This window comes from Dermacentor silvarum, chromosome 1, assembly GCF_013339745.2.
Source record: "Dermacentor silvarum isolate Dsil-2018 chromosome 1, BIME_Dsil_1.4, whole genome shotgun sequence".
Lineage (NCBI taxonomy): Eukaryota > Metazoa > Arthropoda > Arachnida > Ixodida > Ixodidae > Dermacentor > Dermacentor silvarum.
The window spans coordinates 312,707,209-312,829,104 of record NC_051154.1 but is presented as its reverse complement, the minus strand read 5'-3'; the positions used below and the strand labels follow the sequence as shown (position 1 = coordinate 312,829,104).

Genomic DNA, 121,896 nt, shown 5'->3' with positions numbered 1-121,896 from the left:
TTTCAGCATCGCCATTGTGACAGTCTGCATCACCATTTGGCCTGTTGTGGGATCCCGCAAGGTACGGTTTGTTCCTCGGTCAATTACTGAACTTCTGCAAGCCCCATGCAATCCAACGGTCATCCGCATCGAATGGAACAAATTCATTGTTCCGGTCTTCATATTTCATCTTAAGCTGAAGCTAGAACGGGAGCTGAAACAGCATATATTCTATAAGGATTTGCCACTGCATACCGTCTGGTACCTACACCCGACAGTCTACTGTCTAGAACACGGATGGTGTTTTATTTTAGAGTAGCTTTGTCAGTAGTACTACTGCTTGTGTTTGTAAGATCAGAGTCCACTCTTTCTTTTGCAAACTTATCAGAACAAAAAAGGACGAGGATAATTTTATTTATTGTTTCAGATATTGGCACTTGGATTGACCAGAAGTAATTCAGGGGTACATACTGTTTTATTAAATATGGCTTATGAAAAGAAACCTGGATTAAAAATACCGACTTAAGCTGCAAGGTGCCTATGAAGGTAGATGTATGCAAAATGCCTTTAGTGGTGATGGTTGGATTGGTAGGATGTCAGAAAGGAGATAAATAAGAGGTTTTAGCCAGAATAGTGCGACAACGACTACAGTGCAGAAGGACACATTAACTGGAGCTCTTGTTCGCTTGCACACCAATGCAAGCGCAGCACACTTGGAAAGGCAGTTTCTCTGCGTGGTTGTGTTGGAAGCCTGGTTCCTGCGTAAGAGAAGGGGTTGGTCATAAACGTACAATGATGTTAACGCACATAAAAACTACCTCAGGTACTGTATCCGTTTTCTTCAGTTTACTTTTCGTAGTAAATACATTCGTTAAAAATTTTCATTGTGTTCTGGAAGCCAATTTTTTTTTACATTGATGAGCTCTGACTGCTTTCATTCATATTTGCATAGATACAGTTTTCAGCTGGTCTGGCGTTTGCACAGCCAGACCGACATACAACAATCTACCACTTACATAATGCACTCACTAATAGCTCGAATGTGCGCAACAAAGATATGTGACATACGAGTATATCTGCTACCACTTGCTAGCGTTTTCTGTATTAGGATCTGGGTCAACTGCTACAGCATTTTTTATCACAATAAAAATAATGTGATGTACAAAAACTATCCTATGTTGTATTGTTATTCAATGTTTTGCATTGAAATAAAACATTGCATTCCTTTTGTATACATACAGATATAATTATGAAAACCATTTCATGGTAGCTCACTTCCTCGCTGGGCGTGAATGTTCTTAAGAATGGTAAGCTATTAAACTGAACATTTTGAAGCAAGGCTGACGTAATTATTGCTAACGACTTTAAAAAGCAGTTACTGCACACGTCCCACGCAAAATTGCAGTAAATTTTTTTGTTTTCCCTAGAGCAACTAACTGCATGAAATTATACAGACAAAAAAAAAGTGAACGCACCAGGTCGTTTACAGAGAAGCTCGCCTTGCTGCGGTGTGCTTCGCCGTCCTTGGAATAGCGTAGTAAGTTATGCACCCGACTACAAACCGCTACGGTGGGGCGAATGCCGGCGCTCGCGCAGCCAGATCCGCATCCGGCAATCGATCACACTGGCAATACACACACTAATGACAGGAATCTTCGCAGTTGTTTTCTTTTCATAGGTTCGAAGTCCGCCGCAGTTATGTATCGTGCCGCGCTTCAACTGATGCTGCTTTGTATGATAACCCACGAGAAACACGTCAATGCACTGGCGCCGATAGAAGTTTCGGAGCACTCGCACGAAGAATGCACGTATACAGGTCAGCAACTGGCTCATGCACGGAATAAGACGACAGGTCACTGCAATAGCTGACAGTCTTCTTGACAGGACGGCCAATATGTTTTGATGCCGCAGTAGAATCAAATCCGTTGCCAAGGCGCTCCAGTGGATTGCACCGGTTCGTAAAACGATGCCCTTGAAAATGTGCAACATCGTTGACGAAAGAAAAACTTCGGAGGCAACTGCCGTCCATCGGAAAAAGCCGACGAGGCGAGTGACAGATCACAACGCAGCCATGTTTGTGCACTAACTACACTCAAGGAGCGATTCAAGGTAGCTGCGAGGCTACCTTGTGATTCTCGAGTAAAACGCTCGAGCTTTCCTTCACTCAAGGCGCGTTTCAAGTGGAGGGCGATTTGTGAAACGAAAAGCCGCCCTCAAGGAGAATTTCTAGTGGAGGTCGAGTCGAGGTGCGTTTGTGAATACGGGGGCAAATCTTTAAAAAAATAGCACTTAGGGCTGAAATGGCTGATCGCGCCGATGTGTCTGGCAGTTTCTGGACTTCTGGCAAGTTTTATAAGGCATAAAAAACAACTTTGAACGAGTCTCCCGCAAACAAAAAAATGTCAGCCGTAACTCTATACCATGCACAACCTGGCACGGGTCGCATTTGAAGCGGTTCCTGCGGCTGTTTGTAAGCGTACTTGCGGCATGTAAGACACATTTGCACCATAGAAGTGATCGCAGCGTTGAGCCCTGGCCAAAATACGAAACGTCTGGCTCATTCCTTGCATTTTTGCATGCCGAGATGACCCGCATGAATTCTTTGCAGCATTGTTTGACACATGCTTTTTGGAATAACCACTTTCGATGCCTCTAAAAGTATTCCGTTGACAAAGGAGAGTTCTTGCTCAAAAGGGTTGAGGTCACCTTGTACCGGTAGCCCCAGTGACAAACTAGTGATTACAGACGGCAGGTAGCAGTCACGAGCAGTTGCCGCCTGCAGTTCTTTCTGCGTTGCTGCCGTGACTCTGTTGCCTAGTAGCTGGACTGCATGAACTTCGACGTCGTCCGTGGCACCAGCCTTATCTTGGTTGTCAGCAGTCGACCGGGACAGCATGTCAGCAAGCACAAGGTGCTTCCCAGGAATATACTGCAAGGCAAAATCCTACTTGAACAATCTAAAAAATTGTTGAAGACGAGGCGGCATGTCACCGACTTCCTTTTTAGCAATTGACAAAAGTGGTTTGTGGTCCATTTCGATCGTCACTTTCCACCCATAAACGAATTGATGAAATTTTTCGCATGCGAAGAAAATTGCTAGGGCCTCCTTTTCTATCTGAGCATAATGATTTTCTGCTTAAGTCAGGACTCGGGATGCGTAAGCTGCACGCCGCCACTGCTTATTGTGGCACTGCAAAAGAGCAGCGCCGACGCCGTTCTGCGATGTGTCGCAAGATAACTTTGTTTCCCGTCGCGGGTCAAAGATTGCTAACACGGGTGCGGTGGTCAAAATTTGCGCCACGCTTTTCCACTCTTTGGCGTGGTTTTCCGTTCACTCAAGCTCCGTGCAAGCTTTGATAAGAGTTCTTAATAGCGCCGTTCTTTCAGATAGCTGCCTCACGAACTTGCCAAAGTAGTTCAACACACCAGCCATACGGTGAACATCGGACTTGCAAGTTGGCAAGTTGGCACCGGTATTGAACCAAACTTTTAACGAGCCCTGGGTTTGGCGATATGCCTTTTTCGCCTATGATATCACCCAGAAAGCGTAGCTCTCTTACGACGAACTTGCACTTCTGAGGAATAAACGTTACTACAGCTGTTTCAGCGGCATTCAAGACAGCTACCAGGCTACCATGTCTGGGGCTTCGAAGGAAGAGCTATCGCGCTCTTCTTTCGTTGAGCCCCAGACCTAGATATCGTCTATATAAATAAGCACGCCAGGTAGACCGTCAAATATCTGGCGAAGCACCTGCTGAAACACCTCAGGTGCGGACGAGATACCAAAGGGTAGCCTTAAGAAGCGGTATCTGCCAAAAGGTGGCGCGAACGAACAGACCTTGAACGTTTTCTCGTCCAGGGGCACCTAATGGAATCCGGCGCTTGCATCCAGACAGCTAAAATAGGTAGCTCCGGCTAGTCGTGCTTCCAAGTCTTCGCGCCTTGGTAAGGGGAAGTGTTGCCTCGTGACATATATGTTATTTGCTGGAGTTCTTTTTCCAGAGGTTCCTGTAGTGCCAGTGGAACCCTATGGGCCGGCTGAACGACTGGCACCGCACCTGGTTCCAGGACCATGCTGTATGGAGTCTTCAAACAGCGCAACCCTTGGAAGACGTGCGTAAAATTTTTCAAAAGTTCATACTCAGGGGAGGCATTCACTGTATCCACCTAGCGTTGAACCAACCCAAGCGCCTCACTGGCATCGAGTCCTAGGATGGCTTGACGCCCATTCATTTACGACGAAAAATTTGATGCTTATGTCGGTGGCTCCAACGGACATTTTCTGGGACGTTGTTCCGCAGCTTGAAATTACACCCCCGTTGTATGCTCGTAGCACTGAGCAGGTAGGTTGCAATGCTTCTTTGGCTCGAAGCTTACGGTATGTTGAAAACGGTAGCAAGCTTGCCTGCGAACCTGTGTCCACCTTGAAAAAAATCCACGCCACTTACTCTCCAATTCATCCCGAGACCATTTTCGGAGCTTATTTCAAGAATCTCAGTCATTCTCGTCGACTTTACCGACTTCACTGACGGCGGTCGACTTCCGGCAACTACTTGCAAAGTGGTTGAACTTGCGGCGAGAATGATATATTTTACCGAACGCTGGACCAGGTCGCAACATTTCCCGGAGCTTTCCCGTGGGTCACGTCAAAGATGACTCATCTCCATTGCGCAGCTTTTCAAGTTCATCGCTATAAAAAGATGGAGACAGTATGTGACTTATTCTTTATCGGAGCTGTACAGATCCATAAGCGTCAATTGCGGAGGAATAGGGCTAGCTGCTCAGCCCCCCCCCCTCCTCCCCCCCCCCCCCGCAAAGAAAAAACTTTTCCATGGGGGAGTGAGGGTGAAGCTTCCCCCCTGGCCGCAAACGGTCACAGTTACCGGTTGCATCTTGTTGTGGACATGTACAGTATTACTGCTGTAATCTTTTCACATAAAATCCATGGCGGTTACTAGGTTGCATGGCCGTTAGCCATTGCAACGAGCCACTTAAGGCTCTCAGCTTAAAAATGGTATCGCGCCACTTTGCGTTGACATCTTGGTACCAGAGATGGATACTGACCACATAACAGCAGATTTCTCTACATCGGTCAACTGCTACTAAGTGCACCATATGTATTGTTTAAAATCGCAAGTTTTTATATGTATAGCCATTTACGCTTTATTGTATGCGTATTAAGATCTAAAAAACAAGTGGAACGGTGGAACCGTGTTGCACCAGGGCGTGCATTATGCATGGCGCGCTGATGAATGGTTTTGTAATAGTGCAAGTTTCCGAGTGAGTACGCCGAGTTTGCTCTCGCTGCCTGGCGCGGCACTGGTCTTCGGCCGCGCCTTGCCTCTCTTCTTGCTCTCGCTCCACGGCCGTGCTTACCTATAGTCGGCCCGTTGCTTCACCCTTTGTCTCGCCACCCTCGTTGCTTCGGTACGCATTGCTTGCGCCTGTCATCCCTGCAGAGCTTTTGCGATATTACGCTGCACTTCTGTTCGGTACTTTCGGGGGCCGATTTTTGTATGTCCAAGTAGAGGCCTACGCGGAACATATCGCACCTAGCACAACTGAGCCACCTCTGTCTGTGGCTGCATTGGCGCTGCCATATTTGTTGACATGACAAGCGCCTGCTATTGAGCCCCTTCTGATAGGCGTTTTGTCGCTTGTTTAAACTAACCACGGTGGCCATGGGCACGGCTCAGACAACCGCTATTTCGGCCACGTGGTTATCTGAGAGGGGGTATACGGCGCAAGAATTCGGCCAAGACTGCAGAGGGAGTGTAAGTATACATTTTATTCATCCGTTCTGTCTGCATCGCAATCTTATTGTGTGATTAAAGCACTGCATGAGCGGAGGTTGTCTGCGGTGGCTGCTGTGAATCACGTCCACGCGTGACCCACGCGCTGCCTCTCGCCATCTCCCGATTAGCGAGGCAGTCGCGCCACACTTGGCTCTGTTTGCTACCTGCCGCACGAGACATTGTCCGCGCCAGCCAACACAGGGTGTTCATTTTTATGTGTAACGGAATTTTTAGAAATCGCCTGTGGCAGTTAGCATAATTCTTATAATTGAGCTGGGTTATTCGATAAGGCGGGCATTAATATCGCGAGAAATCGAAAGACATATTCAACTGATTACCAAAAATTACCTAATTGACTTCTCAGTTGATTACTTTACGACACATACTGCAATTTACGATTTGTAGCCGGTGAGCTTGTCAGGCGTATCCACTTGGAATGAATTTTCAGAATGACACCAGTTGCAGATATGCGCCATCAAACTCGCCGTAAAAATGTACTGTTGTTCCACTTACATTTTTACCGAAATGATGTTTCATACATTGATTCACAAAAGTAACTGGAACGCCCATGTATTTCGTCCCACACTATAGGAAATATTATCTGGAAACTGGTGTCATTGTGATGGCAGGTTCTTTGGTCTAATATTTTCTGACGGTTCTCCGAGGCGAAGCCTCCCAGAACCCAATCGAGGACAAAGCCGTTTGTGGAAAAACACACAAACTTATAATAAAACTGAAAAAAATTAACCCATAAAAACAAACACTTAAAACGACTATCATGGCACAAAACGTTCGGGCAGCAAGTTCGGGCAAGAAGCAGGCGTGTGTGCGTCCTATAGTCTCGATGCGGAGCAGCGGAGACGAGACGACGAGAGAAGCGGTGTTCTTGTCTACGGTCCTTGTCTCCAACCACCGCACCGCGTCGCGCACTACACATCACAGTCATGCTGGAATTTCATTTCAAGTGGATGCGTGTTGCAAACTCATCGGCTGCAATTCGTAAATTGCAATATGTGTCATAAAGTAATTAACTAAGAAGTTCTTCAGTCAATTTTTCTTAATTAGTTCAACATGTGTTGCGATTTCTCGTGCTACTAATGTCCGCCTCTTCGAGTAACCCTGCTCAACGATAATAATAATGCTACCGGTCGCAGGCACTTTTTAAAAACTCCGTAAAGCTTAATTTTGAATATCCGGTATATCGCGCAATGAAAACACGTATACAGCAGCGCTCAAATCTCGCATTTGGGAGTATCATAATCGTCAGTGAAAATTTTTAATACAGTATACAGTAAACGTTTTGTGGACCCTGTTGTCAATACGCTCTTTATTCGTCATTTGCACGGGCACTAGACGAACATGCAACGTTTCGGTAGATGCAGCACACAATGTTAGTTTATATTATAATGTTTCAAGCCCCCCTATATTATATAAAATGCACTTTACGCCTTTATCGACTTCGGAGGAAGATCTAGCAATAATTTAGCAGCTTCATTGTCTCAGTTGGCAACGCTGGTTATGAGACGTTTATTACCTTAGTAACCAAATTTGGTTGCGTTGAGGCCGCTTGATGTCATTTTAGAAAGTTTCGTTTCTCACGTACGCTTAGTAGAGGATTTCATGGGCTGGCATATCGCACGGCAACCGAGAAGGTATCTTAAGAATTATTTCCCCTCCCCCGGGAAATCGCTTCACCTCACTGCTTGCACATTGGTTAAATGCGTGAAATTGATATCACGTGTTGATGGCTATCGGCGACACTCAAGGACGGTGTGGCCAAAGGAAATCTTCACGAAACAAGAGAGCTTTAATAAAGTTTAGTGCGACACAACGCTAACGCTACGATAAGTTCTACAATTGGTGGCAAACAATGGTGCCCCAGAAAACCATAACTGAGCAGAAGGCAAACGTAACTGCATTAGTGAACCTTAACGGGTCGTCATGAAGGCTCCCTAAAATACTTAGTGCTGCAGCGTTATACCAAGATGTAAAAGTTCACAATGTATAAATTACCAAATGTCCACTAAATGTCAATTGGGATTTGGTTGACGCTTGAGGCGGGTGCAACTGGTGCAACCACGTTTGACAAGGCTATTATTTAGTACACGTAAATATTACGTAAGGCAAAAGTGGTGGTGGCGTGTAGCAGAGTTAGAACACCCGGCATCAAATCTGAAGGTCGCAAGTTCGAATCCTCCTCCAGTCCACTATATTTTCAGGCATGGAGTGGCTCCTGACACCAGCAAGAAGCTAGTGGGGCTATACTAGTGCAGGTGCAACCAAATTAGGAAGGCTCACTAAGCTTCAACAAAGTCACTCCCTCACCAGAACAGAAATGGGCCTCCCTGGCCACTACGCCAGGGAGGCCCTACTACGTTCCTACGTTCCATTCAGCCACTACGTTCCTCATGACTCCTACAATTAGGCCATGGCCCTCAGACCCCGGTGGCTGCGGCGCACCTGAGCAAGGCGACGGTCAGACCTGCGGCGCGGCAGAGGGTGCTAAGAATCTCTGGGTCCGGACAGGCCGCCACTGAAAACTGAACCTGGCAACTGAACCTAGCCTCAACCCTATCGAGTGAGGCTGGCTTAGCAGGACTCTTTGAAGAATTATCAGGTATTTCCTGGGATATTATTGGCCTAATAAGGTTAGAATAACTGGTGAGGCTTATACAGTGCTGACTACGGCCACATCCTCTGCTACAGAGGTCTTCCAGATAAGGGAGAATTCGGAGTAGGACCTCTAGTCCATAAGGACATAGCGGGCAACATTGATGAATTGTACAGCATCAATGAGAGGCTAGCAGTCGTCGTAATAATGCTGATTAGGACGTATAGAATGGAGGTAGTACAAGCCTACGCCCCAACCTCCAGTCACAATGATGAAAAAAAATAGAGCAGTTTCATGAAGATGTTGAATTAGCAAACTCAGTATACTGTAGTCATGGGCGACTTCAATGCAAAAGTGGGCAAAAAGCAGGCTGGTGAGCAAGCAATTGGCAACTACGGCATCGATTCTAGGAACACTAGAGTAGAGATGTTGGCAGAATTCGCGGAAAGGAATAGGCTCCGAATAATGAATACCTTCTCAGGAAGTGCAGCAACAGCAAGTGGACCTCGAAAAGCCCTAATGGAGAAACAAGGAATGAAATAGATTTCATACTCTCTGCCGATCCAATCATAGTGCAGGATGTAGAAGTGTTAGGTTAGGTAAAGTGCAGTGACCATAGGTTAGTGAGGTCTAGGATTTTTCTAAATTTGAAGAGAGAAAGAAGAAAACTAGTGAAGAAGAAACAGGCCGAACTAGACGCATTAAGGGTGCTCGCAAACAAATATGCAGCTTTAGAACAGGAAGATGAAGACAACATAGAGGTAATTAATGAGACCGTAACTAGGCTGATCCTAGAAGCAGCAATTGAAGTTGCAGGTAAGGCACCAAGGCAACCAGTAGATAAGCTCTCCCAAGTAACAAAGGACCTAATAAAGAAACGGCAAAAGATGAAAGTGTCAGCTTTAGAGATCAGATAGAATTAGCTCAACTGTCGAAACTGATCAAAAACAAGAAAGTAAGAGATATCCGACGGAAGGGATTCTAACGTGGAAAAGATTGAGGTAGCAGTAAAATATGGACGCAGCATGAAGTCAGTGAGAAGAAAACTTGGCATAGGACAAAGGAAAATGTATGCACTGAAAGAGAAGCAGGGTAATATCATCAGCAATTTCGATGACATAATAAAAGCAGTGGAATAATTGTATACTGACGTCTACAGTACCCAGAGCAGCCAAGCTACTTTCATTCGAAGTAGTGAAGAACAAGATACAGAGGCTCCTTCTATAACTAGCGATGAAGTCAGAAGGGCCTTGAAAGATATGACCAGGGGAAAAGCTGCTGGAGAAGATGGAATAACATTCGATATAATCAAAGATGGAGTAGATATCATGCTTAGAAAGTTTGCGGCCCTTTATACACAATGCCTCACGACTTCAAGTGTACCAGAAAGCTGGAAGAACGCCAACATTACACTCAACCACAAGAAGGAAGACGTTAAAGAATTGAAGAACTGTAGACCCATTAGCTTGCTTTCAGTATTGTATAAAATATACACCAAGATAATTTCTAATAGAATCAGGGCAACTCTTGACTTCGGCCAACCAAGAGAACAGATTGGCGTCAGGAAGCAATATTCTAAGATGGATCATATCCATGTGATCAATCAGGTAATACAGAAATCTGTGGAGTACAATAAACCTCTCTATATGGCTTTCATAGATTATGAAAAAGCATTCGATTCAGTAGAGATAGCAGCAGTCATAGAGGCATTACGTAATCAAGGAGTACAGGAGGCATAGATAATGTTAAATAGGCTGGCAAGGAAACAAGAATTCAAGATCGTCAGTCAGCCAGAGTCTGTAAAGGAGTACGTTTATCTAGGTCCATTACGCACAGGGGATCCTTATCACGAGAAAGAAATTTACAGAAGAATAAAATTAGGTTGGAGTGCATACAGCAGGTATTGCCAAATTCTGTCTGGGAGCTTACCACTGTCGTTAAAAAGAAAAGTATACAATCATTGCATCCCACCGGTGCTTACATATTAGGGTAGAAACTTGGAGGTTAACAAAGAAGCTCGAGAACCATTTAAGGACCACACAAAGAGCGATCGAACGAAAAATGTTAGGCCTAACGCTGAGAGACAGGAAGAGAGCGGTGTGGTTCAGAGAGCAAACGGGGATAGCCGACATTCTAATTGACATTAAGCGGAAAAAGTGGAGCTGGGCAGGCCAAGTAATGCGTAGGATGGATAACCGGTAGACCATTGGAATTACGGAATGGACACCAAGAGAAGGGAAGCGCAGTCGAGGACGGCAGAAAACTAGGTACGCATTTCCTAGGGAAAACTAGGAAATTTGCAGGCGCAAGTTCGAATTAGCTAACGCAAGACAGGGGTAATCGGATACGCTTGGAGAGGCCTTCGTCCTGCATTGCACATAAATGTAGGCTGATGATGATGAAGGCAAATACACCTGGTAGCGAAGCTTCCATAGAAGCTCATACGTTCAAAACATGGCGGTTCATCGGCGGTTCATGGGGTTAGCGCCATCTGTGTGAGAAGGGAACACTTCCGGCGGAAGAAAAAAATAATGTGACGTCATATCCGCTAAAAACAGAAGTTACGTCATTTTGTTCTCAGTGGCGCGAAATTTGTTTTCGGAGGCGTGCTATTAGGGCTGTATATTCAAATGCCCTGCCATTCGACTTCATGGTCGTTTCGTGCTTTCAGGCCTTTCCATAGGAGTGCCAGGCAGCGGCCGGCGAAGTCGGATACGTCACGCCGGCGACGCCAGGATCACCAAAAATTTGCCTGCTGTATAGTTCGGCACATTGAATGCAGCTCGCTGTAGCGAGGCGATCAGCTATTGTCGCAGCGCATGTGCATTAGTGCACGGCAAGCGAGTGCTTTTTAAGGCGAAAGCCTTAGGTGTACAGTCAACCACAAAAGTTTGCGGACCACGCGAGCGCGTGCCAGACTGCCTATCCGCGCCACCTAGCGGTACGCCACCTAGCGGCGACAGGGGCGCTCTCCCGGATATGAGCCCTCTTGGTACTCGCCTGCCTGTTAATTTTTTATTCCCGTGCATGACATTGTTAGTGCGTTGTGTTGACGCAGAGCGCTGTCTGCGATAAGACCGCCACATATCTGGCTTGATAGCAGTATCGGAGCAATCACTGCAACCTTTGTCGACTGGTGTGCCAGTGGGTAGATAAGTTTCACGAAGCGCTGCGACGATTTTTTACGCGACGTTTACTGGCGCACTTTGGTTGGCAGCATCTTGGTCCAATGAGTGTTGCTGCTTCTGCGTCTTGAGAGAAAGGGTAGGGAGGTGTTTCACTGTCATCAAAAATAAAGAAAAAGCGGATGCATAGAAAATTTTCTTTCACACATAGGCGCATCTTCGCATCAGTCGCTGAAAACGTAGTAGACTTGCTTCAGGCCACGTGGTGATTGCCTATTTGGAAAGATGCCGCTGCGTGTTCCACTTGACGAAAGAAGGCACATTGTGCGTTTATTTATAGAGGGAATACCTCAGCGCGAAATCTGCCGCCGAACCAACAGGAGCCGGACTGCCGTGAATAGGATTATTCAAGCTTTCCGCGACGATGACAGATTCACAGATATGGAGCGCAGTGGGCGTCCAAGGGCCACGCCTGAGGAAGAGGACCGCCTGATTACGGCCGCCATCGTGGCTGATCCTTTTCAAAGTGTAGAGGATATCCGAGAAGCGCTCTCGCTCACGGTATCGTCTGAGACTGTAAGAAGAAGGCTGAGTGAGCTTGGCCTGCAGTCTTTCGTAGCAGCACAGAAGCCCTGCCTCTCAGACAGCCAGCTACAAGAACGACTCATGTTCGCTACAGCAATGAAAGATTGGACAACAGAGAAATGGGCCGATGTCATCTTTAGCGACGAGTCAACTTTTTCCACGCGCTGGGACCAACGGAAGCGGGTTTGGCGTCCACTAAACTGCAGGTGTGTTTACAGTGTATTGGCAGTTAATTCACGAAGCTAATTCTGCATCACAACATGTTTCACGTAAAATTAGCTTTTGGACATTACGAGATTTTTCTGTAGTGGTATTATGTTGAAAACATTAACGATTGTTTCATAGTACTACTTACTCTGAAGCTAATTAAAAGCTGCCAGTGGGTCTTTCAGTACTATCTAATGATGTTTGCACGTTTTCTATTGCAACTCTATAACAGCATTATAAAGTTCATACGCAAGAGGAATCACAACATTTTTAGACGCGCCGCTGGAACCCAATTGTATGCTATTTCTTGCAGATATCTGCCTAATTACAAACAGAGTGTTCTATCCAGTGGACGGTGTTCCGTGAGCGTGTGGGGATCAATCAGCAAAGATGGCCTTGGTCCCCTTGTGCGTCTGGAAGGGCCCTTCACTGCGTCACGGTACTGCGACGTCATCACTAGACACCTCGTTCCGTATGCGCTGGACGGTCCCTTCAGCGACGGCTGCTATTTTTTTCAACACGACCGCAGCCCGATCCATAAAGCACGTATCGTCCAGTCATTGCTAGAAGAACATGCTGTTTGCCAGCTTGAGTGGCCTCCATGTGGCGCCGACTTGAATCCCATAGAAAATGTCTGGGGCATGTTGAAGAAACGGCTGTCCACACGAGCCAACCGCGGCCGCACGGCCGATACGCTGTGGCAAGCGATCGCACAAGAATGGGAAAGCCTGCGCGGTCGACCGGAGATTACTGAATCTTTGTACGAGTCGATGCCCACACGCATCAATAAGGTGCTAGAAAACGGCGGACATTTCACTTCCTACTAGATCATTGAGAGACCTATGTTTCATGACACTTCTGTAAATGTCTTGTGAATAAATTCATCCCCTTCAGACACGAATTATGATGCACTGTCTGCAAATGCGTCAAATGCGCATGGCATCATTTCAAGACGCTCACTATTACATTCCAAGAAAGAAGACGAAGCAATGTGCTGTTTTGTGCGAGTTTCAGTAAAAAAAATTAATTAGCGTATAACTCATTATCTAATTATTCTGAAATCCGTCAGCTTCAATGCTTGCATAAAAAGAATCAACTATTAGGCCCGAAACGCATGCACACTTGCTTTTTCGGTTGTATTCGTGTCGACCGGAGAAAAAAAATACTCTTGACGTTGGTCTTGGAACGCGGCACGTCGAACGATTGTCTAACATGGTAGTGTCTCCAGCAAAGTGATCATCTGCAGCAATACGCAGGACAATGAAGTTAACTGACCGCTAGTTGTCCCATCAGGAAGCGGACACGAATGTGCACACTGAGTTTTAGGTCATTTGAAGAAACACGTGGCGTGGGACGCGCCTCCGAAGTTCGAGTCCCCAAACGAGGACGCCGTGTCACAAAGGGTTATAAAAAGAGTCATCGCACCCGATTATTTCTTATTTTTCTAAATGTAACCACTATAGCAGCGCGGTGGTTCGGGCTTTGCGCAGCAAAACCTGGGCGCAGGCGATCAAATCCCGGCCGCTACTGTCACTTAGCGATGGGGGAGGAACGGAAAAATTCTGCCTACTGACTAAGCATCTGTGTCCCATGGCTGCCTCACCGCTCACTCACGCACTCACGAAAAAAAAAAAAACAGCGTCGCTACGCGAAAATAGAACTGATAACAACCGAAGAATACGCTGTCTGATTACTTGTACTGATATTCTGCTCTTAAAATATAAGCAAGTAGCCCTGGCTAAGAAAGAGCGCGTCACGTTGAAAGAGATAGGTAGAAAATATTTGCGCACAGTGCGAAAATAGACAGGCCATAGATTTAAGGAGGGATGCGTCTTCAACGTAGCGCTGCTGTCGATCGCTGGTGACGTAGCGGAAGTGTCGCGAAGAGGCTCTTGGCCACGCGCTCGCGTGGTCCGCAAACTGTTGTGGTTGACTGTACATGTTGGCGGTGTCCTTGGTGGTCACCTTGGCGAAACTGCGCCGTTACGAAAATGGCCGATGCCTCAAAAATGGTCGGATTGACGTCACATTTCTCAGGGAAGTTCCTGTAAACGAATTAAATTAGGCGCTTTGAAAACAAAATTTGGTATACTTCGGTCTGGGTGGGAATCGAACCCGGGCCTCCGGGAAGCGAGACGAGCACGCTTCCCTGAAGCTACGGCTGCTCCACGGTTCTGAAATTTACTAAAGGTGCGCCTTTTGCGTGCGTGATTGCACACGTTACATCGCAGCCATCTCGCTGAATACAAGTGTGGCCTTGTGCGTGCACTAACATGCTGCACTTTAGGTACTACGTTAAGTGTTCATATGTGGCGTTCAGGAGATCGACTCAGTGCCACACGTGTACTTTCCATTGCGGCTCGTTATGTATTGCAATAAGTCTAGCCCCGATTGTGCAACTTAATGCATTACCATTATAACTTATAAACAAGTCTAACCCCGATTGTATAACTTCAAGTATTACCAAATGTGCCGAAGGCTTTCGCCTTCCTGTGTTACAATAGTGTTACACCTGCTGAACTTTTATGTTTGCCGAGGGCGCTAACTAAGCATGCTCGCTTCAGTGAAACTGTATTGTAGGTAATAATGCTGCTGGCCAGCTAAGCTAGCGCCCGATGCACTCTGGTTTAGTGGCTTTGGCGTTAGGTAGGACATGTTCTATTCCCAAGCCACGCGCCGGTCACGACGACTGCGCCGCGAGGGGAGCGCGTCGAGCTCGTCACCGCTACGCCGGAAAATATCCGCGCTTTGATGCCAAAGAAGCAGGAGTAAATTAGTCGTTTAGAAAACTATTAAACAAAACACATATCACACGCACTGTACGAGGAATTTTGCTGATAGCTGGCTACCCAGCATCGTTTGGGATTAGGCAAAGGGTTAACAGGTGGACTAACATGTTTGTGTAAGACGAACAGCTATGTGTCTGAGGCGAGTGCGTGTGTGACGACAGAAGCAGGACGACAGGGACGAAGATCTTTTGATGACGCCGATGTCATGGTTTCTATTCCGGTCGTTGGACGTGAGCTTGTGGATTAGGAGCTTTTCAGAATATTAACGAATGAATGTTTTCTTCATTTTTTATTTGCGTAATACTAGGCATGTGGTAGGCTACCCCGTGGTTCTCAGTGAGCTGAAGGAGGCACCGACTTGATATCTGGTGGAAATTGAGGGCACGTTATGCCTGATTTGCCTGCAAAGATTATTTCTATCGTGTTAATAAAGGCGTGATACGAGCATAATACGGATCTTTTTCTTCTATCCTGTGAGGAAAAAGTGGCTCAGAATTTAAATTTACCGGCAATTAATTCCGCGTCAAGAGTCATATGCAAGCAAAGCTTCAAGGTATGTCGCTTATTTAGCGGCAAATAAAACTTGTAATGCAGCTTCTCTATAGAAACGGCTTCGTTATATGTTGGGCTTTCATGCTTCACCGTAACAGATGGCTCCTGTGCCTCTGAGACTATCAGTTTGTATCTCGACATTGAAAAAAAGTTTAAAATGAAATTCCACACTTTAATGTGTCAAACCAGTATATGATTATGATGCAAACCGTAGTGGGCAACTACGGAATAATTTTGACCACCTGGGGTTCTTTAACGTTTAAGATGAACTACAAAATAGGAAGTGAAAGAAGTGATGAAGGATGCGCACCAAATTATTTTATATGTACGTAATTGCTCCGCTGGCACCCTGTATATGTTGCCATTTAACCAGGAATTTTTACGAATATTTTAAGCAAGGCTGCACCTAGGCAACACATGCTATTACCAACAAGTATATCAACAAGTGTACCAGAGAGCTGGAAGAGAACGCCAACATTATACTAATCCATAAGAAGGGAGACGTTAAAGTGTTGAAGAATTATAGGCCCATTACCTTGCTTTCAGTATTGTATAAAATGCCCACCAAGATAATTTCCAATAGAATCAGGGAAACATGACTTCAATCAACGAAGAGAACAGGCTGACTGCAGGAAGAGATATTATATAGTGGATCACATCCATGTCATCAATCAGGCAATCGAGAAATCTGCGGAATACAACACACCTCTCTACATGGCTTTCGTAGATTATGAAAAGGCATTTGATTCAATATAGATACCAGCAGTCATAGAAGTACTGTGGAATCGAAGAGTACAGGAGGCACGCGTGAATATCTTGGCAAATATCTACGAACATTCCACAGTTACCTTGGTCCTCCACAAGAAAAGTATAAAGTTACCCGTCAAAAAAGACTCAGGAAAGAAGACACAATCTCTCCACTGTTATTCTATGCTTGCTTAGAAGAAGTATTCAAGCTATTAGACTGGGAAGGCTTAAGCGTGAGGATCAAGGCGAATATCTTAACAACCTTCGGTTTGCAGATGACATTGTCCTGTTCAGCCACACTTGGGACGAATTACAAAAAAAATGATTGAGAACTATAACCGAGAAAGTGTAAGAGTGGGGCTGAAGGTTAATGTGCAGAGGACGATCAAAGATAATGTTTAATGGCCTGGCAAGGGAAGAAGAATTCCGGATTGCCAGTCAGCCTCTACACACTGTAAGTTTATCTAGGTCAATCACTCACAGGATACCCTGATCATGAGAAAGAAATTTACAGAAGAATAAAAATGGGTTACAGCGCATACGGCAGGCATTACCGAATCCTGACTTGGAGCTAACCACTGTCGTTGAAAAGAAAAGTGTACAATCGTTGCATTCTACCGGCGTTACCATATGATGCAGAAACTTGGAGGTTAACAAAGAAGCTCGCGACCATCTTAGCACCGCGTATAGCGCGATCGAAGGAAAAATGTTACCCGTGAGGTTAAGAGACAGGAAAAGAGCGGTGTGGATCATAGAGCAAACGGTGATAGCCGACATTCTAGTTGACATTATAGGAAAACAATGGGACTTGGCAGGTTATGTAATACGTAGGGTAGATAACTGGTGGACAATTATAGTTACAGAATGGGTGCCAAGGGAAAGGAAACGCAGTCGAGGATGGCCGAAAACTAGGTGGGGTGATAAAATTGGGCTATTTTCAGGCGCAAGTAGGAATCATCTAGCACAAGACAGGGGTAAATGGAGATTGCAGGGAGCAGCCTTCGTCCTGCAGAGGACATAAATATAGACGAATGATGATGATGATATCAGGTTCATCTCGAATCTAGATGATCGCTGTTGAGCAGCGCCAGAACAAATTTGGCAAACAAAAAAAAAAAACATTTCGTTAAGTATAGAACTAGGCATTTCCAAAACTTTTTGTTGTTAAGGCAACATTACAAATTTTTCAGTGTCCAGGAACAGATCTGATTTAAGTCACCAATATAAAGTTTTCAGAAGACACATACAATAACATGCAATGACAAAGGTAGCGAGAAGTAGAAGACAGGTACACAGTTTCATGACAACATTTATATACTCATAAATTCAACCCTACAATACGAAGATAAATAGAAATCTTTACCAGCGCAATTGAAGATACGTAAGAAACTCTAACCTACAGTTAAATGTACTACGTTAGTGATGGCAAAGAGGAATAGCGCTAATTGAAACTGTACAGCTGGTGTTTCAATTATACTACTTCGTTGAACTCTCTCTGCAAACTTGATAATCCCGTTGGTTTATAGAAATTGGAAATATTCGTCACACGGAGTTAGCTCTGTATTCAGATTTGACGTACTTCATTTTTGAAACACTTAGTTCAGACATGTATGTCGTACTGAAAAGAGAAACATAACAGCGAGTGAATTCTTTCACTTTTCCAACTGCCTAGAATTCAGGCCTCTGTAGATCATGTACTCAAACCCTGGTGTCAAGTATTTGTGGTACAGAAGATCACTTCATGCAAACAACATGTCCCAGCTGAAGCTGGAAGAAACGCGCGAACATTATTGTTGAACATTTGTTTTCCCTCAAGTCTTTGATCGAGTACAGCAAGCGGTCTCTGTAAGGTCTTTTTGCAGGCCCCCGATGGAACATATATTGGCACGTGAATTATTTCTTCTTTTCTCGGGGACTGTGTTTCAACCGCTAACAGCTTAAAGTTATGGTTCACTACAAGACGTGCCTGCATGATCTGGAACTTACTCAAATTTTATCCTTTTTATCTATTTTGTACGATATCGCTGAACCTTGTGTGAGCAGAATGTACGCGCGACGCGAATAGTGTTGTACTTTCTGGAAGGTATACGAGCACCAGCGATCACGCTAGAACCTTGGACGAGTTTTGTACAAAAGCCGGCGAGCTTGATTCCGCAGATCAGGTTTTCGACGATTACCGACTTAACTGGCCGCTATAGTTGTGCTTCAGTGTTACTCGTTTTGCTAGACACAAGTTCGCCCGATGAAGAATTAGTTACGTGATTCACAGTTGTCGCAACTGTGTTCGTCACCGTCATTACAACTTGACAATATCGCAAACAACAGTGAAAACTTGACCTGAGCCATTGCACATATTATGCGCATCAGCAAATGTGCCTCTAGTTGTGAATTTGAATCTACCTCACAAAAGTTGAGGGTTTCTCCCTTAATAAGTTTTGATACATGCACGTAGTTATGATGGGTAAACAGCGAGCAGGAAGAATAAGGGCAACAGATAGGTTCTGGTTGCTGCTAGCTCAACCAGATGATGCCAACAGACAATAAACAGTTTTTAATGAAGTGCAGAAATAATAAGAAAAATAGAAGTGAAACGTGGACGGAAAGGCAACTTGTCATTGCCTTCCGCATTACGTGTGTGATGTTCTACCAATTGAGCTACGGCGGCGGCATTTGTACTTTCACCATCTTCGTATTTTTGTGTGTGTGTATGTGTGTGTGCATTTTTAAAACGTGCTGTCCTCAAAGTGTCAGCCAGCGACACTCGTGATTGTGACAGCATATGTAGAACATAGCTGTAATCATAGGTTAACGTAGCACATAGAACTTAAGAGCAAGCAATTAAGCCAATAGGGCCTGGTTACTTAATTTGTGTTACCTTCAATTTTCTCGCTCATTGCGTAGCGGCGCTCATTAGGCAGAATACCAAGGTATATTGACGACCCTCTACTGGCTCCAAAGTTCACATACTGCGTGCCACCTATAGCTACGGCTGAAGGAATGTTCGATATCCGTTGTCATGGCTGTAAGTGACGCCAGCTAACCCTCGCTCACCAAGATCTATAACTCAAACACCAATAGCACACACAGAGAACGGAGGAAGGAAAGCCGCCACCGTAGCTGAATTGATGAATAATCGCATCAGACGTTGTGGATGGTGGTTCTCCTCTCACAGATTACATTTACATTACACATAAAAGAACTCTTGATTCCCCTAAGCTTTGGTCGCTTTGGTGGATTTGTAATGCATCACCACTCTTTATATTGCACTTTCGCATAAAGAATATTCATGTCGATGACAGGTAAAAACGGAACGCCGATTTCCAGAGCGACTCAGTGCCAGTCATTGTCGGACAACTGCCCATGTTGATTTCGTTTTTTGTAAGAAACGCATTTGTTTCTTCCCTGAGGTTGAATAAACGTGAGGAGACTCGTTCAGTTGAGCCATCACACTGCACTGCAATGGTGTCCATTCCGAAACTCAACGTTAAAGATCTTAGGGAACTGGTGCTGATTATATGCCCATGCTGTGCGAAAAAATTCACATCCCAAATAGCATTTCCATATAATTCGCAAAAAGTACTTTTGATGCGATATGCAGGGAATGGATTTCTATTACGAAAACCCGACACTCGGCCGCTTTTTTGATTTACATAATCAGACAGGTTCCCTCTAGATATGTTTTTTTCCTCCATAAACTTTCACATATTTCAGTTTGTTCCACTGCAGGTTTACCCTATTCGAGGACGTTTCTTCTTTAATTTTATTTCTTTGAAGATACCTTGCAGTCATGGTTCCACTCGTGCTATGCGCAGAAGCCTTCTCTCGGGAAAGAATTAATTAGCTGTCAACCAATAAACACACATGTGTTTCATCCATTGACAGGGAGTATGCAGCGTGTCCGAGCTAACTTTATCCAAGCTGTTCAACGAAAAAAAAATTAATAAAAACAACAGATTGCAAGACACAACTATAAGTCCTTCCGTGTTCGGTCGACATATCTCTGATGAACGAACACCATAGGTCTTAAAATCGGGTTTTGCACCGCATTTTTTTTTCAATTTTTTCTATTGTGGAGCAGCTTGAATAAAGGTAGCTGGGATACCCTATATGATGATAATTATTGGCGTTTATTGGAGTAAGGAGGCCCTATATAGTGCGCAAAGTGTTTTAGATTGTCTGTCAACCAACGGGTGAGATTTTGCGTATGTCTTAACCCACTCACCCCAGTATTTGGTGGCATATTTTAGCATATTTTCTTGAAAAATAACCGCGCGACGACTTAAAACATTCACTTATTCGCAATTTCTACGTCTGTTAATAATCTCCCTGATTTAGCAAATACGTAGATCACAATGTAGCTTGCCAACGTGAGCGATAGCGAGCCTTTAATTCTTGGCGCCGCACTGTGCTGCGAGGAAGAGTGCCGATCGTGATAAGGGACAGTGCTAAGTGGCGGTTACCCCTTGCAACCCGCCGCTGACAGGATGTGACCCACGAGTCTGCGTTTAGAGACACATGTGCTTGGACGCCTTACGATTCGCTTTAATTTATGATACCATTCAGCAGCGTGTCAAACACACTTGTTATACGTAAGTTTACCGAGTCATTTCTATTAACTCATCTAGTTCTTTAATAAATCAGCATCATCATCATTATCATCATTTTCTATTGTGTGACTTCTGCAGTCAGCTTTCGCCTCGAAAGATCAGCTTCATTTCTCTGTAGGTTCCTTATCAATGGATGCTTATAGAAGGTAATGTTGTTGAAGAAAACAAAAAAACAAAATTTGGGACGGGACAGAAGAAAGGACGAAATACTAGCATTAGTACAATCGCACCTTTACGGAAATTAACACAAAGGCATAGATGAAACAAAGCAACCACCTTGTCTATCTTTTTTCTCTTTTTGATTCGTCTATTAGAGTCGTGATTGCCGTCGCGTTTGAACTGAAGATCCCAGCGCACCTAAGATTCCGCAGTGGCAGTGGTGGTCAGATCAGTTCTGGGGGGCCAAGGCGTCGTCAGAGTAGTAGATTTTCCACGCAGTTGCCGCTCGTCAGACGCCTTGTTGAAAGCAGACACTGAGAAGGTGCACTCCTGGGCCGTGGAAGGAAGACCTATAGAGTGAAACGATAGCGAAAGTTGAAAATAGTTGCCACTTTCACTCCAGTAGTAGTTGGCATTAAAGCAGTGAATTCTGCAACGTGTAATTATTCGTCCTTACTTTATCGTCGTGCTCACATGTATTATGTCAAGGATTGGTAAGATTATGATGCGCAGCTCTTCAAGCGTGAAAGCGAGAAAGACGGCAAGTAGACTTTTCGGACAAGAAAGTGTAGAACATGCTTTCATGAGTTACGATCAGCTACGTGATGCTATAACCTGAACATGCATGCTCTATATCAGGGAGTTTCAGCCCATTCATTTCCTCTCGCGGAATCCTGAAGCACCAGAAAAAGTACTTGCATATAGCAGCGCTGGTGGCGCCATGCTCTGACGCTGACGTCTACTAAAGTTCAGAGCACTGTAAGTGAACGAACCCTGCCTTACGGTGCAGAGGCATCGTCAACAATAATCATATGGGTATAGCGGATTGCATCTTTTGTATTTTTCTTAGTCTGCCAAAAGATCGACGCAACACTACTACGTTTATAAGCCACTGTACCTGTAGAAAGCGTCACAAGATGGCCCTAATAGTGCTTTGGTAGCCATTTGGGTCCGGTGTTCTGCTCTTCTGTAAACCGTAATACGCTGATGGACAGACGGAAATACTTTATTTAAATTACGAGAAAGAAAATGAAAACAGCTTAACATTCATGCACCCGAGATAAAGTTAATAAATCTGTTGTATACAAACGCGAGGCAAGAGCTGTCCGCCGTCTTGTTCTTTAAAGGATTCCGTTCGCCGCAGTAGCCTGCTGTATTTATATGGTGCAGGCTGAGGCTTCTATGTTTATTAACTTACTCGCCTCACAATAAACAATCTCTTATCAGTGCTCTCCATTAGGGTTCATTGCTGTCCGACCAATCACTGCTGTACAAATTCAGATGAGCTACATGGGTTCAAATTTGATGGTCGTGTTTAAAATGGCAACTCCCCCGCTTGTGTGCACCTGCATTGTATAGTTTTCTGTGGACTGAAGGACAGCCTGGAGTCTGGAAAGTGTTGTATTGCAAGTAACTGTTCAACGGGTGTGTTATACAATTTCATGCGGAGGTCGTGCCAGAAGCCTTGGCTCCGAAGGACTAGATAATTCAATGTCTTGTAAACAGCCCAGAAAGCTGGTGCCGTCTTCGTCTGTTACCGGCTGGCACAAAAAAGCAAAGAAAAAGCACGCCACACAGTAGTTCAGTGGATGTGGTTTCTTTGCCCGCCCACCGTTGAGTACGCCTTTTAACCACATGAAATGGATCACTGCGTGCTCGTCTTTCTGTAGTACAGACAGCAAGTCCGCCACCCATTATCTCGCGTACCAAGGTGAAAACAGATCTGGTGTGTTATACCCAAATCTGCCCAGAAGTGACTGCCCAGATACTCCTCCACTTGGAAGACTTGGACACGCTAACAAGGCAATACGGACAACAGAACATCTTATAGAACGTAAATGCCAATTACGCCTTTTTTGTTCATCCTTGTAATACAATTCATGGGGATGGTGGGAGAGAACAATTTACTGAATATTGTCGTTTGTGTGGTATTAACGACGGGTACTATGCCTGCTTCCTGAGAGTGTGTTCGCGCCTCGGGGAAAATAAAATTTATTTGATGTTTACTGTCAGATTCTGTCAGAAGTTTACTGTCAGAAGTTTATGTCAGATGTAAGTTTACTGTCTCCATTCGCGCCCTAGGTAGGCGTGATTCGTAAACGAAAAGTGCCTTTGGAGTAAATATTATCCTGCACCAAAACTATGATGGAGATGGTGGTTTGAAGTCCAGCATGTATATTTTAAAGCGCCACAAGAAACTATGAAAGCTATGACACAACTACAGTCAATTACGTTTTATTGCGATATCAATCATATTGTAGCACTCTTCAATGAAGCGCACTAAACAAACTGGTTTATTGTGGGCGAACTTTTGCCCGGAAACTTAACACTAAAACACATTCACACAATTGGCAAGCAGAGTTAACAGCATCCCATTCCACAGCCAACCACGTCTGAAGATTGAGCACACGCGCAGCCGCGTGCGCGTGCACGAGATACACGCGCGTCTCGCCATGCGCAAGGCGTTGCTGACGCTCTTCTAACGGCGGTGTGATGAGACGCCTGGAAGGACACTTCGCGTGGAGAGATCTCTGCAGCAATGTGGGCTCTCCAAGCTAATTTCTGCCGTCTTCGTCGGCGTCACCGTGATGTTCCGTATAAAGTCCAAACGCAATAACATCGTCCCCTTGCACCGTACGCTGTATGTGCGAGTGAAAGCTTGCGAGGGTCAGCCGAGGGCTGCTGCTTACGGCAAGGCCGCGCGGACGCCGTATCTTGAAAGCGATCGGCGATGTGGACAAAGTTCACGCCCTCACGGACCCCGTCTTCAAAGCAATCTGCTATGCGGATCAAGTTCGCGCCCTCGGAGGCCTAATGTTCAAAAAGGCCTGCGTAGTCGACAAAGTTTCCTGAGTGCCGGTTGCTTTGTATGCGCTGTGCTCTCGACGTTTACTTCGCGTTGAAACGAGAGAAAGCAAGAAAGTCAAGTCGCTCGCTACTGCAGCCGCGCTTCCTCACTCCAGCATTTTGAGAGTGACTTTCCGCGGTCATCGAGCAAGATGTGTTTATGTTTACCTGTGCGCGCGTGACACCATGCTTGTTAATTTAGTTTGCAAGCGAATATGTACAACTTTATGCGGCCGATAAAACTAGTATCCTTACTTTGTATAGCTGTCTACTATTTTTGCTATCGCAACCAATGCTACGCCTTTCAGGCAAAACTGCGACATTTTTATTAAGAAAAAGACAGCGCTCTTGTCCACATTTGACAGAAGAAAACCCGCGGATCTGATATTCCAATTAAGATTAAGGGGAATAAGTGGGATAATACAAGTCACGTAATGCATAGAAAAGATAACCGATGGTCTTTTAGAGCAGCAGAAATGAGCACGGAGATGAAAAACACCGTCGAGACGGCCGAAGGTTAAACGTAGTGACTATATTATGAAATTCCAGGTTCAGGCTGGCACCTGCTGGTGCAGGACAGGTAACGAGATCACTGTGAGACGCAATCTTGTTGCAGTAGACTTAATATGCCAAATATGATGATGCTAATACACAAACACATGTAGATAACTGGTGATCTGTGCATATTGTGTCTTTTATGGAATAAACATTTCTCTAGCGAGCTCGCGCTTGACTTGAGTCTCTCACCGTATTCTTGTCTGTACTGCTTTAAGATATACGCACTTGACAATATGAACCATACACATATACTGTATAAGGCACCGACTAGGCAGGAACTATTTGTAGGAGTGATGAGTGAAACTGATCACTCCTACTCTATGCTTGTATAATACGACGGGACACGAAGGAAATGTTTTTGGAAAATTTTTAGAGATCACCTTGAATGGATAAATGTCCGGCGAGAACGAGCTCATCACGCAGTTATTTGGAGGAAAAAAAAGAGCATTGCATACCAGGGACGGTAAAAAAGGATTCATCCGTGCTCGCAGCCATGAGATGGTCCTGGTCGCATTGCCAGGAGACCACGTAGCCCGTCAGCGGACCCCCTGGCTCATCCGGCGCCTTCCACTCGAGGTGAGCCGAAGTACCATCTACTGTTGCATTCACTGTCAGGCCACTAGGCTCACTCGGCTCTGCAAAACGTGTAGCGGAGACAAGACGTGACGATCGACGCCGTGGGCAGAATCTACATTTAAACGTTATGTTGCAGTACATCCCCGCTGGTGGGACTCCGTTGCTGTTTTTTTTTATTGCTGCTGCACCGCGTGTCAGAGGTTCGAACAGAAAGAAACTAAAGTCCTATTAATTGTATTCCAACTTAAGCCGTTGTTTAAGAACTTTCCCCATATTCTGTCAAGTGCATCGGCTAAGCCGCGTGCAAAGAAAATTGAGTTGAGTGCATAAACGTATTATATAAAATCTGGCGAGTAGATTTTCAAATCAACGCGCGCGCACTCTATTACACGGGCACGACATGCAGTTGCGTCGTCATTAACAGCGAAGCTGTTTAAGCTAGCCGTAAAAAGTATGGTGTTTCATAAAAGCCAGCCGCGCCGTAGCCATGACGACCAGCGACGCCGCAGCGGCGAGAACACCTGTCGCTACCTACCGCCTGTGTACTGCGCATGCGCCGACAGCGAACACGTTTCCGGCGTTCGCGCCGGGGAAACGCGGCCGCGCGGGCGGCGTCGGCAGCAGCTCCGAGACACTGCGCTCAACCGGCTTCCGCCGCCGCGCTGAGATCTGCGCATGCGCCGTGATAACCATTGGATCTGCGCGTGCGCTGACCTTTAGGCACAGCTATGTGCGCCTGTGCGCGGCGGCGCTCGATCAGTAGAAGCCATGGGACGCCCAAATATAGTTCGTACTCCCTAGGAAGAGGCCGCGCTTCGCGATAAATTCCGGAAAATGCATGGGATGACTTGGTAGTGCTTAGCCTAAACCAAAAGCCACGACTAGCTAGGTGCCCCATCAACTCTGCTGTCTCTTTAGCATTACGCCTGCAGTGCAAGCTACGCTATTTTATTATGTTTTTTATTTACGCGTTACATATTAAAATATTAACCGCGCCATCGCGGTTAATAGCGTTGTAACCACTAAGCTATACACACCCACCCTTGCAGAACATGCATTTATGAGAACCATATGATTGCGTTGTCCCCACGATTGAAACACAACTTGCTATGGGCGAAAGAAAGAGAAAATGAGAGCGAGAGAGACACACATGAGAGAGAAAATGAAAGAGGCAGGATTTGAACCTGGGTACTCACGGCCCGAAGGAGAGTGTCATACCCACTGCGCTATACATACACGCTTGCCAAGCTTCGCTGTTTCGTCAGTTTTCACAAGCGTGGAACTGGCTCAATTTTTTTTCTTCGTCATCATCATCGTTTCCAATGCCACGGATAGCGGATACGTGCGATAATGAGTGACCATAACGGCGGTACCACGTCTGGAAACTCGAGAATTCTTTGAACCTCGATGGCCCCGCACAGTGAGCGCAACAAGAGAGACCGATTGAAGAGCCGTAAATAAATGTACGCGTATTTCAGGCACTTTCTGGCACCTTAGCATTAAACCATAAAATGAACAAAAAATGTAATATCTATTGTTGCAGTTAGCAGCAAAAATACCTGACATGTCCGTTGTGATGACCACTGTGTTCGCGTCACCACATCCTAGATCGTTGCAGCCTTTCACTGATAGTGAATACGTTGTGTGCGGTCTAAGCTCTGAGATCCTGACAAAGCCCGCTTTGAAGGAGGAGTTCCAGCCGTGCAACACGACCTCGTCGCATACCGTCGAGTTCTCGCAATTCACCCAGTTGCTGTAGTTCGTCGCAACCTGCAGACGAAGGTAAGGACAAGTCCAGAGCGATAATGCAGTTGTTAAGAAGCGAGATCCGTGAACATATTGGTTACACCAACAAGCCGAGCCCTTCTATACAAAACATCAGTTGAAGCCTTCGTGCGAATGCATATCTAGAACTCGATTCAAGCACGCGCGCGCTCGAGCAAACACATACATGCGCACAGACGACGGCTTCGAAGGCGCTATATTTTAAAAGAACCCCAAATTGTTAAGACCAGGTACTTCCAACAAGCTAACTCCCACAAAATAACAACATGAAGTATTCCATCGCTCTTGGCGTGCCTTACACCTTCCTCTGTATTGAGTTCAGGAAAGACTGAGACATTCACTGCTTCTACACTGACCTAGACTTCTACTCATTAGGTAACTTACCGGTGCACTGATTGTTTTATTTATTCGGTCCGCAGTTTGGTATAAGCTCACGTGAAGTTCCTTCGGGCGTTTCAACTTAAGACGTATTTGGGTGCCTGTGACCATGTCCGACTGGGCAACTTTGAGGCCACAACCCCGAGCCACTACATCATCCTCATCTTTTCTGCTCCAGTAAAATGACGAGATGGGTTGGTTGGTTTAAGTTCATAATTAACAGATCTTGAAGCACACGAGCACACAGAGTTCTTCCGGTCAAGTGTGTGTGGGACAATCCGGAAGATGCGTCAAGGATCGCAACAGGGAACATCACGCATTCTTAAGAGCCTCAGGAACATTCACATCTTACTAACCATTGCAAGAAATATTGTCGTTATCCTGCTTTTAAAGAAAAGAAAATATTTTCAGACATTGAGGATAACTAATTCGTAAGCTCGTGGAATCAAACTATTCCAAGAAGCACGGGAAAGCGTGTGTCACTCAAACCACAATCGTTTAAAGGATAAGGAGTTCACCTACCTTGATAATTAGCATTTGTCTGTGTTTTGTTTGTTTTTTAAGCTACATACTTTACAGGGTGGCTTTTATAATATGACAGGTTGATATGATTTGCTGCGCGTGCGCGAGTATTTTTTTAACTACTTGTAAAGTCTGTGGGTTCCATAAAAATGTTTCTGTTGTGAGCACGGTGGAAGAAGGTGGGGACCATGGTGTAAAGAATCATCTTCAAAGCTATCTGCGATGGGACGAGGTGCATTCTCCGAGTGCCGGTAGCTACGTATGCGCTGTGCTTTCGACGTTTAGTTCGCGGTGACGCGAGAGCCAGTGCGAAGGTCAGTTTGCTAGCTGCCGATGGGGTTCTTTCTCACTCCAGCGTTTTGACGAGTTTCCGCGGTCATCGAGCGAGATGTCTTCATGTTGACCTGTGCGCGCTTGATACCGCGCTTGTTTATTTATGTAGTTAGCGAATATTTACAACATTATATGGCCAATAAAATTACTAGCCTTACTTCGTATAGATGTAATTTTCCATCGCAATCGACGCTTCACCTTTCGGGGGAAACTGCGGCTTTTTTATTACACCGTGGTTGTGAGGGAAGCGCTATCCTGTCGGACATTCCGTTCTCATAGTGTGTGTGTGTGTGTGTGTGTGTGTGTGTGTGTGTGTGTGTGTGTGTGTGTGTGTGTGTGTGTGTGTGTTGCGTGTGTGCGTGTGTGTGTGTGCGTGCGTGCGCGCGCGCTGGTGCTGATCAAGATTTGTCCAATGTGAAGTACTTTCCTTCATTTAACGAAAGAAGTTATACCATCATTTCTTCTATTTAAATGAAAGAAATGATTGCCTGATTATACTCACACAATAAAGTATCTTATAAGTTTGTTCCTGTTGTGGCTATTACAAAGCAAATAAGCAAAACTGCCTGCATATCTACTATCGACCAAGAAAGTTTACGGACCACGGGATCTCAGAAAACGCTAAATATCCCAGCAGCCTTTAAAAGTAGCCAGTAAAACCGTACATCACAACGTTGTTCGCTTATACCAGTATAGGCGGGACATGGGAATACCAGGCGCCGTTTTGAGGCTGCGTAGATACTCATCTTTTGTCAGATCCCTTGGTCCGTAAACTTTTTTGGTCGATAGTACGTCTTACGTGACATGGCTTGTGACATGGCACGCGAACCCAAACTAAGTAGAGAAAACCACGCAAAGAAAATGCAACAATACAATGATCCAACCTCTACATGCGTAACGGTGCTGTTGAGAAAACTCCATGACACAGCCACTATGTCTGGTGCGGACTGGAATCCTCTTGTGGATAATGTGGGAGCCAGAGGAACTGTTAGACGAGAAAACAGAACCACACATAAAAGCAATCCTCAGCCGACATGGAAATACAACTAAAAACAGCCACACTGTGAAAGCTACTCCTTTGATACGCCGGACTTTTCGCGGCAGCCTCCGCTGCCAACTACTTCCTGTAAATCAGACATCCAAAATTTCATTTCAAAGAACCGCAATAACGCGCCTCCTATTAACAGCATTAAACAGCAAAATATACGAAAGTTCTTAATATTAATACACTATCTGCAAGAACATGACGTCATATTTAGAGTCATTTTAGCGATTTATGAATAACTTATGAATTAGTGCTCTTCCATAAAAGCAGAATGGTGGCTGGCTGAGCTAGTTGGTTCATTTAAACTTGTGTAACAGCGCGAAAAATAACAAGGAAGGGACGACGATAGAGACAGAGTGAAAAGAGCGCTGACATCCAACTGTTTATTCTACTGACAATCCTAGGCGTATGTACACATACGAAGCGTCAGCAAGAAAGGAACATCAAGGGGATAAAGAAGGAAACGACAATCAGCATGAATGGCACAAGGTGATATCAACATGTACCCAATCGCCAACCATCTAAAAACCGTAGTTCTTTCTTGGCCAGTGTTAGTGATGGCATGTTCACACACCTTTCTACCGCACGAGCAATCTTAACCGCCTCAATTGTCTCTCTGACGAACTGATCTTTGTGTCGAGATACAATCCCTTTTTTTAACTTTGGCGTGCATGGCTTGGTACGACGACGCCTAGTCTTATCACCACATTTACGGCAGTGTAACCCAAGCTGGCCCTGATTACCGTCACTTACATTCTTGCTATGCTCTCTTAGTCTGGTCTTTATGCATCTGCCAGTCTGTCCAATGTATTCGCGTCCGCAAGCCAACGGCACGCGATATACGACACCCTCGTTACAAGAGACAAAATGATCCTGGTGTTCAATCTTGCATGATTTCTTCTCTTTGATAAGGCACCGGTTTGTTTTCTTGCAAAGGATTGGAAAGTTTTAGCGGAGCTGAAAACACAACATCAACGCCTTCGCGTTTTCCAATCTTCTTTACATTGTGGGAAGTTTGGTGGATGTACGGAATAACGGCTATTTTTCTGCACACGTCCGAACCTGCCACATCATTCTTCTCAGATTACTGAACTGCTCTGGTTTTTTACAAAGCCTCAGCCACGGAGACCGCCAATGGTTCCTGATATGCCGCGTCAGACAGCCGTCTATTTTGAAGTGCTAGGGTTTTATGGAGCAAATGTTCACAAGACTTTCTTAGAGCATTAGTAAAGCAGTACTTAACAATGCTATGCTTTAAGAGCTTTGAGTGAGCTGACACAGCCGGCAATAAAGTTTTTTTTTCTCTCGATTGTAACCCCAACATATTTGATCATTAAAACTTAAGCTGTAGATCGAAAAACCTAATCGGATTCTTCTCAGGCAGTTCATGCGCCAAATTAAGGGGGTTGTGTTGCGCTTGAAAATATCAAGCACGTTTCCGACAGATTCGTAAAAATCCGCATTAGCGTTTAGAGCTACGGCTTAAGTTTTTTAATGATCACGTTTGTTGGGGTTATGAACCGAGAGCAAAAAAAAAGCTTTAGTGCCGGCTATATCTGCTCACTCAAAGCGCGTGAAACGTAGCATTGCTAAGTACTGCTTTACTAATGCTCCAACAAAGTCTTGTGAACATATGTTCCAAGAAAGCCTAGCACTTCAAAATAGACGGCTTGTGACGCGGGATACCCGAAACCCGTGGTGGTCCCCGTCGCTGAGGGCTTGTTGCAAAAAATGAGAGCAGTTCGGCAATCTAAGAAGAAAGATGTGGCAGGTTCGGACGTGCGCAGAAAAATAGCCGTTATTCCGTACATCCACCAAACTTCCCACAATGTAAAGAAGATTGGAAAACGCGAAGGCGTTGATGTTGTGTTTTCAGCTCCGCCAAAACTTTCAATTCTTTGCAAGAAAACAAACCGGTGCCTTATCAAAGAGAAGAAATCATGCAAAATTCAACACCAGGATCATTTTGTCTCTTGTGACGAGGGTGTCGTATATCGCGTGCCGTTGGCTTGCGGATGCGAATACATTGGACAGACTGGCAGATGCCTAAACACCAGACTAAGAGAGCACAGCAAGAATGTAAGTGACGGTAATCAGAGCCAGCTTGCTTTACACTGCCGTAAATGTGGTGATAAGGCTAGGCGTCGTCGTACCAAGCCATGCAAGCCAAAGTTAAAAAAAAGTGGGATTGTATCTGGACACAATGATCAGTTTGTCAGAGAGAGAATTGAGGCGGTTAAAATTGCTCGCGCGGTAGAAAGGTGTGTGAACATGTCATCACTAACACTGACCAAGGAAGAACTACCGTTTTTAGATGGTTGGTTGATTGGGTCCATGTTGATATGACCCTGTGCCATTCATGCTGAATTGATGTTTCTGTCCTTATTTCCTTGATTTTCCTTTCCTGCTGACGCTTCGTATGTGTACATATGCCTAGGATTGTCAGTAGAATAAACAGTTGGATGTCAGCGCTCTTTTCACTCTGTCTCTATCGTCGTCCCTTCCTTGTTATTTTTCGCGCTGTTACCAAGTTGCAAAAAAGCAAGCCTGTCCGGTTTATTTTAGGTCATTTGTTGGAGTACACCATTTACTCTAGAGGTATTGTCTATCACTGTTCCCAGCATGGAACGTCTTTTTGCTCAAACGACATAGTTTACTAGTTATGCGGTTTTCATGTTCAGCAAAAAAAGTTTGCCCTCAAACCTAATTATCTTACCTCAATTGTATTGCAGGTTAATCCTGCATTTTTCTCGAAGCATATACTGCTTCACTGAATATGCTGTTTCAAAGATGCCCTACGCCATATATAATCAAATGCCTTCTTAAAGCGCGTGAGGTATAAGATAAATGAGACGGAAGAAGTCGTGGCGTTTTTTTTTTATGCGCTCCAGGCAACAGCGCCATGGCTTCCCGCTCCTTTGATTTGAAGGGCTTATTTTTTGTTTTACAGCGATAGTTTTCTTAACCTTTTTCTACCGAATTTGTGCTCTTAATTTTTTTATTTATTTTGTACATACTGCAGTCTGAATACCAAGGAGGAGGGGCAAACAAGGAAACATAGTGAAAGAAATGAACAAGTTATACAACAGGTTATAACAAACATTGCTACTGAAAGATAAGCATACACTAACAAAGATGTTTAATATGCATGTGTAGAAAAAATTGCACAGCTCTATATTAAGTTTTATGTACAATGGTAAAGCAAACACAACTTAGATAATTGTAGTATGGCAATAACAGCAATGTAGTTTACACGAAAAGATGCGTGCGTTTTTTGAAATCAGGAAAGCCACATTCTGGAAAAACATTTGAAGGCAGTGAATTGAATTGCAAAGAATGTGCAAAGTATGGTGTCAGATCATGATTGTGACAATGTCTGGTTTGCCGAGAAGAACAGGGAGAAAGGATTTGACCGGGATCGATATTAAACTGCCAATTTCGGAGCAGGAAAAGAAACTTGCGCCTGGCGATAGTTCTGCGCTGTTTCAAGAGTGAAATGTTGTTAGTAGCCATCAGTGATGAAGGTGAATCAAGATTATCATAGGGGTTACAAATGAATCTTACTGCTCTCCTTTGGACCATTTCTAGTTTATTAACATCCTTTTAAAATATGGGTTCCAGGCCACGCATGCGTACTCAAGTCGGGGTTGAATAAAAGTATTAGATGCAAAAAGTTTGATTTGAGATCGCGCGTTTTTCAGTTTATGCCTAAATAGTCCTAGTTTTCTAGAAGCGGAGGAACAAACGTCGTCAATATGGCTACCCCATGATAGTCGATTTGTAATCTTGACCCTCAAATATTTAACATTACTGACTTCGATCAGGTGATTATTATTTAAGGTGTACCTAGATGAAAAAGGGCTAATTTTATTTGAGATTCGCATAAATACTGATTTGGTAATGTTTAACTCCATCGACCAGGTGTTGCACCAATCGGAAAGAAAATTCGGGTTGTTCTACGAGCACTTTTGGTCCTTCTGACTGAATTGGCTTATGAAAAATGCAGTCGTGGGCAACAAGTTTTAAGTTTATGGTGGAGGTATCAACTGATGAAACGATGTCATTGATGAAGATAAGAAGCAAGGCAGGGCCAAGGACGCTACCCTGGGGAACACCCGAGCTCCAGAACCTCAGAGCTGCAGCTCTCGACCTGGACAAGCTGTTTCCGGTTGGTGAGGTAAGATCGAATCGAAATAATTCATTTAATGGGTAGGCCAATGTTAGAAAGTTTCATGAGTAGTTTGCCGTGACAGACACAGTCCAAGGATTTTCTAAAATTTAAGAAGAGAGCGTCTATTTGGTTGCCCTTATCAAGTGCTATTGCGAAGTCATGAATAGTGGTGATAAGTAGGGTGGTAGTCGAGAGGCCTTTCCTAAAACCATGCTGGAAGGAAGTCAAAATATTGTTTTCTTCTAGAAAGGACATTACGTAATGCGTAATGACGTGCTCTAGAGGTTTACCGGGGCTGGAAGTTAATGATATAGGCCGATAGTTTTCAACAGTTCAGGCGATCACCTTTCTTGAATACAGGAATAACGCGTTCCGTACGCCAATCATTGGGAAGAATTGAACTATGAAACGAAAGACGAAAAAATGGGTGAAGGCATGTGCAACAGGTTCGGCGTAACGTTGCAGAAATGCGTTTGTTATACTGTCTGGACTGTGAGAAGATTTAGTCTTAACATTAACTAACAGAGAAAGGACACCTTCGACAGTTATGAAATGGGCAGATATGGTAGGAAGAGAACGATTATTCGTGTCACTATGATGTTCCTGTGTGAATACCGAGTGAAATTAGCGATTGAACTGGCTCGCAATTTTCGTTGGATCATTAACAGTATGGCCCTTCACTGATATCTTGGTCAGTGTTTTGTACGCGTCGGTTAAGTACCGCCAGAATCATCCAAGTTTGTTTTCAAGAAGTTAGGGACTGAATGGATGAAGTATCTCGCCTTTGCTTCGGTTAACCAAACAGCAAGCTGGGCATTCAATGAGATAAGTCTAGAATGTTTTTTTTCTTCTTTCTTGCAGCTTTTAGCTTGTGGTGCAAGTTTATTATATCTCTACTAACCCACGGGTTATTACTATTTTTCCTAACACGTTTACTTGGCACAAACTTATCAAAGCAGTAATGTATTGCAGATTTTATTTCATTCCAAGTGGCCGACACATTATCAGGAAGATTGTCGGATAAGAACCAGAGATAATCCAAGATGGCCTGGTCATCAGCCTTCGAATAATCCTTAATGACATGTCTGGATTCTTGTTTGTGTAGTTTTTTACACCAATACCGAATGATAAAAACACTGCTTTATGGTCAGAGATGCCGTCTTCAACGGAGACTGTGTATCTATATAAATCAAAATTTAAAGACTAAGTCGAGTGCAGAGCAGGCGTTTCCAGCCTCTCTGGTGTATTTATCAACAATCTGTACAAGATCACACATCAAGAGAACGTCGGCAAGCCGGTTCAGGGACGCTATGTCGGAGCCAGAGCCAGCAACACGCCAGTCAACGCTGGGTAAGTTAAAATCACCTGCAAGAATCAGACGATCATTTTTCAACAGGTACACGTGGTAATATAGCTTAGTCAGATATTCATGCGTTGATAAGGGTGGTCTGTAGAGGGCACACACGGTGAAGAAATGGCCCTAGCAGCTCACTTTAATGAATAAACTTTCGTGCTCATGGATTTGTTCAAGGGGCAGAGCACTAGTGCCAGTCTTCAAGAACAACTGCTACACCGCCTCTTCGAGTCAGTCGGTCATATCTGAAGATTTGGTATGTCGGAGGAATTAGGACTGAATCATTTATACCTTCGTGCAGACAGGTTTCTGTGATTATTGTAACGTGAGGGTCGTAGGTAAGTAGAAGGTACTCGATTAGAAGGTACTTTATTAGATAACCTTTGCGCGTTTACGTTAAGCACTCTCAAATTTTTGGAAGCAGCCTGCCGAGAGCGTCAATCAGAGCCTGTAGTTTGCAGATAAAGGGCCACACGTGTATTTTTTGCTTCATCCCAGACAAAAGGTTTGCCATCAATTCTGATCTTGTCATGAATAAGAGAAACCCGTTTCCTGCTGTCGCTTTCGGTTTTCGCACTTTCCCAAAGTAGGCGGCGCTTGCGCAGCGTGCACTGGGTATAATCATTTTGTACATAAATATTGGAGCCCTTGGATTTATTAGAATTTTTAAGATCTCTTGTTTTTCTTGGTGGTCTTGAAACTAGGCCATGACAGGTCTACGGCTACCTTTGCGGCCTAGACGGTGAATGCGGGTTTCTATGTTCTGTTACGATCGGCCAGTGAGGGAAGCGACCTTCAAGCCACTTCTAATTTCCTAAGACGAATCAGCTTAATGAGGCGCACAATACGTCGCATCGGACAGACCAGCGGCGACACCAAGGCGAGACACGTTTGCCGGCTATGGGGTTGATGGATGTCACCCGGCCGCGGACCACGACGCTGGGACCAAGGCATGCCTGGGAAAGTGCGTGCGACGCTTCCCGACGGTCTCAGCAAGCCGCCAACGCCGTTCGACAGACGAACCCGCTAATGGCTGGGCCATCCCAGGAACCAAGACGCGCCAGAATGGGTCAAGCGTGAAAACACCTGTCTACGGGCGTCCCCTCCTTCCTCTGTGACAGTGGGCGTTGTGCGCCCGAGGCTACCTTCCCAAGTTTGCTCGAGGAATAAAGGCGCCGGTGTGTTTATGCGCAACCTCATCATCAAGGCGAAGCCTTCGGCGACTTGGGACGCTCCGGTTGGAGGAAGGTGTGCCCGCAGGTTTCCCTGCCCTAGGGATCTAGGGAGGTCAGAGGGCCTTTGAGCGGACGTTTGCGGCTCATCTGGAGTACTCTCCGCGAGAGAGGCAGCGGTGCTCTCCTATATCTGCGCTGAGATGTAGATAGGGCTGGCTCAGAACGATGTAGTCTGTTGAGATGTAGTAGTGCTGACATGCTACGATGTACTGCGCTCCATACTCCGGCCAGTATGGTGATCCCTTGTTGTGTAAACACGTTTGCCTCTCTAATATAAATAAACCGCTTGTTCTGTTTAACCCTACCTCTCGACCTTGTATTCTTCCCGAAAGAAGCAACCCCTCGTCAAGTCAGCTCGGACGATGGTGTTGGCCCACTTAGCCTCCGTGTGACGCCCCGGTAGTGTAGGTCAGCTACCTGTTTCGAGACGCACCAGTGGCGTAGGCTAGACAGCGACCCTAAGTTTGACGTCGGACTCCGAGGCCTCGACTCCCCGCTCCTACAGTTCCTAGCTGTTCGTGGCCAACTTAAAACAAATGTAAGATGGTACTAGTTGCCACTAGAAATAAACAAAAAATCGCCAAGCCTTCCCCTGTCGAGAAAATGGGGGTAAGCGAAGCTTGTCGTGTTTGTACCTGACTTGCTACTTTTCCTTCCCTTTCCTTCTACTTTTCCTTTCCTTTCGTGCAACTTTTCTTTCTGTTGCGTTGTACGATTCTCTGCTCGTCGCTGTTGTCGCTAGCGTTCGATGAGTCGCGTTTGCTCGGCGTCGTGGTTAGCAGCATTCGCCCGCCATTGCCGCTTGCGATTCTTCGAAATTAAATTGCTGCAAAATTAAATCTGTCCGTCACGAGAAGACAACAAAATGGTTAATACCCTATAAAGCAATGACTCATACCCCCGTAAACGTGGCCTCCCCATTACGACGACAGAAGAGAAGTGAAATGATACGCTGTAATGATGAGCGGCATTGGAGCCAGCTGTGAAAGAGGACGACGACGACGAACGCGGGAGCAATGGCACGAGCACGAGCGCAACCCGAGGGGCGCCAACGCCGGACGCCGATGCTTAATGCCGAAGCCGACGCCAGATTTTCTGCGACACCGGGCGCTTAACGCTATCGCGTTAAAATGTGAGCACGCGCATCTTCTAGCTGACGATAAAGAACGAAGTTACGGGACCTGTTTGTCCCCGAAATTCGCTGCGCGTCTCTCAGCGTCTGTGGTGTTTGGTGCAAGGTCTACACTGTAAAGAAAAATAACGCGCAATGGAACTAAACCGCTCGTCCCGTATCGCATACCCCTTTCTGGTTTTTTATACTACGTACCAGCCCGGTTAAAAATTTACTCCCATGCTGACCGCATTTTTGCATGGAAAAAGGGGAGTACTTTTTTCATGCGTGTGAAGGTTGTTGGGGAGGATATTAAAGACTATAGTCTTTCTTGGGGAACTTAAACGCTGAAAATTTGGTCTGTCTGTCTGTCTGTCTGTCTGTCTGTCAACCGATTCAGCCACCCGGCCAAAGTTGGACCACTTGCTTACCGCCCACACTACTTAAACTGGTACGGCTGTTCATACTTGTGAACGTTATCGATCAAAAAGTAAATATTACGCATATCTGAGGCGCAACATCACTAGGTAAGTATTAGGAGGTGTGTTCCTTTAATAGCAAATACATAGATACGTAACTCTAAAGACCCTAGTTTCTTAAGCTGCGATGAAAATGCCATGCTATGCGCGCCGACGAAAGACGTCTGCCACGAAGGGAGGGAACCCTCTGCACAAGTTCGTGTTTCCCCGACTGCGCGCCGACGAGCGCCCTCTGCGATGGAGGAAGGAAACCCTCTGCACAAGCTCATGTTTCCCGATGTATTGCCAGATGGCGTCCATGTCTCACGCAGCGCCTCCTCAATTTTATCAATGCCAGCCAGATGCGGCCGATTCCGCCTCCTCATTTTTATCAATGCCAGCCAGATGCGGCCGATTCAACATAAAGGAAGCGCTGTCTGAGGCAGGGCAAAACATAAATGGCCGCTTGATGAAAAAAGTTGTCGTAGTTTCACCTCAAAGGCGAAGCATCAATTGCGATAGCAAATTTGTAGAGAGCTATACAGAGTAATGATAGTAGATTTATCAGCTGTACAAACTTGGACATGCAGCAGCACCGGCAACACGCAGAACTGTTGTCCACGCCGTCGGCGTTTTGCCCGCGTTCGCACAAAATGCGTGCGGCGTTGGTGACTGTTGCCGGAGTCTCTAATATAAATTGGTACTTGGTGCCGCAGCTAAACGTCGCCTCCCTTCCCTCCCCCCCCCCCCGGCCTTTCGCACGTCGGAAGAAGGCGCGTTTGCTCTACATATATGGTGATTGTAAAGGAGGAAAGAGACGCCTACTTCTGCAGCACTTAAGGGAGCACGGCGCAGAACGCGTGTTTGTTCTCCGCCGTGGGTTCACTCCTCGTGAAAGCGCGCGTCCCTCGCTCCCTTTGACTCGCACATACAGCGTTCGGCGGCGCGCGGCGACGATTTCATCTCCATTGACGTCTTACGAAACCTCACGGCGACGGCGACGGCGACGGCAACGGCGACGACGACGGCGACGCCGATGCAGAAATCTGCTTTGGAGTGTCCATATAATTGCTATCGCAATAATACAACCCACTCTACAAGACATGCCCAGACAACGCAGGGAAAAGACCGACGACCAAATTGCAGCGGAGAAGCGCCGGCGTGCCGACGCTCGTCGTCTCAAGCGTGCCCAGGAAACGTCCGAGCAACGAGCCGAGCGGCTAGCGCAAGGAGCTTGGCAAGCGAAAGCGAAGTGTCTACAACCCGGTTTGGAACGGCTCTCGACCACGTCTTCCAAAGCGGGCTAAAGAACTTGGAAGTACTGAAGTACGCCTCCTACTTCAGCGTACACAGACCTCTGGTCTGCTTGGTTGCCAATGCGTCGGACGACGAGGGATGTCATGGTGACACTCAGTGTGCCAGTGGTACCAGTGCCACTGTGGAACGTGATCGTGCCTCACACCCTGGCGTCACCGGAGACGGGAAGGCGTCTACTTCGGCGCACCAGTAGTACATGCGTACAGCCATTGACCCTTCCACGCAATAAAATATATTCATGTCTCACAAATGGTTCTTCTTTGCAAACTATCATGCTATACAGTATACCACACGCGACCGAAACATTGCTGACATATCGTGGAGGTACGAACACATGGCATGCTAGCAGTGATAATGCGGTAAAATGAAATCTGTTCAAACAAACCTCCATTGCATTTATCATGCCAGGATGGAAATGGTACGAGAACAGCATCACGGGTGGCCGCGGATCAGACCAGCACTCATGTAGTACGGCCGGCAGAAGACTATCGTCTTTCGACGACATTTGCAGCGAAGCACGCAGATACACGGCCATTTTTAGTCTATTTTTTTAAAGACGACAGTCTTTCTTAGGGAACTTAAACGCTGAAAATTTGGTCTGTCTGTCTGTCTGTCTGTCTGTCTGTCTGTTTGTCTGTCTGTCACCCGATTCAGCCACCCGGCCAAAGTTGGACCACTTGCTTACCGCCCACACTACTTAAACTGGTACAGCTGTTCATACTTGTGAACGTTATCGATCACAAAGTAAATATTACGCATATCTGAGGTGCAACATCACTAGGTAAGTATTAGGAGGTGTGTTCCTTTAATAGAAAATACATAGATACCTAACTCTAAAGACCCTAGTTTCTTAAGCTGCGCTGAAAATGCCATGCTATGCGCGCCGACGAACGACGTTCCCCGACTGCACGCCGACGAGCGCCCTCTGCCATGGAGGAAGGAAACCCACTGCACAAGCTCATGTTTCCCGATGTATTGCCAGATGGCGTCCATGTCTCACGCAGCGCCTCCTCAATTTTATCACTGCCAGCCAGATGCGGCCGATTCAACATAAAGGAAGCGCTGTCTGAGGCAGGGCAAAACATAAATGGCTGCTTGATGAAATAATGCGGTAAAATGAAATTTGTTCAAACAAACCTCCATTGCATTTATCATGCCAGGACGGAAATGGTACGAGAACAGCATCACGGGTGGCCGCGGATCAGACCAGCGCTCATGTAGTACGGCCGGCAGAAGACTATCGTCTTTTGCGACATTTGCAGCGAAGCACGCAGATACGCGGCAATTTTATAATTTTGGTTGGTAACAACTTTATTGATAGTCCTGCAGAGCTTTCGCCGACGGGGCCTTCGGTCTCCCACGTGGGGACGTCGAGGTGTTGCCTCGCCGCCGCCTCGCGGGCCTGCTGAACGGCCCGCACTCCCTTCACGAAGTTTTTGCGGCTATTCCTGAGGGTTGTTCCTGAGAGCTCTCCGGTTATGGCGCCAAGCGTCGTGTTTTCGAGAATATGTCGCCTCACCTTGAATCGGTGCAACCAAATTTTCTCGTAGCGTAGGAAACAAACACGACAAAACGTCGCGATGGCTGGCTTGCTACGGTCGCTGGAGCTTCGGTGGAAGTGAAACAAGCGCACTGCTTGCATGCACATGTAAACAAACAAGTTCGGCTATGCTACGTACACATCTCTCACTACTCAGCCAACTGACAATTATAAATTGTTCAGTTGTGCGCCCAAGCAAGCACTTACGGGATCCGCGCTGCCGTAAATTACTTCTCTTTGAGCCCCCCTAAATGCATTAACACAGCAATATTTTGGCCGATGCGCAGCCACGGCATTTTTGCCGATAGCATGGCCGTGCCTGTCGCCGAGTATAGGCACGGTCACGGAAGGAACAGATCTTGTGAGAGCTTGCAGAGTATAATGGTAATATTTAATCACGTGCCTTTTAGCAACATTCCAAATCACGTCATTTTAAACTCTCTATGGATGGTTTCTATTCACGGGATTTAAACACCGTATGTCGTAAGATCGGCTAACGACATCCTTTTACTACGTTTGTTAGAGGTGGTAGTAAAACGATGTAATGTAGCGCATTTTACTCCAACATGCCAGAGTATTTTTTAGTGAAAGGAAGTTTTCAAAGCGCATGAGCGGCGAAAAATCCCAATCTTGACTAATTTTAGCTAACAGTGTAGCACGTTGTGTCTTATGATTAAACACGTTTTCATGCTGAATAAAAGCACCAATTTCTGTGTAAGGTATACCATGGTGGCTGAGTGGTATGTTCGTCACTGAAATCGTCACTGCATCTCTCGTTGACATCTTTGTAAGCTATCGCTTACCAATACATCAACCCAAGCTTGGTTCTGCCTGGACTTTTTTATGTCTAGTCTTCGCTGCAAACAAAAGTTCCCGCGCCCATAACTAGTCAGTAATATGATCACCAACGACCAACATTTGGCAGCTGTCAGGTACACAGGAGGCATAATTTTGAACATTATAATGACACATAAAGACAGAATATATAGGGTGTTCAAAATTAAGTTTTACGGAATTTTTGAATATCGCATGCAGGAGGTAGCAAAATGCTTATCGTTGAGTTGGGTTATTCGAAGAGGCGGACAATAGTAGCACGAAAAATTGAAACACACATTCAACTAATTACCAAAACTTCTCTAATGAACTTCTTAGTTAATTACTTTACGACACATATTCGAATTTACGAATTGTAGCCGGTGAGCTTGTCAGGCGTATCCACTTGGAATGAATTTCCAGAATGAAATCAGTTTAGAGATATGAGCCATTAAAGTCGCCGTAAAAATGCACTTTCTTCCACTTACTTTTTACCAAAATGCTGTTTTATACATTGAAGCACAAAAGTATCTGGAATGCCCATATACCTCGTCCCATACTTTGGGAAATATCTCGAAAGTGGTGTCATCCTGGAAATTCATTTCAAGGGGATGCGTCTTGGAAACTCACCGACTACAGTTCGTAAATTGCAATATGTGTCGTGAAGTAATTACTAAGAAGTTCATTAGTCAATTTTTGTTAATTATTTGAATTTGTGTTTCGATTTCTCGCGCTACTATTGTCCGCCTCTTCAGATAACCCAGCCCACCAATAAGAATTTTGCTACCTCCCGCATGCGATGTTTAAAAATTCCGTAAAGCTTCATTTTGAACACCCGGTATGGGCGCCATTGCTTACCAAGAGGCCAAGTGCTTACGATGGCTCTTGCAGGGCGGCCGTATTCTCGTTTTCCAGGTGTCCTCTCTAGAGAAAGCAGCACCTGAACTTCGTACTCTGCGCCTGAGGTGAGATCCCCTATCGTGATCGCCTTCTCGACCGTCTGGATGAGCCGGTGGAAGCCATTCGCCTTCACTGTCACTTCGAACTCCGGGTTCAGCTCTGGCGCGTGCCGCGGGAGCTTGATGTTCCATTCCAAGTATAGGGAACTGGTGTCGTTCGATAGGACGGTCGTGATTACAGGCGTGGGAATAGCTGCGAAAATCACAAAAAAATCATTAAATAAAGGAAGTTGCCGTAAGTAACGGGAAACGCACAGCAGTCTGAGGGAGAGAACAGAATTTTTGCCTAATCTTGTTCTTTCACAACATGGATGGGACATTTAAAATGCACACTTAACCGATTCTTAATTCCTATATAATTCACAACTTAGAAATGAATATTCGGAAGATACTGGGACCTTCCGCAGATTTTGAAAAGACTGTAATTATTGTAAATGTTGTAAATGCTTCTCTTTCAAACTTTTCAAGCTTTAAAGCTCTTTCTTATTCTTCTCATCTTTCTGATGTGTGATCCACTTTTTGCCGCACTCCATCCCTGTTGGCAGATGCCCAAGTGTCAACAGTAAATACAGACTTATGGTGCGGCCACCGAAATTATTTTTTCTCTTTCGTTCTTCTGGCGGCAAAAAAAATGGGGATTTTCTCCTATGTCCCTCCACATTTCGGTTCAGCACTACGCGATTACCATGCCACCGCCCTGCGTGCTTCATGATACGGGCAACTTGGATCGCGATTGTGCGCCACAGGCGTGGAGGGCCCGATCGTGAAGTTTAGGCCGAAGGACGACGTCAAGAAGTCAGCCTTTGCAATTCAACGTTGTCTGACACTGTGTACTCCTTTTTTTCCCGCTCAAGCGACCGGCACGGTGAATTATTGGAGAAGCCGCCCCTGCATGTTTTCCAGACTCTCATGGTTTCGTTTGGTTCAAGGTAGGTTTTAGCAGTAGCGGCCGTCCAAGCGTCTACATCAGGCAGCGCCGACGAACCCACCCCCGAAGCTGACAACGTTGCAACCACGCTTGGGATGACTAGGAGCATGCCGTTTTTCATCCAGCGTCACGACCTACGATGCTTTTTTTATTGTTATGCATTCTCATATATATATATATATATATATATATATATATATTATTAGATCTTCAAGATTAGCATATGATGGTGTCTGATTATATTCTTGTGCATGACCGCAAAAGGCACTAGTGATGGGGACCCAGGCCGATTTCCACATTAAACCACTGATCAGTATTATAACGATCAGCGAATGACTGGAGACGAAAATACACAAGGAGACGTGGGCGAGCATTGTTCAGCACGGAGCCCATCCTCGTCTCCTTGTGTGCTTGCGCCTTCCGCTGCGCGCTGATCATCATAATGGAAAATCAACTCGCCCAATGCTACACCATACTGAACCATTACTCAGCGCTTCGCATTAGAAGGACTAATGCAGCGACATCCTTGTATTTGCAGTATGTTGAAACTTTAGGCATAGAAATCACCGATTTGGCAGCAGCAGCAGCCGTGGCAACAAGGAAACGCCGCTAAGCCGTACGTTTTGGTTGTGGAGAATGAAGCATGGTCATCGGCAAGCTCTGATTTGCACCACAATTGTGGTGACAAGCATCCAGCTATCTTGGCACGTGGACTTCACACCCACTAGCACCGCCAATATATATCACCGCGGACACCTGGTAACATCTCACAGCGCTACCACGGAACGAGATCGCTCCGTGGCGCCACCAGCACTACAAAAAACAACAACAAAAAAAAAAGATCGGCCTGGTCCTGCGCTTCACTTGGCAGCAGCAGCCGTGGCAACAAGGAAATGCCGCTAAGCCATACTTTTTGGTTGCGCAGGTTAGTCTTCGCTCTTATACGGCATTTGCCGTTTCTGTTCTTAACTTTTGTCACGACTGCTGCCTTAGTTATTGCCGCGGTTTTTTAGTGCTGTCCCGTAATGCAGAATTTGCTCGCGATGTTGACGCCCATCGGCAAGATATCGCAGAAAGGCGTGAAAGTTTGCACATGATCAACCAGCTGTATAAATAATCTAACTGAAAATATGACGCTGTGAGTGCAGACAACAAAACGTTCACAAAAGAAAACGAAAAGCTGGCTAGACGGGTAGCGGACCTCATGACCGTCGCCATGATCTATCTTTCTCTTGCGCTAACGTCTAATTCTAATAGGTATTTTAGGAATTCGATAAATCCTTTCTTCTAGCTAACAGTAGAAACACAATAACTGGATCAGTATATCGTTCCCCATAATCTTGTCTCGCTAATTTTTGTTGCCAACTAAATGCTATCTTGAACATCATTGCAAACGAAAACAATATTGTCGTCACCCTCGGTGACATAAACATAGATATTACTAACCCCGCTTATATTCATTGGTACAATTACACCATCTGCTTTGCAGGATATGACCTCGATTCAATAATAACCGTACCCAGAAGATGTCCTCCGTCCAGATCTCACTCATAAATTGATCATGTATTATAAAACTTACACCTAGAGCAATGTGCTGGCGTAATCACTGTTCCCACGACGCACACTATCCCGTGTTCGTTCTATTAAAATCTATTAACCCACCGTACCAACTAAACATAAAAAGAGCTAACTTTCACACCACTAAGTTCCTTATACAAATTGCACAAATCAATTGGAACCCGATTCTTTCTATCACAGACCCAATCCTGGTTTTTGAACAATCTAACAACAAAGTTAAAAGCGTGTACTCGGAGTGTACGAGCCTGACACAGGATACTCACTGGCTCTCAGCCCCTATAAACCCATGGATAACAGTATCCCTCTTACAAAGTATTAAAAAAATGTGATAAGCTTCAGAAAAACTTTAAACACCAACCTTTTAATGTAACTTTGAAGTCGCGGTACATAACTTATTCTATTACACTTACCAGACTCTTGAAAGAAGTCAAGTGTTACTACTTTGAGAAAACAATCGTTAACACAAAAATAGTACCCGCAAAACCTGGGATACCGTTAGGTCTTTTCTTCATCTGTGTTTATCAATCTGCACACGGAACAAACTTAACACAGGAACAATTAAGGGTAGTAACGGACGCCACTGCTATCGCAAGTGAATTCAATACGTTTTTCCGTCCTACACGTGATCATTCACCAGACACTATACCACAGCCAGTACTCAGGCAAGCCCCTTATTCATTTTACTTGTGTCCTACGTCACTTAAAGAAGTATCCGATTCAATCGCTAGTTTACGAACTACAGGTCCCGGCCTTGATGATTTACAACCTTCTAAAATCAAGTATCATCGCATATTGCCAATGTACTCGCGCACATTATTAACTTCATATTCATAATAGGCTTTTTCCCGACGAATTAAAATTTTTCATGGTAAAATAACTATTATATTGAAAAAAAAGATGACAAACAATTCATTTCAAACTATCTCCCAATCTGCATGCTATCCTTTTTTAGCAAGGTCATTGAGAAACTACTTGTAAACCGCTTAACAAACTACATTCACAAATTTAATCTTCTCTCGCCAGAACAACACAGGTTTCGTAAAGGTTATTCGACTGAAGTCGCTTTAACATAATTCACTGAAAAATGAAACATGCCCTTTATAATGGCAGTATTGCTGGCTCTGTTTTCGTTCACTTCAGTAAAGCATTTGACACCATCTGTCATAACATTCTTTCTTACAAGTTAGAAGCTCTGGACATTCGTGGCCCAGCTCTTTGGCTCATCCGCAGTTATTTGACTAACAGAAAAAAAGTTCTAAATTTCGAACGTTCACTCTCACGTACTAAATCAGTCACTAAGGGTATCCCACAAGGCTCGCTTTTAGGCCCTTTACTTTTCCTCGTGTACATTAATGAGCTTCCTCCCTCTTTAACCAGTACTTCATCTAAACAATATGCTGACGACACCACTATATATACAAATAGCAAATGCATAAATATTGTAATAAACTGCCTAAATTCTGACCTAAGCAACTTATCTGCGTGGTGCACAAGTAACAAACTTCACATCAACCCTTCAAAAACCCAGTTTATGCTTTTTCATACACATAAACATGTCATCGCGCCCACACCACCGCTCGTCTTACAAAGTCATCTTCTTTCACCTGCACATGAAGTTGTCTTCCTTCGCGTTAAACTCGGCCGCCAACTTAAGGTTAATTTGCATGCTGACATAGTCTCAAAAAGATTGCTTTTGTAATACGAGTACTAATTTCAACGAGCTCGTATTTTCCACAACACATAAGAACTTCACTTTATTACGCATCTATTCATTGCGAAATACAGTACTGCATTTTAGTTTGGGGAAACACATATTCCGCGTACACAGTACATCTACAAGATTTACCAAAGCAAGCCTTGATGATAATCAATTTGCCTACTTACATGTCACATGCACTACTAATTTTCGGTTCCTCAAAAATACTTCCATTACGTTACATGCTCCAGCTCATGTTGGTTTTACCAATATGCCTGATATAAATTACTAAATCATTTTAGGTACATTTATTATATATGCTCTTACGAACAATAAAATTCGAGATTTTCCTCTAACTGCAATTTTGACACCCTCGAATAAACTCTAATTATAGAATGTTTACTGCCCTTTTTAGGGCCACTAAATACTGGAACAAACTACCACCTCATATTAAAGCCTGCCGCACATTACCATTCACGAGAGACACAAAGAAATATTTACTAATGACGGTACTGGCTACAGACTCATTACTATGAACATATATTGTATACAAATTTATTTTAGTGTTCAATGCTTCTGTATTTGCCTAATGTATCACTTTTGTTTTCTATCTCCCATTGTCTTCTTTTTTTTTCTTCCTTCTTTTTTGAAAGTTTAAGTGTTTTGTCGCATGGTATATATTTCACTTGTACTTCGCATATTGTAAGCATATTATTGTTTTAATTACCTGTTACATTAACCTCGTGTTCTTTTGATATGTTCGATTCCTATGTTTCCATAACGTGTCATTTACCAACGGCAGGATTCACAAAAAGTGCTCTTACACTAAAAGTTCTCGTAGAAGCAAGTATCAGCCAATGGTGGTGTTGGACATATCATTAGCGAAGACGGCTGACCAATGGCAAACAGCACTTAAGAACGAAAAGCTTTGTGAACTCGGCCCCAGATTTTTATTTATTCATTCGCAGTACCTATTTCATTTGCTTGTATTTCACTTGAACTTCAATCATTGTAAGCACCTTTCTTGTATTTGATTAAGATCATGTATACTCTCATGTCTGTCTGTGCTATGTTGCCATAACGTATTAAGTACTATATAGTTATATTACTAATAGGAGGTCCCCCTGACAGCTCCTGTAACTGCCGGACCTCTTTCTATACTTATGATGCATGATGAAATAAATATTAAAATTTTCAAGTCACATGTGATGCGATTGCGTGCTACCAAATACAACGAAATCCACAACAATGTCGCTCAGTGGGAACGTGTTTTCTTTCTTTTTATCACTGCAAGAGAACGGTTTTTGATGCGATCAACACTCATCATCATCATCATCAGCCTACATTTATGTCCACTGCAGGACGAAGGCCTCTCCATCCTACGCATTACATGGCCTGCCAGCTCCATTTTTTGCTCCTAATTTCAACTAGAATATCGGCTATCCCGGTTTGCTCTCTAATCCACACCGCTCTCTTCCTGTTTCTTAGTTAGACCTAACACTTTTCGTTCTACCGCTTTTTGTGTAACCCTTAACTTATTCTCGAGCTTCTTTGTTAACCTCCAAGTTTCTGCCTCAATTTGTTAGCACCGGTAGAATGCAATCATTGTAGACTTTTCTTTTCAACGACATTGCTAAGCTCCCAGTCAAGATTTGGTAAGGCCTCTCGTATGCACTCCAACACAATTTTCTTCTTCTGTAAATTTATTTCTCGTGATCAGGGTCCCCTGTGAGTAACTCATTTACAGACTCTAGAGGCTGACTGGCGATCCTGAATTCTTGTTTCCTTGCCAGGCTATTGAACAATATCTTTGTATTCGGCAAATTAGTCTTCAAAACCACTCTTACAATTTTTCGGTAAATTCCTCAATCATTTGTTGTAATTCATTCCCATTGTTGCTGAATAGGAAAATGTCATCTGCAAACCGAAGGTTGCTGAGATATTCGCCGTTGATTCTCACTCCTAAGCCTGCCTAGTCTAACAGCTTAAATGCTTCTTCTAAGCATGCAGTGAATAGCATTGGAGAGATTGTGTCTCCTTGCCTGACCCCACTTCTTGATAGGTATCTTCCTACTTTTCTTGTGGAGAACCAAGGTTGCTGTGCAACCCTTGTAGATATTTGCCAAGATATTCACGTATGCGTCCTGTACTCCTTGATTACGCAATGCCTCTATGACTGCTGGTATCTCTACTGAATCAAATGGCTTTTCATAATCTATGAAAGTCATATAGAGAGGTTCATTGTACTCCGCAGATTTCTCAATTAGCTGATTGATGACATGGATAAGATTCATCGTAGAATATCCCTTCCTGAAGCCAGCCTGTTCTCTTGGTTGGCTGAAGTCAAGTGTTGCCCTGATTCTATTGGAAATTATCTTGGTGAATATTTTATACAATACTGAAAGCAAGCCCTAATGGGTCTATAATTCTTCAATTCTTTAACGTCTCCCTTCTTATGGATTAGTATAATGTTGGCGTTCTTCCAGCTCTCTGATACACTTGAAGTCCTGAGGCATTGCGTGTAAAGGGCCGCAAGCTTTCCAAGCATGATATCTTCTCCATCTTTGATTGAATCGAAAGTTATTCCAACTTTTCCAGCAGCTTTTCCCCTGGTCATGCCTTGCAAGGCCCTTCTAACTTCCTTGCTAGTAATAGAAGGAACCTCTGTGTCCTGTTCATCACTACTTCTAATGAAAGTAGCTTGGCTGCTCTGCTCACTGTACAGGTCACAATAGAATTCTTCCGCTGCTTTTACTATGTCATCGAAATTGCTGATGATATTACCCTGCTTATCTTTCAGTGCATACATCTTGCCTTGTCGTATGCCAATTTTTCTTCTCACTGATTTCATGCTGCGTCCATATTTTACTACTTCCTCATTTTTTACACGTTATAATTTCGTATATCCCTTGCTTTCTTCTTGTTCATTAGTTTTAACAGTTAAGCGAACTTTATCTGGTCTCTCAAGTTTGACTCTTTCATGTTTTGCCGTTTCTTTATTAGGTCCTATGTTACTTGGGAGCGCTTACCAACTGGTTGCCTTGGTGCTTTACCTCCCACTTCAAATGCTGCTTCTGAGATCAGTCTAGCTATGGTTTCATTCATTACATCGATGTTGTCTTCATCTTCCTTATCTAAAGCTGCATATTTGTTTGCATGCACCAGCCTGAATTGGTCTGCTTTTACCCTCACTGTGTCTAGGTTGGCCTGTTTCTTCTTGGCTGGTTTTATTTATTCTCTCTCCAAACTGAGAGAAATCCTAAACCTCACTAACGTATGGTTACTGCACTTTACCCTACCTAACACTTCTACATCCTGCCCAATGCTGGGATCAGCAGAGAGTATGAAATCTGTTTCATTCCTTGTTTTTCCATTATGGCCTTTCCAGGTCGACTTCCTGTTGCTGCGCTTCCTGAAGAAGGTTTTCATTATTCAACATTATTCATCATTCAACTCAACACTGAACTAACATACACTAAACCGTGTTCTATCACTTCGATCACTCTATTTCGAGAAACTCTTCTATACACTGTAACAATGCTTTTAGAAAGTTGTGCTTTCTTCCTGAGAAATCATTTTACGGACGTAAGAATGAAGACTCACACTTTGCACAAGGTAAATATTCCTTAATTTCACTGAAGTTCGACAGGCACTCCTTTAAAAAACTCTATAGTGAAGAAGCATTATGTTGGCATGTGCCTTTTGCGAACACCTGAACAGTTTAGAGCTCCTGCTCCTGCGAACACCTGAACAGTTTAGAGCTGTTAGGTAAAATTGTTTTCCTTCAAGGGGAAAAATCTCATACGGTCTGTACTTCTTTACTTCATTTGCAGACGGAGATTCCGGGTCAAAGCACCTCGATGGCTAGTTGTGTTTTTACAAATTGTGTTTTATTGAAAATCCGAAGACATCAAATAATGTGTCTGCACTGTGGAAAAACTACATTACGATATAGTTCCAAACAGAAAAACAATGCGCTTCATGGTCCATGTTGAGTCCGCTTTTCGTCGAACCAGTGCTAATCTCAACCGACAGAAATGAAGGTGATCACAAGGCACACAACCTATGGAACGTTTATTTTTTGTTTGCGCAGAATAAACGGCTTGCTCCCGATGCGCAATGAAGTAAAGAGGTGACACAGACCAGCACAAATGTACAAACAATGCGGAAAGTAACAACTAAGTCATCTTTATGCTAAATTCCGATGGTACACAATGGCACACATCCTTCGCCGATAAAATAGGGCACCATTTGCGACAAGCCAACAGCCGAAAGAATGAGCTTTAACTAGGCAGCAAGTTTCGACAGTAAATAGTTATGCTTCAAATAGTAGCTGACTTCCAATGCACAATTAAGTTTGCTTCCTTTAGACGTGTGTTAAAATATGATTAATAAATTATCTTAGCATTATATTATTGATTATTATCGCTCACATTCTGATGGATGACATTGTTATGGAGCTTTGTAAGGAAACATTGTCATTTCGACTGGATTCTACAATATTTAATAATCCAAGACAATCATCGCACAAATACATGATATCGGCATTTTTAAAACGCTCAAAAATGTCGCCGTATCGCCTTAAAAGCGACGCATTGATAACGACAGCAAAGTATTAGACAACCACACGAATTACAAGGGTTAAAGTTTTAGCGGCCATATAAATTTCAATGAACATTTGCTTACCAAATAAATTAAAAAAGTGTGATGTTACCCACGCAGGCACATATAAAGGGATCTCTCTCGCTGTCGGAACGCTGGCCTGATGAAGAGCCGCAGCAGCGGCGAGCGAACGCGTCGTGCTGCCTCTCGCGTAAAAAAATTCCGAAATGGATTACGTGACATCCAACACTTGGCGCGCAAGAACACAACGTGCACGTAGCCACCAGCCATCTTGGCGCACCTAGATTTTTCACCCCACTGATTGCCTCCAACATGGAGGAAGGAAAACTCTAGGAGGGAGCATCACGTGACAATCTTGAAGCCTTGTCGTAAAAAAATCGCAGTTTCTCCCTACAGGCGAAGCATCGCTTGGGATAGCAAATTAGTGGACAGCTATACAACGTAAGCATAGTAATTCCATCGGCAGTACAAGCTTGTAAGCATAGGCATACTAACTAAACTAACAAGCATGGTATAACACGCGCCAACCAAACGTGAACGCATCTCACTCGATGACCGCGGCTAAACTGGCTATCAAAACAGTGGAGTGAATCAGCGCAGCAGCAAGAGCGAGCGAATCGAGCTTCGTGCCAGCGCTCGAATCAACGTGATCTTAGCCGCGAAAAGACAGGGAGGGCGGACTCTGCTCTCGCCGCAGATGGCTTTCAAGATACAGCCGCGCGGGCGGCTGCTCGCGGCGCAGAACGCCCCCCCCCCCCCCCCCTCTCCCCGAAGCCTTCCGGTACGGCGGCAGCGCGCGACCGCAGCAAAGCGTGGCCCCCAGATGGTTAATATAACCAACTCTAGAGGAAAACTGCCTCATAGCGCCCATGTATTGAAATCTGGAATCGCAAGGGCGCTGCCATGTTGCTACCCTATGCAGGCGCGCAGGCGCAGAGGACGAGATGCGATTCAGACGAGGCGCGCAATCAACGCAATCCCGAGCCAGTATGGTAGCGCCGTCTAGTTAAGGCACCTGCAAACGCCGCCTTTAAAGCACCGTAAATTTTAAATCAAAATTTTTCAAATAGCCATCCGATCATTCTGAAAAAAAAATGTACGAAGTGAACGTCAAACGTTGTCCGTGCCTACGCGCTACGTGCAAATGCTTGCATTTACATAATATTTTGAATATTTTTAGTGCTACAAAAATCAGTCGTAGCAACATGGCGGTGTCTTTGCGGTTCCCGTTTTTTTCACCCAACTTTTCCTCTAGTAGAGTGTACTAGAAGCTTTTGAGTGGCGCGACCGGAGCGCTGTTCCCTTGCTTGCCCCTTGCCCAACTTGTGGCGAAAGTAGCGGCGGCGCTGCCATCGCCCAATCTACCCAGGTTTGCTCGGCGGCATGGTAGCCTCTGTAGTCGGCATCTCTGTTTTGGTCGCGTAATGGCAAAAAAAACAGCGTTTAAACCATTGTTACGCGCCAGGTTGCACAACTGGATATCCGCGTGTGCAACAAAGTCGAAAGTTATCCCTTTTTAAGGCCCCGAAAGACGAAGAACGACGACTTCTTTGGGAGCGGAACCTCCATCGGCTTGACAAACCGCTTGACGCCGATTTTGCCGTGTGCGAGTTACACTTCGAACCGCATTTCATTGTGAGAGACTACGTGCATGTGATCGATGGTGTTGAAGTCCGTATTCCTAGGGGAACGCCGATGCTTGCCCCTGATGCAGTCCCGACGATCTTGCCCAACCTGCCTGCATATCTGACGCTGAAAACTCCGGCTCCACGGACCCAAACAAAGCGGTGGCATCAGGGTGTGCCGGCTGAGAACGACAACAGGAAGCGGCGCCGCATTAGCACTCCTGCGCAGGTGCTTGTGGACACTAACTGTGCAACTTCTGCAGGTAGCGACGAAGCTGACAAGGCAAGCTCAAGTCCCTCGTCTGAAGCGGTTGTCACTCTCGACGACCTTCGTGGGCTTGACCTACCGTCAAAATCATGGGCGTTGCACGAGTTTCCCGGGTTTGACGGCGTGTCATACGTAGCGTGCTCACTGAATTCTAGCACGCGTGAACTTTCCATTGAACGAGCCGTATTCTTCAGCAGTGCAAACAACGGAAGCGTGGAATGTGAAGCGTTCGTGCAAGACAAACTAATCAGCAAGTCTAGTTTAGTAATGGTTCAAGAGGCCCCAGATGCCCTGCAGCTTGTTGCAAGCGTCCCACTCTGTTGTGGAGCAGCAGAAACTGGGTCTGAACAAGTCGCGAGATGAAAAACGAAGAAGCGCACAGCAGCACCTGAAATTGAGTAGGCTATAAATTGCTGCATTGGCATAAAAAGGATGTCAGTTTTTGAGCATATTTTATTACTATTAATTTTTTTAAGGGTCACCAAGAAGAGAGATGATTTTTCTGAGAAGAGGTTTGTAAGCAAGAGAACGTGCAAACTCTGACGCAAAATCTGAAAATAAAATTTCATCTTGAATCTTTTTGTATTACTAAACCTGTGATGGTTAATTTAGCAGCTTTAGGGTTCTCGGAGCACAATTACTCGAACTAAGCTGATTCATTGTTCCACTTTAGAGTCGGTTTAAACAATTTTGCAACCATAATAACATTTTTATTTATTTAAATGCATTTTACAAGGACAACCTAAGCTCTGCTATTCTGTTTTGTTTTATGTTATATTGTGTATCCTGGCTCTATAATTTTATTCTTTTTATCATGTTTAATTGCAAATGTATTGTTTGTATAAGTATGCGATTGTTAATAGGACTTTGCAGTGGTGTTGCCTTTAAACTCTCGAAATCTTGCACTGCTATGTTTCACTGAAGGCGTTTTTCTGCAGCATTACGTATGTGCATTTTTGTGGGTCCTACAACAATAAACGCATTCCCATATTTTAAAATGATAGGGTGCTCTGGAAAAACTCTGCTGTTCTTCAGACAGTGACATTGTCAATAAAGCTTGCTTTTGTTGTGAGTGAACGCAACCACAAGCAACGCGCCCTTTATTTGATTCCAACATTGGTGTTTTACGTGGAACTGGCGAGTTCTTCGTCTTATATGCAACACATTGCTTTTTTTCTTTTTTTCGAGGGGAGGGGGGGGGATGAGGGAGGCTTCCGATGTGTGCCGGCTAGCTGGTATCTCGTGTAACTGTACACTGTAAAAAAAAAAAGGGGGGGGGGGGAGCGCTCGTTATGCGGTACGATGTGCTACGCTACTTCAAGCTGCAACACAGTCGGCGGCAACTTCAGCAACAATAATGTCAAATAATATTTATTTGCATTAACATTTTTGGAAAAGGGGGTATAACAAAGAATGAAAAAGATCATCCTAGGCTCGACGGAGAGGTACGAACATGTACGCGGAACGCCTGCCAGCCATCCGCGCTGGTAGATTGGTCGACGCCAGCGCCACCGCATCATTCCACGCTGAAACGGCCGCGCTGAGGCAGGCGCTCGCGCCACTCAAAAGCTTCTAGTACACTCTACCTCTAGAGTCTGTATACTAACTCTATGGTGGCCCCTCCACCTGCCCACCCTCCCCCGGAGACTTCCGGCGCGGCGCAACGTGCGGCCGCAGTAAGGTGCTGCCGGTCCCTCCCTCCGGAGCGTTGTGCGCGACTGGAAGGCTGCGCTTCCTTCCCGCTTCCCGCCCTTGTGTGCGCAAGGGAGAGAATAAACATCTTTATTAAGAGATTATTTTACCAGTTGTCTTCGGGGTGGTCTCCCCTTTCCAGAAAACCATAGGCTTTTGCCGCGTCCACAGCCTTCGATACTATAGCTGGCGCTGGCTTGCGAGGGTGGAGCTGGCTAGGGCGCTCTTCAAAGCTTGGGTGATCCTCTAAGGGCTGATTGGGTGATTCTCTAAAATGTGATTCTGTACAGCCCCCTACCATGTGGTAGAGGGTGTCCTGTGCTCCACAAAAGTGGCAAAGTGGAGAGGACATGTAGGTGGTGAAGTGGTAGTTTCTAGATGGGTGGGGAAAGTGCTGGGTTTTCAGTGCTTTAAGAATGCGGTCATTACCTTTGGTTAGTTTTTTATTCGGGGTCGGAAATATTCTTCGTTGCAACCTATAGTGCATAGTGATTTAAGCCGCGATTCCCTGCTCACTGTCGCATGCTTTCAGCCGTACATACAACGTATGGCCCGCGGCGATGATATTATCGCCCGTGGACATTAAAGGGAACCTCACGGCGACTACGACGAAATTTTGCCTATAGTGCCCGTATAATTGCTACCACAATAAAAAAATTGAGAAATGGGATGATGGTAAATATAGCCCTCACATGATAGGCAAGCGGTAGATTTACTCGGCTCGCTCTGGCTGCGCCTGCTGCGGGGGTGCCGGAATATGCGCACATAGTAGGCATGGCAAACGCACGCCAAAGTTAGTGAAGGAATTCAAGTGTGTAAAGCTGTCGAGTCCGTATTGTATCAGTCTGGTAACGCACCGAACAACCACGCGGCTCGCTGCTTAAGCAGCACACAGTCGCGAAGGCTGTAGCGAACGAAGGCGTCGGATAACCGATATTGTGCCCTACAACCCGGGAGGACCACCTCAAGAACGACTGGTGGCGTTTCGGGAAGGTTTCAAGGAAACGAGCAAACCTTTCGCCCTGCAAACGTGTGAAGGCAACCAAGCCGTCCTTTGGACGGCGATTCGTCGCGTTTAGGGACAACCTTTGGGAACCAATGATGTATTTCGCCCCCGCACACATGTTCAAGCGATCAAGCGAGCGTCCGGGGTCTACAGCGACTGATTTCCCGTGTGCAAAGTATTCGTGCCCTCTTGTAACCAACAACTGGCTGGCGAGCAGGGGACCCTGCTGCTCAATGCCTTCTGTCGTTCAACAGACGGCGACAACTCAATAGGCGTGTCTCAACAGCGTAACGACGTCTTACAAAATAGTGCGCGTAAATCAAGGAAAGGCGACGACTTCGGCGTTTAGAGTGCAGGCTAATGCTATTTATTTATTTCACAATGAAAGACGCACCGCACAACCTTTTACTAAGCAAACACGCGACAAATAACTATCCCGCGAAGCATCACGTCTCATCCTATGTAGGTGCTAGACAGCGAAACAAAAATTAGCAAGAGAATACGCACCGCAGTTTAAGGTACCCAACAGCTGACTTGACGAAATAATAGACCATCTCGGGCATACTCTGGCGGGTTTCAATGTGAGAGCGCTGAATAAGTGCGGTGGCAAAAGCAAGGGAAGCTTTGAAAATTATGCGTCATGGGTCTGGCTCCAGTCTTTCTTCACGTTTCAAGGCAACGCATTTGACGCGAAGAACGACGCCCGCGGTAGATGAATTCCACGCATAATACTTCCTACGTGCCTCCATGCCTTTGACGGCAGGCGCCACTAAACGACCCGCCATGGTTGCTCTGTGGCTATGGTGTTGGGCTGCTGAGCACGAGGTCGCGAGATCGAATCCCGCACGACGGCCACATTTGGATGGGGGCGAAATGCGAAAACACCCGTGTACTTAGATTTAGGTGCACGTTAAAGAACCCCAGGTGGTCCAAATTTCCGGAGTCCCCACTACGGCGTGCCTGATAATCAGATCGTGGTTTTAGCCCGTAAAACCCCATAATTCATTCGCCACCAAACGTTACCACGTACCAAACAATCACGAATGGTCCGGCAACAATGTGGGCCAATTCCTACCTATAAGACACAAGGCCCCGGAGAGCGGGGGGCGGCTTCAGCTGAGGTTGGGTTGCCGAGGCTAGCGGAATCGCCTGACGCTCCCTCCTAGTTCTTCCCCCCCCCCCCTCCCTCAGCCCACTGCGCGCGCAACAGTGGGAGAGCGGGAATACACCGCGCATCAAGCCACTATCCTTCTCGGCTTGCTCCGGTACGCGCTGCCTTATACCTACAGAACACGGCGCGAGCGGCGGACGAAGATGTTATCGCACTTGGACTTTATCCCGACATCAAGGTGAGGACGACGGCGAAAGTTCGCCTGGAGTGCCCCTATAATTTATATCGCAATAAATCTATGTGCACACGCAAGACAAGATTGGGGTTCCCGTCACCACCGCGAAGCATAGACGTGTACTCGAGGTGCGAGTGCAGGACGTATGTAGTAACTCTTCGTGGGCAGAAGCACATTTGCTGCGCTTCTCTGTATTTTTAGCTATAGAAATGGGTATGCTTGAGCCATTCCGAGACAGCTATGCACTGTAATTTTACCAGTCGTCAATGGAATTCTGTTCTTGGCGTCACAATTTCAGAGATGCTCTTTTTTTAATTGTTATTGCACAGTCACACCTTTTTCTGCTGACTTTAACCAGGAAAATGTGTTTCACAAAACTTGATCACTATCATGGTATACTATAACACTCTAAAAAACCCGAGAAGAAGGTGAGAGCAGGAGCCACCATTTCGACAAGGGGACTTGTCCTTGAAAAAGACAAGTCCACTTGCCGAAACGTTTTCTCCTGCTCTCAAATTTTTCTCGTGTTGCTCGTCGTCTTGAATTTCCATCTCCCGCATTCCCCGTGTTTTCTCTAAAAAAAAACCTAATATGTTTTTTTTTTCGTCCTTCTTTTGGTCCTGAAAAGTAGTGAAAATGTCGGCCTTTATGTAGAAGAATGTAAGTTTGTAACGTTGCGCACAATGTGCGCTGTGAGCTTCGTAAAAGTTCCGCGTGCAGCCTAATAGTACACTCACGCTCCCTGCAAGACATGCGCCATCTCACCTGAAGGAGGAGTTGTAAATGTCGTGTTTGTCTCGCTGCTGCACACTTCGGAACCACATGCCTTGACTTTAATTGTGTACTTCACAGACGACAATACGTTGAACAGGGGCAGACTGTAGGATGAGGATTCCTGTGAACTTCCGTCGACCATAACAGTCAATGTTTCGAGGCGTGTGCCTTCAGCAGAGTATCGGTCATCAGTATACGAATTGTCGTCATAGGGGCAAAGTCCAACTTCGCATGCACGCAGTGGTGCGTCAAAGGATCGTTGAATCTGCAAAGGTGAATAAATGAAGTCATGCAAGGCCATAAAAAAAACGGACACCGAAGCACTTCTTATAAGTTGGGAATGCGAACTCATTAATGCCTAATTGAATGCTTCTGAGCGGGCTTTCGGGCAAACGAGCGCGTTGAGACACATGGCGCGTTTTGATTTACTGAGGCGCAGTTAGAACACAGGCGAGAGCTTGCGCGGACAAGGAAGGCGCGAATAAGACAGGCTTCCTTGATCGAGGGCGAGGGTGACGTATCGCCGCGGCGATGTCCTCTCCCCTCACATATCAGCCGGCGCGCTGGTGTCCGTTTCGCCCGCTTTGCTCCGTCGAAGAGCGCTCGTGCCGTGGCGTCGCAGCCGACGGTAACTTAAAGTCCCTATATAAGAAAAGTACCGCCATCTACTCTTTCCTCCGCCGCCTCCTCTCCTAAAGCGCTTGCTTTTTTCTTTACTTTTTGCTTGCGAAAGCCAAGTCGACGGTGGCACACCTAGAAAGTCCACGTTGAAGCTTTCAGGCCGGGCGCGCGCCGCCGCCGCCGCCGCCGGCGACTGCGGCTGCGCAGAGGACTTTCAACATGGCTCGGAGGCGGAAAAAAGAAAATATAAAGAAGTGAAAAGCGCGCGCTACCATCGTCCAATCGGAGATACAGGAGATAGAGAAGCGGCGTTTATCAAAGGATGGCGGTACTTTTCTTATATAGGGACTTTACGGTAACTTAACGTACTATAGACGCCAGACGCCGGCTTTTCTCTCAGTGAGCCATCAAAAAATGGACCGACGATTCCTATGATGCCTAAGGCGAAATTTGAGCGCAGCTGTGTACGTGTTTCATTTCGCGATATATTAGCTGGCGCGGACAATCGGTCTCGTGCGGCACGTTGCAAACGGAGCGAAGTGTAGCGCAAATGCTTCGCTAATTTGAAGATCGCAAGAGCCAGCGCATAGGTGACGCGTGGGTGTGATTCACAGCAGTCGCCGAAGACAGACCTCCAAGACGACGCGCGCTACTCTGGCGCCATCTCGTAGCAATCGTCGCCGCATAGCCCGTCTTGCATGGCACTACGCTTTTCTTCTCACGCTTTCGCCATCCGTTCTCCTCCGCTTTCCTCCTCGCGCTCGCTTCGCTGTCTTTCATGCCCCACTGCGCTCGTCAAAGACAGCGCAGCTGTAAAACAGCTCTCATCAGCTCGGGATGTGCTGACGCTCAGTTATGCCACTGTCTGCAATCTACACAACAGTTTGAAAGCGTTTCACGATATCCGGTGCAATTCTTTCGCTATACCCCAGCCTATTCAATTGTTACACAATATCCGCGCTTATTAGTTGTAGACTTCCCGTTATATCCTCCGCATGTTCTTGCATGCTGCGCCGGTTCTATCGGCGTCAGCATCTGGCTTCGCCTTCCTATAGTCTAGTACGGTCGTGTTGCTGGCTGTTCTTAAGTTTAGCACTGGGACAACTCCAATGCCGCCTATTCAAATACATGTAAAATGCAGAAATGCTTTCATGAGACAGCCCCAGGACCGATTTCAACGAAACTGTTGCGTTTGAGAGACAACCTAAATTATAGCCCCTGTAGGAAGCTGATTTTTCACTTAGGACCGTGAATAACGAAAAAGTAATGCCGGAAAAACTGTCGGAAGAATAGAAGCATGAAGTTTACAAAGCCGTAACTCTTCACAAAAAACAGATATCGCAGCTTCGTAACTGCATGTGTTAGAGAATCTAAAGCGAACAAATTTTGTAAATAAAGTTACGGCTTACGAGAAGTGGTTACAGTGTTTACGAGGGTTTTGCAAAAGTGCCACTAACAAAGTGGGGCTATGCTTCACAACAATGCACAATGCGTTCAGTTAGTTCGCGTTAGTCTCTAAACCGGACAAAGTTGATTAACACAGAATGGTAATGTGCGCAGTTTGCATAACTGTGATATCGCTGTTTTTTTTTGTTTTTTTTGCCGCGTTTGAATGTTGTCAACTTGATATAGGGTTGTTTTCATTTTCACTGGATAAATCAAAAGCTGGCTTTCTACATTCAGTATATTTGAACATTTTCTTTTAAATGCAACAAACCTCATCAACATCGGAGCATTGGTTGCCTAGAAACATCATATCTCCGTTTCTGCTCAATTCGATAGGAACCCACGAGCTAAAGCACCCTCTTAATAAAAGACCGTACGCATGCGATATAAAAACGACGCCGATAACCGATGGACGCGACGCGCGGAATCTGTCACGTCGCGGTTACAGCTGTTACAGCTCGTTGCCAACGCCGGCGTCCGGCTGCGCCTTCTCAGCAAAGCATTTTAACGCGACAGCGTAAAGGGCCCCGTGTCGCAGAAAATCCGGCGTGGGCATCGGTGCCGGAAGCGTAGGCATGATAGCGTCGGATTGTAATTTGAAACATTGCACTGATACTCAGAAACTCAAGCACAAGCCCCTTTTCCAGCATTTCTACCACTCATACAGAGGCGCGCCGCGGTTTTCTCCTTGCAAAAATTCCATCTAGATGGCGCTCTCCTCCTCGGCATCCTAAAGCCCCTCTACCTTTGGAAAAGTACCGCCATCTCCTCTTTCCTCCGCCGTGTCCTCCCATAAACCGCTTGTTTTTTTCTTTACTTTGAGCAGCAGAGCTGTTTAAACCGGCCGTTATTCAATTAGTCGTCCCCAAAAACTGTGGGCCGATCCTGGCGGTCGTGCAGAAAGGGTTCAAACGCAATGGTACATACCCCTGGTAACTAACTATCTGAGCCTGGCTAAGTCTAGCTAAGCATAGTTGGGACTACTTAAATTTAGTCAGTCATCGATAGACAATCGATTGCGAATAAATAGCTAGTCGATGATCGACAAATAGTCAATAAATTCTGGAAAATGCTGGGGATGACTTGGTAGTGTTTAGCCTAGCCCAAAAGCCAGGACTAGCTAGGTGCCCATCAGCTCCGCTGTTTGCTTGCGAAAGCAAGTCGAGGGTGCTGCCCCCTCGAAAGTTCCCGTTAAAACTTTCAGTCCGGGCGCGCTGTTGTGGCCGGCGGCGACGGTGGCTGCGCAGAGGGACTTTCGACATGGCTCTGAGGCGGAAAAAAATGTCACCGGCCTGCGCTGCACACGCAGCACAGTCACAGGGTCTTCGCGGCATCGCAACAACAGGGTCTTCGCGGCAGTCTGTTCGCCGCGTTTTGACGAGAACGATCTGAACTGTCCGCCCGGCGTCGACGGCGAGTTGCGGCTTGTAATGCTCTCTGTACAGCAGCCTGCTCAGCCCGATCAAGCCTTACAACTGCAACTTGCATATCGGGCGCGCCTCGTTTGCAAGCACCTTAACTGGATGGCGCCACCATACTGGCGGAGGCTCGGCAGCTCGGGAGCGCATTGATTGCGCGCCTCGTCTGAATCGCATATCGTCGTCTGCGCCTGAGGACGCTGCGTTTGCAGGCATCTTACCTAGATGGCGCCACCATACTGGCGGAGGCTAGAGTCGTCTCCGCCTGCGCGCTTGCCTTGTATACGGGTATTTACCGCGCTACGATAGCAAGCGCTTCCGTGGCTCAGTGGTAGAGTATCCGGCTCCCACGCAGCGGGCGCGGGTTTGATCCCGGCGGTAATCGCGTACTTTTTTTCGCGATTACGGCGACAGCTGTTACGCGATACGTGATAGCTGTACGTGACGCGTAACGACTGTTGGAATGAACCCATAACAGCTTACGCTGTAAAATGAAATATATCGTCGCGTACCTCAGGGCTTTCATTGAAGTTTTGCATCCATCCATCGTCCAATCGGAGATACAGGAGACATAGAAGCGGCGTTGTTCAAAGGATGGCGGTAATTTTCCGAAAGTAGAGGGGCTTTACGGCAGCCGCACGTGGAGGCGAAGTCAGGCGAAGTTGGAGAAAAAAGAAAGCTGCAGTTGCCGGGAAGCCTGACAGTCATTCAAGGATCTTTGAATGCTATTGTGTTCCACTCTTAAAGGCGAAGCTTGAGCCTCCGCCCATTTTTTTAAACCGTTCTCACCAACCACGTCGTCGCTGGCGAGCCTTTGCCGCTGTCGCACAAGAACAACCGTGAAACACACATTAACAGCTTTACTGCAAAATTTCGAGCCGATGCCATCTTAACTGTAAAAAAACAAGTTTGCACCCTTTCGTCCCCAAACAATACTAGTCATCTATCTTGCGTTGATTTCCTTTATTGATGGCCCCCCGCTAATTCCAGGCAGCGAAGGGCATGCACGTTATCAGTGTGACATAGCATTCACGACAGGAAAGTAGTGAACGTAAAGTTTACAGGAAAGGAAACGCAAGCCATATAGACGAGGATTATTGTTTGGGGATAAGATGCACCCAAATAGTTGTAAACGTTTTCTTTTTTCTTCTTTTTTTTGCGTTTTTGTTACTGTTCTCTCTTCGCATAACGTCTAATTCCTTCTTGTATTGCTTGTTTGCTTCTCCGTCAACAGCTATATGGTGCGTAACTGACTCTGATTATAAAAAGTCGTCAAACGTAGGTGTGTCCCAGCTAATACGGAGAAAGTTTCAAGAAATTTCGAAGCGTTAGATGTGGGGATGAAGCTAACTTTATGTTGTTAGCTACCTTGGAACCAACCTAATGAGCTGGAAAGTTTGGGTTAGAGGGACTTAGGTGACCCGCTGACTCTGTCGGCATTGCGAGCAGTAAAAATGTTTCTTCACCAGTCAACAAGTTGTCACTGCTCTATATGGGAAGCACCCGGTAAATATTGCTCTCGGAATGCATCATTTAAAGCCATCGTACTAGAACTTACCACAAAGCTTCGCACAGGGCTCAAAGCTTGCCATGAAACAATAACGCTGGTTGGGTCAATGTTCTTCGCTGACAAGTTAGCGGGAGCTGTGGGGCATGAAAAAAATAATAATAGTTGACAGCAATGATAATAATAATAATAATAATAAGAAGAAGCAGAAGAATTGTGAATTATCACTCTTCTATTCTACTTTACTGATGCAAACACCAAGAAAATTTATTCTCATATTTTCTTTTATTAAGTGGGCCGCCTTATGCACGAACAACTGTACCGAAAAGTACAGTACTTAAAGGGGCCTTGAACCACTTCAATATCCAAGTCGAGAAGTGCATTTGAAGTTAAAACAGACTATTTCAGATATACTTTGCCCCAAGAACTGCTTCAATGCGTTTAGCCAAAAGCGGAGTTATTGACAATCAAAGATCGCCAGTGATCCCCTTCGCGGTGATCCCGGTCATTCATTCCCTTGCACTGCGAAGGGTACGGCGGAGCAGAATGGTGCCCACAACGCTCCGCCTATTGAAGGTCACCGTGGCGGGAAGTTCAAATTTGCTTTAGGATGTTCCCATAGACTTCCAATTTTGCGACTTAAGACGCACCAAACTCCGAGGCTATTCCTCAGCTCAGGGTTGGACTCACGGTGTCTCGCCCATTCCTATGCTACAGGGTACCATAAGTACCGCTCCCATGTGTAGGGTAGCAAACCGGTTTTGCTAAACTGGTTAACCTCCCTGCCTTTCCTTCTCCACTCTTTCCTTCCTTCCAGATAGCTACACGTGGTTATTCTCGCACCAAGTAGCATAAGTAGCACATTTCTTTTCGCACGTATCTCTACAACAATCACGCACTTTCCGAGGGTCGAGGAAACTTATGTTCGCTCGTGCGAGTCTAAGGCGCGCAAATTGGCTAAGCGAGGGATGCCTCACTCCGTACTCCGGTTGAGAGGACTCCTAACGTAACGAGCTTCGACCACGATAGCGAAACACCTCGATGGTGTGCAACTCGGGAAGTTGACGACCTCTTCGCTAGATGTTGGCGCTAGGGCCTCAAGCCTTCAGTCACGTCACCCACAAACACGAACGAGAGCGCTCTGTTCTCCCCAGCGAGCTGCAGTGAACTTAGCGAGCGCGTTTGTCGCGCCACCCGGCGGCGGCCGTCGTATCTACGCTACGCTGCAGACGCACAAACTATGTGCACGACATGTATACGGTGCACCCTCGCGCTCATGTGCTCCAGTCTAGCCGTGCTATCGGGTGCAGACCACCTTTCTCCTGCACCAGCTTGACAGACGGTTAGTCGCCGCATCCAAATTGAGCATCTTGTGCAATAGATCAATACGAAGCGAGGTCTGCTTAAGGCGTCTAGCAAGGAGAAGCCAGGAGTGAGCGAGAGCTGGCAAGCGTACGTCTGGTCTGGCCTTACGTTTCGCATTGTTCTGGGCTAGTTGACTGCTCAAAACTAATAGAAATCAGCGAGACCCGACGGCTACGACACTGATAAGCAGTGTGGCCAGTTTCATTCATACGCGTGCGGGCGCAGTGGAGCGTTAGCAGAGGATAGTCGACGATAGTACGATAGTAGTACTTCCGGAAATACGTAATTCCTATCGAAATCCGAAACGCAGATTTTCACGTACTTCAGCCCGTTTATTAAACAGTGTCGCTAAATATACACGCAGGAAGAAGCGTACTGAAGAAGCGAACTTATCTAAACAGCCTATTGATTGATGTAAGTCCCTGCATGACCAATAGTAGCTGCGTACGGGAATCCGCTATATCACGAAATGTCATCATCAGCAGCAGCAGCCTATTTTTATGCCCACTGCAGGACGAAGGTCTCTCCCTGTGATCTCCAATTGCCCCTGTCTTGCGCTAGCTGATTCCAACTTTCGCCTACAAATTTCCTAACTTCATCACCCCACCTAGTTTTCTGCCGTCCTCGACTGTACTTCCTTCTCTTGGTACCCATTCTGTAACTCTAATGGTCCACCGGTTATCCATCCTACGCATTATATGGCCTGCCCAGCTCCATTTTTTCTCTTAATGTCCATTAGAATATCGACTATCCCCAGTTTGTTCTCTCATCCACACCGCTTTCTTCCTGTCCCTTAAAGTCTGGCCTAACATTTTACGTTCCATCGCTCTTCGTGCGGTCCTTAACTTGTTCTCGAGGTTCTTTGTTAACCTCCAAGTTTCTGCCCCATATGTTAGCACCGGTGGAATGCAATTATTGTACACTTTTCTTTTGAACAACAGTGGTAAACTCCCAGTCACGATTTGGTAATGCCTGCCCTATGCACTCCTACCCAATTTTGTTCTTCTGTAAATTTTTTTCTTATGATCAGGGTCCGCTGTGAGTAATTGACCTGACGAAATATAGCAGCTCCAAAATAGTCAGGAGAAGGCTTCTGTTGAAAAGAGAGTGTTTGAGAAAAAAAGTGAGTTCGCGCTCTACTTGCGAGCTCTACGCGCAACGCATGAGTGCCAAATTTGTCTGAGAGTTTCACAGCAGCGTATGCTATTCGCGGAATGCGTTTTTTCGGCCAACCCATACGAGTCGCTATAGGTAGTACGTTCGACATAAAAATGGCGCAATTGAACGGCAGAGCAGCGCTTCTGGTTCTTTGCGTGCAATGATGGTGCTCTCAGCCTTCCTCAGAGACCACTGGCCTCTACCAGATACTTTAGTTACTTGTTACTGCGGGTGCTTGTGTATGTTGTGTGTATCACTGTATACTATATGTATATAGTGTGTTTCAGCGAATACATATACAAAACTTTAAAGGTTGCCTGCGGCAGGTAGCACTATTTTAGTTCATGAGCTGGTCTACACGAAGAGGCGGACATTACTTGCACAAAAAAATGAAATGCATAATCGACTCACTACCAGAAAATCACAAATTAAGTTTTTAACTAATTACCTTATGGTCCATATTGCAATTCACAAAATTCTAGCCGTGGAGTTGGCAAGGCGGATTCACTTGGAACGAATTCTCAGGATGACACCAGTTTCGAGATATTAATTCGCGAACTTTGAGGAGAAATGCATTGGCGTTCCATTTACTTTTGTACTTCAATGCACAAAATGACGTTTTGTCAAGGAAGTAACTGGAAAGCCAATGAGATAACGGCAGCGAAGAACGCTTACTTAAATGAGTATAGCAAACTTCATAGATTTGGATATTTTAGGTGAAATGCAAAGGACTAATGATGCGCAACATCTTTTAGTTTTCGTATTTAGCATAATAACGAAACAAAGGATATGCAGCTGAAGAGTCTGCGCTACAAACGAGGTTAGAATATTGTTTCACATTATGCTAAATTTCATGGCTAAATCGTTTAAAATAAAGAAAATAAAAGTACGCGGATCAACGTACTCTACTAACGCAGACGCGCGCCGACCGTGCGTACTCAGGCGTGCTGCACTGTATAACACACAGTGTACACGTTGACCTCAAGAAAGCGCGTATTTAGCTGTTCCACGTGTTTATGCCCGCCGTATAGCGACGTAATACAAGCTGAAACCAGAAAGACAAGTCAGGCGTAGGCTCACAAAGATATTGCCGGATTCGTATACCATTCCTGTAAAACAAATTTCGATTGAACTCATCTGCGATGACTATTCAAGTGCGCGAATAAGCGAAACGCATCGTGTATGCGGCGCGTACTGCTGCCGGGCTCCTCAAGCTCACTTCCCTCTGTACACACAGCGCCTTCTGGTGGTGCCGCCGAGTAGTCTGCGAATACCCAGTGGCACACACACAGCCACGCATATGGCGTCAAAGAGGTTCATTGAAGAGTAGCACATGGCCAGAGGAACATGTGCACGCGAACGGCCCACATTTTTAAACTGCGCTACTTTGGCATCAGCCCAGACATTTAGATTGCACCATCTCCGGGACCAGCCCATATTTCTTGTGGGATGGCTAGATAGCCGAAACTATCCTTATTATGTCAAGAACGGTATCTACATTAAAATTTGAAGGAATACGTACCTTCATCCACAGCTATACTTTCCCACTCAATGGCCTGTTGTTAATGGGCACTAACCAAAGTTATTTGGTCTAATAGAAGGTCATGCACTCAGGGAAAGGGACATTAGGGAAGAATGTATAATGTGCCGCGCAAACGCAACATGGTGAGAATTACTGGTGCATGACTGCTGGAACACCGGCACGAAACACGTATAAATGCGAAAATATGTGTTTGAATCATGTGAAATGACCTTCGACCTTTATTTGTTTCTGTTATGAAAGCATCTTATCAGCCACGGCATGACCTTGCGGACAGGCGAAACGAGCTGAGTGCGTAGGTCATTATGAGGCTGAGCATGGCGTTCCGTTCTGCCAGTCAGTGTTGTAGCACGGTTTTAACTACGAGCTGCAATAAGAGCTGCAATAGATGATTTGCAGTATCATTGGATGAAGAAAAAAAAAAGGAAAGAAACGTGCGCAAAAAGTGGCCCTATCAACGGAAAGATTAATATATCCGTGAGATGCGTTTATGTCGCTCAGAAAGGAGTTAAACCATACAGTTTCATACAATATTCACTAGAGGTAACTCCGGCACCAGTGTCTACGGGAGCTGCGAGCGGGGTGATTCAGCCAGCAAGGGAAATGATGGGTAGTACATGGGATACGTGCCTAAACTTCGTCCGACTCGCTTGAAACGACCTCGTGACTTGGTGAACTTATTATTTTATACAAAGTATTGTATAATAAATTATTAAACAAACATTATTAAAACTATCAGACGGTAGAATTCGAACACTGGACCTCTAGCACAGAAGTTCGACATTGAAACCATGACGACACGGAGGCATGCATCGACAAGCCCCATCGAATGCCCTTGTAAATTTCTGGCTGGCAAGCCAGCGCGTTGAGATGCTTGGTGCGTATAGATTTGGTCACCTCGACAGGCTGAACCGCTGCAATTACAAGCGATTGTGCGGGTTCACAGAGTCTGCTGTACTGAGAAAAAGTATTTATTTCTCAGAAATTGAGGACAATCAAGGGAAGATAAAGAGCAATAGACAAAGCCAGATGAGCATCTGAATCCGCAAGTATGAAGATCAGACAAATTCAATTACTAGCCATCAGTCCCATGGCGGCTGAACGATCGCTGCATCTGAGTTCCCTCTAGTATTATTATACGGAACTCTAGGGTTCAAACCAACACCATGTTATGCATTGGAAAAAAACTCTTTTGTTATGTAGATATAGGTGTCATGCACGCAAGCTATAAGTAAATTATGCTGAAGCCATAAATCGTGTGCGGCCCGCTTATAATTTGATGTCGCCAACACAAGTTTCATGTCATTCCGAGTTGGTGTTTTTACGTGAAAACTGAATGTGCGTGCTGCAATTTGTTCTTCAAGTATAGTGCTTTACTCAAACTGCTCTTCACGTTTCATATTAGCCAATTTATGGCACTTTATTACAGACATATTTGATATTTACTCACCCAGAGGAGTAGTTTCCATTGTCACCGACGTCTCGGGACCTATGAGAACTTCCCCGAAGTCCCCGACCCCACGCGCGCTGGCGAACAGTGTGTATTCACGTCCAGGTTTCAAAGACAGGGTCACGTCGAGGTCCCTCTTGCTTCCCGGTGCAGCATCGAGAGGCAAATCGAAATCCCTCGCTGGTTCGTTGCTTTGTTCATTGGTTTCCCATCGGAGACGGAAGCCGACTGGACTGGAATTCCAAGACACTGGTTCGAGGATGGTTACCGTCAGTTGTCGCGCACCATCCTGTTCTATACGCGACGGCGACTGCCGCACGATATTTATCGGTGCTCCCGGAGCTGTAAAAAATTGGAGGACGCTTAAGCTTCACCTTTAAGAGTGGAAGGCGATAGCGTTATCGGGCCCTGTTCTGTTCGCATTATTCTTTATAAGTAGGCTTCACTGCCACACAGAACGTGGTAAAGCCAACTTACAAAGACCAAGCTTACATCGATCCCCTTAATGTCGGCTCCACTTTTCAACAGGAATCCATTGCTGGGAAGACGTCTTTCTAGGGGCAATATAAGTCGTCGTACATTAAAATGTGAAGGCCCTAGGACCCTTTTTTATAATTTTACTAATTGTTTGCTTTTGCCCCGACGTGCGCGCGTGTCCAAAATGCATTAGGCAGGCTAAGTCCCAATTTGATCTGCCGAGGATGCGAGCGCCATCTGGTTATGTTTTTCGCAAGTACCCTACCCGAGCGCGCCGATGTTGGTATGGTAAAAATGCTGGAAAAGGGGTTTGTGTTTGAGTTTCCTCGTAACAGGATTATGTTGTCTCGTACATTCAAATTACAGTCAGACACCACCATGTCTGTAGGTTCTGGTTAAGTCGTACGTTGCCATTTCTCGGATGGATTTTACTGGGAGAAATTGAATTTTTGTTCACTAACAGCTTGCACCACGTGGAGGGTCTGTGCGGTCGGGGTGTTCGGGATGATTTTCTCCTCCGCTAGCACCTTGCGCCATGCGGAAGACCTGCGCGGTCGGCGTGGTTGAGCATGATTTTCTCCGCCACAGACACCAACGCCGGCGCCGACGCCCGATTTTCTGCGACACGGGGCCCTTAACCCTATCGCGTTAAAAGAGAGTTTGTTGTTTTAACACACTACTATATATATATATATATATATATAGAGAGAGAGAGAGAGAGAGAGAGCGGGCTAGTTGATGTGCACGGGAATGCTTCTGCGCCGCCTACGATGGCCCACTAAATTGAGAAACCTTACGTAGGATTTGGCTTGCCTAGAAGATTATAAGGCCGCTGATACCACACGTATTGCTAGGTACGGCCACACGAGGCGATAATGTTTCCACGTTTTTTTTTTGCACAGCCTGCAGATTGGTTATGCTCATAGTAGAGTTTCAAGCAAAGGATATTAGATAGAAACATTGTACTTACTCAAAAGTGCACGCGCGCGCTAGCAAGCGTGCCCTCACTTTACTGCTGCTAGGCCAGCGTAGAAATGAAGGTTATAGTACACTAATTGTCTTACCTTCATTTCTAAACACCTTTTGTAAAGCGTAAGTTGTCTAAAACATTGTTTTTGCTGCTTTCTTTATGTTCCATTAATAAACTTGGAACTTTTATCATTCGATTGCTTTAGAAAATTGCATTTAAGAATAAAAATAATTCTTTGTGGCGAGTGTGACTACTGATTTCGCCGCAAGTGTACTCGAAAGTGTCGGCAATTATACATGCGCTCAAAATCAAATCATAATGTCTGTTGAGCAAAAACAATATAGTGCACCTATAGGGGCTCGATTTTTCCCACTTCATCTCGCTTCATTGTCTTTTGAAGTTCTGTGGTCAAATTATATGAACTACAGTACTGAACATAAGTAGTATAGCAGTAAAGACATAGTACTGATGATATTCTCATTCCTCACACAGTTTAACTCGCTGCGCTTAAACTACGCTGAAATGGTCATAAGGTTATCGCTCTGTGTTTCCCGTCCTCTATTTTAGTGTACTAAAATATCTTAGAAAAATTAATACTAAAAATCTTTTGCTCTAGAGGTTGTTTAAAAATTATTTTTTTATTTGAGTGGAGGCGAGCACAGTGCAGCACTCTCAATAGAGGCCAAATACCGACCCAAATGATGTAGCCAATACTACAGAATAATGGGCAATTAACAGTGTCAAAAGCAGATGCTTTACTAAAACAGCACTGGTAACATTCAAGATACACCACTCTAAAACCAGACTATGAAGGGTTTTCTGTGGGAAAGAGCAGATTATATAAGAAAGCGTCCATAAATAAAAATATCTGAAAGCGTTAGCACTGCTTGAAGATACAGACTCTTAAGTCCACTGTCCTACCTTAACAGCACTCTCGCACTTTTCCTTGTTGCAGCTTCTTGTATAGCATTCGGTATATTCTCTCTGTAAGAGGAACTTGTGATAAAGGGAACAAATGTGTGTTACTCTATGAATTTCATTACACGGTTCAATTGAATAAAAGGGATCATCATCATCATCAGCCTATATTTATGTCCACTGCAGGGCGAAGGTCTCTCCCTGTGATCTCCAATTACCCCTGTCTTGCGCTAGCTGATTCCAAATTGCACCTGCAAAATTCCTAATTTCATCACCTCACCTAGTTTTCTGCCGTCCTCGACTGTGCTTCCCTTCTGTCAGTTTGGTTTGCATAGCGGTTGAGAATCGTTTCGTGTTACTTCAAGTATAGTGTTCAAACTTCTCACTGTAGGTTGTACTCATGGTCTACCTCAGAGCTGGATTTGTACGATAAACCTAATTCCGCAGCCAAGCATCACGTGGCTGAGTGGGAACCAATCACGCCGCTAGGAGACCGTCTGCGGCGTTCTTCTGTCTGGCATGATTCGGCGGCAATATAGTCGCCACATGATGCTCTTCAGCGAAAATGGGTCTACATCTCGTGTCAGCATCTTAGGAGCCTGCATCCAAATGGCGCGCTTGAGAGTCTTCTACTTTAAGTGTTCTAAAAAACGTTAACTTTATCAGATGTGGCATCGATACGGAAATCGGCACCACACAAATTGCATCGCACAAGCGTACTTACCAGTAGCTGGAGTTCGTACGATAAACTGTGTTGCCATGCCAAGTTTTGGCCGGCCGTCAATGTTGTAGAAGGGCCGCAGCGTAATGCTGTATTCGGTGAATCCCCTGAGGCAATCAGCCGTGTATTCATTCAGCAATGGCGAAAGTGTTGTCTGAAATGTGTGGTCCGTGGAAGTACCGCGTAAATAGTATCCCGCCAGCTCAGAGCTCGGTGCCACGATCCACGTCCACGAAAGCAGTAGCGAGCCATTAGGATGAGCCAGGCTGGTGAGCTGTACATTTCTTGTCCGGAGGTGCTCTGGTGCTGTACGCAGAAAGAAGTGCGCTAGTAAGTCAAAGAAATTATGCTTTCTCTTGAGGAAAGGAAGAATATTACAAATTTCACTAATAGTTTATTTCTAATGGCTATATACGTTATTACCAGAAGACAAACAACGAGGTGCTGGCGTGATGACGCATGGTTAATTAGGCGCGTGTAAGGACGGCACAAAGGACAATCGCCGATCGCATTCTTTCGTTGTCCCGTCCTTACACGCGCCGATTTAACCATGTTTCATCAAGTAGAGCTCCAAGGTGGGCAAGTTGTTTGACATGCATGGTATATTTTTTAACTGCGCTAACCCACACGGACAAGGACGAGGCAGACAAGACGCGCAGACTCGCAAATGAATGTTTAATGGGTGAAAATGACATATATACAGATAAAAATGAATACATCTGATTGGCGATCCAACCATGGATATGTTGACGTCACACAGTAGCATCTAAAAACGCCATCTCGCAATCAGCTAGTGACACTGAAGGTTCGCTTACACACTCACGTGTAGTTTTTATCTTAAATGCCTCAAACAGTTCCCTAGTACTACGGTCCCTATGACGGTACAAAATTCTAGTTTGTTTAAGAAGTCGGAGGCAAGTCTCCTTGCTTAGTTTTTTACAGTCATTACAATGCTTAGCCACGTGGGAATAACCATCTGAAGGGCTATTTTTTATGTTGTTTCAGCCGAACATTAACACACCTAGCCGTCTGACCGATGTATACACACCCACAAGAAAAAGGAAATTCATACACTACTGCGCATGCGCAGGGGACAATAGTTGACCCTTGCTTATGCTCAATCTTGCAGACAAAAGGGCTGTGGTTAGATGCTCTGTCAATCACAATCATTACTCTAGCACATAAACGCGACATTTTCTGAGGGGCTGAGAATACGACGCTGACCCCATACCGCTGCGCTACATTCTTCAAATTGTGTGCAACTTTGTGCTGGTACGGAATTACAGCAAACACTCTTTTTTCTTTATTAGTGCAGGGTGTGTGCACACCACTACTTTTAACTTTCCTTACTAGTTCATCACATGTTGCTCCAATTACAGATTTTGGGTATCCAGCATTCGTCAGCCTAACTTGGAAACTAACACTTTCCGTTACTACGTGGGGGCATGACTTCTGTAGTGCTGGTTAGCGCAGTTAAAAAATATACCATGCATGTTTCATCAAGTCAGCAACCAACTAGCCCATCTAAGTCTCTTTATACCGAGGTGCTCATTAGGCACATTACAAATGGCATATAAGTGAAGGACAGAAAAGGTGAGAGGAACAAGACACCTTTATTTATTTATTTATTTATTTATTTATTTATTTATTTATTTATTTATTTATTTATTTATTTATTCATTTATTTATTTATTTATTTATTCTTCATTTATTTATTTCTTTATTCATTCATTCATTGAAGTTACCCCTAAAGGCTCTCTGGTTGAGGGTATTGTATAGGAGGTAATGATACAAATAGAGTTAAAGTTGTGGGAATATGATTCCAAGAAAACTATAAATAACAGTGTGGCATATAGAAAATTCATACAAAAATACATCATAAAATATAATACAGTGGCATAGGTACAATAAATGGGTATACCTATTGCATATATTTATTTACACGTTAAATGAACAACACACACTGGTAACAGCTCGAGTTATTGGTCGTTAAAGGAGAACGAATAAAGGACATAATCAAACACAGGTACAAAGCTCGGTATCGAATAAAGTACAGAGCAAAAGCGTAAACTACAGTATGCCGAGAAAGGTGATGCGTTAAACTGGTGCAGGCTGACAACAGAACAAATTATTGCCCACGCCATCCCTTTCTTTATGACCACATACACGCAGCTAGAACAAACAGGCATCAATTGGCTGGCCGCACATGACTCCCCTGTGTCTTAGCGCTTTATTTTTCGAGAAGAGCAACCTAGCTTCCTGTCAGCAATACCATTGGCTTGTCTATGCAGATACGTAATGCTGTTAACGTCGAGCAAAATGTTTCGAGCATTTCTCTCCCAATCTTTTCGAGCATATTGTGGCGCTGCATCGGGCGATGAATAAAATATATACAGATGCCTCGAGCTGCGCGAATCGGTTTAGGCAAAGCTTTCATTGGTGTTTCGGAAGAATGGTGTTGCTGCGTAGTGACCATTTGCAAGCTGAGACCCCACGATACAGATGAACATTTCCACTGGGAACCGCCCTGCTGAACATAAACATGTTGCGTTTGATCATGTACTACATAACACGCATGAGACGAAGTAGCGACAACAATGGACGGACCGCGATTCTCGAAGATTGCGGCAGGATGACGACGCGACGACGAAAATGATATGGTGACGAAGGCATGACCAGAACTGCATAACGACGCTAAAATCACTATCACAAAATGCCCACGATGCAATGACTACAACTACATGATGACAATTGTATGACGACCATGGTATGACGGCGCTGGAGTGATGACATGGCGTGACGACAATGGCGTGACGACCACCCTACTCAAAAAATGTATGTCCCACAACTCCCATATCCAATAATTCGCCATAAAACATAGGATCCCGTATAAAAACCTGTTTTTCGCTTACGTCCTGTGATGAGATTGGATATAGGAATGATAAGGAATAAGGGTTTTTTACAGGAAAGCTGTATGTGGCTAAGATCCCGGGATTCTTTTGCGTCCGTCAACAGAAAACTATCGTCATCAATGGCTCGTGTCCCAGTAAGGAATGGCTCATACTGCCGTAAGGCAAAGGCTACAAGCACTCAGCATGCAAAGTGCCCCGAACAGTGGATACATTCTTTGGAATCACGCGTACAACATACAGAACAGCCGACTCTTCAATAAAGAACCAGCTCAAAAAGGCATCCGAACCACATAATTGATGATAAGGCGCTAGTGATAGCAATGCGAAGCACGTGGCGCTTCACGCATAAGTTCCCCGGTAAAAATAACTGTTGCACAATCTGCCGTAGCGACGCCAGTTTGCGACGTGGGGTATGACGTCCCTTGCCTTTCGTATATAAAATAACCAGCTTAGCACCTGATTTCCACGTTGTGGCAGCACCGATATGGACGGTGACGTGCTGTCAAAATTACGATTACTCCCATTCCCACCATTGCTCTAACAAAGTGCTACTACCATTTCTCTAAAGCCATAAAGCATTGCATACCATCCTCAGCAGTTGTAGCGGTAATTTCCAATTGATGTGCGCTTTGATTCTTTTACCATTTTAGAAAAAGTAAGCAAGTATTACACGTTTGTAAAACGTGAAGGCGAAAGCCCGCAAGCTGTGGAAGAAGACGACGACGAACGCGCGAGCAGTAGCACGAGCGCGTCTCTGTGACCAGCCGCCTGCACCACTTGTGGGCAGACCGCTACGTTAGCACATATGCTAACGTAGCACATACCACATTCCACTCGGCCCGACACATATGCTAACATAGCACATACCACTAGGCCCGACTTACAGCAAGACCGAGTGGTATGCCCTTCTGACCAGCACGAACCTTCAAGACCAAATCCTGGCCGTCCAGCGCGCCCGCGACAGCGCCGTTAGGCTGCACCTGCCGGTCCCCACGTGCGAATAGCCGGTTGGCGTGGAGGCAACCTCCGCGTTTCCACTGGACCCTAATAAAGTTATACTCACTCACTCACTCACCACGTGAAGTGTGCAATCCGGCATGCGCTATAGGCACATCTCTAGTAAACCACCACCGTGTAGCAGCCGTAGTTTCAGGGAAACCTGCTCGTCTCCCACCACAGACGCATGGTTTCGATTCCCACCCAGATCGAAGTTTAGCTAATTTTATTTTCAAAGTCACTAATTTACTTTGTTTACAGGAACCTCCCTGAGAAACATGACGTCAATCCGAGCATTTTAGACGTGTTTTATTTCTTTGCGGCGTCGGGCATTTTTCGTCACAGCACAGTTTCACCAAGGTCACTGCAAGGTCATCACTGCAAGGTCACCGCCAAGGGCACCGCCAACATAGACACCTAAGGCTTTCGCCGTAAGAGGTTCATTTACACTATGTACAAGAAAAAAAAACGAATGTAAGCATCTATTTTTTGCTTTCCGAATTTTCTGCCGGCTGTGTGCATGTCGACTGACACAGCCGGACAACAGCAGCAGATGGGTCTACGAAAACATCTACTGCTGCGGAGTCTTCTTCTCACCCTTCATCGCATTTTCTCTCGCCTTTGGCTACTGGCTCAACAAATTTTATCGTGGGCGGCACTGTTCATTGTTGCCAGACCCCACGCTTTACGCGTGGTTGCAGCATCTGGCATCTCGCTCAGCGAGCGCCATTCGCAGCAAGCGCTCTGCAACGCTGTCCAAGTGAGCCACTTCCAATAAAGATAATAGTTGTGGTTGTTTTCTATCGAGCATATGGCTACTACCAACTTCTGGAGATTGGCCAAGAATTGGATGAAATGTTCCAATTTATAATGAGCAATAAATTTCTAAATTTCTATGGACTTAGCGCTGTAGAACGTGAACGTATCTGTTGAAATTAAAATCAGTAACAGCAGAGTACTTGTACTACAGGTCAAGAAAGAGGGACAACGAAAACCTTCTAGGTGTAATTTTGAACTATTTAATAGACAATTACATGTAGCCAAAGCAATCATGACCTGGAAATAATCCTGAAACGAACACTGCAACTTTTATCTTTTCAGAAAAAATAAGAGAGCACCCATTGGACACAGCGATAGAGCGCAATTTTTGTGGATTGTCACAACAGATCAAGGTCTATATAATTAACAGGATCATTAGAGCGGTCAAGAGCAATTGCTCGGCGCTTTCTCGTCCCATTTAATTATGAAACGATCTTCCTAGTTTCTTCATCTCCGAAACACATCCTGATCAATTCCCCCAACTTAAATGTTCACATTTCCCTACATAATGACGAGTAACGATGTCATTACCTTTTCCTTCTTTTTTCAGTTTTGGGCCTCTAGTACGCTGTTTTGTTGTATGTCTGAGTTCATTCTCTTGCTTTCTTTATTCTTTTTTTTTCATCATCCTTATTTGACTGACACTAGAGTGGCTACTTTGGTGCACCGTTCTTTTGTTTCTTTTTGAACTGTATTTTCTTATAGGGATGGGATGACCACGCTGGAGTGAGGATAAACATGTGGGATGATGATAGTGTGACGACAACGGTTGCCGACCATCGTATGACGACGCTGAAATGACGATGATGGCGGGACGACCACGACATGACGACGCTAGAGTGACGGCCGCGTTACGTTATGCCGATGCTGGGATGCCGATGGTGTGACGAAGGGAATGACTCAGCTGGAAAGATGATGGCATGCTGATAAAGGCATGTCGACCATGGCATGATGGCAGTGGAATCACTAGGACAAAGTGTTGACGATGGAGCGACCACGACGGCAACCTTGTGATGACGACGCGATTACTACAATGGCATGGCGATAATGGAATTATGATGACTGAATGACGATGACCGCTCGAAGATGGCAGTGTGATGACGATGTGAAAACGCAATCACAGCGACAGAGTGGAAACGACGGAAATACGACGATGACATGATAGCGAAGGAATGTTCAGAGAGGCATGAATGTTGACGACGGCGTGTTGGTGTTGCAGCTCACGTCCGTGCTCACGTGCCTCACTTGTCGCCGCGGCCCCTATAATTCATACTATATCTGGTGCTTGTTTGCACTATATCCGGTACCGGCCAATCCGGACACCCTGATTCGCACTATATGCGGTGTTTGTTTGCACTACGTTTGTTTCCACTACATAATGGCAAGGTGGAAGTATGCAGCTTCAAGAAAAAGGTTCGCTTTGTTTTCGTTACTGCCGGTTTTGACAAGACAAAATAAACTGCAATTGTTAAAACGAGTCAAGCCACGATCATTTGTTGTTCTTTCTGGGGTTTTACGTGCCAAAACCAGTTCTGATTATGAAGCACGCCGTAGTGGAGGGCTCCGGATTAATTTTGACCACCTGGGGTTCTGCAACGTGCACACTACAACGAAAACACACGGGCGTTTTTGCGTTTCGCCGCCATCGAAATGCGGCCGCCGCGGCCGGAAATAAATCCCGCGACCTCATGCTCAGCAGCGCAATGCTGTTAGGCCACGATCACACTGACACTTCTCTCGTTCCAAATGCAGCCAGCTCTTTGAAACACTCGGCGCGTACGCCGCGTGCCACTTTCTCGTCTTCTTTCCTTGTAACAGCTCGCGCTTTGAGTAACCGCATTACACTGAGCTGTCTCCGGGACCGGCCCCTTTTCTCCAGTAATTTCCTCGTAGAAGCTTAAGCTACGTAGAAACTGTGCGACGTTGCACAGACTTCATGATCGCCCAAGTTAGTCGAGCTGAACATTCCTTCAACGAACTACAAATGCCATCGCAGTTTTAATGTACACCATATGAATAGCTATATATAAGATGGATTGTATATCACGTAGTCGCTCATGACGTCACGGTCCACATTTATCTCGCTTACGCTCGTCCACTACCTATGTAGAACCCATCATTCTATATGTCGTGGGCTTGTGTCGGACACCCGGCGTAGAAATCCCGCCATTGCCGCCATACGATCCTCTACAAGGTGGTTGTCGTCGTTCTGCTGTCGGCAAGGCTGTTTCACATGCTGCGACTGAAGCGAAAAACATCGGTGCAGTCGCACGCGTCGCAACGCGATATTAAGAGGGCTCATTTCACACGATTGCGATTTCAACAATGCGGCTGGTGTGACACCCAGGGTTGTTTACTGTCATATTTTGTGGCATGCTCCGCAATGTTTTACATGTATGGTGAATGTTTACTACAATTTATATGGCCACTATAACTAACGTATAGACTCGTGTAAAAGCTGCACTTTTCTGTCGCAATTTTCACGGGCCTTTCATGGGGCCCGGCCATTTGACCTCGTTTTTCCTGTACTAGTATGAAATCCACCGTAAACCTCCGCGATGGCCTCCTCTCGACATCCAGTAGCGACGCGCGAAAGTACGCTGCGCGCGACAATTCGCTGTTGAGCCCGATCAGAATAAAAAAACGGTGCATTGTGATATGGATGGTCTGACTTCATTAGGAGCAAATAATACGCGTATCTTTTAATTTAAGAAAGTCGCAGTTTCGCCCTAACGGCGAAGCAACGATTGCGAGAGCAAATTATTACAGAGCTATACAAAGTGAGGACAGTAGTTTTACCGGCCGTATAAAATTGGAAACATTCGCTTACTGAGTGAACAAGCAAGGTGTCACGCGCGCACCGGCACACATGAATACATGCCGCGCCGCCGATTTTTCGGTCGTGGTTTACGTTTCTCTCGGCAGGTGGCGCGGGTCATTTGTTTTTTTTTGGGGGGGGGGGGAGGGGGTAGAGTTACTGTTTAAGCTCCCTTCAGGAAGCCTACACTGTAACTCCAAGGGGGATCAACCCCAGCAGCTGGTGGGGTTGCTCAATCATTGGTGGGTGCAGTGATAAAGGGCGCCCAGGGATGGCTGCTAAATTCATGCGTGCTGTCTTCCTTGCCGGGCTGTCTTTCCGAGCCCCTAGTGTTGCAGAGTTAAAAGACAGAGGTCATTGCAGATCACTGACAGAGGCCGCCTGTAGTGGACATAAAGATAGGCAGATAATGATGATGAATCTAACTTTCGGAGTTGCGGTGAATCGCGCGGCTGTACGAACCGTTCGCGACCGCTTCCGGCGATCTTCATAATGCTTGCGTTGTGAAAGCAAGTGTTCAAGGTCATCCAGTGAGGTATTTACAGGATTACATGGTCCGTGCATTACACTATGCTTCCTATTTTAATTTTAGGTGAATGTTTACTACAATTTATATGGCCCCTATAACTAACGTATAGACTCGTGTAAAGGCTGCACTTTTCTGTCGCAATTTTCACGGGCCTTTCATGGGGCCCGGCCATTTGACCTCGTTTTTCCTATACTAGTATGACATCCACCGTAAACCTCCGCGATGGCCTCCTCTCGACATCCAGTAGCGACGCGCGAAAGTACGCTGCGCGCGACAATTCGCTGTTAAACCCGATCAGAATCAGAGCACAAAACAAGATTGCTTCTTGGTTGGATGTTTTTTTTTAAATATTGGTGGTCAAGTTGGGGGTACGGCCCTTACACGGGTGCGATCCTTACACTGATTTACACGGTAAGAATCTTCCTTCGTGTAATTGTCTTCTACTTCGCTATCACTAATACTGCGTCGCCTTCCCGGCCAAACTCCACTCTTTTTTTTAGTACTGTGAGTCCGAGTATGAGCGCTGCTGCGCATGACTTCTAGACATCTATTTATTCTAATTTCGAGTGAATCTGGCTTGGCATCATTTCGGTTATGGAGTGTATTCTATATACAAAGTGTTTCTGCAAACACTTTAAAAAATTCTGAAAGTTTCCCTGGGGCAGATCGCACAATTCTAGTTCATGACATGACTTGCACAAAAAATTGAAATGCATAGTCAAATAATTAGCAAAATTAACCAATTCAGTTCTTAGCGAATGACCTTATGGCCCATGTTGCAATTTACAAATTCTAGCCATGGAGTTCGGATCCACTTGGAACTAATTCTAAGGCTGACACCAGTGTCATGATATTAATTCTCTAACTTTGCGGAGAAATGCATTTGTCTTCGAGTCACTTTCTTAACAAAACGTCGTTTTATGCATCGAAGCACAAAAGTATGAATAGATATGTAAATTATGGTTATGATGATCTGATTATGAGGCACGCCATAGTGGAGGACTCTGGAATAATTTAGCCCATGTGGGGTTCCTTAACCTGCACCTAAATAAAAGTATACGGGTGTTCTAGCATTTCGCCCCCATCGAAATGCAGCCGCCGTGGCCGTGATTTGATCCCGCGACCTCATGCTTAGCAAAGTCCAACACCATCGCCACTAAGCAACCGCGGCGGGTAAGCACAAAAGTAACTGGAACGCCAATGCATTTCTTGGCAATGTTCGGGAATTAATATCTCGAAACTGGTGCAATCCTGAGAGTCAGTTCCTAGTGCATCCGCCTTGTGAACTTCACCGCTACGATTTGTAAATTGCAACATGGGCCATAAGTAGTTATGTTAAAAACTTAATTGGTGAATTTTTGTTAATTAGTCGATTATGCATTTCAATTTTTGTGCAAGTAATGTCCGCCTCTGAGTAGACCATCTCATGAACTAGAATTGTGCTATCTGCACAGGCAACCTTTAAATATTTTTTGAAAGTGTGTGCTGAAACACCCCGCATTTATGGCCTCTGCATGCAAGAGGTGATGTTTCCATCCCTAATGCGTAAATGTTGCAAATTATTAGCTTCCTTTCATTTTTTGTCACCAGTCGTTAGCATTGCCTACTGGGGAGAGAATCAGTATTGAGACGCATATCGCTCGCGTGCTTTTCACACGCCGTTGGTAGAAGACTCTGCCGAAGGGGTCACTGAAGTCTGCATGTTTTTTTCAGGGTCAAAAAAGCAGGCAAAGTAATTTGAAGTGAGCTGAACATACATCAACATATTCGTTCTCTAGGTATAGGCTATCCATTTAGTTGGCTACCTCCTTCTCTTTAAAAAATATAATATACTTTGTCCTGTGTATATATTTAAATATATTGTGTCTGTGCATGGTGTTTGTTCTCAGCGGCAGTTTTAAAAAATGTTGAAGTGAGGAAACGCTGATGAGGTAGCCGCCGTTGGTGCTTCTAAGGCTCGTGTCCTCCTATTGTCAGGATTTGCCGAAATAATGCGAAAGTATAAATTAGAAGGCGTGCACTGCTGCGGCAACAATGATGCAGTAAGCTTGTAGCCAGCATAAGTGAAAATGTAGAGGCAAAGAGGTAGAAACCTCAAATTATGTGGGTAACAGAGCTCCAGCAATGACACTATACGGGCAAGGGGGGGGGGGGGGGCCCTGCCCCAGCGGGAAAACGCTGGAGGGGGCTCGAGCCCCGGAGCCCCCCCCCCCCCCCCCCCCAGTCTGTGCCTATGTCACACACTAAATTGGAGTTCGCCCTGACTGTCGTCACACACTAAACGCTTCCTTCGCTTTCATGGTCAAAACGTGTCCAATTGTTAGGTCCTCCTTCGAAAAAAAAATTAAACCTAGAGTACTTCAATCGGCTTTCCAAACTAACTACAACAGACAAGTATGTGAATATTTCATGATTGTCAAATTGAACGGTGTATAGTCGGGCATAAACTAAAGCGCTATAAAATGTTATTTATCTGTCTCTGCAGTGGCATTGATGATGGAGCGGTACCGCAAACTGTCAGAAATGATTTTAAAGCGAAGCTTTGTACCTCTACCAGCCAAGGGTTCTGTCATGTCCGTCGTTGTAATCAAGAAACGATCCCGACGAACCGCTAACAATTGCAGGTATAGCACTATAGCTTACTTGAATTCAGGCATTCAGCGTACAACTAAGCACTCGTTTTCGCAAGAAAAACCACAAAAACAAGCTTCAAAGTAATGAGCCAACATGATGGATGATAAGGGCTGCGGGCAAACAACGGAAACAGGCTCGGCGCGGTCCGTAAGATTAGATTGCAGCTGTTGCAAAGCCTATGCAGCTGCTTGAAAGAGGGTTGACGTCATTCGAAACCCTTCCAGCCTAGTAACTACTTCGGTTCATTTTCTAGACTACCCCACTATGGGTAGACCACGGAAAGTAAAGACGGCAGAAGAAGAGCGTGAATATAAGGCTCGGCGGAAAGAACAAAATCGTCTCGCTCAACAGCGTCGTAGGCAAAACCCTGCAGCTCTCGCACAAGATGCCGAACGTATGCGTCATGCCAGGCAGCAGGACCCAGCATATGCCGCTCGAGAAGCGGAACGTGTGCGTCAGGCCAGGCAGCAGGACCCAACATACGTCGTCAGAGATGCCGAACGCAAGAGGAGCGCCCGCCGCGAGGACGACGAGAGGCGTGAAGCGGAGAACGCTGCGAAATGGCGCAAGTACCACACTGATCATTGTGCCAAGTTCAAGGGAGCTAATTCTAAATTTAAGAAGAAATTTCTCGACGTAGAGTTTGGGTTTACTTGCTCCGTGTGCGATCGACTGTGGTTTCAACACGATCTAACGTGCATCGCAAACGTTAGGAATGCAGCGAAGAAGAAAAGTGCACTCGGCGTGTTATCGAGTAACTTCTCGGGAGCGGACGTTGCGAACTTTAAAGTGTGTGGTGCCTGCAAAGACTCGTTACTCGAAGGTAAAGTGCCTCAACTCTCCAAGACTAACGGATACGTATATCCTCCGATCCCCGCACATCTGCCTCCGCTAAACATAGTAGAGGAACGTCTGGTGGCACCTAGGATTCCGTTCATGTCAATCCGACGCCTCTCTCACGGAGGCGGACAGTTTGGGATAAAGGGCCAAGTCGTCAACGTTCCCATTGACGTACAAAATATCAAGTGCGCCGCAGTCACCGTGAGGGTGGCGTAAAAAGCTTCGCTTTCCAACCACCTTCACAGGGTGGATTGGCGGGCAATTTTTTACCCATTATTATGATTTGAGAACAGATAAGAAAATAAAACCTTCAGGCCTTGTTACATTAAAAAGCTAACACAATTCCTAATAATAATTGTTTGACCAGATTACATGGTAGCACATTTGGAAAACTTTCCCCAGGAATTTTCTTACCACACAGTTCGCTGTCTTCGTCGTCAGAATTCCTGTGGTAGCCATAATGATTGCCTGAGGAAAAAAGAATTTAGAAATGCAGATTAGTTACTACGAAACGATCGATCGAGCTATAGCGACATAGATGTTACTATAACGCTGCAACGAATTTCACACTTCAAGTAAACTGCGTCCAACATTTGCGAAAATTATTTCGCAGTTTAAGTGATAACGTAATGAAAAAAAGATAAAGATTCTAAAGTCCACTGACACGAAGTTGAAGAGGTCTGAAGCTAGGCGGGAGAGAAAATTACCTACCGCAAAGTACTTAGGCAGAGGGTGATCTGCAATAATTTGCCATTGAAAAGAATTCCCTGGGTTATTAGGACTCCAATCATGGTTCAAACCGCCTTTCATGAAAATGACGGCATGAAGTTCTTATTACAGTGGCTCCTTAGGGACCTAACGAAGTGTGTGTTTTTTAATAGCATAGTGATAACACGGAGCCGAATTCGCAAGGTTTTTCTTTCATCAGTGCGCTTTGCCAGCCTTCGTTAATAATATGCAGAGCATCAGGAGTGGCTGCTTCTATGAACATCTTTTTGCGTAACAACTTTTTATGAATACGGGCCACGTTTTTCAAGCTCCCATGACCATTTTTTACCTCTGGGCTTTTTCCTCCAACTCATTTTCATGCGCCGCTTTTCAAAGCCAACACATAAGATATGCCCAAGAAGGGTGTTCAATAAGTACCTATTATGGACTTGTGAAAGGATTGATTCTCTTCCCTAATTGAGAGCAGTATCAGTTCAAACATTTTTATAACAGTGCTAAACATATGGGAAGAAGAAGGGACAAGAGTTTCACTGCCTAGATGTGCTGTGACACTGAGGAATATTTTAGCATTGCGCTGTTCTGCCTGGTTTCCCAGAAAGCCGCGGTTTTGTCTGAAAGGCGAAGCATTGATAGCGACAGCAAGATATTAGGCGACCCTAGCAGAACCTTTTCTGCAACAAGAATTCTTGAAACCTGGCCGAATCCGTCGATAGCACAGAAAGCTGTTTTTGCGTTACTGCAGTTTTTGAGGAACACCGGCAATGACAGATTGTACTACTGCTGCGGGTCCTGCTGTGTTCGCGCAGTGCTCATCCTCTCCTTCTCTTCCTCTTTTCCGCTTTCTATTCCCTCTTTCCCCTACCCCCGGTGTGGAATAGCAAATCAGACTGTCGTCTGGTTGACCTCCTTGCCTTTCCTCTTGTTCTCGCTCTCTCTAGACAACTTCACGAAGTAAACTTCGTAGTTACATTCGCCGTATAAATTGGAGTAAACATTCGCTTACTAATCAAATTAACAAGCATGGTGTCACGCGCGCACAGGAGCTTACGAAAAGATCTCGAGCACGTGCGGCAGGGAGCGAACACACCATGCTGACTGCCGATTTAACGCGTCTCCGAAAGTTGCGATTACGCGACCTCCAACACTATAGGTGCGCATGAAGAGAGCGCACATAAAGCCACCTGCCATCTCGGCTCGCCTTTAACCATTGAACCTGTCGCAGGCTGGCTTCAAGACAGGGCGCGCGAGTAACGTATGCGCACAGCTGCGCGGACAGTCATGCGCAGTCACGGCAGGGCTAGAAGAGAAAACGCGCGCTTACCTGCCTCGACCCCCCCCCCTCTCCCTTCGCCCTTGCGTGCGTTTGATTGCATGATCTCCAACATTTGGCGGGCGGCAAAACGGTGCGCATTAAAAAGACAAATAGCACACTTCTAGCACCGTAGTGCGTTCCTGGTGTTGGACGGGGTGTGAAATTCGACCAAGAACAAATTGCCTACTTACGGTACATCCCGTAACAGTCGTCAACACCATTGCATATATTGATGCTTGGAACGAAATTTTCACTCCCACTGCACTTGATCTCCTTCTCTTCGTCTCTTGCGAGACAGCGCATGTCTCTTGATGAAGGCCGGACCCCGGCCGAAACGTCAGTAAAGTCTTGTTATGTTTTTCCTACGTGCTTCTATTTTTTGAACTACTTCTGTGCCGGCTCCGGTTACTCTTTACTTCACTGATATATATATATATATATATATATATATATATATATATCTTTGGAGCTCGCGATGTTGCGTGGCAATCCTTAAAAAGTTGGGCACTTCGGATGTTGAAGGAAGTGGGAAGGCTACTTTTGTAAATTATTATCAATAGCATGATTTTTATGCGTGCGCCTAATGACTTCTTTATTTATAGTAAGTTTACTGAGTATGAAAACGATAAACAGAGAGAACGCTCACGTTTCGGCTTCTGGCTTAACGTACATCACGTTGCGTTTGATTTAGGAGAGGGCACAAAATGAAAATTTTAAACAAATTATTCAGAACCTATTATGCGAATAATAATGAATATATTGGACTTGTGGATTTGTGTTGTACGTGAACTGAAAATTAATGATGGTGATTTTTGTACCTATACATCAAAGAAAGGAATCATGCGCTTTGAATTGACATTTGCTTGTGTAATATCGCATCATGGACGCCGTCCTTTCGTGGACATATAATGCCAAAAATATTAAATTCACTCAGGCGCAATTGCAAGTACAGGTGCAGTACGCGTATTCATTTGTTCATTTGCCCCACTGGCTAGAAGTGCAAGCACGTCATAGGCGGATTTTGCTCTGAGACGCGCGCAGTTGCCGTATGGCATGTATATTCGTTACACTGCACGTCAATTTGTTGTTCCTTCGAAGTTGCTGTTGAGCAAACGGAGCGGGCACCTCGGTGCTGACTCTTTCTTGATTTTCTTCAGATCACCTCAAGTGAATAATTACGACAAAAGGAACTGATGTGAATAAGGCATTAGTCAATGAATGAGTAGATTGATCGATCAACCACCTAGACGTGCGCAAACTATGGTTTGTGTATATATATGCTGTGGGGCACACGAAAACTCTGACAAGAACTTGTGCAAGCGAAACATTTTGGAATAATTAACACGGACCACTACCCGGGATTATCCGCGAGGAGGTATGTGCCACCGAAATAAATGCGTGGTTGGTTTCCAGCGCGAGCGCTGCGGAGGCAGAGGAACTAGCGATATCGTTAGCCATCACGACGAGACCACACAGCGAGTGCGTCATAGTTCTGACGGACTCTCAGACCGCATACAAAAATTTTTCCAGGGCCAAAATTTCAAGGGGCGCACGTCGCTTTCTGAATGGAGCACACCAACTCCCGCCATACATACAAATCATGTGGACTCCGGGGCATGAGTCCTTACGCGGCAATCAGCAGACACACACCTACGCCCGAGCGCATGCACACCGGGAGGGCCGCGCCGATCGCGCACTTCCATCCCGAACCCATACCATTAACCTACACGCACATCCTACAACACTATCGCCTTTCACGAAGAACACTACCACCGCCTCACAATGCTCTGACGCGAGAGGAAGCCGTAATATGGTGAAAACTCCAAACACATATCCCCATTTTAATCTCTACAACGCCATAAAACCTGCGCTGTATTCCTATAAATGCCCACACTGCGATCAATGCGCAACGCTTTACCACATGGTATGGGCTTGTGCAAACACACCACCGCTCTCACCCATAACACGCCCCACCACATGGCAATGGGAGGCAGCGCTGTCCAGCTCCGACTCGACGGACCAGGTCTACCTGGTCAACCGAGCGAGGAGGGCAGCTAAGGCCGCTGGACTCCTGGACTGAGGGGACCACCCACTACAGAGCGGAGGAGCTACCTACGCTCGTGTGCTCTTTTGCATAAAATTTATTATTTTCTCTCTCTCTCTCTATGTGCCACTGAAATTCGTTTAGAACCAGATATTTAAACGTAAGTACGACGGCATGGAAAATTCGAATTTCTCGCCACAGATAAGCGCAGCGCCATCTCTGAAGTTGTTATGGAAACACATTTGTTGCACTGATGAGGGCGTTTGACAGATGGCGGCTGCAACGATCAGATATGCTCTTGCAGCCCACTTAGAGTGTGTGCCCGCTGTAGTGAGGGCACGGGGCAATTAAAACAACCGCCAGACTCTAAGGCGGAGCCTTCTTAGCGTGAATGTACAGAAACCTCGATTTATGTTTTTAATCTCCCTAGAGATATAGCGTGTGTAGCTGTCGTTGGCTCCAGGAGGGAATAACTTGTCTAGAACCGAACGCGGTTTTCCAATATGAGGAATGTTTTCGGAAGCTTCAAAAAATAAAAAAATGAAGTAAATTAGAGAGAAAGAGCAATGAAAATGAAATGGACGAAGAAAAGCAGATGGGAAAAATAAATGTGAAACGAGTTACAATAGAGGTAAAATGATAATTTCAACGTAGAGAAGAATAACGCGCAAGGCGGCGCGTCTCCCTCGAGATAGCTCGCGGTGAAACAAAAGTTGAAAAATTTATGCCCGCCGCACCGCGCACTTCGAACGCAGCGGGCCAACTTATTCTTAATTTTCGTAGTCTGTGCATGCCTTAAGGCGGGCAATTCTTCGTAGCAGCACGGGTCAATTACTCTCTCCCGCGGGATGCCCCGCCGCTTCAAACACCACACCCCTGCAGGGTGCCCAACACACCACCGTATCTCCGCACGCACGCACACGCACACAGACGCAAGCACACACACACAAGCACACACACAAAAGCACGCACACGCACGCTTTTATCTGTCTGCTGATTTTGTATCGTGCAATGTAGTGCGAACTGCAGCGGGTGCCTCGTGAGCCAGTGATGCTTTTGTGTGGAGCGTATAAATGTTGGTCACTATATACCGCGGTTATAATTTCGAATATCGCTTACTTTCTTCATGTTTATCAGGTTTGACAGTTAAGTGGATTCTACCTAATCGCTTGAGCTAGACACTTTCATGCTTTGTCGTTTATTTAAGTCCTTTGATACTTGGGAGCACTTACCTACTGGCTGTCTTGGTGCCTTACCCCCCACTTCAGTTGCTGCATCTGAAATCAGCCTAGTTAAGGTTTCATTCATTACCTCATTGTTATCATCGTCTTCCTGTTCTAAAGCTCCATATTTGTTCATGAGCATCAGCCTGAATTCGTCTGCTTTTACTTTTACTGCGTCTAGGTTGGACTGTTTCTTCTTGACTAATTTTGTTATCTCTCTCATCTCTCTCTTACAATTGAGAAATCCTAGACCTCACTAACCTACGGTCACTGCACTTTACGCGACCTAACACTTCTACAACCTGCACTATGGTGGGATGGGCAGAGAGTATGAAATCTCCTTCGTTCCTTGTTTCTCCATTAGGGCTTTTCCATGTCCACTTCCTGTTAGTGTGCTTCCTGATTAAGGTATTCATTCTTCGGAGCCTATACCTTTCCGCGAATTCTACCAACATCTCCCCTCTAGTGTTCCTAAAATCGATGCCGTAGTTTGCACTTGCTTGTTCGCCAGCCTGCTTTTCCCCCACTTTTGCATTTAAGTCGCCCATGACTGCCGTATACTTAGTTTACAACTTTCTCATCGGTAATTCAACATCTTCATAAAACTGTTCTATTTCTTCATCAACCCGCCGTGGTGGCGTAGTGCCTAAGGCATTGCGCTACTAAGCCCGAAGAGGCAGGTTTGAATATCCGCCCCGTCAAGGTGACACCATCTACTTCGATCTCTCGAAGGCCTTCGATAAAGCAGACCATGGTCTGTAGGAGCTTAAGATAGAAAGTTATGTTGTCTGCCCGATTGTTTGTAAATGGCTTTCGAACTACTTCTCATCCAGGAAACAGTACGTGCTTATTAACAGTTCTTTATCCGAATCCTAATTTTCGTCTTCATGTTTGCATCAGAGTTCAATTTGGGGCCCATTGCTGTTCCTTGCATTTATAAATGATTTTAAAAGGTTGAGTTATGTTTAGAAATATATGACTGTTTGCTGATCATCTGAAGTTGTTTGAGTATATCACCTTTTGAAGACTGCGTCAAACTTCAAAATTACGTTTTGAACATTCTCAATTGGTGCATGAGAAACCATTTTTCTTAGACAAACAAAAGAAGAAAGTTATTACTTTGCCGTGCCAGAAAGTGACATTACACTTTATTCACTCATTGGAGAGTACGCAAATTTCGAGAGTTGATGTGGTTCGGGATCTGGGTGTGCTCATTGACTGCCAGCTTTTCTTCAATAGGAATGTCCCTATATCAAATTACGTGACGTGAAGATGGCAAGAGCCAGCGGAGCCCTGGACTAGGGGCCCTGACCATTAGCGATGCCCCATTGGGGCAAGACAAAACTTTATCTTTGCAATAAAGTCTATCTATCTATCTATCTATCTATCTATCTATCTAATAGGAATGTCGCATCTATTTCACACTTGTTTTAAACTAGTCGGAATTATGTCTCGTCTAATGCGGCGTCTTCGGACACCTGATGCCTTACTCCGCCTTTTTTTGTTCGCTGATAGACCTCGTCTAGAATTCGCCTCTATTATTTGGAACAACCTGAGAGTCCGATGTGATGAGCAAATTCCGGTAACACAGAAACGTCTTGTTCGAATTGTGTACGATAGACACTTTTCATCGAAAGGCCTACTTTGACTACTACTAATGTGTCAATGATTGGAAACATTGTACGTTCAGCTACAGGAGGCAGTGTAGTGACCTAATTTTTCTGCACAAAATTATTCAAGGAGGTATTGATGTGTGTGACCCACTTTGCGGCATTAACTTCGGTGTTACAGTGAGACTGACCTGACATTTTGAGCCCTTTCCTTACCAGAAGCAAAAGAAAGGTTCGACTTGACAACGAGTACTTATTTCTTTTCGGGCACCGCGCAGTTTTAAGAAGTTTCATAGATTGCCTGAATGATTGGCGCTTACCATATATATATATATATATATATATGGGGTGGAAGTTTTTGTCTAAATCTCTGCTTGTCTTTATTGACTTGTTGACGTCCGATTGTACCCTTTTTACTGTGCACCATATATGTAACCATAGTAATGTGTTTGCCACATAATAACGACGTATGTGTGTATTTCTACTACGGAACGACGCAACACACCAAGAAATGAGAGGCGAAAAAACGTATGCATGCATGTATGTATGTATGCATGTACGAATGAATCAAAGTATGCATGTATGTATGTATGTATGCATGCATGCATATATGTATGTATGATTGTATGTATGTATGTATGTATGTATGTATGTATGTATGTATGTATGTATGTATGTAAAGCAGTCGCGCAGCATTTTAATCGGCCAGGTGACAATTTTGACGAACTTAAACTTACCTCCGTATTCAGAAATGCATCTTAAGTTGAAACCCATGCCTGACTTGATTTAAATGGCACCTGTCGTGAAGGCGCCGGAGGAAACGCAATGAGCGTCCTGGGCCCCGTTCACTCCGGGCGTCACTTAGATCAAGTCAAGCATGGGCTTCAAGTTAAGAGGCATTTCTGAATACGGGGCTTCATCTACAGTTGTACTTTCGTTCTCCCAACGTCAGAAAGTATAGGAAATCATTTCATCCACAATTGCATACACTCTAATGAAAAGGGCCGGTATTTTGTAGCGATGCCTTTCCTATGCTAATGCCTTTTCGTGCTTTTCGCGCTTGGTCAGTGGTCAGAGCGACGGTCCGCTCACGTTATCGACGGGATCAGCCGGCCGTGAGCGGTGAATGATAAGACTAGTATAGAATAAAGCATAATGCATCGCTACAAAATACTGGCCCAGGTATAAATGTTAGAATGGTACTTGTGTTTTCAATGGTGTAACACATGTTTTCAATGGTACACATGTTTCTGGTGTAACGCTTCACTGCTGTAACGAATAGTTACACCAGTGATGCGAATATAACCGTAGCCCTTAACTTCTTGCGGTCTTGCACCTGCTTTAACAACATTTGATCATTTCCGCCACCCCGATTTGTGACGTCATTAAATTATTTTCCACTAATTTATCATCTTACGCGATTTAATTTTATTGTTCTGAGTTTATTTATGCATATTTAGTCTATCTGGCTCCTATCTGACTTATCTGTATTCTAAACCTTACTTTGAACCGCACGCGTCTCGATACAACTCATTTTCTTTCATGTGTTTTTATTTTATGTCGTTTTTTATTGTTCTTCTTTGAAATGTCCGAATAGTACATCTTCTTAGATCCTGTTTTCTAGGAAGAGTGGCCCTGTTGTGCTGACGGCGCCCGCTTGCACGTGGGGATTCGTTTCACTTCTGGTCATACCTGCTCTTTAAAAGAACCAACTGCAGTACTCCTACTTGTTCCCTCATTATAGCAAATAAATCCCCCTTCCCTGCTCTTCTTTCTTGATCCTTTTCTTGCTATCTGTCATTACAGCAAGAAATACATGGTAAAATCAGCGATGGCTAAATCTCATCTCACACCGAGGACAAAGTATTAACAATGTTTCGTCGTTATTACGGAGATAAGCTGCTTATTTTGGCATTGCTTGGCATAGAGCGACGGCACAAAGCTGAAATAGTTTATTATTATTTTTTATTTCCACCTAGCAGATGGCGACACAGCATTAACATGGTTGGTGCACTGGCAATGCAAAACGCTCGAAAATCACAATTATTCACTGCACCAACAAATTTTATTCTATGGTCTAGCAAGGTACGCGATGACTTTATCCTAAAACAGTCATAACTCGGCATGTTCACCAAAGGAATGCTGAGAGATAGCGCAAGCGCGGAGTTATAACTTTCTAGCTAATAATTCTCCATTATTTTTTGTTTATACTTTGCACGCGCGTAACCTTTGCAACAGCGGCGATCTGTGAGTTCGTAAATTTGCCCACTGATCCTGTATTTTTTACGGTTATTATCTCATTTTTATCAACGTAAGCGTCGCTTCAATTTCAATAAATGTTAACTGCAAATGTGTCGGTATTCTGGAAATTCCCTTTGAATTTCGTTTAAGTTGAGTTTCAGCTCGATTTCATTGTTCAGTGCCTAAGGTGTGACACATGTGGTGTTGCAGATAGCGTACTAAAATCCATAAACTCGATTAGACGAAATATTAATTTCTACCAGTGCGCGATTATACAAACTTTGTAACACGAATGAAGTAGTTTTTATTAGTGTCTAATAAGATGGGAAAATTTGATATGCTATTTTTTCGAATATTTTTAGAGGCCTTTAGGATTCTGCAGCCTCGAACAAGCAAGGTCTCCTGCTAGTAATCGCTCCCTTAGGGTCGTTTTACATACGCACCGACTGGGCGTAATAACCTCGATTATTTCACAAACCTCTCTTCCGGTTGCAGCAGTACTTTCCACTGCAGGGAATTTTTGTAGCTGTTTACACCAAGCAGTTAGTGAACTAGCCTTCGAGTTAAATTCATGCATGCTAGATTTGAGGTGCCATTTTAGAACTACCTAGCTGACACTCGATTGTTTACACGATACGCACCTGGCACACAAGCAGCTTATTTGCTTCTTGCGCGAAATATTGTAGAAATATAGCTAGGCTGGTTGCGCGCCGCAAGAAATGGCTCTTACCTGTCAGTGCTGCACAAAGCAGCATGGCCTGGTACGTGCTAACAGGCATCTTGTGGAATCGTCCTGTCGCTAACCGAGAGAAAATGCCCTGTGCTCTCGCAACGTTCGCTCGAAACGAGCACGATGCTACCACTGGCTCACTGGGCTATGGCTTCACTCCTTGGAATGAGAGAGGGGCTGTTTGGTGGGGGATACCGAAACCATACGTTCCACGGTCGCCGGCGGAAGGGTGGAAGTGGGGAAGGCGACGAGAGGACAAGTGGTGTGGCCACAGACACCAGATAAGGTGACGCTTCCAGCCGTTCGCTTGAAAGACGACGCTTCGCTTCGTGTACGACACGGACGTACAAAAAGGAAGATAAAAAGACCGGCTTCAACATACGCGGCAGGTCAGTCGCTTGGCTGTATTCATTCTCATGTGTCCTTAGGTGAAAGGAAGGTCAAATGGTTAGTTACTCCCCTTATCACCAAGAGTGGGGTCTGAAGCATATGAACCGTCGAGGCAAGTCAAGGGGCCCGGCAACGCATAGGGAGATACTTCATGCGCTTTTTTTTTTGCTTTCGCAAAGCTTTCCTATTACTCTTTTTTTCTTTTTTTCTTTTTTTTTTGCAATGTGTATTTATACCTCAAGTTGATCAATTACTCAGGTGACTGGGAATAAGGGTAACGTGAAACAAAGAACAACTGGACGACGAGACAAACGAGGAATAAGGTCCTTGTTTGTCTTGTCATTCAGTAGTTCTCTTGCTTCGCGCTACCACTCTCAACAGTAATCATGACATACCAACTGGCCTAAACCGCTCTTTTTTATGAATAATCAGCTTGGAAATTGCATTTTTATTAGACTACTTTTTTGGTAGTATATTTGCGAACGAACATAACACGAGTAATTCCGATGTCCTGCTTTTCTTCTTTAAAATTGACTTATACTTGATAGCGCATGAAAAGGGACGAGGCACGGATGGACGACGCGGACACAGCGAAATTTAAAATGTAGTCGACTAATACAATCGTGTCACTTAGACAGTTTGAAACTTGGCTGCTACGAACATTAAAAGGGCAAATTTACTATATTATCATTGGTACACTGCTTGCGTTTCTATGGATTTATTCGTTTACAGTTTTAGTACAGACTCTTTACAGCGTTGCCACATTGGCGCTGTAATCTTTCGACACGCGACCACGCCTCCATCGCTTGTCTTATCTACCTACTTCTGACCTCCTCTTCTCGATAGCAGGCGATATGCGCTGGGTCAGTTCCGAAAACCGCGGTTTTCGCTCGCTGGGTTGTATCCCCCTCCACACAAATCCCTCCCCCGCGAAGACGCTGTCGCCTGGCATCAACTTCAGACTAACACTTTCACACACCTAAGCCTATATCACGCGGTACACCTCGCCCTCTATCCCTATAAATGCCCCCAGTGCTGGGCGTACGCATCGCTGTAGCATACTACCTGAGAATACCCCAACACAACGGCACTCCCCCCATTCTCAACTCCAGATTCGAACAATGTGAGGCCGTGCGGTCCAGTTCGGACCTGCGTGATCAGCAACAGCTGGTTGGTGGACCCGGCAGGCGGCTAAATCCGGAGTCCTAGAATAAGGTACCCCCCCCCCCCCCTGTAGTGGGATGTAGGCTGCAAGACGGAAGAAACAAGTAAATCTCAATCTTTTTCTTTGCATTAATGTTGATACCTCCTCTTTGTTTCTGGATGTTCTTTCACAGTTCACCAGAATGTGAGAGCGCTGTTGATAATTCTCATAGAACATCGTTTCAACCATGATAACACATCATTATTACTCCATGTGATTCATGTGCACCCTGTGAATTGGTAGTAGAGGGTACTACAATAAGGTCAAATGGCCCTGACCGCACTCACCCACTGAAGTGCCTGGCATGGAACAATTGTGCGAGGGCGCTGCGAGCGAACGGGATTGGTGTGGAGACGCGCTCCGCGGCACATTTAACGTACTTTCTGTGCGGGGGCTCAGGCCGATTGCACATGTACGCTCTTAAAAAATATGCTTTATTTCAACTGCAAATTAATATTTACACCATTTTGCCACGTATATATATTTGAGGCATAGATTACACAACACGACATTTTCCTTTTTGCTGTCGTTGCGAAGTGCGTATTTTGCTAGCGAGTGGGCGTTCGTAGCGCGGGCGCCCTGTTTTTCTTGTATAAAGTTTGTACAGCACATTTCTTTAATGTGTTAGTTTGTTTTGGTGCGCCCTTGGCTCTTGTCGGCCATTACCTATTGTAGTTTTATCCCGGTGAACTGTTGTCCTTAACAGTGTTTTTTAAAAGTCCCACGTAATTTTGTCCTAGCAGCCACCGATCTGCAACATGAAGCTACGTAAAAAACTTTTATCGCGTTGTTTCACGCCCACTTGTTTCACGCCCACCATGAAGACCATACCTTTCTTCATGGTGGTGCCGTGAAATGTACCGCATCTACCGGAAAGCGTATATCATCATCATCAGCCGCAGCAGCAGCAGCCAAAACACACAGCACACAAGAGAAGACAACGGGACAGAGCGTGTGTTTTTGCGCCTTAATATAGGTATAATGAACAGATACCAACTTGCGCAGGATGATGTCCTCTTTAACCTTTGCTGCTATTTGCGCAACTATCTCTATTTCCGGGGAGGTTGTTAACCGGAAACACGTATGGTGTACGAATTCAACCTTATACTTTGTACCACTAGTACTGCTGTAAGCTATCCGACACGGGCGCGCCTCAAAGCAGGCAAGGTCTAACAGCAACAGTAACAAAGTAGGCGTGTGCAAACTTTCGGGGCTTGAAATAAAACGAGTCGAAGCTCACCGCTTAAAGGATATTGCCTATGTACTGAGACCGAATCGGGGAAACTGGGAAGTAAAGACCGATATAACCTCCATGGCTAGTCTGGCGATCTCCTTCAACGTGCCAGCAGGTGAAATGATGTAGAAGCATATAAGTCTCATCGAATGGTATTTGCTACTCAGATCGCATTAGATTCCAGAATTCGCTATTAAAGTTTATAGAACACTGGTTTCTGCTCGAATGTAACGCGTAACACCACTTTGAAGTCTTGAGGGCGAGTGACCGATGCAAGTGCAGACTGTTCCGAATGATTCTGCTGCTAGATAGTCGGGACTGTTGCGCAGAGGCGCATCAGTTCCTGAGCGAATTAACGCGCGGGGTTGATAACTTCTGCATAACAAGTTGCTAGCTGTAATTGAATATATACGCCTTGTTTTGGGGCAACCTGTAAATTTGCTAAATCACTTCAGGCAAGGGAATGTATTTTTTGGGCAGTATCACCACGTTTGCATCCCATTCAAACTGAATGGTTCATGGGGTAGCACGCTTATCTCCTTCAACGAACACAGCACATATTCATATATCTCTACATGTATGTAAATCATGCCGTTCCTAATTGCTTCATTGTACTGTGTGTGTGTAAAGCATGCCGTGTCTAATTACTTCATTATACTGTCGTTATGATACTGCACCGGATAACTGAAAGTGGCCGCTTTTAATTGACAAGTTGCTCAGTTGAGTGAACGTGAAGTTGGGAATAGCATTACATGCAGATATGAAATATAAGATAAACATAACCTGTTTCTTGGGGGAAAATCAGAGTCTATAATAATTTCATTTTGTTTATAACGCTCAAAAAAGGAAAACCCGACGGACCCAGCTACCTTACTTTTCTTATATAATATATAAACAAATTCTGGCGTTCTACGTGGCTAAACCACGGTATTATTATGAGGCACCCGGTTTATTTTTAACCACATGGGGTTCTTTAACGTGCACCTAAATATGAGTATACGAGTGTTTTTCTATTTCGCATCCATTGAATTCCGCAGCCTGGATTGAATCTGCGAACTCGAGTTTAGCAGCGCAACGCTTATAAGCTACCGCGCCGACATTAAGAAAAATTAGGCATGGACTGGAAAAGAAAAAAATTAACAGGGCTTACGGGCCAAAGATAAGTATATAAACTAGTGAAGTAAAGCTATTTTCGGTGCCCAAGTTGCGACCGCACTAAAACACCCCGTACCAATTACTGCGCATTGGGTTACGCGTGAAAGACACAAACATGAACGGAATGTTGCGCTCATCTTTTTTTAAGTACACAAAAAATATGCGCCGGATGTGGCATATATGTTTCATTTCTTTAAAGCAGTTTACGTTTAGCTTTTACGTAAAATCTAATAGTTCTAATATTTGTGAAGCCGCTCAAGTGTGCACAGTATCTCGATGGATATGTTGTCAGTTAATCTCTAGCTGTTACAATCGGTCACTCTGTAAGCAGAAGAGACTGGAGGAGCAGCGAACGCAGCGAGCAGCGGTCAAAGGTATATATCATAGGCGGAAGTGTGCTCACAGGATTATTCTGTGTGTCTTTTTATTTTTTTTTCTAATAATTTTTTAATGCATGGGTTGCCACCCGGCACATTATAGTTAATAAATGCGTGCAGGTACTCTTCAAAAAGACGCTGCAATAGCTGCTAGTGGGAATTCTTGAACATAATTACTTCTAGTCAACAAACATAAAGACCCAGAAAGTGAATATGAAAACCAGGCCGCGGTAGCAAAATTTGTAAAAGCATCGCACGTGTAATGCGAAGACGTTGGATCGTATCACACCAGCGGCCAGTTGTTTTGTCATCTATTGTCATCCATTTTCATTCGTTTATAATTTCTTTACTTCAAATATGAACTACGAATTATTTCCCCTGTAATGTCCTTCGTTCGTTGTTGGTTGGCTTCTGATAATTTGACTAATAAAAATCGGGTCCCTCAATTTCCTTTCTTCTCGTTCACGTATACAGCCGAACCCGGATATATCGAATCTGAAGGGGATCACAAAAAAGTTCGATATATAGGTAATTCGATACATCAAATAAAATTTTATGCAAAAACTTTGAAGGGGATTTTACAGCTGTTCCACATACACAATAATTCGTTATATGAGGCTTCGATTTATATATCCGGGTTCTACTGTATATATAACGGTACACAGCAACCACGTCAAACCCGGAAGGGTAGGGCAAGGAAGTTTCGCTTTAAAAAAAAGCTTTTTTTTCTAAGACGACTGCGTAGAATATGTCCTTATTCGTGTGTGTAACGTACAACATCCTGTTTTATAGTTTGGTAGGAATTACCCAGAGAGCCAGGTGTTACAGTGATTGTTAATGATGGAGAATGGGGCATCAGCTGCCGGTGGCGCCGTAATTGTCTCGCTCAAGCTGGATACCTGAATTTTCCCACAACGGAGCACTAATCAGCACTCGGTGTTCCCAGAAAGCCTCCCATCTAAATACTTAGCAAGGACACCGGTGGTGAGGTTATGTGATTTGACGAGAACCAGCGAATTCGGCGTGCCGTCGCCAATGGCCACCAGTTATGGGAAATTCGGAGTGCTGCTGCTTGATGGAATACTGTTGATGTACCTATTGGCGCTGGATCAAGGGAAATCGAGTCAAGGGAAAAAATAAAAGACAGTGTGAAATGTACATCGGTTAGCAGTGCTGCGTAGGAGTACTACTAATACTGCTCTCGATAGTTCCAGCCAGAGCTAAGTTGTCTTCTACAGAAGGTACAAGTGGGCCACCCTAGTCTTCATCCACTCGAGCACCTAAACCGAACACTTGCGATAGGGTGGTGCCCTCTGCTGGCTGAAAAGAGTTATAGAATGGAGAATGGAGAGTGCAGAATGACATCGGGCTCAACTCTCTTCGTCTGATTAGCGCAGCGCTCCGATACTAGACAACTTGGGCGTTCGACACCCAGTCATTTCTACTGTACTGTGGAAGGTACAGCTTCTCTTCTCGAAGTTTGTAGCAGGCCCATGACTTGGGCCTGCTACCGACTAGAGAGACTAAGGAGTAGGAGGAAGAAAGCACCCACAAACTGCCGTTTATGAGACCTTTATTCCTCCTACTCCTTAGTCTCTCTAGTCGGTATTCTCTGGCTGAGTTGTCTTGCGTGCAGTGCTTCGGCGATGAATTGCGGACTATGCCTTTCCTGTTGGCATACAAGATTGTTTTTTTCATAGCGTTTCCTCGTCAGCACAGTGCTTTGGAGACATACTTTTACACTCTACACAAAACCTCCACCGTGCGTTAGGAACGTCGCACACAAGCTTCTGTCCAACTTGTGTCGTGGAGCGTTCGTCGTTCCTTCCGTCGCAAAGCCGCAGTGTGACTTTTATACACATGCGCAAGATTGTGATCACGTATTCCTAAACTAGAGATATCTGTTAATCGGGCGCTGGGGCACATCTGGAGTACTTCATTTCGCAAAGGCGGGTGGGCTTGAAAAGCCATGAAAATATTGCGGTGCGTTTCAGATGCTTGGATCGTTGTACACGTAATATCCTCCATGTGACACTGCCTCCACAGTCACTTGTCCAGGACAACCCAAAGGCTTGGCAAGACAACCCACGGCTTGGCTGTAGCGTGGTCAGGTTTTCGTTGGCTGCGCTCTAACCAAGCCGTCAGACAGTGTTCACCATTCAGGGCCAAAGTTTTGCTTCTCCTGAAGCTGGACCGCATGACGCGTTTTCCGCGAGCGCAAAACGCGACGCGCGGCGAACGCCCGCGTTGCCGCCGACACGCGAGCACCCGGACGAAAAAATGGAGCGGTGCTTTCGCGCCACGTTTTCCGGATTGCCCGACAACTTAACTCCCAACGACATGAATTGTCTCTGTTACCGCATATATAATATGCCCTTTGCATTACACAACATAACAATAAAAATAACCTTCGTGTAATTAAACATCGACAAAAGTGGCCGTTTGACACCGGTATAAGACAAATTTAAGCACTCTGCGAGAAAACTAGTCGGCAAATACACTTCGCAACGATCTGGAAAAATCGTGTCATATGGAAGATGTATGCAGACCCTGTGGCCACCAAAACATTGTCTCTGCGTTCACACGCACCCTGCGCGGGCCGGCGCATAAAGTTAATAACTTCAACAGTGTGGTGCTGCATCGAACTCACCCATCTTGAAGCGTTGTCTATGTGCTTGGGCAGCAAGAGAATGCAAAAACTAACGTGTCAACTTCATCAGCGCAGCCTAGCTCCACTGCTAGAGTTCGGGAACCGTAATGTGCTAACTGTGCGTGGCGTAGAAACGCGCTAGATGAGCCCGCGCAAGTAAGAACGTAAAAAACGATATTCGCATGGGTACGCGGACAATGGCATCATTCTTGCACGAATAGTAGTAACGAAAAAAATAAATTATTCGCACAGTCGATCAAGTGAAATACTTACGTGCGTGCAGTGACCGCTTCGCTGACCACTAAGCGCTTTTCACTCACGGTCAGTAGTGGTTTACAGTCATATGCACATGTATTTATACGACAATTGTTAAGACTCGACATTATTATGAACGTACCACAGTGAGACGGTGTAAGGGAAACAAGAAAAAGAGCAGAGATGGCCCCAGCGCTGCAATATTATAGGCTTATTTCGCTTCAGAGATAGCGCACACGAACAATTCTTGCCGTACGCCATATCTTCAATACAAACTTCGCGCACGATCTACGTTAAGGTTCACCGTCAGCGAAGCTTGTTTCAAATTGAGACATTCGAATGAAAGCCGTTCCAGGTAAACAAACGTAAAAAATAGGTAAACAAATATATCTTTATAACAAGTCCTGTTATAATCCCTATTGGGATTGACAGTATGTATAAATAAATAAATAGTAAATACTAAAAATAAAAATCTAGCACCTGGGCTGTATCAGTTGCGCTGGCATCTGTGATCACTGTCGTGCGTCGGTTCGTTGCAGGTACTGCGCTGCTCAATCGCCACGCTTATGCTTGGACATTTGGTTATAAGCACCCTGCACTGCACCAGATCCAATAAATTTTGCAGGATTCAGCTGTTCAGTTGCGTCGGAAGCGTATGGAGTAACCACCGCATATCTACCAACCACTGACACGCGTCGCCGGGCCGCCGGAGCCTGGTTCCAAGCATTGCCAGACAGCTACGTACGCGCCTGCTTTCGCTAAATGAGGCAACTCTCAACCGCGAAACGTAATGGTGATCAGATTCAATCGACGACAAGGTCACATGTGCCGAGCAATAACAATGAAATATACGGCTGATTAGCACGCCAGGTCTCGACGAAGCAGACGCGGCCTCCGCCGCTACCGACGACAAAGCACCACATCCACTGGCTGGGCTTGCTGTCGCCATGGCACACCACACTGAGCGCTCACGCGAGCACGTGAAACATGTAACAAGTCAAGCGGCACAAGACAAGCGAAGCGGAAGAAAACAATCGAAATAATGGGCGGCGAAGATCACACAACCGAAGTGCGGTCGGCCTGCTCTCGCAAGGCTCGCAGTCCAAAATGGTGGCAAAAATGTTCTGACGCTAGACGTCACCCGTGTCGGGCAATGGCGCCTTTTGGGAGCACACGGTAATACGACAAATGAGGCAGTGCATGGAGACATGGGTTGGGCCTCTTTTGAAGTCAGAGAAGCACAAAGTAAAATTAGTTTTGAAGAAAGGCTCAGGAACATGGATGAAAATAAATGGGCGGCTAAAGTGCACAAGTATCTCTACATGAAAAGCGTGGACACAGAATGGAGGAAGAGGTCAAGGAAGTTGGCAACCAAGTACAGGATAATCGAAACTTTAAATAGACAACCAGGGGTCATCAGAAAGAAAGTGAGAGAAATAGAGACCGTGAATTGGATGCAAAGAATGGAAACGAAAAGGACAATGGAGATTTACAAGAATGAGAAGAAAGAAATTAGAAGGGAAAATCTGTACGATAACACAAAGGGCAGTGCCTTGCTATTTGAGGCTCGAGCCGGTTGCCTAAGGACGAAAACATATCGGAACAAATATTCGGAACTAGATGAGACATGTGTATGCTGCAGTAAAGATCCAGAGACCACTCAGCACATCCTAATGGAATGCGACGGGATCAACCCAGCGAGAACCGTAGGTAACGTGCAACTCCCAGAAGCGCTTGGGTTTAAAGTGGAAGGAAACATAAACAGATCAGCCGTAGAGATCAACAAGAGACGATTAGAGTACTGGTGGAAAAAAAGCAGGGAAAAGATGGATACGACCTGATCTCTTAAAATCATAGGCAGTGGTACAAGCTAAATTTTTGAAAAAGGTATACAAAAATGCGAGATAAAGAACATGTGTAGTATACCTGATTAAATCAAGCAGGCTAGGTGACTATTTGTCGCCACCCCGTTTCAAAGGGGATGCCAATAAATCATCATCATCATCATCATCATCATCATCATCGGCGCTACTCAAACGTCGGTTTGTGAAAAGGTCTGTTGACCCTTTTCGTGGAACAGTTTTTTTTTTAGAGAAACGATATGGCGCTCACGGCGGCGCGCCATACCTCGCATCAGCGACCGCGCACGAATACGAAACCATTACCGCTTCTACTTTGTTTCTGTGCGATCAGCTGTCGGAAATGCAACTGAGTTTTCGCTAACACACTGTGCTCCAATCATGCTAGATTGAATCATGTGGATTGAAGACGTGTGCCGTAGTTGGCTGCAAAAATAGTGACTGGCATGTTAAGGAATAGAATGAATCTGTGTGGCGAAGTTCGAGGACCGCTGCTGCAACTTTCCGAACGTGTTACCGGCACTTCGTGATGTACGGCTTTCCTCGAGGATACAGAAATTTGCTCATCCGCCAGCCTTGTATCGCTACCCTTCAAAGAAAGGGCTTCATCCCCAGAACGTCGGCAAGATTGAGTACCACTCGTTAAACACTGACAAAGGGAGTAGCGCGCTTCCTGTCAGAGTAAGTTTCGCGCACGTTATCTATACACATCTGTCTCAAATGGCAGGAAACGTTACGCCCACTCTATTGCCGACGTATCCAGAATAAGTGAATGGGCGCACATTTGAATATATGGGCACTGCATACGCACAATAAATAACGGACTACACCTATGGCGCACGAATGGTCGAAGCTGAATGTTTCGTGACGGTCAACAAGAGTAAGCGAGTTGCTAGCTGTAATATATATTTGCTACAAGGTATTAAAAAGTACAAAACAGCTACGTTCAAGTCTTGTGCGCAGCAAGAACACATCAATCGGAACTTAGCACACCCGCGAGCGATTAGGCAGAAAATAATCAGATAGTGGCCGCACTGAAGAACTTCACTGAGTCAGAAATTGACAAGCCACTGCTTCAAATTATTTGCCGAATAAAGAACACAGAGCAAAACATACTAATCCTGACTAAATTCATAATCGGAAAGCTTGGATAGCTTGAAATACATATTTAACCCCGCTTTTAGAACAAGCACTATATACGCTGCTTGCGCCGTTTGGACATAGCTTAATCGTATCTGAAAGCGCTTTTGCATGTTCTCTGAAGCTGTGATCAACGCTTCGTGTCGTCCACCTAGTCACCGTCTACGATATCTCCGAAAACAGAGGTTTTCTAAGCCACGCCGGCGTCATACACTTCCATTGTAAACAAGGAGGCAACGGAGGCAGTTGAGGCAAGCAATGGACGCGTCACCACGTGATCAAACATGGCAGCGCCCACGGGATCGCCGCGAAAAGGGTACATGCAGTAACTCTAGAGATGCGCGGAGAGCAGGGCCATTTGGTATTTGGTGGCGAAACCAAAAAACCAAAATGCCACGTGACTGCACTCTGGACTCTGATTGGCCGACGCCCACGCGACGCGCTGCGCGAGCCGTTTTTTTTTTTCTTCTGCGAGTATAAGCGCGTGGCGTCGCGATTTCGTTATGGATCCTGCTGGGCACGCGGCAGAATGACGCGCGCGTCCCACCGTCCGCGCGTCAAACGCGCCTGAAATCGCGCCATGCGGTTCCGGCTTGAGACGTGGCACGAGAAGTTAACGTTTGTTGCCTGGCTTTAATCAATTAGTGCAGTCGTGAATTATTCAGAGACCAGATCCGAACCAGCAACAAAAAAAATTAGTACTGGATATCGACGCAGGCCAGAGCTTCTATTTTAAGCGCAGTGACTTGAGTATTTTGGCAAAGCAAAAGCACAAGTAAAACACGTAACGTAGAGATGTCAGGCGCTGCAGCATCCTGCACACACCCATGTGATTCGTAAAGCGACACTCGAAGGCAACGCTTGCATGAATGGCGGCTGGCGGGGTACGGTGTCACGACGCGACGTTGGCGATGGAGTTTCCCAGGAGCTGGCTCGGCGATCAGTTTGCACCACAGAAACAGACTGCCTGAGGTGTCGTCATCGGCCTACTCTTACAACGTTCCCGACGCGTCTGCGTTTCTACATCCGTCACGCTGCACGCGTAAAGCACGCACGAACGCACGCACGCACGCACGCACTGATAGCCACGATTGTTCGGATTCCCTTGGCGGTCACCTTCAGCGAGGGATAATTCGATCATACAAGAAACAACAGCCAGTACATTCACACGCCGAATGCTTCGGCCATACAGATGATCACGTTCAGTGCCGACTATACAAACACGAATAAAAGAAAATGCACGCATGTTTGCGCAACGGCCCTTCAAGCAGGGATGTTTAGGGGATGTTTGTGACATTTTTCTATTAGAAAGGGGCAATTTTCTGACAGGCTCATATGATGACTTTGAGAACGGAATGTCTGGCACACATAACAGTCTTCCAGACCTCACGCAACTTTATAATGCAGGTTAAAGCCCCGGAAGCACGTTTCCTAAAGGACATAGCTTGCCCGTTGAACCGAGTATCTCAGATTAGATTCCACAGAACATGGCAAGGCACACCACTTTTAGTGCCACCATTCACATCCGCCACAAAGAAATCGAACAGCTTGGGGCAGCGAACTCAAACAAATAGTTCAAGGAATCCGCTATATTTAAAGTTATGAACACCTTAATAATTGTGCAAACAAAATTATGTACCTGTAGCGGCATTTGCAAGCAATTCCAGCCAAACTTTAAGGCATTGAGCAGGCTCCTGTAACTCCGCAATGAAAATATATATCCCAATTTTATAAACTGCATGTAATTTTATACATCTAAATCGGACAAAATTGACGTATTATACATGGCGCTGAAGTAGACCACTAATGTGTGAGCAGCACTTTTGCAAAACAATGTAACTATGTACACAATGTAACAAATTCACGTAGGATATAAATTGACACATCAAAATTCTCCTATTTGGATGCTCTAACGGATGCTGTTTACAGAACTGCAATATCTAGAGCTAGAAACTTTTAAAGGTCGTGCTTCTATTTTTTTTCGAACTTACCAATTTTTGAAAATTCGTTGTACGCGCTCAGGTCTTAAATCAACATTTCGCTTGCAACACTCACTAGAATGTACCTTTCTCTCTCAAATGCAATAAATTTCATTAAAATCGGCGAAGTGGTTATCTCAGAAAAGTGTTTCTGCGTTTTAGATCTAGTTGAATAAGCGGTATCACAGTTGGTCCGGAGTAAAGCTTCCTCTTAAGTTCTCCGCATATAATGCAGAGAGCTTTATTGCTCTCTTTCATCGAATTATTAAAACTTCCCCTCTCCGTCCAATTATAACGCCTTGGTTCAGTGCAATGTACATCTTCCCGGCAACATGTGCCCACTTTCTCCAACGCCAAGCGCCGAGAGCTCCAGGCCAGTGTTCTTAGACAGAGAGTCGAAACAAAACAGCAAGGTAGTGGCAGATTGTCTGTCTTCTTGTCTGTCTGTATCGCTGCATGCAGCTTTCATCCGGTCAACCGAAAGAGAACCAGCGCCTTTCCATTCATCCATCGATGTGGACGCATACCACTACAATAGACAGACTTTCCTCTCAGGCCAGGAAAAGCACACCATCCCCCAAGCAACTACTCACGACTGCTGACTGCCCGTTTCCTCTATTGCTTTTGGACTTGGCAGCCGTGACCTCAATGGGTTGCTCAGATCAGCGCAGAAGCTATTCTCTTTAAGCTTGGCAGGCTGCATTACCATGTTTGCAAAGAAGTATGCAAAAATTTAATATTCTGACGCATGACACCTTGCATACATTCTACTGACTCCAATGACACTCTTCGCAATTTATTTCATAATACAGAGAGGTAGATAAACTTTTTTGGCAAACGGCTCTTTGCACGAGTCGTCGGCGCTGATCTTGTGATGCACTCAGTAAATCTAACAAACACGAAAGTAACACGAGACTAGGACGCTCCGCCGTCCTTGTCTGGTGCGTCATTTCCGGGTTGTTATATCTGCTAGGTTACATAAAAGGTGAAGACACATGAACTAGAGCAATTTCTCAATATATATACTCAACTTCGGCCCAGATAGCACTTAGCATGTGTAGATTTGGGGCTGAGAGTAATCCTTCATCAAGGGGAAGTTCTCACTCAAATAATACTCGCATACTAACGCTTCACCTACATCACCAGTTTATTCTGATTACGCGTAACATTTCATAATAAAAAAAGAACGCGAGCATGATAAAGAGACGAATACAAGAAAGACGACAGGACGAGTGCTCCTTGTATTCGTCTCATTCTCGGTGCTTCTCCCATTTTTTCTTATTCACAAACCTGCACCAACTATTCCAACAGCTTACATTGCTATCGGTAACCAATCACGTCAATGTAGAAGGCGACATTAAAGCAAATGTGCTGAGACGAGTCACTTCTGTGGGTATACATCTACACTCGTATATCCACTGGCCTCACCCGTATTCTTTCCGTGCACAATGAACACCGCTGAAATCAGCGCTGGCGTTTAGCACTGCGAAGAGATCGCGCAACGTTGAGAACATTGACACATCCATACAGCTAGCATGTAATATTCTTAACTGCGTTCACGGTCTGCAGTGCTTCCACCACTGCTACAGCCTCAATGGTAACCTCATAGACCGATACAAGTGTCGGGAATGCAGTGGATGCGCTCCCGGACATCCTCGTCCACAGAAATCCCAGAGAAGCAATAGAAAAGTTTTAAATCACAAGATGAAGCGACACGTTCATGAGCTGACGGTCAGTTAGGCTGCTAAAAAAGCGAGTGCGATTTCTACTGCTCGGAGAGCGTCGCTTGTGGGTGTTACTGTGTACAATATATGGTAAATGCTCGTTATAAAAAATACATTTCAAAAGTTCACTTTATTCGCACTTTACATAGAAAATACATGTTAGACTGAATTGTACCATATTGTCGCCCGACTCCCTTTAGTATTAAGCGCGAAGGGACAAATCTGCACAAAAACTCTCAATGCAGTGAAGTGTGTACAAGGTGGCAGATTGCTTATTCTTCGAAGCAATCTGGACAATATGCGCCATGAAGGCCACTCGGGCAAGTCCTCCAGCAGCGCGCAGCTGACTGCATCAGGCGATCAATAGCCGACAGGGTAAACGGGTCCTTCCTGCAAAACCTTGCCAGGTGTCATATTCTGAGGGTTTGGCAAATTCCGCCATACTGTCAAAATCTCCAATGGCGCCATTTTGGGCCAATCAGAGAAGTCGTAGCAGTCTTCTGGGTCAATCAGAGCTGAAAAGATGGCGAATCTGACGAAGTGCTGAATTCCACGACGTCTAGAATACCACCTTAGTATCATATCGCCAATGCTGTGCACGACTTCACTACAATGTACGGCTTTCTGGCCTTCGGGTTGTCCCTGTTCGGGCGGTTCGAGTGCACTTTCCGGGTTTTTCTGCCTGTTTTTTTTTAAGTCCTCTCCGCTTCAGAAAAAATTATATTTTGGACAATGTCCCCCGTTCCTGCCGACGTGGCTGACAGACTGGTCTTTAAAATGAAGCGACACAAAGACTGAAGCACGCCGTGTAAAGGGCTCCGGATTATTTTGGCCACCTGGGATTGTTTTACCATGCAATGAATGCTTCCACAAGGTGCCGGTTTAGTCTGATTGACATACCATGTTAGACTTAACTGCTAACATTGAATAAATAATTGGCACGAACAACCCTATTGAAAAAGCCCATATGCCTCCTAACTCCCATATCCAATAATCCGGTATAAAAACATAGGATACCATATGAAAACCTGTTTTTCCCTTATGCCATATATGATGTTATTGGATGTAGGAGTTATGGAATATTCAGAGTTTTTTCATTAGGCAACCATCTGGCTTTTTGTGGTGACAGGATTCAACGAGACAGTTTTCATAATTTCCTAGAAGCATACAGGATGCTTTACGTAACTTGTGCAAATCATTGAAAAAGGATAAATGACCTGCGCAAACAGAGCACATAAGTATTGTTCACTGTGCTCCTGAGCAAATCAATCCACTTTCCTACTCTGAACTTATGTCATTAATCATTAGAATCAATTACCTCACTTTAAAGGACTGACTTGGATGTAAAACTGTCAATAGATAATTCGAATATCATGTGGAGAAATATTCAAATGACTTCTTACACGAATATACACTGTAAAAATGCAACTCGATTGAAAAGCATTTACTGGACTTTTCCCGGCAGCATCGGCTGCCAACTATTTTCCGTAAATGTAGAAGCGTACGTAACTTCATTCGACAGCACTACAATAACGCGACATCATATTTAGAGTAATTTTCCGTAAAAAATACAGATGTCAGTAATTTCATTCCACGCCTCCGCAAGAACACGGCGTCGCTTTACAGCAAATTCCCGTAAAAGATACAGACGTCTGTAATTTCATTCAACGGAACAGCAATAACGCACCGTCACATCTGCAAATTTCCGGTAAAAAATACTACCCCTTGTAATTTCATTTCACGGCACCACAATAACATGCAGTCATATTTGCAATTTTAGCAGTTTTTCGGTAAATTCTCGAACGGTGTTTTTTAATAAAAAAGTCGCAGTTTCGCCCGAAAGGCGAAGCTTTGATCGCGATAGCAAATCAGTGGACAAGCTATACGAAATAAGGATAGTTGTTTTATCGGCCGTATAAGTTGTATATATTTGCTTACTAACTAAATAAACAAGCACGGTGTCGCGCGCACAGGTAAACATGAACACATCTCGCTCGACGACCGCGGAAACTCGTCAAAACGCTGGAGTGAGAAAGCGCGCCAAGGGCAGCGAGCAAATTGACCCTCGTGCTGGCTCTCGCTTCAACGCGAACTAGACGTCGCAAGCACAGCGCATACGAAGCTACCGGCGCTCGGCGCATGCATTTTGTACCCATCGAAGATCACTTTGAACAGCGAAGCCCCCCCCCCCCCCTCCCCGGTCGCACACTTCGGCCACATCGCAGATCGCTTTCAAGCTCCGTGAGACGCAGCCGCAAGAGCAGAACGCATCCCCCCTCCCCCACCGCTCCGTCGCCTCCTCACCATGCCTCGCGCGCGAACGCAGACCGCGCGAGCTTCCGACCGCCATCCGACCGCCTTCCTCTCTCGCGTGAGCGAGGTAAGGCTGCGGTTGCCGGCTCACCCTCGCACGCTTTCACTCGCTCACACAGCGCGCGGTGCGCAGCGACGGTTTTATCGCAGTTGAACGTTATACGGAACCGCACGCCGACGACGACGGCAAAGTGCCCTTGGAGTGTCCATATAATTGCTATCACAATTAAACGAATCGGCTACATATTTGGCCACCATTTCGTTAGAACAGGAAACAGAAGTGCAAGATATTTTTGTAGAACTGCTCTGGTTACCGAATTGACGAGCATATCTCACAAGCGTGCCTTAAACTTGCAAGTTATAATGTTCAGCACGTGTCGAAGCTTGTCGTTACATGAACGACAAGTCAAAGAAATGGATACACGCTCCGAGCCACGCAGAGCGGTACATAAACCGACGAAACGGGAGCGAGAACACGTGCTGGCGTAGTTTAGTACCACTGGAGAAAGAAGCATACATAAAAAATGGGAAATCTGGGAAAAGAACATAACACAAAACACTTGCTCTCCTTTGCTCAAACAATCAGTAACACTTCATGCAAGCCTGATAACGTCTCCCTCTCCGCCAACAATGTCCTGGAGGCACGCCACACCAACGCCCAGTTCGGCAAGCACGTGTGTTCTGCTACAAATGCAAAGCATTTCATTAGCGTCAAGTTTGTTTTAAGTAAGCGGAACTCTTAAAACACTACCAAACACAAAGCGCACTCACCCAACTGTAGATGTTTTTCAGATATAGAATGCACAATCCGAGGTCCCAGTCAAGCGGGAAAACAATAGAAACCTATTGCCGCCATGGCTTGCATGTTCGGTGTTGACATTTTTCACCCAAGTGACACCACCCCCCATTGCTCGTCGGCCTACAAAGCGGTGAAGGCACTTTTGTGCTTCTTGAAGAGGACGGGCTCGTGTGAACGTCTTTGACTAATAGTGCAATACCACACGCGTCCGCGAATTCACCGCTAATTTCCTTTGTTTTCCTGTCACCTTTGTGTCCCCTTTCCCATTCCCCCGGTGTGGGGTAGCCAAGCGGACGTTATTCTGGTTCTGGTTAACCTCGCCCCCCCCCCCCCTTCTGTCTTTCTCTTTCCTCCTGCTCCTTCACCCAAGTGCAGACTCTGCAGAACGCTTCCGGCAGTATCCGCTACAGTGGAGCCAAGGCTTGTCCGGGTAGGCGGCGGAAGAACGGCGCATGCGTTTTGTTCAAGCCCACGCGATTTTTGTTTCAGGTGTACCACTCCCACGCTCATGCTCCGGCCTTTCTCACTCCCTTTTCAGGTAGTGCGCATGCGCATGGCTTCATAAATGAAGTCTTGCCGTTCTCTCTCAGTACAGGCATCATCATCATCATCAGCCTACATTTATGTCCACTGCAGGACGCAGGCCTCTCCCTGTGATCTCCAATTATCCCTGTCTTGCACTAGCTCATTCCAACTTGCGCCTGCGAATTTCCTAACTTCATCATCCCACCTGGTTTTCTGCCGTCCTCGACTGCGCTTCCCTTCGCTTGGTATCCATTCTGTAACTCTAATGGTGCACGGGTTATCCATCCTACGCATTACGCGGCCTGCCCAGCTCCATTTTTCCCTCTTAATGCCCACTAGAATATCGGCTATCCTGTTTGTTTTCTGATCCATACCGCTCGCTCTCTTCCTGTCTCTTGAAGTTAGGCCTAACATTTTATTGCGATAGCAATTATATGGACACTTCAACCGGATTTCTGCCGTTGGCGTCGCCGTCGCCTTCGCCGTGAGGTTCAGTATAAAGTCTAAGGGCGATAAATTCGTCGCCGCGTGCCGTATGCGCGAGTGAAACTGCGCGGGGGGCGCGCTCTATCACGGTGAGCGAACGCACAGCGGAAAGCAAACGCGAGCGTCGCGCGAAACGCCGTGGGGGTATGGGAGGCAGGGAGGCGCGGCGACGCTGTGCTGAGGCACCAAATGCGTATCTTGCAAGTGGGCGCAAGGGGAACTGACCACTCAATCTCCAATGCGAAAGCAATAAAACGGGAAGGCAGCGCAGGAGGGAGGAAGGGGGGGGGGGCAACTTCTACTCTGCCACAACTGGGCTTGTACTTTGACCGCTTGTGGCGGTCGCCCGCACCGTCTCTTATCTCCACACGGATCTGACCTCAGTGTGCGCTGTGCATTCGCCGCTCAGTTTCCGTTGAAGCGATAGACGGTACGAACCTTCGCCCGCTGCGGCGGCTGCGCTTGCTGCCAGCGTTTTGACAGTCGTTGTCTGCGGTCATTCAGTGTGATCCATTCATGTTTGCTTGTGCGCACTGACACCACGCTTGTTAATTCAGTTAGTAAGCGAATGTGTCCAAGTTTATGCAGCCGATAAAACTACTATCCTTACTCCAAATAGCTCTTATAATTTGCTATCGCAATTGATGCTTCGCCTTTCGGGCGAAACAGCGCAATTTTTTCGTTCCCTCGCTCTTTGTGCGGCCCTTCACTTGTTCTCGAGCTCCTTTGTTAACCTCCAAGTTTCTGCCCCATATGTTAGCACCGGTAGAATGCAATGATTGTACACTTTTCTTTTCAACGACAGCGGTAAGCTCCCAGTCAACATTTGGCAATGCCTGCCGTATGCCGTACAGGCATAATGTCATAATATTTACAGAAAAAAGAATCCCTGAAAAGAATGGGCACTTTTTACAGTACGGAGACATTGCAGGGGAAAACAGGTCACCTGAGGGCCGGCCATCATCGGAAGGATCACCACCGGCAGCAGGCCGGTCGAGAGGCCTTCACTGACCGGATCCGGCCCGTGGGCCGTAGTTTGGAGACACGTGATTTAGAAAAACCCGATTTAATATACAGTATGTGCGAAAGGCATGTGCAAAAGCTGGGTGGTACGCGTGTCCCTAAATCAACACATGCTGTTTACGATTCAGCCACATCCCGGCCACGGCGGCCCCATTTCGATCGGGGCGAAATGCGAATAACACCGATGTACTTGATTTAGGTGCACGTTAAAGAACCCCACGTGGTCCAAATTATTCCGGAGTCCCCCACTACAGCGTGCCTCATAATGAGATCGTTTTTTTTTGTACGTAAAACACCATAATTTCAACGATTCATGCTGCCACAGAGTAAGTGTTGTGCTCCTCCGGCCTTGTTTATAGGCCTCATGAGGGACCCAGTCGCTGACTAACGGCCAGTGAGTCTGTGATGCCGTTGCACGCGCACCATGAGTAACTGTTTGCCTCGATTTTCGCGCACGCTGTGGACTGCCACGTTGGAGGGGAAGCGAAGTGAAGACGACGCGCGGAGTCATCAGCTGTTTCAGTAGGCTCTCCGGGTCTGTTTGCCGGAAGACCCTGCTGATGAACAACCAAGCAACACTGCAGTTGATCACGTTCTACGTCATTTGTACTCAGCGTCTCAATGAAACAAAAAAGCGTTAGTTTGTTTATACCCTGGGATTTATAGAACTAAGGCTTTTTATATTGCCGACTTAAGGGTGCTTTCTCGAGTCAATAGCTCAATCCTTTACACCTATAGAGAAGGTTGTTTAGGCAAACTAATAACCCCCTTTGAAAAGATGATTTTTTGGGAATTGCACCCTGTCTCTCAATGTGTGTTTTCTCGAAATGCACACTACATTTTATTTTTACAGTGATATGTTATATTCAATCAGCACCCCAGTCTTTCCGGATGCCCACTAAAGTAATCCGAAGTGTTTTCCGAGATGTCTAGAAAAAAAAAAGAAAGGCGCGCAACAAGGACTTGAACTATGAATCTACAGCTTCGTAGCCCCAAGCGTTACAACTCGACCACTCCGGCGACACAATCACGGGGAATAATACCGCCCCACAAGCCGACGTAGCGCTTGTAGCTGCTGTGGTGGGCGGACGCCTCGCTCTTCAGTGCCTCAGTTTATAAATGAGCCCCGAGGTGAAGCAATAGCAGTAAGAAGTGAAAGGCAGGAAGCAGAGAAGAAGACAGTGTTGCGTCTTTCCACATTATGACCGGTGCGCGCCACATTCACCTATAGACAGCGACAAATGTGCCACTTTCCTCAACGAATACTTCACGTCAGTAATAATGTGATAATAATGCAATTTTCATAACCCACCCCCTCATCCCCTCATGTAGGCTACCCGACATTCACATTAGTCGCTAGGGGATATCTGAATTAATTTGTTAACTTCGTCCATCATCCTTTGCTGGCGGCGACAACATTCAAAGTAAGTTACTCATAAACACTGCCGTCATCTCAAGTGCAATTCTGATCATAAGACTCTCTCAATATTTGCTCACAGGTCAGGTACCAGATGACTTGAAAAAGCTAGGATAACCCCCGTTTTTAAATCACGAAATCGCGATCCCCGGCTAATTACCGTTCAGTTTCTCGTACCTGCATCCCGTCTAAGCACCTAGAGCACATAATAGCCTCCAACATCATCAATCATTTAGAAAAAAATGATTTGCTCTTTCCCCTATCAACATGGAGTTCGAAGAGAGAAAATATTAGGGCGATGTATACAAAATGGCTAGATTGAAAAGCCCATATAGCGTACCTGATCAACTCAAGCAGGCTAGGTGACTATTTCATAAATCATCATCATCTGTATACGAGCGTATATTTGGCGTTTTCACCATGCCAGGCAGCGACCGGCGAAGTCGGATACGTTACGTCAGAATCGCCGAAGATCAGCCTCCTGTATACGTGTAGGGCAGCGCCTATAGAGGAGCAACTAAAGGCCACATAGCGGGTGCTATGGAAAGCACGCTCGGCATGCAGTAGAAGACGATAATGCTTTGCAGCAAGGATGGTGGAAGTTCGCGGCTGCGATTTTCCCTTAGTTCGGGTGCCATACCGCTACTTCAGCGGTGAAAGGTGCAGGAAAGGCGCGGGCCTCTGTGAGAGGGGACACATACACGATGTTACCGGAGTTTGGGACAACCCAGTGCGCATTCGTGCCGGGTGCGTCCCGCAGACAAGCGCGACGAAGCCCAGTTATAGGAAGTGTAGCTTGTGTTAAGTATCCGCTTTGTTTTGTTGACTAATCCTTTAACTCTATAACTTTTTTTGTTTTCTTTTTTAATTCTACCCTTCCCGCAATACTGTGCCTGCGCCTCCATAATAGGCAGAGGTCGCTGGTGCTGACATACATCTCAATTAAACGACTGCACATGGCGGGATGGCTGCACGTATTGTAGTGATCTTCCTACCACTGAAAACACGTGACGTCACCGAATAAGTGCCGTCAAAGTCACCTAAAGCGGAGTAATTGCGCATACTATAGTCAAAGAAGTCACCAAGCAAACGGGCGAATAAAAGCGCGACTTAGTGCTGCACCGCCGATGCAATTGCGCTGCATACGTTGACGAACTGCTGCAGCTTTCGGAATTTGAAATTCCCAATGACCTGCCTGAAAATGTGCAAAGCGAAAGTCTTAACAACTTGGCAGTGTTTTGTTTTTTCGACAGTTATGGAAGACAGAAGAATCACTTTATACATATATTAAGTGTGGAGCAGCGCCGGCCAAGGTCAATGGGCAGTGGCGGCAAGGCCGGGTTTAGTCCTTTGCGGCGTATACGCATTACGCTCCTACGCCGCAAAAGATAAGAAAGGATTCAATTGCGTAGAAAATGCACACACAAAAAAGCACTCACCTATGAAACAAAGAAAGCACTCCGCGCGGTAAGTCTGATCAGACAGCATCAAGGTGTAAAGACTTCACAAGCATAACCCGAATTTTTCAACGAACATTGAACAGCAATTCCATATGTAGCAGCCAACAGCAATCTTCGCCGTGGGTGACCTCTTTTCTAACGCATTTCACAAGGAACCACGATATGGAAGATGTGCTCTGGCATAACGAATAAAGCTATGAAGGCTGCAGTCATTCCGATAGAGACAGCGCGATTTAAGCCCCTCATAAACAACGCGACGCAGAAAACCTCGTACTTAAAAAAATCAACCAGAGTCCTGCATGAAGCAACTACCAAGAGTTGAACATGCGCGAAGCCACGCATAAAGTAGATCCGAAAACATGAACTGCGTGTCCGCTGGTGCGACGATTTAACCGGACGCATAAAACCAACAAAATCCAGTACTTGCAAGTGGTCTCCGTTGTTTTCGTACCGCCGACATAGCCAAAACTTATACTGCCCACTCTGACCGGCCGTGTGCCGGCACGAGACTTATTTTTTCATGCGCACTGCTGCGCGAGGTGGTGCGACAACTCCACAAGTCAATGGCACAAACATTTTTTCGGTGTTCCCTCCATCCAAATTTACCTACATATAGTGACTTTTCAATTGTGACAGGTGCACATTGGGCTACGCATTCTCGTACTTACAAATAAACATTCCATTGCAAATGACACATATTTTACATTGTGTTATTAGCGATTTATCAGCACGCCAACCAAAGAAGGTGTGCTCGAAACTGCAAGAAGATATCCGTGCGACATCGAGCACAGCGTAGTGCGGTGCACGCAGCATAGCGCGAAAAAATATAATTGGAAGCGAAAGAAAGCGCCATCTGAAACGGGGCTGGGCGAGCGCGTTGCGGTCAGGGGGATAACGGCCAGCTACACGAGCGCAGCCAAGTTAGATGTATGATGGATTGTCGGGATGTGGCTCGTTACGTTCTCCGCTATGTCCAGAGTTTAGTCATAACATTGTTGTCAAACCGCGCAACAAAAACACATTAACTTGCTAAGTACTGGCAAACTAGATGAATAGTTAGAAGGAAGCAAAGAAACCACATATTAAACTAACATATTACTGCACAGGCTTCACGCATTTTCCTCTGCAACCACGAGGCGGTCGTGACGAAAGGAAAATCGGCTCCAATGGCTTTATGGTTATGCCACTCCCCGACAGTGTCTCAGGCAACCTTTGCAAATGTGACGAGTACATACAATATATCTTTATATTCTCCTTATACTGGCCCTGTTTTAACAATGAAAGACAGACATTGTGTACCGCTTTAAGTCGACTAGATGTCAGAGCGTTCACAGAAGAAAAATTACTCCATCTCCCGCTAAAAGGAACCATGTGTGGATGCGAAGCAGCGGGGAGATGGTTAGCTTGAGCGGGAGATGGTTTCGCGCCAGCAGCCCGAGCGCTCATCGCGGCGCTGCACAGGAGAGAGAATGAGGCGCGCGCGCCCCGTCATTTTCATAGCGCGTAACAACCGTGGCGCCACCAGCGGAGTTTGCAGCTGTCGCACCACCTGTCGTGTGCGCCGCTCCGGATTCCTAGAGGAGCGAAAGGGGGGAGCGTAGGAGAGGAGAGAGAGGGGGAGGAGACGCGCATGCGCTGTGGGGGTGGGGCACTCGGGCGCCGCTCCGCAGAAGATTCCAAGAGGAGACAAAGGGGGGGGGGGAGTGCAGGAGAGGAGAGAGAGGGCGCATGCGCTGTGGGGGTGTGGGACGCGGGCGCCGCTCCGTAGAGGATTCCTAGTGGAGAGAAAGGGGGGAGCGTATGAAAGGAGAGAGGGGGAGGGGACGCGAATGCGCCGCGTGCCACACCTTGGGGGTGTGGCACGCGGGCACCGCTCCGTAGATGATTCCTAGTGGAGAGAAAGGGGGAGCGTAGAAGAGAGAGAGGGGGAGGGCACGCGCATGCGCTGTGGGGGTGTGGGACGCCGTGGGAGGGATGGACAGAGCCGCCGGCAAGAAATGCTTCGCATTTAAAAAACACTGGGACCATGGACTCTAGCGCCGTCCGCTCTACGGGCCTCAAGAGCACTGCTGCGCCTTTTGAAGAGGACTGCGCTCTCCGTCCCCTTTGCACGGTAAACGCAGTTTTATGCGCGCGCGCACGCCACTCGTTTTTCAAGCGAAGATTGTGTTGCCTCACGAGTGTCGGCGGTGGTGGTGATGGTGGTTTCATGCTAAAAAGCCCGGCTGCTTCCAAAGTAGACGAGGTGCCGGGAAAGCGAGCCCGCGCCGGATCAGGTGACGCGCGACCAATCAGGGTCGTTTAATGTGTCACGGAGAGGGAAAGGGGGTATGGCGCTCGCTCCGCCGGGCTTCCCTCGCCTCAGATCTGTCTCGGCGCCTGGATGGGCAGGTATGCGTGGTGCGTTCCGCCGTTGTCTGTCTTAAAGTTTTTCGACCAGGAAACACTGGTCTTCATACTGCCACCCTTTCCGGCAAATGTGTTATCTCCAATAGTTATAAGCAATCATGGCAACCAACAAAACTCAGCGCTAAGAAGAAGAACAAATAAAAGAGTGCGCGACGCGAGCGCTGTCTCACAAGTCCAATTTTATTGGGATCTACCAACAATATGTTGCCAATTGCTTGTTTACCTGCCTGCTTTTCCCTCACTTTTGCATTGAAGTCGCCCATGACTACGGTATACTGAGTTTGCACCTTTTCACATTGCTAATTCAACTTCTTGATAAAACTGTTCTATTTCTTCGTGATCGTGACTAGAGGTTGGGGCGTAGGCTTGTACTACCTTCAGTTTATACCTCCTATTCAGCTTTATTACGACGACAGCTACCCTCTCAATAATGCTGTAGAATTCAGCAATGTTGCCCGCTATGTACTTATGGATTAGAAATCCTACGCCATATTCTCTCTTACCTGGAAGACCTCTGTAGCAGAGGACGTGGTCGTTAGTCAGCACTGTATAATCCTCACCAGTTCTTCTAACCTCACTAAGGTAAATAATACCCCAGGCAATGCCTGATATAATTCCTCAAATAGCCCTGCTAAGCTAGCCTCACTCGAGAGAGTGCGCATGTTGAACGTTGCCAGGTTCAGATTCCAGGCGCGGGCTGTCCGGGCCCAGAGATTGTTAGCACCCTCTCCCGCGTTCCAGGTCTGAGCGATGTTCCCTGCCCTCCAGCGCTCGAGAGTGTGCCGGCTGCCTTTCGCAGCAAGCTCCACCGCCACTGAGGTGTCCGGCCTCATTCTGGCTGCGGATCTGCTGGCGGAGGGCCCCCCGGATTCTCCGGCTGTGATCATCTGTAACTCGCGAACGGCGCTCCTGGCTCTTCGCCGACCGGAGGCCGCCGGTCTTGGCAATGCCCTGCTAGCGGTAAAGGTTCGCGCCCTTGTTTCAAGTGGCTTGAAGCTGTCGCTGCAGTGGCTCCCCTCTCACGTCGGCGTCCAGGGCAATGAGGAGGCTAACGCCTTGGTAAAGGCTGCACACCATGCTCCTGTACCAGTCAGCACCGCTGTAACTGCCTTTGACTACACAAGGCACATGTTGCAGCAGCACCTAACGGCGCTCCACCCGGATCGGCGCGTCGCCAGCGGTCGCCCTCCTGGTCCACTTCCTGAACGCGGCCTCACAAGGCAGGAGCAGTCTCTCCTGCTGCACCTCCGGAATGGCGGCTCCTGGACGACTTCCCGAAAGTACAGCAAAGCCCTGGTTCTATCCCCGGCCTGCTCATCGTGCGGAGAGGAGGAAACAATCAGCCCTCTAATTTGTTTCTGCCCCGCCTTCTCCAAAGAAAGGGCTTCTCTCTACACGTCATTCCAATAATAGGAGTGCCTACGTTCTCAGCATCGCAACTACTCTTTTCCGGTCGGCACCACGGCTCCATCTTCAGGCACCTTATTACATTCCTGGAGGACACAGGGCTGTCGTGCAAGTTGTGAATGCGCCGCCTGGCGTCAAGGGCTATGTAATCAATCGACCGCCTCTCTCGTTTCTTCTCTTTTCTTCTTTACATCCCCCGCCCCTTCCCCAAGGCGCTGAGTGGTGCTCCCTAAAGGGCTGCAGAAAACAGCGCCGCTTCCTCTTCACGACCACAATCGCTCTCTCTCTCTTTCTTGGTCAGGTGCTCCGCAGCCGCTGGGGACTGAGGGCCAGGGGTAATTGTAGAAGTCACGAGGGAGGTGGCAGAAAACTAGGTGGGGTGATGAATTTAGGAAATTTCCAGGCACAAGTTGGAATCAGCTAGCGCATGCAAGCCAGGCTTAATTTGAGATCGCAGGGAGAGAAAGAGAGAAACGGGAAGGAAAACGTAGGGAGGTTAACCAAGGACATGCCCGGTTGGCTACCCTATGCTTGGGGAGAGGGAAAAAGGAGTAATAGATAAGAAGGTGCGACAAGAAAAATAATAAAGAGTCAGTCATTCACTGAGTCAGTCGCAGAGGAAGGTCCACTGTTACAAGCGCTCATACAGACCAGTCGCCTTCAAAAGTGCAGAAGGGCTTTTGTGGCCGCTCGCATGCAAGAATGTGTAGGCCATGGTCCCAGGATCTTTTCCTCTGAGAACACTCTATCATTTAATAGGCTGAGTTGAGCTTGTAGAGCACGTCGTCGAGCGTGAAATGATGGGCAATGACACAGAAGGTGTTCTAAAGTCGCATCGCACCCACATAAATTGCACGCCGCACTGTTAGTTATTCCTATTAGGAATGAATAGGAATTTGTAAATGCGACGCCCAACCACACGCGACACAGTAAAGTTGTTTCGTGACGGGAGATTCCAGGTGGCAGACCAAGTCTCAAGTTAGGGTTTGAGAGTACGTAAGCGTGAGTTGCTGACACGCGGGGAATTCCATCGTGGAAGTGTGATGTGGTGAGCAAGTGATTAAAGTTGCCTCGGAGCATCCGTTCTTGAGAGCGGTATAGGCACCCGCTGAGGTTTTGATGAGCTGAGCGACCAGCTTCATTTGCGCAGTGGCTCGGCAACCACTAAGTGTAATCGGCATTGCTGGTTCGGTCGTGCGGCCAGAGCAGATGTGTGAGGTTAAGCAAGGCTCGAGGCTGCTATTCGCAGTCCGGATCTGGTTGAACAGCTTTGGGCAGTCCAGCAAGCCCACGACACGGCCGCGAATCTCGGTCTTCCGGTCCCGACGTGGGATTAGCCCTCCTATGGGTCTCCCTATAGCCTTGCAGGACCCTATAAAGTTTTCCATCCATTCAGCGGCAACCACTGAAATACCATTTCCTGTCATTTCTCGAGTGCCTGATGATGAGCTTGTCTCATTTAGTGCACTAGCAGCTCGTGTAACCCATGACGTAGGGCAAACTGCAGAGTTTGTGGGGCCGTTTTCGAATCGCAGATAATGCTCCAACGATTTCGGGGCTGCTGGAGCACGTAACTGAGTGCACCTTGAAGAGCCGCAAGTTCTGCTGCTGTTGACGTGATGTTGTGAGAGTATTTAAACTGCAAAGAGACGGCGTCCGATGGAACAACCACTGCTCCATGGGTAGAGCTGTTGGAATTAGTGGAACCATCCGTGTAACAAAGTAAGATGTCTATCCACTGCCACGCATAGACGACGCATTGGATTGCCTACACGGTGCGACGTATTTTTCATAGATAGACCTGCGCTCCGGTTATTGGCAGATTGCCGTCGACGACATGGACAGTGAGAAGACCGCATTTGTTACGCCAGATGGCCTTTATCAGTTTCGAGTTATGCCGTTCGGCTTGTGCAACGCTCCAGCCACCTTCGAGCACATGATGAACACGTTCTTCCACATATTTAAGTGGTTTATATGCCTTTGTAACCTCGACTACGTCATCGTGTTCTCGCCTACCTTCGCGACACACCTTGAACGCATTTTGTCTATTCTTTCCGTCTTCCGTGCTACTGGGCTACAATTAAATTCTTCAAAGTGACACTTTGGTCGCCGCCAAATTACCATGATCGGTCATCTCGTCGACTCATCTGGCGTCCGCCCCTATCCCGCGAAAGTTAGTTCTGTTCTCGATTTTCCTGTGCCGACCTGTGCCAAAGACATCCGCAGCTTTGTAGGCTTATGCTTTTATTTCCGTCGATTTGTCAGAAATTTTGCGTACATTGCTCGTCCTCTGACTGACCTGAAAAAAGGCGCCCCCTTTTCTTGGGGTTATGACCAAGCTGCTGCCTTCCAACGCATTATCACCCTGCTCACTACTTCACCAATTCTTGCTTACTTCGACACATCTGCCGTAACAGAGGTCCGTACAGATGCTAGTGGCTATGGAATTTGCGCGGTTTTAGCTCAGTGTCAACGTGGGTGTGACCGAGTTATTGCGTCCGCAAGTCACCTGCTTTCACACGCTGATCACAATTACTCCTTTACAGAGCGCGGGTGCCTCGCACTTTTATGGACAGGGAGCCAATTCCAGCCGTACTTATACAGTCGATCTTTCACTGTTACCACGGACCGTCACGCTCTCTGTTGGCTCTCGACACTAAAGGATCCCACGGGTCATCTAGGTCGCTGGGCACTCCGTCTTCAAGAATTCGCCTACACAGTGGTGCACAAGTCCGGTAGGCTACACTGGGATGGCGATTGTTTGTTTCGGCACCCCGTCGACGCTCAAGACTCCAGTGATTCAACTGCTGGAATATTCACGCTCTCACACTGCATTCCACCACATCGGCGAGGAGCAAGCACGTGATACATCCATGCACGACCTCTTCTGCCGCCTCCGTTCTCACCCGTCACACCCCTCGCATAGCTAGTTCCTCGTTTTGGACGGCATCTTATACTGCCGAAAAATGCGCGCAGAAGAACACGAACTGCTGATAGTCGTTCCTTTTCATCACCGGGCAACTGAATCTGCGCAACTCCATGATGTCCCCAGTGCTGGCCACCTGGGTGTTTCCAGGACCTACGACCGTGTCCGGCGACGATATTTCTGGCCTGGACTCTACCGTCCAGGCCAGATCTACTTTGCAGATCTACTTCGCTGTTGTGCCACGAAAAACAAGTTCACGGCTGCATACCACCTTCAAACGAACGGCCTCACTGAACGCCTGAACCGAACACTTACAGATATGCTCTCGATTTATGTCTCCTCAGGTCATCGTGACTGGCACGCCGCGCTACAATTTGTGACGTTCGCGTTCAATTCGCCCCGCCATGAGACCCCTACTGTACTCCCCCTTCTATCTCCTCTT

At 45.8% G+C, this 121,896-nt stretch overlaps 1 protein-coding gene across 2 annotated transcripts; it reads right to left on the bottom strand.

The window, feature by feature from the left end:
• Positions 1 to 443: 443 nt before the first annotated feature.
• Positions 444 to 85,150, bottom strand: LOC119437298 (fibronectin-like). 2 transcript variants are annotated; one of them, XM_037704355.2, is made up of 12 exons: positions 85,066 to 85,150; positions 83,248 to 83,301; positions 71,289 to 71,591; positions 68,200 to 68,541; positions 62,738 to 62,823; positions 57,686 to 57,959; positions 42,058 to 42,351; positions 29,040 to 29,140; positions 26,697 to 26,907; positions 25,017 to 25,196; positions 21,355 to 21,506; positions 444 to 737 (listed from the first exon to the last, which is right to left on the bottom strand). In XM_037704355.2, the coding sequence occupies exons 1-11, from the start codon at positions 85,070 to 85,072 to the stop codon at positions 21,355 to 21,357; spliced, it is 2,004 nt and encodes a 667-aa protein (XP_037560283.1). In that variant the 5' UTR covers positions 85,073 to 85,150; the 3' UTR covers positions 444 to 737. The 2 variants fall into 2 exon arrangements, with proteins under 2 accessions (XP_037560283.1, XP_037560284.1); XM_037704356.2 differs by lacking the exon at positions 444 to 737 and having other exon boundaries at positions 20,818 to 21,506.
• Between the last annotated feature and the right edge of the window lie 36,746 nt (positions 85,151 to 121,896).

Bases quoted from the DNA above. Each gene is read 5' to 3' on its own strand.
- LOC119437298 (XM_037704355.2), bottom strand. The intron at 62,824-68,199 runs GTGAGTAAATAT...CATGCCCCACAG, and splicing joins AATGGAAACTACTCCTCTGG to CTCCCGCTAACTTGTCAGCG. The intron at 42,352-57,685 runs GTGAGATGGCGC...TGATTTTCGCAG, and splicing joins ATTTACAACTCCTCCTTCAG to CTATTCCCACGCCTGTAATC.